Genomic DNA, 144179 nt, shown 5'->3' with positions numbered 1-144179 from the left:
AATACATTAGTAAATAAGTAAGTAAACCAATGGTCTTCTCTGCTTCACCCAGTGATCTGGAGGTTTAGGAAGATGCCAGGTCTGCTAATCAAGACCTCCTCCTTCTTGCCTGTCTTTGGTCTGCTTCACATTTTAGGGCATGCAGAGGAAGGAACTTGCCTATATTTCACTCAATACTTAGTACAGCAGGTGAAGCACAGTAAAAAGTGGAATATAAGAAGACTCAGGAAGCCTACTTGTGTTTGCTTTCCAAATTAACACTCAATTTTTATAATGAAGAACCAATGAGGATTCATTTTTATGTGTACAGACACATTCATACTGGATCAAATGCTCTCTGCTATTTCTCAATATTTGAATTTTGTCATAATCAGCAAATATGCAGTAAGGAATCTTTAGTGAACTCTGTTCTATCCAAAGGGAGCTTGATGATGAGGGTGAAAATTAATAACTCACCAAGCTTATATTTAGGGGGGAGCGGTGATTGTTATGCTTCCGTTCGTACCCTGCTTCCTTTCAATCTTACTCTGATCTCAGATGTCTACGCCTGGATGAATTAGCTGCAGGAATGAGACAGCAATCGAGGGGATCCCAGAGAGAATGCATCCAAGATAAGATCAGGGTCTGGCAGCCAGAGCATGTTTCTGCTCTTTGCCACTGCGCCTGACAGCTGTGTTACCTCCTAATTCCCAGGTGAAGTGTGTTGACATGAATATCCCGCTTAAAATTTGTTTGCAGCAAGAAGAATGTATGACACTGCTCTTAAATATGAGCTTCATAGTAATTATTTTGCCATTTTTTGTTAATTAATAATAGATATTTCCACTCGATTATAAAGCTCTTAAGGACATAGATCTTCTAGTGTTCCATATTCTGAGGACACCATCATCTCGAATCCTTCCCAAGGGCAGGTTGAAATTTTATGTTCTTTTTGTTTGTTTGTTTTCCTTTATTTATTTTTTTTAACTTACCTCTGAGTTTGGAGAGAGAATTGTAGTCTTGTCCGTCCCCCCTTCCCCATTGCAACTTCCAATTTATTACCTCTCCTTCTAATTTTGAAAATTTCAATTTATGTGACGTTCATGTTATCTTAACCTCCTCTTCCTGTTCCTTGTTGCTGTCCCCACGGTCACATATGATTCCAGCCCCAGCTCACTATTGTCTTCACACTCCTGATACCTCTTGGTCGTGTGGGCACCCTTCCCATATACCTGGCTCTCATTTCCAGGACCTCTCCACCTCCAGTGATCTTTCCTTTAATTCCCCCCAGGGCTTATTCTCATGTCATACCTGAGCATGTTGTCACAAATACGTGCAATATCCCAGAAGTCTACATTTTAAGTATCCACTCCTTCCTGATCTCTCTCCTCTTTTATATCCATTGAAACCACCCTCAGCTCTCTTACCCCACCTTCACTCTATTGTACTCACCTGCTTACAAATTAATCGTCCTTATAGCCAACTCCCCTTCAACTCTGCACTGGCAGCCAAGCAGTTAAACACTCTCCTGAAGCCACTCTCCCTTCCCTTTCTCAATGATGGTGGCATAGAGAAACCCCCTCATTCCTCTTCTGTGAATATGCTGCCATTCCGAATCTATACATTTCCTTCACTTGTGCAATGGATTTCATGCCCTTTCACTTCCTTAAGAATTCACTCTTGTGACAATACCCTCCCTTCATTTCATCATCTGTCCTTCTCTGGTGTATAATTCCTATGAGAACAAAATGATGTATTATTTTTAAACCAACCTTTCCCTGACCTCCATCTTTCACAACACTTATATTCCTACTAGAGGCCCAGTGCATGAATTCATGCATGGGTGGGGTCTGGCTGGCCCAACCCCAATTGGGGCGGATTGGGGCTGGGCCTGGCAGGAGGTTGGCTGGCGGGCCCCGCCCCCAATTGGAGTGGGGGGGCAATTAGGGGCGGGGCCAGCCATGGGGAGGGGCCATGGGTGGTTGGCTGGCTGGCCCTGCCCCTGATCGAAGTGAGGGGGCAGATCAGGGGTGGAGCTGGCTGGGGGGAGGGGTGCCCCAGGCTGATCAGGGTGGTGGGAGCCCATCGGGTGTGGGGCCAGGCAGGGGGAGGGGCTTTAGAAGGTTGGCCAGCTGGCCCCACCCCCTATTGGGGTGGAGGGGCGATCAGGGGTGGGGCCGGCCGGGGGGGGGGGAAGGGTTGCCCTGCCTTCAGTTGGGGTGGGAGAGGCCGATCAGGGGCGGGGATGGCCAGGGAGGGGCTCTGGGAGGTTGGCTGGTGGCCCTCCCCCCCCCCCCCCCCCCCATCCTGCTGGTTCAGGATCGCTGGCCGCAGTGGGTATCACAGCAACTGACTGGTCATTCTGATCATTCTGGCATTCTGGTTGCTGGCTTTTTATATATATAGATCACTCTGCTCATTGTCACAGTAACACATCTTGAAAGAGCCATCTATGGCCCAAGACTCTGCTTCTGTGCATCCATTTTCTCATCAGTACACTATTTTATCCTTACCATTTCTAAAACCACTCTTGCCTGGTCACTGTTGACTTCAAATTGCCAATTCAATGGTTCCTTTTCTGTCCCTGATTTATTTGACTAATTGCCAGTATATGATACAGTTAACTGCATGCTCCTTCTAAATAAACTACTTTTTCTTGACATCTGTGATGTCATCTGCTCAGTCTCTCCTACCGACTTCTCCTGTGCTTGTCCCTGAGTGTTATCTTATTCCATCGTGTTCCTTGGGTTCTACCGTTTCCTTTAGCTATACTCTCCCGGTGTATCCTTATCTAATCCCTTTGACTTTAAATGCTGTCCTCATGGCTACAACACCCAAATTTATATTTTCTAAACTATATTTTTCACTGAAATCCAGAATTATTCCCAATAGGTAGCTTAATTTTAACATGGTCAAAAGACAACTCTTCTATTTCCCTACCCTTACTGAAACTTGTTCCTTTCAGTTTCTCTTTGTCATTAAATGTACTACCTTCCATGAAGTTGTTCAGGCCCCCAAATAAGAGGTAATTCTTACTTCCAAAAAATTCTATCTCCAAAATTTTTTCTGAATCTGACCATATTTCTCCATCTCTGCTGCTCCCCTTTTAGAACATAAGCTGCCATATAGTTGCCTGGATTATTTTCATAGCATTTAATTTTTTTTTTTTAAATTTTCACCCCAGGATATTTTTCCATTGAAATTTAGAGAGGTTGGAAGGGAGTGAGGGGAGAGAGAGAGAGAGAGAGAGAGAGAGAGAGAGAGAGAGAGAGGTGAGAAAGAAACATTGACCAGCTGCCTCCTGCATGCTCCCTACTGGGATTTGAGCCCGCAATCCGGGCATGTGTTCTGACTGGGAATTACTAGTAAACTGGTGACCTCTTGGTGTATGGGTTGATGCTAAAGCACTGAGCAACCCTGGCTGGGCACTTTTGTAAACATCTTAAAGCCTAGGAATTTCTTTAACAACCTTTGAGAACATTTTGTTTTCTTTATCTCCTCAACATCTTACACTTTCCTTTTGTTTGCTTCTACTCTTCTTAATTACAGACTCAAAAACGAAGGCACAAACCTGGTCTAATTTCACATATTGACTTACTGCCATATCTGGGCCCCAGTTCTTTCTGACTCAACATAGTGGTAAGAGGTTAATTTCTTTGGCCAAATATTTCCTTATACAATATAAGCCTCATTTTTTTTTTTTTTTTTGTCTCTACTATGGAGATTGTAATATATACACCTCAGTGTTTTTGCGAGAATCAAGTGACTTAGGAAAATAAAGCACTGGGGTAACCAAGTGTTAAATAGATATTAGCTATTGTTAATAATAATATGATTATTAGCCCAGGAAAAGTTTATAATGTTTCTATATAATATAATGTATTTGTGGTATTATATAGTAACAATAGCTTCATACTATTATTTTTATAACAATCTGGTAGAGCATGAAATGAATATAGTAAACTTGACTAGTTATATGCATCCACATGTTCGAGTCTCTGCTGGCTTAAAGATATGGAAGCTACCGAAACTTAGTTATTTAGCAATTAAAAAATTAAAAGTATCTGGATCACTGACAACACCAAGTGCTGGGAAGAACTCTCAGTCATTGCTGGTGAAAAAGCAAAATTGTACAACCACTTTGGAGAACAGATTGGCAGTTCCTTATAAAACTAAATGTAATCTTACTATCTATTCCAGCAAAGCACTCATTAGTGTCCCCCCCCCCCCCCGCCGCCCTCCCAGAGGAGTTGAAAACACATCTACACAAAAATCTGCACATGGATATGTATAGCACCTTCATTCATAATAGTTGAAACTTGAGAGATTGGGTACTAGGTTATGTTAGGAGCTTGGATAGTGAACAATGAGAGCTTAGAACAAGGCAGTGGAAATAGGTTGAAAATACAATTAAAGTAGTAAAATTCTGTGGGTGACTGTGGGAATGGCTAAGCACTTGTTGGAGCCTGGGGGTCCTGAATGTGGTGTGGGTGGGCATGTTATCTAGAGCCAATTGGAAGCATGGAAAGACGTCAGCATGGTGAGTAGTCAATAACTCAATAGGACTAGAACTTTAAAATCTAAAATACCTGCTAAGATTGAGAAAGTTTGTACTTGGGAGTCAACCCAACATGAGAATGAACAAGTGCCTTGCCTCCTGGACCAGTGAAATGGCTGACTGAGCTCATTAACCAAACTGTGCATTTCCATGTTGTGGAGAGCTCTTAATCACGCTGTAGGCCAGAGATGAATCGTGAATGGTAAGAGACCCACCAAATCTGAGACAGCCCCCAAGACACTGAGCTTGGGGTTTAACTGGCTTTACTACCAGAATCTGAAACACTTCAAAGTAAACATTTCTCCTTAGCTCTGATAGGATGCTAGTAACTTTCTTAGGGATGCTCTGAGTCAGCAAGGCAGTCAAAACTGAAAAGAATGAATTCCCGTGTCAGATGATTCCAGCTATAACTCAGCAGATTTTAGGGAGGCAGGCTGCTAGGAAGGAAGTATGGCCAGCACGGTGACAAATTCCACTCCAGATACTTGTAAATTTTTAGAATAGAGGATGTTTTTTATCTCTCTAAAAAACACACCAAGTTATGACAGTTTACTGTGTGCCAGGCAGCAATTAACTTTTAAGTTAAAATGCTTTTTTTTTTTAAAATATATTTTATTGATATTTTACAGAGAGGAAAGGAGAGGGAGAGAGAGCTAGAAACATCGATGAGAGAGAAACATCGATCAGCTGCCTCCTGCACACCTCCCACTGGGGATGTGCCCGCAACCAAGGTACATGCCCTTGACCGGAATCGAACCCGGGACCCTTCAGTCCACAGGCCGACGCTCTATCCACTGAGCCAAACCGGTTTCGGCTAAAATGCTTTTAAACTTAGCTCTCATAATCCCCAAATTAGCTAATGTCCTGCTTAGTGGTGAAAGACTGAATTCTTTCCCTCTAAGATCAGGAACAAAAAAACTGATGTCTGTTCTTGTCAATTCCAATCCATACTGGATGTTCTAGCAAGGGCAATTAGGAAATAAAATAAAATAAAATAAAATAAAATAAAATAAAATAAAATAAAATAAAATAAAATAAAAGTCATGCAGATTTAAAGGAAGTAGTAAAACTATCTTCATTTGCAGATGACAAGATATTGCAGCCGAAACTGGTTTGGCTCAGTGGATAGAGCGTCGGCCTGCGGACTGAAGGGTCCCGGGTTCGATTCCGGTCAAGGGCATGTACCTTGGTTGCAGGCACATCCCCAGTAGGGGGTGTGCAGGAGGCAGCTGATCGATGTTTCTCTCTCATCGATGTTTCTAGCTCTCTATCCCTCTCCCTTCCTCTCTGTAAAATACCAATAAAATATATTTTTTTAAAAAAAGATATTGCAGATGACAAGATATTGCAGATAGAATTGTGTGTAGAAAATACTAAGGAATCCACTAGAAAACTGTTAGAGCTAATAAGTAAGTTCAAAATAAACATACAGAAATCAATTGTATTTCTATACAATAACAATGAACAAACTAAACATGAAAGTAAAAAGCAATTTTACTTGTAACGGCATCAAGAAGAATAAAATACTTTGGAATAAATTTAACAAGAGAAGCATAAAACTTTGAAAACTGTAAAACATTGTTGAAGAAATTAAAGGCCTACATAAATGGAAAGACATGTACACGGATTAGAAATTTTAGTATTGTAAAGATGGCAATACTAGCCAACGTGATCTAATTCAACACATTCCCTATCAAAATCTCAGCCGGTTTCTTTTTGAAAATTGACAAGCTGATCCCAAATTTTATATTAAAATTCAAGCGACTTAGAAGAGCCAAAACAATCTTGAAAAAGAACAAAGTTAGAGAACTCACACTTCCCATTTCAAAACTTACTCCAAGCCTAAAGTAATCAAGATAGTGTGGCACTGGCATAAAGATACTGATAGGCCTATAGATTAATGAAATAAAATCGAGAGTCCAGAAGTAAACCCCACTTCTGTGGTAAATTGATTTTCTGTAAAGATGCCAAGGTAATTCAATGAGGAAAGAATATTTTTCTCAATAGAGGCACTTGAACAACTGGATATTCATATGCAAATGAATGCAGTTGGACCCTACTTTATGACAAATATAAAAAATTAACTGAAGGTGGATTAAGATCTAAACATAAGAGCTAAACTATAAAACTCTCAGAAGAAAACACAGATGTAATCTTTGTGAGCTGGGAGTTGGCAGTAGTTTCTTAGATATGACAGTAAAGCACAAGCGATCAAAGAAACACAGATAGGGTGGACTTTTCCAAAATTAAAAACCTTTGCTTTTAAAGGACCAAGTCAAGAAAGCAAAGAGACACATCATACAGTGAGAGAAAGCTTTTTGCAAATTATGTTTCTGATAAGGGACTTTTATCTAGAATACATAAATAAAAAATTTTTACAACTTAAGAATAAAAGACAACCCAATTTCAAAATGGTCAAAAGACCTGAATAGACAGTTCTCCAAAAAAAGACATACAAGTAACCAATAAGCACATGAAAATGCAAATCAAAACCACGAGATAGCACTTCACATGCCCTAGGATAGCCATAGTAAGAAAAGACAATAACAAGTTTTGGTGAAAATATGGAGAAATTTTCAAACACTACTGATAGGAATTTAAAATGGAAAAGTTACTTTGGAAAACAATTTGGAAAGTCCTCAAAAAGTTAAACATAGAGCTACCAAATTGCCAAGCAATTCCACTCCTGGGTATAGACCCAAGAGAAATAAAAATATATTTTCACACAAAAACTATATATTAATATATATAGCAGCATCATTCATTGTCCAGCAGCTGCTAAATGAATAAATAAAACGTGGTATATTAAAACAAGGAAATATCCTTCAGTAATAAAGAGAAATATACTGACACATGCTATAATGTGGGTGAACCTTGAACCTTGAAAATATTATGCTGAGTGAAAGAATCAAATGTTGTATTGGTTACTATGAAATGTCCAAAATAGGCAAATTCATAGAGACTGAGAGTAGATTAGTGGTTTCTGGGCCTGAAGGAGGAAATTGGCGTGGGGGAGGGGAGTGAGGGTGAATGGAGAGTGACTGCTAATGGTTATGGCATCGTTTGGAGGGAGTGATACAAATGTTTTAAAATGATGGCAATGGTCATCCAACTCTACAATATAGTGAAAATCATTGAATTGTACGTACACTTTGGGTAAATAATTTGATCATTTATATTTCAGTAAAACTTATTTTTTAAATTTCCAATATCAGGTTTATTTCAGTGTTAATATCTATTAAAGTCACTGAAATTGATCAGGTAACTGGTCTGTCAGTTAGAAATTCATATTGCTACTACACTGTACCTGCAGCAACAACATTTGCATCTTGTATGGATTTATTTGCATCTCGTAGTGGTATAGCTGATAGCTCGGTAAAGAGGTTCATTTAAAGAGTTGAGTCTAAGTACTATACATTCCCAGCGTGGGTATTTTCAGATTGGACATCTGCTCCCTAATTTCCCTTGCATTGGAGTATTACCTTTAAATAGCACAATGATATTTTGCACTAGGCGATTATTTTATTTACAGTGTATTGCAAAACATTGATGAATTGAGAGCCCACATGTTAGGAAGGAAAGTGAGGCTACACACCCCCTAATGTGAGAAATGGAACTATTTTTATTATTTTATTTATTTTTAATCCTCACCCAAGGATATTTTTCCATTGATCTCTTAGAGAGAGTGGAAGAGAGAGGAAAAGACAGAGAGAAACATTATCAGTTGGTTGCCTCCTGCACTTGCCCAACCAGGGCCGGGACCGGGGAGGAGCCTGCAACCAAGGTATGTGCCCTTGACTGGAGTCGAACCCAGAACCTGTCAGCCCACAGAGCCAAAACGGCTAGGGCGGAAATGGAACTATTTTGTAAAGTGAGGTTTTAAAGAATTCATTATTGTACCTGATTTTAACAAGTAGTAGAATACTTTGTTCAGATTAATATGGACTTGGAGGCAGAGGAATGCTATCCCAGCTAGGTCCCTGGAGGGCAGGGGCTAGGAAGCAAGGCTGGGGCCACCAGAAAAGGTGAGCAGGGGTGGGGGTGGGGAGTTAGGAAACCAGGAGTGAGGGTCAGGGGTGGGGGAGTGGCGGTGCCTCTCCTAAAGCTAAGACACTGTAAGAGAACAATGCGGGGAAAGGGTCTCAAACAAGTTATTTAGGTCGTTCTGGAAGAGAAGACAAAGATCTTTTACCTCACACCCGTCATTCTAGGCAGCGAGCCTATCACAGTGTCTGTGGTGAAAGGATGTGAGAAGGTGTTTATTTATTTATTTATTTTAACAGCTATTCTCTCTCAATGAGTTCTTATTAATATCTCTCTTTTCTATTATGGACAGAATCTAGTTTGCCCTTATGAGATGATACTGCCATGGTGTTTTTTAAAGCAATACAAAATAAGCAGACTCAAACTTTTAAAAATGTTAAAGTGGTTCACTTATATAACTTCTGGCATAGTAGTGAGAGAATTATTACTGAAAAAATAAATGATACAGATTATAGTTATTTTTTTAAAAAGTGCTTCAAATCTATAAACAAGCAAAAAGTAAATCTTCATTTATTTTTATTGGTTAGCATGAAAATATTTCAAAGGGTGTTTTTTGTTGTTGTTAATCCTCACCGGAGGCTATTTTTCCCCATTAAATTTTTATTTTATAGAGAGTGGAAGGTGGGGAGGGGGGCGCGGGAAAGAGAGAGAGAGAGAGAAACATCGATGTGTGAGAGACACATTGATTGGTTGCCTCCTGCAGGTGCTACAAACAGGGACCAGGCAGGGGATGGAGCCTGCATCGAGGTACATGACCTTGACTGGAATCGAACCTGGGGCCCTTCAGTTCATGGGCCGAAGCTCTATTCACTGAGCAAAACTAGCTAGGGCGAAAGGGTGTTTTAAAAATAGTTTCCTGGAGAAGATTTGGAGACAAGATTTTTCACGCAGATTTTCATCCATACTTGTTTCACAAACGCTCCTGCTTGTTTGGGCAGTTTGATAGTCATCCTTTTATTTATTTTAAAAATAATATATTTTATTGATTTTTTTACAGAGAGGAAGGGAGAGGGATAGAAGAGTCAGAAACATCGATCAGCTGCCTCCTGCACACCTCCTACTGGGGATGTGCCCGCAACCAAGGTACTTGCCCTTGACTGGAATCGAACTTGGGACCCTTCAGTCCACAGGCCGACGCTCTATCCACTGAGCCACACCGGTTAGGGCTGATAGTCATTCTTTTACAATGTAAAGGGGCTTGTTGTACATTCTTAAGAATTGTTTTTCCATTATTTAATTTATCTAGTAATATTAGGAGTGAGCACATCGAATACCCACTTGGGGTGAGGGCTGAAAGCAGCCACATGAAAGAAATTCCCCAGTGGAAGGTCACCATTGGCGAAGAGCGGGCGGTGTGAGCTGGTGTCCAGTCGGGACCACTAGGCAGGGAGCACAGGGCGTGGGGCTCTGCCCTCAGCACCCTTCTGCGTGCCACTCCCAGGGAGTCCAGCGCGGAATAAAGCTTGCCGAAGCTCCACCCCGAAGTGTGGTTGCCTTTGTCATTTTAATTGGTCTGTGTTTGTGAAGTGGGGCCTCTATTTACTTATAGCTTGAGGCTTGTGTTTACCAAGCCTGGTGGAGGCCAAGTGACGGGGCTCCCGCAAGCTCTCCCGCTGTATCTTGAGGCACTTTTCTTTTCAGTATCTGTGCCTGTCTAATGCGTGAGCTTCTGTGAAGCAAGCACAGGAGGGTACAAGGCCTACAGGGAGGAATTACACCTAATTACTCAAATAATTGCTAGGCTGTTGCCTTCTTAGTCACTGAAAATAATTTCCAGGTCCCTGGCTTTTATAGATAGTCTTCTCCAGGCAGGAGGACACAGCCCCCTTTTTAACTCAACCCATTCACTACAAAATCAGAACACTCGAGCCTGCAAAATTAATAAGCACCACTTCCATTACATATATTTTAGGTTGTTGTTGCCGTGGCGATAAAGTCAGGGACATTGAATCTCCTCTGTTGAGCCATTGTTATCATCCCTGGCCATCTGCTGCAGAGGAGTGATATTCCATCTCATTTGCATGATGACTGATATATGGGAGGTTTGGAAGGACATATGCCACAGCAATCATGTGATGAAAATTAAAGCGAAAGTTTTGGGCCCAGAGCCGAAAAAAAATCTGTGTATGCGCAAGAGGCTGTTGATGTGCAAATGTGAATTATATTGAGAAGGTCTGAATAGGGAGGTGTGACGTAAAGAGGGGACACAAACGCAGGTGCTTATCTCCACGCAGTCAAAGGCACTGGTTGTCATATCATGGGAACTACCTTTCAAAGAACCAGCGTTAGTGTTTCCGTTCAGCACCCAGGGAGAAGAGAAATGTAAGTTTTGGAAACAAGCAAAAAAGTAAGTTTAAAACTTCTGAACCACATATGGCTTGCGCTGATGTTAAAGTCGCTCAGTTAAGTTCTCATGTCTTACGCCATAACATTTAGTTCTGTTTCTGGGGAAATAATATGTTGCTATCGGTTGAAGTTTAGAAGTGTGTGGATGGTTTTTCTGATATGTGTTTTGAACTTCTGTTTCAGGTTCGTGCTGTGATGTATACTTGGTCATTATTTTAAATGCTATTTCTGCCTCCTTTTTTTGTGTGGTAAAAATGATTATTGTATCTGCTTTGAGGAGGATTTCAGAATAAAATGTCATGGTGCAATTGCATTTATACTGCATCAGTAACGCCTTTGTTTATATACGTATTTGAAATGTGCAAATTTGCAGCAGAGAATACTTGATATGAGATGAAACTTTGTTCACTTTTTTTTTCTTTGTAACAAAGTAAAGTGGAAATAATTTCTGAAAATGCAAAAATTACCAGCGAGACCCAAAATCTGACATCTCACTATAATAGAGGAGATATTTTGGGGTACAAGGCTGTCAATACAATGTAAGTTACTTGTATAAAGGAATAACCAATATCAAAAAGATGTCTCATATTATTGTTGAAAAGTAAAACTCTGGCCTTGGCTACACATAGGGAAAGAGTTTGTGGCAAGTGGCAAAAAATTAAATTGATAAGTATTGTAATTATAATCTTATTTGTAAATATTTAGAGAATTGAATAAGAGCAGTCTCCTTAAAAATGATACAGTTCATTTTTGATAAATGCGGATGTCAGAAGACTTTTCAGCAAGTTCAAGAGTGATATTAGAAAAGACTGAAGAATGAGAAAGACTAACCCTGAGCAAAATTTTGTAGAAGGATGAGTTCAATAAAATATTACTAAGAATAGAGAAAATTTTCAAACTTGATAAACAGTACTTCACCTCGTATTTCTTTCACCCTAACAAGGTATTTATTAAACATGCTTGCTTGGGTACATGTGGAAATAGTAGAAGTAGTCTTCTAGAAGGGGGTAGTAAGCTTTTAAAAAGAACAAAGCAGCTATTAGGCAAAATATGTAAAACAACTTATCCAACATTGATTTTTTAAAGAAGAAAGTGGCTTATTGTCAGAAAAAGTAATACCAACTCCCATTTTATGCCATAACTGAAGGAAAAATGATTAAAAACCTCGAATATAATTGTGTAAACTACCTTTATGTTAGGAAAAAAATAAAGTTCCAGGGAATAATCAGATTCATAATCTAAAATAAAACTGAAATTAGACTTTTCCTAACTTTTCTCCCTTGCTAATATCATCTGTCTATTATTCTACTTTTATGTGAGTAACTTAAGATTACCAGTTATCTCTTTTCTTCTTCTTCTAAATATTCAATTACTCAGTGGTGATTATTATGTGGCCTTCTTGGCTTACTCCAATATTAGATTAATATAGATTTCTTGTGCCAAATTAGCGGAAATCACTGTTGAACATAAGAGTGATTCACTCTCCTTTTGGTTATATTTATGTTAAAGAAGCAGCATCATTTTAGCTTAAAAGCTTTTACTTTTTAAATTTGAATATACTGTACCTTGGAGAGCATCAGGTAGTTGTATTTAAAACATTTCAAAGTACACTGGAACTTTTATGAGATTCTAATTCAGTTATGTTTAAAGGGGTCCCCCACCATTTTTTTGAAGAGTGGCATTACTATTCTGTTATAAAATTAGACAGTAGGATGTGAAGTTTCCTGGATCTTCTTAAATTAGACAATTGTAAGTGCAAATTAAGTAGAATAGAAATGTTTGGAGCTGTCCATGGTAGTATGCTCTTCAAAATGTTAACTGTTATAAAATTCATATCTACATAATCTGTGTCATTGACTTTATTACCATTTATAAAGGTCAGTATTAAATTCTTATTAGATAGATTAACCTTGTATATACAGTAGTTTTTTTTCAGGCAATATAACAATCTTACTCTTACAACTAAATTACAAAACTTTAAATTTCCATAATGTTAATAAATATTCCTGGTTGCAGCTTTAAAGTATTTATGAGTAAATAAACAAAAGTCACAAGCTATTAAATATATAATTCTTTAGGTTGGCAATATAAAAGCACAGTGCAAATAGTTGCCATGGTAGTAGGCCAATGTGAACAAACATCAAAAAATGTAACTTGCCTGACTATTGCTCTTGAAATGAATTCTTGTCCTTATGTGACCTGCCATGTCTGCTATAGAAATCCAAAAGATCATAATTGTTTGATATGAAATGCAAAAAGAATAGTTAAATTGGAAGTTTAACATCATGAAATTCAAAATCCCAAGCGGTATATAAACATTAAAAGAAACTTTGGACTGCTAATCCTAGGAAATGAGTTTTATGGATTGAATTCAACAAGGCCTCAGAAATGGTTCCATCTGCTGCCTAGCAGCTGGTGAAAGGATAAATTTAATTCATTAATTCATTTGGAAAAAAGGATCCAAGGAGTAAAGACTTCATTGCTCATAATGCATATAGGTGAAAACACAAACTGAAATCTGGTCCAGTTGATCATCCTAGATAATGAGCTACATTTTGTCTTCCCTTTTTTGGTAAAGGTCTTAGTGATTGAGTCAATACGGTGTTGATTTTTATGACAATAACCAATCATTTCCAATCGTTTCAATGATTAAAAATAATCTCAGGGAAATTTCAACTAAGTCAGACTATTTTAAATCTAGAGAACTCTAGGCACTAGAAATTATACCCTTTCTCAGTCTGTATATGTGTATATGAGTAGCAGTGTGTATATTTATGCTTATTGTATATATATATGTGTGTGTGTGTGTGTGTGTGTATATTCTGAACCACATATATTCTGACTGAGCTATCTGGACTCTCACACTGAATCATATATATTCTGAATCACATGAATGAACTACTTATAGAAAGACATTTTCCCATTGGTTGACATATTCAAAATTAGCATTCAAGGTTAATAAAGCAAAGTTTAGATTCAAAATTCACATTTACTCAAAAGTTTCGAGATTCCAGGTAACACTCACTTTGTTTCCTCCTCTTTCGATACTTCAGGCTAGTTGCTGCAGTCTGTTTTCATTCGCAGTCTGCAGAGCACTTCACAAGGCAGAAACTTGTACGCAGTCTCTTCCCAACTCCTCTGCCATGTTAGGCACTTTGACATAAGACATGGAAAAAAGACTTAGTTAGCTGGCTCGCACAGGACTTTTAGTACTTGTATATAAACATAATGGAAGTCTGATGCTCAGTTTTTGGATTGTTTAAGGTTAATCAATATAATAAGGTATTGGAAAAGCTACTGTTGAATTCCCTTTAACTTATAGTCCTATTGGTGGATTTTTTATTTGCTAACATTTTAAGGAGGGTGAGGTCTCTCTTAAAAATGCCCGGGTCACCTTTCTGGGTGAGGTAAATGTTTCCTGGTTGCCAGTTAACTGATCCACGTCAAGATAAGAACATCCCTGAAAGCAGGGCTGCTTCAGCAGCCAGCACTCAGTTTAGCAATTCTTTTTGGATGCTGGTTTCATGAATGGGTTTTTGACTTTTCTTTCTCTGTGGTCCAGAGCTCACTGTGGTGGGTTTGTTGGATTTACTATAAAGGTTCTGTTTGCACCCTGTGGGTTGGGTTAAGAATCAGGGTTTATGCATTTACTTGTACTGTTACATTGTTTATACAGCTTTGGTTTAGTTTTGATCTCTCTCTCTCTCTCTCTCTCTCTTTTTTTTTTTTTTTTTTTTTTTTTTGCCTTTGAGGCTCTTCCACAGTGTCAGCTGCTGACTGATAGTAGGAAAACGGCCTCGTGGTGTGAATGAAAGGGACCTAGCGGTTGGTAAACAGAGATAAGGAATAAATAGAGCACAGGCAAAAGGAGATAGTTCTGTGGGGGCCCAGATTGCTGCCAGTCTGTTCAAGGGAGATGCAGAGCCTGTCCTTTTCCCAGATTAAATTAGTGTGCGAAGTCTCCAGCGACCTGCTCCCCTTCTCCCCATACTCTTTAGCCAAGCTGAACAGCCTCTGCTGTAAAGTATTCATTTTATCCAGGGACAAGCCGGACAATAGAACTCTCCCTGATACTTATGGACAGCTGTCGTCATTCATAGTGCTCACAGCCTTTCATTTTTCATAGGAGTTAAAAGGGTTTTTACCTTGTCACTGAAAGAGGGCATAAATGCAACTTTGCCAGTTCTGAGGTTGCTTGGGCAAGGGGTAGGACTGAGGTGGGGGTAACTTAGGAGTGAGGAGAAACTGCTAAAGAAAGCAATTCTTCTTCTCTTTTTTTTTGCTAATATTATTAAACTAAGACAGAAATTCAATTTCAAATCTGGGTTCCTTGCGAAGAGAAAATACCGTTGATTCTGAAAGTTTCCTAAAATTAAGGTCACCAGTGCAAACTAGATATTTCATCTCTGCCTTTTCTACCCTTGTTTTGGCTAAATATGCACGCATTTTATTACCTGTGAATAACCACCCATAAATAGTAAGCCTGTAAGATACCTCTGTACTCTCATTTTTTCTTTCTTTCTTCCTTTTTTTTTTTTTTTTTAGTGATTTACTGCAAATATATTCAGCATTTGACTGATTAAATAGACCTTCGGCAACCTTGAGGGTCACTGTGTAGAGTATGTACATAGAAAATGCATCAGCCCATTGTACCCTGGCAGCTAATGAGATTGGTCGTTAAGTAAATGACACAAAGCCTACAAAAAAAGCTTAGCAGCTCACTAGAGTATCACAGAGTGTCCCTGCACACCACACAACGACACAAACACTGGACTAACCTAGCCCACCCCTGCTTTATTCTACATCACTGCCTCCCTGATGTCAGCGTGAGAGGCAGAACAAAGGCTAGGAGGCACCGGTAAGTCAGTCTGGCAGTTAAGCCCTAGGGAGAAAGTCGAACAAATCTTAGCCTAACCGTGCGTGGGGCTGAGAGTCCGGCTCTCGACAAGTAGGTCAGAATGAAGGGATTTTGCTATCACTCTGAAAATATTGTTCCACTGATCCGTGTTCTTATGTTGTTGTTATTGTTGTTTTGTTTTGCCGGTACATAAAAGTTCTTACATTTCAAAAGTAAAGTGTACTCCAAAATGCAAGTGAACCTGAATTTGAGGATAGGCTATTTGTTGGAGAAACGGTACTTTCGCAATCATGCAGGTGTGTGTGTTCAGGTTTGAAAAACTTTCAGATGCGTGCGGCAACTTTGATTTTAGTTAGTCCTGCTGCTTTTAAAAGAAAATGGAAACCTGGGGTATGAATGTGTGCAGTAAAGTTTATTCTTGTCAATCTAAAATTATCACATCTGCTAATATATATTTGATATAATATATAGGATGGTCATTTTCTTGATCAATATCTTAAAAAATCTAATAATTGAACACAACAAAATGAAAAAAAAATATAAAGGCTTCTCTTTTCTTTGTGTATTCTATTCTCTTGAATCTGCAAATAAAATCATTGCAAATCTGTGATATTGAATAGGATTAGTGGTTATTTGCTTGCTTTACTCGGGAAAAAAAAATCGAAGCTGTCTGACACTGAGCGGCATTGGCTTCCTATGTCCCTGGGAAAAATGTATTTGCAGTATTGAAGTCTAAGCTTTCAGAGAAATATGGCAACAGGAAGTTGCCAGAAAGTCTTATTTGCCTTGCTGAAATGTCTGTCTGCCTTAGACTTGTGTACTCAGAGGATGTTTAGTTCAAGAGGGGATGATTTTCTTACAAGAAATTCAGGTAAATTAAACATTTTATTCTAGGAAACTGTCAGCTGAGTGGATTGTCACTGGTTTAACAAACTCTGCAATCTCACTGAGAATATTTGAAAAGTATTGTTAATGTAAGTGTGGTGTTTTAAAATAGATGAGATGCATCATATCAGTGTCAGGATTCAATTTTTAATGACACTGTCATTTAATATCAGAATGTCATGTCATAATCATCTGTTCATGAAGTAAAACTCTCCATATTTTATAAAAATCAGTTGCTAACTTGCACTGAGACATTTTTATTTATGTAAGAATACAGAAATATTATGATATGGAATAAGACACTCTTATTAGTATTTAGGAGAGATTCATAATAGAGGTTCATAATATGATCTGGGTGATTAGAGGTCACATATTCTTTTTTTTAAAATCTTAAAGTACTTTTCTTCTTCCAAATGTGTTCCCAACATTCATTTTATTTATCTAATTGGTTTATGTCTATACGTATATAATATATAACATATGTATTATAAACTCTATTATGTTTATAGTAATCAGAATTTAAAAGAAACAGATTTTGTAAAGAAAGTGGTATAATAGTGCTTTGTTAATTTCAAGTAAAATATATATAGGGAACATGTACCTTTACTTAACTAAATTCAGATTTTTCTCATATGTAATCTCATCATGATGCCTTTAATGTGGTAGCAATCATGGGAAAAGCAAGCTATCTGAAATGGCTACAATTACTACCTAACAATTTTAGTTTAAGGCAGAGTTATGCAACTAGTCATCCTTACAGATATATTAGATTATCATTCTGTGCTGAACATTGTAAGTTTGAATTTCCTGTTTTATAGCCTATTTTTCTATAGTTACTGAATGTTCAGCATGTTAAGACAGGAGTGAAATGTTCAGAAAACGCGCACTCATTTTGGATGGCTATGACTATTTTATCCCTGTCCTCACCAGTATAGCAAAGGGTGAGCAAACTTGACTAAAATCTGTTTACAGTGTGGATATAACTGAGTAGAATTACTCTCACAGAAATGGAATTGTCATTCTTGAAAAAATATATAGAGCTCTGTTGTAATTAAGAGGAGAGGGTACAGATCATTACTTTTGGTTTATATGAACTTGTTTCCACTAATGTTGGTTCTGAATTGGAGAGATTTAAACATTTTTAACTATGGAAAACCACTAAGGAAATGGTTTTATCTAATGTATAACTTTCTTTTTTAAAGAAATTTGAGGGACTTCATTTTTTGTTGACAGAAGGAAACTTTGTATTTCTGAACTTTTATTCAGATTCACTTATTTGACAAATATGTATTATTTACATGACTTGGTTTAAAGGATTGTATTAGGGCCTGCGGGGACTATAGGGTCTTCATTCCTACCCCTAAGGACCCATGATCTAAGAAGAACTAGAAAACATTTCCTAGATAATAAGGTAGTGATTATAAGTGCCATATGAGTGACAAAAGTGACAAGAGAATCTACAACACCCCCTTCTCAAGTTCATATGTTTGAAACCTGGTTCTTCCATTTACTAAACCTGGAGTCCTGGCTAAGTTATTTAACTATTCTGGCCTCGGTTTCCTGGTCTGTTAGATGGGGGCTAGGGTAGATGAATCTTGCCTTATGATCTATATGAAAATGAAATGAAATAAGATAATGTGCCTACAGCCCTGGTGTATAGTGTTGTTTTTTTTAACTTCCACTTGGAGTTTGAGACAGTGAGTGGCCAATGTCATGTTGTATGTTCATCCACATTTGCTTCTCCCAGTATAGAACTCTTTCTCATGTTTTCACTTTCAGAGCCCTACGTTTTGTGAGGTTTCTTGAAGGACTGTGGAAACTCCATTTTACATGGCTGAGTGCTCAAGTCTAAGGTAACAAGTTAAAAATACTAAATGAATGTGAAGTATATGTGATCAAATGGACCTAATGTGCATAGTTTTACTAACAGAAATCTGAAGTGTTCATTAGAATTTCATTACATTTCAACTTAAACTTTCTATAAGCAGAAATATTTAATTTCATCTAATTTCAAAATGGTTTATCTATAACTTAAGTATTTATAGAAAAGGTTGTTATCTACTAAGATTATTTAAATTCATTCTTCATTCTTTTAAAAAAAATAATATCTTAATTTTGTTTCTTTGAGATTTATTTCAAGCTTTGGCTTAGATTAGTTTCTTTATTTGGTACTTCATAGTTGGTTAAAGAAAATTTCCTCTTCAAGGAAAGTATTATTTTATTTTATCACCTATCAAACCTAATTTTTTTCTGAATATTTTAAAACTTCATTCCAGTGAGTTCTAAGAGATACCCGAATTTCTTTACAAGTATTTGAATATTGTTTGTCAAGTGTTGCATCAAATTTATAAGGTTTCAGGCAAGAATTTATTACCTCCTTGATTTAACTCTTCAGATTTTTTGTAGGAATATTTGTTCTGTATCATTTGACCTATACATTTAAGTTACAACTTTGCAAGAAATTTGTTGCTAAAAATTTCTGGTCTATAATTATTATATCTTCAGGTAAATTGCATTGGCCCACAAAATTGCCAATGCCTTCAAAGTCTTATTAGTAACTTATTTATACTATTAAGTGGTATTAATTACAATAGTATACTAGTTTTTTAGATCAGAACATTTTAATTTATTTGATTAATATAATGCAAATAGGATGATGCTAGAGATTCCTGCACAAAATACATGTTCTCCAAATATCCCTAAGTATCATATTTGCTGGTTTATTGAACTAAAATATATTTTAATAGCTATACTATTATAATGAAGAGTTACATTTGGTAATTCCATGAAAAACACTTACATTATGATTTCATAAAAATAAGTATGCAATTTTTGAGTGATACATTTTCTCCACCTTTTTCAAAACTTAAAAGTAACATAGCTAGTTTAGTTTAATTTTCTAAAGGCTGAGGTTTTCCTCATGAAAAGAAACATGGCTAAAGGCCAGCGTGTAAACCTCACTTCATCCTTTTTTATCGGATGTATCATATATGTACCCAATTTTTAGAGTAGATTCTTGGCATGAGATGAAACTTAGTTATCTTTACTTGTCATGGTATCAGAACCAGATCAAAATGAACTGGTTAATTATTTAAGTGGAATAAATAGTATTTCCACCCCTGAGATGTAAAGAGAGTAAGAAAACAAAAAAATGGACAATTTTGTTATTGAAAACCTAATTTATAAAAGAATACTATCAGCTAGAAAGATGCATCTACTGTTCGTTTTTTTTGTTTCTATAGTATATTTGGTGTGAATTAGAATAAAGGTGTTTACCTCTTTTAAATTTCCTTCTTTCAAATAGCAAACAATCGTAGGGAATTAGTTTTAACATTTCTATTCTGAAGGGGGGAAATGGGGATGAGGGTGAAATATGCTCAAGAAGAAAATAAAATCAAGAAAGATTGAGGCTGACAAAATGACTACTGTAGAAAGAGGGCAAAAATTAGAGTATACAACCTTTTATGCACAAGCTCTTGATCTTTTTTTGTGTGAGAGATACCAGTGTCTACCAAAAGGGTTAAAGAAAATGCATTCTGTTGCATCTGCTTACTAAATCCCTTACTTTAGTAGAAATTCAAATTTTGTAAAGATTATTCGTTTTATTGATGCATATAATTATAATCACAAGCCATCTGCTGATTTGGCAGGCATGGTTAAAATTCTCTAACTCTCATAACCTTTCAAGTACAGTGCCCTTGGGACTCTATTTCACTTTTATATTTTGGAAAACATGTAGGGACAAATAAGGGCGGTCATCTGCAGAATGTCAGACCTGAGGAAATGAAAGAATGGAGATCAGGGTGGCTGTTATGGTTGTTTTTAATGGTAGGAGAAATTATTTTTTTTCTCCTTTACACTTTTTTTGCTCATGACTTCATGAAGGATTATTCTAGTTTCTATGATGTATTTGGGAATTATTTTTTCCTAGGGATTAAAGCTCTGTCATTAGTATAAACAAAACAAACAAATGAAAAAAACCCTTCCAAATATTGCTTACATTTGTTTTCACAAATAAATTAAATGTGTTTAAGTAGATTTTTTTTGAACAGAATATTCCACTGTTTTTATTTTTCTGAAATTTTCACACTCAACTGATAACCTTCCAGCCATAGATTTTAAGTTGTAGAGGAGTTTGTATGTTTTGATACAGGCTTTTTGGTTTAAATTTTCGGTCACATTTCCAAGTGTTTTTATTTATTTATTTATTTTTTTTATGAAACTATGTACTGACCAGAATTTTTGTGTGAAATTATGTACATGGCAGGTATCTTCTTGTGGCCCTTCTTTGCTACCACCAAACATTTCATACCTGATTACTTCCTTGGAAATATTTCTTCCATCATCAACCTATCAACGAGAGAAGTCCAAAGGTTAAGTTTTACAGGTTAGAATTGGTATATATGCCACATCACAGTAGACTGCAAGTAGACTGCAAATTTGAAGAAGCCACAGGATCCTAGGATTTGTCTTTGTCAAATAATGGAAACATACACACACACCCCCCAATCCTCACCCCCACCATCTTCCTCTCTATCTCTCTTTTTCTCTCTCTCTCTTCCTCTTTCCTTCACTCCCTTTCAAACACACACACACACACACACACACACACACACACACACACACACACACCTTAAATATTTGTCCCAAGAACAATTTCTTAGAGTTTGGCAAATAACAGAAAGAACTTTGGGGACAAACATTGAATTTTTTACAAACAATGGTGATATATATGGCAGTAATAATAAATAATCTTTAACATGCACTGAGTGCTTACACTGTGCCAGGCACTGTGTTGTTTACATGTATATATAATTTAATACTCATAATATTTCCATTGAAACCCCTTTTTTTTTGCAGAGGAAGTGACAGACTGAGAGACATTAAGATGTTTTTTCTTAGGCCACCAGCAGGATAGAGGCTTGAACCTAAATCTAACTGTTCCCCAAACACATGCTTTTAATCTCTCCCTATGCTACATGGCCTCTGAACAAAAATATAAGAAAAAGAAACAGAACAAAACTGTGTCCCAAGTACACCTGGGTTCTAGTCATAGTTAAATGTCATTAAGTAGTTAAATGATCCCGATGAAGTGACTTGATGGATCGCTTTATTTCCCTTGTAGATAACATCTGTCCCATTAAGGGTTACGGTAGGGCCCCAGACTCTTTTCATTCCTCAAATTCTAAAGCTCTATGAACTTTTATGATTAAAACATCCCATGAATTTGGAAAATAATTCAGCGACAGCATTAGCCTTCATTCTATCTCTCTAAGATGTACATGCCAATTAATCTTGATGTCAGAAGTGGTCATTCTAAGAACCATATGAGCCTGAGCTCTGTCATTTTAAAACTCAAACATCTGGCCAAACCAGCTCTGTGAGCACCAACACAGATACTTAGAAACATCTGGTAATTCAGTTCTTCCTCTGAGCATGTTAGTGTGAAGCAGAATGTTTTTTTCTGTAATAATAATAATAATAATAATAATAATAATAATAATAATAATAAAATAACAACAACGACATAGCACTGACCTAGGTCCAACCACTCTTGTAAGAACTTTATGTCTGTGAATCCTTTTAATTCTCACAACAACCACAACCAGAGCCGCAGCTGAGAAGACTGCGCCGAGAAGAGGCACCGCAGTGTGTGTGAGACCCGCAGCTGCAGTGTGAGGGCCCGTTGGCACCCCCGCGCCAGGGCCTTGGCCAGTGTGCCCGAACCACGACACATGTGGCCTCTGTGGGCTCATGCTTATTTCACTTTTGCTTGAAATAATGTTTGGAAACATACAGAGTGGCCAGATTACTATGATTTCTGAACGTATAATAATCGGGCCACTCAGTGTATACCCTATATAATAAAAGGCTAATATGCAAATTGTCCCCTTGACCAGGAGCTCGACCAGCAGGCAGGCCGGCCAACCACCCATGTCCCCTCCCCCTGGCCAGGCTGGCCGGACCCCACCCATGCACGAATTCATGCACCGGGCCTCTAGTATATATATACACACACACTAAGTGGCCAGGTTATTATGTGTTCAGAGATCATAATAATCTGGCCACTCAGTGTAGATTACAGGTTACAAAATGTTTAGATACTTTGTAGTATTTAGTTATTTATTTTTATTATTATCTTATTTTAATCCTTACCAAAGGATATTTTTCCATTGATTTTTAGAGGGAGTGGAAGAGAGAGGGAAAATCAGAGAGAAACACTGATGTGAAAGAAACACATCAATTGGTTGCCTCCTGCATGCTCCCTAACCAGGTTTGGGCCAGGGAGGAGCCTGCAACCATGGTATGAGCCCTTGACCTGAATCGAACCTGGGAACCTTTGATCCACAGGCCAATGCTCTATTCACTGAGCCAAACCTGCTAGGGCAATTTTTTTTATTTTAGATCTTAATTAGGCAGTTGTAATACTCATATAGTTTCCTTAGATGATTCTAGATTAACCTGAAAGCCTTTTAAAAAAACTGTTTGCAAATACCATGTTGAAAATATAATACTAAGTAAAAAGAGTCAAGTTAATGAGGTCAGACTAAAATCCTTTAAAGAAAACTGTAATTAAAATTATCTTATTCTCAGTATCTAGCAGAGAAACTTTGAACATATTTGAGAAACACACAAGTGTTTATTAAAAGGAAGAACTGATGTAGGAATGAAGAGTTTCAATCACAATAGAACTCTTTCTAGGTTGATACCACATCAAATTCATAAGAAATTAAGATATTTTATTCCAGCTGGATATGATTTAAGATATGGTTGTATTTTATATCTACTAAAGTTGCCAAGAGAGTGATGTAAAAAAAGTAAATATCAGCACTAGAAAATTGTGAAGAGGTTATTTAGATTCTGTACAATGAGTTGACTAAGAAATATATATGTTCTTAGAAGATACCAGAAGTATAGAGAATGAATATAAGACATGGCATCTTCCCTCAAGAACTTTATGAGTCAGTGTAGAGGATCAAGGCTCTCCCAACCTTGTTTATGTAATAGGGGAAGCTTGTACCATCATGGCCTGTGCAAAAAATAAAATAAAATTAAAAAAAGTAGACTGTGATCACATGAAATTCTACTCTGCCACTTGGCCTTAATGTATGAGGGGCCAGAGAATCTCACCAGACATAGTCAATTCTATTTTCACTCTAAAGATAGAGTTATGGCCCCAAAAATAGAATGACCACCTTTCTTTAGAGGTAGCATCTGGAAAGATTTCAGGGAAGAGGCATTTAAAGATTCATGAATCCACCCATTTAATAAACTTATTGAGAATCTATTATGTTTGAGCAACTGTGTCAAACAGTGAGAATGCAGACTTAAGTACTGTATAATCTCACACCAAAGCAGGTGACACAAACAAACTGAATTTACAACAGAGTGGGACTGTGCTATGCAAAAGGCAAGCCCAGGACAATGAATTGAACACTGGTCAAGAGTCATACATGACAGCCATCTGGCTTGGATTACAGGATGGATGGGTAACCAAGATAAGAGATCCAAAAGGAAAATGTTATTTAGAAGAAAAAGATGATGTACCCATTGAATGCAAAAACAGCCAGGTGATGTTTGACTATACAGTTGATCAATGGAACTGAAATTCAAGAATGAGATCTGGGATGGAAAGATGGACATAGGATGTGTGGTTTCTAAGGAGAATATGTGGAGTGAGAAGAGGAACAAAACGAGGAATCCCAGGGAGTACCAACATTGAATGGAAAGGCAGAAAAGGGGGGACCAACAAAGAAGGAATTTAGAAAAGGCTGAATGCCAGGATTGTCAGAGAAAACAAAGGCATAGAATATTTCTCTAGGAAACACTGAGCAATAGTATTAACTACTCAGAAAATAGACTAAAAATGCACCTGTAGATATACCAAATAGAAGGTCACTGGTGATTTTAGCCAGAGAAAATTCAGTGGAATTACAGGTGGAAGCAAAAAGCCCATGAGTTGTACAGGGAAGGTAGGGTGAAAAAAAATGACTACAGGAAGTTAAGAAGTTTGACGCTGAAGAACAGAGATAGTAATAAATGGAGGAGAAATGTTTATATACTGAAGAGAAGGAACCACAAGAGATAAGAAATTTGAAAAGTTTGAAGATATATGAAAGAAAAACAAACTAAGTGAAGTAGGAAGCAAATGTAATAGAGCCTATTTTCGATAGGAGGGACCTTCTTCCACTAAAAACAGAGCAAAGATGCAGATAGAATTATATTGGTAAGTGTCCAGATGAGAGGTTAAGACCATTCAGAATTAATAGCATCAAAATTTTCTATAAAATTAGGCAGCAACTCTGTGTTGAAATGTTTTAGACTGAAGGTTCCTTTAACATGTTAGTTTTTATTAATTATTACATTTACATCATACTATTAAAAATAAAAGGTTATGTCTCACTCCTAAATGTTATTTGTAATTCATCGTGGCATAGAAACTCAGAATATTAATGAGAACCAGAAGAGGTAGGGGTTCTCTCCTTGGATCTGCACGCATTTAGGAAGGGTGAAGGGAAAGTGCAGAACATCCTTCCTTCTGGAGCCATATGGAGGAAGGAGGGCAAAGAGTGGGAGAGGGAGGAATTGGCTTCTCTCCATAGAGGACACGTGTCAGAGAGTTGGGAGTAATGAGTTTGGATCATAGCATGAGCAGCAGATACATTTCTGCTCTTAATATCTGTTCTTTTTTGTATTTTTCCTTGTTATACTGGAGATAGAATTCCAAGCTGTCATCCTTCTCTTTACTTTTACTACCTCCTCCCCAGACAAAGCCCACCTTCTTATACCCCAATGACTTCCACCGCCTAGAAACTGATTTCTCTGCTTTCACTCCTCTGCTCAAAGCTGTCCAAGGGCATCCCATCACACTTAAAATAAAATGGCTCCACCTTTTTTTTTTATTTTTAAATATTTTTTTTTCATTTTTTTTTCTTTTTCTTTTTTCTTTTTTTTTCATTTTTTTTTTTCATTTTATGTGCCTCAGGCATGAAACAGCTCTGGCCACCGACACAGGCATCAAGCTAGGATGAACTAAGGACTGTACATCTGCTTTGCCCCTGATTGATTTAAGAGCAACACCACCAATCAGGTGTCTCCTTGCCCATTGCCAGGGGGTTAAATATTTTTTTTTTTTATTGATTACAGAGAGGAAGGGAGAGGGAGAAAGACATAGACACATTAATGATGAGAGAGAATCATTGATCAGGGACCTCCTGCACTCCCCACACTGGGAATTGAGTCTGCACCTGAGTATGTGTCCTGACCAGGAATCAAACTGTGACCTCCTGGTTCATAGGTCAGCATTCAGCTAATGAGTCACACTGGTCGGGCTCCACCTGATTTTTTAAAAATAGCTTTAATGGTGTATAATTCACAAAATGTACAATTTACCCACTTAAAGTACACCATTAGATAGTCTTTAGTATATTCATAGTTATGCACTCATTACCACCATGTTAGAACATTTTATTTCCCACAAAAGAAACTCTCATGCCCCTTAGCCATCACCCTCCAGTTCCTCCTCTGTTTCAGGTTCTAGGACCCACTAATCTACATTATGTTTCTGTAGATATGCCTATTGTGGAAATTCTATGTAAATGGAATTACACAATATTTTGGTCTTTTATAGCTGACTTCTTTTATTTAGGATACTGTTTTCAAGCCTTAGTACTTGATTCCTTTTTATTGCAGAATATTATTCCACTGATTGTATGTACCACATTTTATTTATCCACTCATTCGTTGATGGACACTTGGGTTGTTTCCACTTTTGGGTATTATGAATAATGCTGTGAACATTCATGTACAGTTTTTTTGGTGTATGTGGACATACGTTTTCATTTCTCTGGGTATGTACCTAGGAGTTGAATTGCCAGGTTATATAGTAATCCTATGTTTCATCATCGGAGGAACTTCCAGTCTGTTTTCCAGTGCAGCTGCACCATCTTATATTCCCACCAATAATGTATAAAAGTCCACTTTCGTCACTTCCTCTCCAACACTTGTGATTGTCTCTCCCTCTCTTTTTAAATTCTAGTCATCCTTGTGGGTGTGAAGCTGCATCTCACCGTGGTTTTGATTTTCATTTCCCTGGTGACTAACGATGTTGAGCATCTTTTCATGTGTTTATTGGCCACTTGCATGTCTTCTTTGGAGAACTGTTTATTTAAGTCCTTTGCCCATTTTTAATTACTGAGTTGCAGTCATTCTTTATATATTTTAGAGACAATGGATCCGTTTTCACTCTAGGCACATGGTTCTTACACTCTTTTTTGAATGAACAAAGGTTACTCTGACCTCAAACTAAAATATACCCCCATCCTTAGCCTACATTATTTTCCATAGGAATTATCACTGTTTTAAATTGCATTGTATATTTATTGTTTCCTTGGTTTGGTCCCCACACTGGGATATTATTTCTGTTTATCTATCCTTGCTTTTCCGTCACCTGTCTTGTGATGTTGAGAGGCTGTTGTGGTTAAACACATGGGCATTGGAGCTAGAGTCCAATTCCCAGTGCTGCTCCTCGTTGGCTGTGTGACCCTGGGCAAATTCTTCTCTGTGTTTTAATCTCCTCATTTGAAAAACAGGAATAATTAATAATCCCTGATTCATATAGTTGTGCAGATTGAGTTAATATATAATATACAAAAGCATTTTTATAATAGTATCTAGTACAAATAAATAATAGAATTAAAGTACCAACAAGTATTTTTGAGTGAGTACTTAGCAAATTTTCCTACTAATTACATGTTCTCTTGAAGAAAATGAACTGTTTAATCTCCAAGGATTTAACTAATCTCATCTACACATCACCAAGAAGGGTTATAATTGTGTACTACCCATCTGTGGGCTTTGCCTATGGACTGATCTCTTTTTGGATCATATAATTTACAAATTTGTGCTGTGTGCAATGTCTTTTATATGTGACATCTCATGTAATTCTCACAGCTCTAGAGTGAGGTTCTTTTACTGTACCTTCTTTATGGATGAAGAACCTGAAGATTAGGGAGATTAAATGCAATTCTGGAATCACAGAACTAGTAAATGTGTGAGTTAGGATTCAAACTCAGCTTGGTATTAGTTCAGAAACAAAGCATGTCACCACTCTAAATCTGTGCTCACAGTCTTCAGTCATTATCAAAGCATTTCCAGGTTATTTATCACTGTTTCCCCTACATACCATTTTTATGATTTTTATTATACTTCAGTGTCCCCCACCCGCACCCCAGAGCTGTCAGCCTGCTCTGTCTCTATCCATGAGTCTGTCTCTATTTTGCTTGTTAGTTCAGTTTGCTCATTATATTCCACATATGAGTGAAATCATATGCTACTTGTCTTCCTCTGATTGGCTTATTTCACTTAGCATAATGTTCTCCAGGTCCATCCAGGCTGTCACAAAGGGTAAAATTTTCTTCTTTTTTTATGGCCCAGTAGTATTCCATTGTGTAAATTTACCACAGCTTTTTTATCCACTCATCTACTGCTGGACACTTGGGCTGCTTCCAAACCTTGGCTATTGTAAATAATGCTGCAATGAGCATATATTCTTTTGAATTAGTCTTTTGGGTTTCTTTGGATAAAAGACCCTGGATAGCAATGGTGATCTTGAGAAGGAATAATAAAGTTTGAGGAATCGTGCTACCTGATATCAAACTGCATTGCAAGGCCATATAATCAAAGCAGCTTGGTACTAGCATAAAAACAGACTTCCAGATCAATGGAACAGAACAGAGAGCCCAGATACAAATCCAGACCTTTATAGTCAATTAATTCTTGACAAAGGAGGCAAAAACATACGATGGACTGAAGATAGTATATTCAATAAAGTGTGTTGGGAAAATTGGACAGATATGCACAAAAAAAAGAAAGAAAGAAAAGAAACTAGACCACCTTCTTACATCACACACAAGAATGAACTCAAAGTCCTTAAATTTTAATACTCCCTCCCCTTTGCATTAAAGTCAATAGATGTGTTAACAGCATAGCAGTATCACATGTGCTTTTTGTCTATTTTTTAAATTTTTAAAATGAGTCTCAATTTACAAGTAACTATTCATAGAATTATTTTCTACTTTATTAGTTTTCTGATATAAAATCAATAATATAATAATCTACTTTAAGCATTACATTTATTATAATTATAAGATAATCTCAACTGCATATTGTCACCCGCATAACTTTTTGCTATACGCTATAGACATTTTTATGTTCTATCTCTAAATATTTGATGCATTGTTTTCTTAAAATTTATTATCACAGAGGCAGTAGACTCATCATATTCCTTATTTTTTTTTAAATAGTCAACAGATACTCAAATAGCCAACACTCCCATTGAGTACCTTGTCTAGGAAAGGGAAGCAAAGAGGAGATCTTCCTTGTCCTTTAGGAACTTTCAATCCAAAGCCGATGATGAACATGCCAACAATTCATGATGGGGGCCAGGTGCTATTCTGGGAGTAGGTGTAGCTTCCTATGGGAACATGGAACCCAGATGTGAGACAAGAGGATTTAACAAAATAAACGAAAACCCATCCAGATTACTCAGACAAAAATCTTCATTTCACGAGCATTCCCATTATTCACTTTGAAAACACTAGTGTGTAAATTAGGTCTTTGAAAGAAAGGATTCTATAGTTCTTCCAAGGCATTTTCTTTTTAAAAAATATATTTTTATTGATTTCAGAGAGGAAGGGAGAGGGAGAGAGAGATAGAAACATCAATGATGAGAGAAAATCATTGATCGGCTGCCTCCTCCACACCCCCTACTAGGAGTTGAGCCCACAACCCAGGCATGTGCCCTGACTGGGAATCGAACTGTGACCTCCTGGTTCACAGATTGATGCTCAACCACTGAGCAACACTGGCTGGGCCCAAGGCATTTTCTTCTTGCACATGCTTTTTGGGAAAAATTTGAATGTAGCTAAAAAATATGTATTCTGTTACTTCTGACAGAAAACTAAGGTCAGATTCCCTCAATCATGCTTATAGCTAAAATAATATTGTGATATAGAGAGAGACCAACTGACCAATGAAAGCCAATAAAAATAATAGACTGGAATTGGTTAACCAAAGGACAAAATGCCTGATGTGAACTGTACTGACCTGCGATTAACCACAGGAGACAACTATAGAACCAGATGTTCAAATGACCAAAAGCACTTATTTAGTCTGACTCATTGTAACTCTTAAAAATCATCCAAGGAGAGAGGTCAGTTTAGGATCTCCATATTCACATGAAGTCTCAGTCCACACTAACAAAGTGTATTTCTCATCTAAATGTGTATGGTTATGGTTTGACTCAGACTACATACCCTGATGTGCATACTTCTGAAGGGGAGTTTTTAAGGAGCCCAGCAGATTGTTCTCCCCAGTTACCAAAACGTAAATTGGCACCCACATCTCCTCGTAGACTTTTTGTGTGTGTGTGTGTTAATCCTCACCTGAGGATATTTTTCCCATTGATTTTTAGAGAGAGTGGAAGGGAGGGGGAGAGACACAGAGAGAGAAACATTATTGATGTGTTGATTGGTTGCACACCAGAGGTACATGCCCTTGACCGGAATCGATCCTGGGACCCTTCAGTCCACAGGCCGACACTCTATCCACTGAGTCAAACTGGCTAGGGCTCCTCATAGATTTTTATGTTATTGTCTCTTCGATTTCCACAACAGAAATGCCTATACTATTAGAGTGGCACACACCATACACCCCTCTCCACTTACTGAGGACTCCACTTGTTTATGTAAACAGTTTCTCCTCTTCTCCAAAAGAATAGGTGCTTAATGGAGATTTGAGTAAATAAATTACGAATTCATTAATTAATACTGCTCTGTACTGAAAGGGTGGGTTACACAGATACAATCAAATTCCTTATTTGTGACACTATCGTCTCATCTTCTTCTATTTAGGTGAGATTGATGATTTTAAAGGAGCTTCGTTAATCAACGTCAGTAGGGTAGCACAACCAAATAAGGAGCATGAGAATCCAGTGGTGGCATTTATCCCTTTAAAATCTTCCTGACGTGCTTACTAATACTTCTTACAGTACGCCATCTTCCTCCAGCGTTATTGCAGTCCTACTTAACAAGTTTGGGTTTCAGGACAATAAATATTTTTTCCTGGTCGGAGCAGCCTAATTTCTGCGCAGAGGGTAACTAGTTTGGAAACTCACCTTCCATGTTTTTCCTGAACCTCACAGCCAGGGTTCATTCTGTAATTTATCTTGTCACCAACTGCTTGCACGCTCCTCTTCTTAATACACTGAGTGGCCAGATTATGATGATCTCTGAATGCATAATAATCTGGCCACTCAGTGAATATCCTATATAATAAAAGGCTAATATGCAAATTGTCCCCTCAACCAGGAGTTCAACCAGCAGGCAGGCCAGCCAACCGCCCATGTCCCCTCCCCCTAGCCAGGCTGGCCGGACCCCACCCATGCACGAATTCATGCACTGGGCCTCTAATATATATATACTGAGTGGCCAGATTATTATGCATTCAGAGATCATCATAATCTGGCCACTCAGTGTATATGTATTCCTATGCATTACATTGCAAAATGCCCTTGTAAGAGGTTTATCACTGAGATATTTACATGAACAGCAATGCAAATATATCTTTAGTATTAGACTAAAAGGCTTTTCATCCTTAAAGAAGTTTTCAGGATAATATTCTTCAAAACAGCAGCAATGAAAAGGACACTTTACACAGTGTATACATATAAGACACTCACACCATTTAGAAAATGTGAGAATTTCCTAGAGCTGGCAAAATATGAGTGCCTCGAGGAACTTTGCATCATTGCTTCACATTGAAATTTGTGTGTATTATATAATTTTTATTTATTTATTTATTTATTTATTTTTTCAGTTTTGTTAAATTTTTACTTGGTAACTTTAAAATATTTCCTTTCTGTTACCAAGTTAAGGATGTAGCTTTTTCTTTTTTTTTTAATTTAATAAATCTTTATTGTTCAGATTATTACAATTGTTCCTCTTTTTCCCCCCCATAGCTCCCCTCCACCCGGTTCCCACCACACCCTCTGCCCTTACCACTCCCCCTCTTACTGTCCTCATCCATAGGTGTACGATTTTTGTCCAGTCTCTTCCCCCACCCCCCACACCCCTTTCCCGCCCGACAATTGTCAGTCCACTCCCTTTCTATGCCCCTGATTCTATTATATTCACCAGTTTATTATGTTCATCAGATTTTTTTATTCACTTGATTTTTAGATTCACTTGTTGATAGATATGTATTTTTTGTTCATAATTTTTATCTTTACCTTTTTCTTCTTCTTCCTCTTCTTAAAGAATACTTTTCAGCATTTCATATAATACTGGTTTGGTGGTGATGAACTCCTTTATCTTTTTCTTATCTGTGAAGCTCTTTATCTGCCCTTCAATTCTGAATGATAGCTTTGCTGGGTAGAGTAATCTTGGTTGTAGGTTCTTGCTATTCATCACTTTGAATATTTCTTGCCACTCCCGTCTGGCCTGCATAGTTTCTGTTGAGAAATCAGCTGACAGTCATATGGGTGCTCCCCTGTAGGTAACTAACTGTTTTTCTCTTGCTGCTTTTAATATTCTCTCATTGTCTTTTGCCCTTGGCATTTTAATTATGATGTGTCTTGGTGTGGTCCTCTTTGGATTCCTTTTGTTTGGGGTTCTGTGTGCTTCCTGGACTTGTAAGTCTATTTCTTTCACCAGGTGGGGGAAGTTTTCTGTCATTATTTCTTCAAATAGGTTTTGAGTATCTTGCTCTCTCTCTTCTTCTAGCACCCCCATAATTCTGATGTTGGTACGCTTGAAGTTGTCCCAGAGGCTCCTTATACTATCTTCATATTTTTGGATTCTTTTTTCTTTTTGCTTTTCTGGTTGAGTGTTTTTTGCTTTTTTGTATTTCAAATCTTTGACTTGATTCTTGCGATCCTCTAGTCTGCTATTAGATCTCTGTATAATATTTTTTATTTCAGTCAGTGTCTGCTTAATTTCTAGTTGGTCCTTTTTCATATCCTCGAGGGTCTCACTATATTTATCGGCCTTTTCTAGAAAATTCTTGAAAAACCTTATAACCGAGGTTTTGAACTCTATATCCAGTCGTTTGCTTTCCTCCATTTCTTTCATTTGTGATCTGTTTCTTTGTCTCTGCATTTTGGCTTCTTCCCTGAGTTGATAGAGTGGCTTTTTGTGCAGGGTGTCCTATAGGGTCCAGTGGTTCAGCCTCCCCAGTTACCTGAGGTGGATACTCTCGGTGGACCCCTTTGTGGGCTGTGTGCAGTCTTGTTGTAGTTAAGCTTTGATTGTTGTTGGTATCTCTAGGAAGAATTGACCTCCAGGCCAATTGGCTGTGAGGATCAGCTGTGTCTACGCTGGGAGAACTTCTGTGCTTGAGACACCCTTATGAGACAAGACTTGCAAAAGCCTCTGTGCTCAGCTTGGATGGGGCGGAGTCTCAGGGCGGAGCAGACAGCATTGGTTTCCCATCAGCCCTGCCCTAATAGGCCCCTGTGTCTCAGTGTCCTGTGGTAATCACTGCAAGCACCTCTGAGAGAAAGCCACCCTCAAGTTCCGCCCGCAGCAAGACAGTCCAGTTTCTCCCCAAATGAGTCTGGGTCCCCAGAGTCTCACCTGGAACTGGAGTTCAGGAGTTTTTGTCTCCCTCCCGCTTGAGAAAGCCAGCCACGCACCAGTTGCCAGTCCTCTCTGCACGCGCGCCTAGGTACCTCTGCCTCCTGCAGCTCCTCTGAGTCTCAGTGTGCTTTTCTCTTTCCTTCTAGTTGTAGAATTTCCACTCAGCCAGCTTTCCTGTGGTTCTGGATGATGTTTGTTTTGTCATTTTTTTTTAAAATATTTTATTGATTTTTTTACAGAGAGGAAGGGAAAGGGATAGAGAGCTAGAAACATCAATGAGAGAGAAACATCGATCAGCTGCCTCCTGCACACCTCCTTCCCGGGATGTGCCTGCAACCAAGGTACATGCCCTCGACTGGAATCGAACCCCAGACCCTTCAGTCTGCAGGCTGACGCTCTATCCACTGAGCCAAACCGGTCAGGGCTGTTTTGTCTTTTAGTTGTAGTTTTGAAATTGTTGTGCGAGGCAGCAGTTTAGGTGTTTACCTATGCTGCCATCTTGGTTTCTTCTATACAATTTTTAATGAATTCATTTTCATATTGTATTTGCTCTTGGCACATTTAAATGTTGTGCAGTCCTGGATTTGTAATTTGTGTGCTTACATTTGTTAATGACACCTGAGATGAAGGAGTACATAATTGTTATTTCCTTCTTGACATTAGTGGGCTCATCTGAAGGGAAGATCAAGTTCAGTAAACTATAAAATGGTTCTCAGAATGTACTTCAATGATAGGCCAGAACATTCACTTTTTATCTGTTCCTTTCTATCATAAAGTATTAAAACACAAAGCAGACAAATAGCTCTAGAATAAAGTGGAAGTGCTTCCGTTTCATGTGGATGCATTTAGCCTTTGGCGACTGAGTTGTTTAAATGCATCCAATAGTAAATATCTAAGACAACAATTCTCAGAGTTCAGTCCCCAAACCATCAGCACCGGTATCATCTGAAAACTTGATAGAAATGTACATCCTCAGTTCTCGTCACGGACTTCCAGTCAGTAACCTGTGCTTTAACAAGCCCGTGGTTCTGATGTCTACAAAAGTGGGTGAACCAGTGCTTTGACACTGCTATTCCAAGTGTGGTCCATGGGTCAGGAGGCACACCTGGACCCTTGTTAGTAATGTCGGACCTGAGGGTGCCGGAGTCAGGACCTACATTGTAGCACGATGCCTAGGTGATCCAGATGCACATGAAAAACGGAGAGCCACTGATATAAGGTTTACAGCAGGAACGTCACCAGTGGGAGAGTATCCTCTATTCAGAGGCATTTTGGAGGTTGTCAAAGTGGAACTCAATGGATACTTTACTGATTTTATATTCCTCTTAGTTCCCTCTGAAATTTAAAACAAAAGGTGGGGGAAAGAGATGTGTAAATCTCTTGGCTGCAATATTAAAAAATATTTAAAGGCACACTGTCTAGATTATGAGATGGAGAGTAGGGCCATTATCTGGGTAGCAGAGCTATTATCTGGGTAATAAATCATGTATCTATTTATATGGTATATATATTCCATAATCCCACATGTAGATCATATATATATCACACAATGATCTAGACATATTAGGTGAAAGTCGAAATTTTTTCAAAAACTCAGTTTTCTAATTCACTTTGCATATACAAATAAGTCCAAGGTATGTTTTGTGTCTTTTCACATGAGATTATTTTCTACCTCTGACTTTAATTTTCTGTAGTGAATCTTTTTAGAAAGTCTTTGTAACCAGTGAAGCAAGTTGCAGATTTTCCAGGCTCTGTCTTAGACAGGGTAATTGTTATGATGCTAAGGAATTAGTAAAACAAAGCATTCTGTGGAGGCAATGCTAAAGTTTGCTTCGTCCTAAGCGTTTGGCATTTTACATTTGCTAGTGGTGAATCCAGTGGAGGAAAAGAATAGTTGACCAAGTAAAATCTGATTTGCAAAAATATTTTTAGCATGGAAACACATGAGAATTAAAGGATTAAAAAAATCCTTTTGAAATTTTTGCACAACACCCCCCCCCCTATGTAAATAGAACTGTCACTCGGTGTTTGTCCACAGCTAGAACTCCAGATGAACCAGTGTAGTGTGCGATGACAGGAACAGCTGACTCATTAGCAGAGAGCAGAGAAAGGTAATTAACCCTGGGAAAAGTACAGCTGCCATGCGGGCTGTTCCTTTCTGTAGGATCTGATTAGAAATTAGTGTTAAACCACTGATTCTTTTTTTTTCTTTTTTTTTTTTTAAAGACTGTCATTGATAATTTTCACTTTCACTCTCAGGTGTGTCCCTAGGAAAGGTTCTCAAATGTCCTCATATACAATAGGGCTCAAATTTAAAAAGCATTTCCTGAAAACAGTAGACACTTATTTTGCTTGTTGGGGGAGAATTCTTTCAAAGGAATATTTTGCTTGACTCTTGAAGATTGGTCGTACCCCAACCCGTACATGAATAGTCAGTGTGTAAATTACTTGAAAGGATTGTTTTATATAGTCAATAAGCTGTACCTAATTACCACTTAATTAAGTTTTTTCTTTTTTTTAATTTTTTCCTCTGATGATGCTTCTTATCAGTAGCAATGGAAACTCTCCAGTTCAAATCCAATGAGTGTGAGTGAAGGTAAGTGAAGACTATTTAAAACTAAAGTTTCCCCCCAAAGAAAAGTAATCCCTCACTTTCAATACCCTTCACAAACTTGAGACATTAAGGAACTTGTGTTTAGGGGACAACCAAAAATCTTTGACTTTATTACTGTTTGTATCATCATGGTAATTTGAGTTACATTCTTATATTTTTGAGGAGTGTGTACACCTGTTCATCTTGATTTATGACTTCACTTGTCTCATATAAGGAGCATTAACACTTTAACACAGTCAAAATTCACGTTCATAGCTAAGGAATGTGGTAGGCAGAATAATGCCTCCCTCCCCGCTCCCAAATGTCTATGTCTTAATTCCTGAAACCTGTGAATAGGTTACCTTACCAGGCAGTGTGATTAAATTAAGAACATTGAGAGAGAGAGAGAGAGATTACCCTGGATTAGCCAGGTAGGCCCAACTAATCACACGGTTCTTAAGAAAAAGGCAGAAGAATGGGTCAGAGAGATGCCAACTTGAGAAGAACTCAACTCACCAATTGTGGCGTTGAAGATGGAGACAGGGAGCTATGAATCAAGGAATGCAGAGACCTCTAGAGTCTAAAAATAGCTCTTAGAGTACCGCCAGCAAGAAAATAGGGACCTCAGTCCTAGAATGTAAAGAAACTGGAGGCTGCCAGCAGCCCAGATGTGCAAGGAAATGAATTCTCCCCCGGGACCTCCAGAAGAGCTGTAGCCCGACTTTAAAGTTCAGCCTGGTGAGCAGACTTCGGACTTCCATAGCTGTACAATAACATATCTGTGTTGGTTTAAGCCTTTACGCTTGTGAAGATGTGCTACAACAGCAAAAGAAAACTAATATGGAAGATTAATAAGCCAGCCAATAGATGGGATGTATTTTGCCATTGGCCATATACAGTCTATGAAGAGTTTCCAGTGTTTGAGTCAAGAGTGAGAGCCCAAGACTGAGAGTCTTTAGGAATTGGAAGGTTCACTTAGTAGATGCTAATGGTGATTGTCACCAACTCTGGGATTTCTGTCTTCTGCTTTGCTATACCCCTCCCCACACCAAAAATAATTCTCCACGTGGTATTTGTGTGAACACAACGCCTATCATCCAAAGTGCAAATGAGTACACGCTTTATTGGAACATCTAGCCACCCGTGGGGACAGTGGGTAAGGCAGTGAGCTCACTTCATTCCCTTTCTTCATATGGGAAATTGATAGTACCTTCCCCATAGGCAGGCCATTCGGACTAAGGAGAAAGTGCATGTAAATACTTTCAAAATGCTTCTTGTTAAGAGTTTAGTCAAGCCCTGGCTGGTTTGGCTCAGTGGATAGAGCGTCGGCCTGCAGACTGAAGGGTCCCAGGTTCGATTCTGGCCAAGGGCACATGCCTGGGTTGCGGGCTTGATCCCCAGTGGGGGGCGTGCAGGAGGCAGCCAATCAATTATTCTCTCTCCTCATTGATGTTTCTATCTCTCTCTCCCTCTTCCTTCCTCTCTAAAATCAATAAAATATATTAAAAAAAAAGAGTTTAGTCAAGGTGAGCTATAGTTAGTTAGAAAATACTGTCATTTACTATTTTGAGCAAAATAATAGATTACTTTTGTCTTTCCTCATGATTAGTGCTACTTTATCTCCAATACAAATGTCATTGGTTTAAAATAAAATGTAAGTGCATAATAGTCAGGACATTCTGACACAGTATGTGTAGGAAAAGTGAGATATAAAAACTGGGAACTTGGGTATAGGTTGAGTGAGTTGGAGATATTTTAGATTATTTTCATGCCAAATTGGGAAAAATAGGCTATATTTCGATTTTTTTCCTTTGGCTTTTATTCTCACAAAAGAACCAAATCAAATCACAAACTGTGCTTCTTATATAAATGAAGTACTAGTAGACGTTAGGTAAAAGCTGACCACGAAATGGTGTGTTTGCTCTTCTTTGCATCTGGGAGCTGACATCTTCAACATAAGGGAAGACAAAAAGGCAAATTCTCTTTTAGCTGGCATAGAAATAAAACAGTCTAACTCTATGGAATCCTAGATGCTGTGTACCTGGGATGTTTTGTATTGAACGACGATTAATAAGGTATCTCAGGCATCTGAAGAGGGTTATTTTTTGTTTGTTTCCATTCAATTCACCTACTCTGGTTGCAACATCATGTCGCAGTAAAAGGTCAACAGGACATAGCCTCTCACTTCCATGAGCTTATACTGGGCACAGAGAAAAGGAAGTGGACGTGAGCGAGTATAAAATCAGGTCAAGCATAATAATCAAGATGAAGGTGCCATCCAAACACTTTTGGGACACAGAATTTCTGTGAAATACTGTCACTTGAACCCCAACATGAGCGATAAATCACATTGCAGCAGATAGATTTTGCGGTTCTGGCTCTGAAGGGAAAAGTTTCTTTGAAAGTGACAAATGAAATTGACAACTTCTAAACATTTAATTTTAGACATTTCATTTTACCATCTACTCTCCTTTGACCCTTTTGTAGCTCTCTGGCTTAATACATTGTGTAACCGAGCCAAGCACAATGTTGACTCTGTATCTTTCCGATTGGTCTTGGGGGACATTTATTTATTTTAGTTAAAGTTCTCTGAATCTCTCTAGGGACGAATTCTTCAGTAATCATCATTTTCTGGAAGCTTTTTTTCCAGTTTGGTCTAAGCCTGCACTTCCCTTTCTCCCTCTGCCTCTCTCCGCGGTCATACTTCCCACTTATTGGAATCATCAATTTGCTGGTCTGTCCTCGTGAGAACAAGAGTTGAGGTTTATATATCTTTTACTGCCCAGGGTCTAGCATAGAGCAACCTATGCTAGACAAATGTGTATTGAGCCAATAAGGAGAAAGGTACTTGTATTAAAATAATGCATATTAAGTTAAACACTGGAGTGAGATTAAAATGCTGCACAAATCCAGTGCCCATTGTCCTCAACAACTGAGAATCATGTCATTTTCTTTGTAAATTTCAGTAGGTTCTCCCATTCCATATTTCCTAGTCACATAATGAAGATAAATGACTTTATTATGATTATTTTTTATCTTCATGAAAAACAAACAGCTACTGTTGGGAAAAGCAGCAGACTTGTTGAAAAAAAAATTCTAAAATACCTCATAAAATGGATAAAGGAAAACAGAAAGCACCTAAGGTTATAAAGCATATTTTGTAACAATCTATATAACAAAATAGCTTAAAAAGAGAAAATTCCCTTTACATAATAAAAAGTCTCATTTTTGAAGCAACAAGTGCTCTTTGAACTTTATTGAAAATGTTTTGACATTATACGCATGCTTAGTATAGATTTACTCAAAATAGCACATTTAATAGCAACACAAGCCTGGAAGTTAAGTGCTTAGTTTAATTGAACAGAGTTTCCATAGTTACCATAAAGAACAGAGGATAACTTTTATTTCTTTGGAAGCCAGGAAGGGGCTTTAGGGAAAGAATTAAACAAACAGAACCAAGCAGGTTCTGTATTATGTATATAGCTGCACACCTGGTTGGCTTTTTAGAAGAGGGAACTCTTGATATTACTGGAAATGAAAGTTTTTTTTCCCCACTGAAATCTATAGCAGCACCTTAAGAAATCTGAGCATTCTTTCCTCTGGGCGTTTCAAACTAGATTCTGAGTCAGAGGGAAAGCCAGTTTAATACGATTATCTCCGTGAGATGCATTTTTGCTCAGAGTGTTTGGTTCATAAACCACGTCATAAACAAGTAGAAAAGAGCGATGCCACGCGCTCCATGGCGAATCATGCAGCCTCGGGTCTGACTTTACTGCTCTCGGTCAACATTGGGTTGGAAGTCCTGAGGGAAGGGAAATGGACCCCCATGGCTGGCGAAGGTGCCCCTCGGGCCAGCTTCCTTGCTTGTCGGGTAGTGTGGAGATACGCTCCCTAAGTGTTGGTGGAGGTCACTTTCAGCGTTGTTTCTCGCTGAGCCTAATCCAAGGAGTTCTTCCAGGTTGACTGCTGAGAAACAAAATGATGTGGTTTCTAGTATCTCACCTTCGCTCCCCAGCCTTTAAAGCAGCAGTGATTAACAGGACTTTTACAAAGTTTCTATGTAGTTACAAGGACAGTTTCAATCTTCTGTCATTTTTTTGCATTAGCTATGATTATGCTTTTACCACCAAAATGCATTTGTTTTAAAGGTAACAATGCAGACTAGGAGAATAGCTTATGTTTCATCTATATTTATCAGCACTCACTGTACATTTGTGTCTTCATTACCAGGAAATATTAAGGGACATTGTGCCATCTATTCCTGTTTACAGTTTATTATGCAGAGATAGGAAACACTTAGCATGTAAAATGAATGTAGAAATTATTCCTGGATAGAAACACGGACATTTCCCACTCGTTGGCTCTTTCTCCTCCATCACCGGATCAGAGTGTAATTGTCAGTAATCAGGCCTGCTTGCTGCTGATAAAACCACTCTGAATGCTAGCAGCCTTCTTTGTGTGATGACTCAATTATTCCAGAAGTGCCTCATCAAATCTGCCCCATCAGCTGGGCTAATAAATAAGGAGAAGAAACTGGCCCCCCAAAGCAAATTATAAATCCATTTGCATTAACCATTTCACTGGTCCATGATCTAGGCAGAAATAAGCATGGCAGATTGTGCTAAGCTTATTTGAATATGTTTATAATGTTTACAGCATGCAACTTTCCCCCCACAAGGTGTTGGAATTATCCGTCATGAATGGCATCTAAATGCAGTTATGTTAATTGCAGCAAGGCTGGAGGTATCTTTGAGGGCTATTTTGTTACTTAAATCAGGTGAAAGTCAAATCCTCTTGCCGTGAGAAATACAGGTCTTGCACAAGTTATTGGTGTTGCTTCAGAGTTTAGGGAGAAGAGGCCTGTGTTCTCGTTTTCCAGGTGCTGGAAGGACAAATATAAACCCTCTAATGCCTGCTAGGACAAGTACAATTACTTCATAGACAGTGCCAGTGCGGCGGAACAGGAGTTGTTTTGAAGCTCGGGTGCTCGGTATGACTTCCGCAATTTGCAAAACAAAAATTGCGTTTTCTGGGAGAGCAGAGTTGCCTTAGTACTCCTTGTACTTAGAATTCCTTGAAAAAATACTGCAGGGCAGAGAATTTCATAAACCTGAGCAAGCCAGTAAAAACCGATGAAATCCATCCATGGAAATTTTGTACATGGACCAATCTTAGTTTTGTTCTTTTCAAAGTACAAACTATAATGAATAACAAAAAGTTTTATTGACATTTGAACTTCAGTGGCCACTTGGGGAAGCCAAAAAAATGTTCAAAATGGATCGTGAAAAGCAACTTGATTGCTAATATCAAAGACTTAATCTGGTTGGCTATTTAATGACTGAAAACCCAAACATCCTCTCTGAAAGTAAGGGGTACCCCTGGCTCACTCTACAATGGGAGCAGTTTCTCCTGCAGAGCAGTTCATGCCCAGGAAGCTCTTTTTCTGCTCCTAGTGGGGATCAGGGCCCTGATGATGGGCTGACGGTAAAATGAAAGCTTGTGGCCCATCACAGTGTTTTCCTCCCCTCCCCTCCCCTCCCCTCCCCTCCCCTCCCCTCCCCTCCCCTCCCCTCCCCTCCCCTCCCCTCCCCTCTCCTCCCTGCTTTCCTCTCTCCTTTCCTTTTTGATTTCAGAGAGGAAGGGAGAAGGAGAGAGATAGAAACATCAATGATGAGAGAGAATCATTGATTGGATGCCTCCTGCACGCCCCCTATTGGAGATTGAGCCCACAACCCTGTGCATGTGCCCTTGACCGGAATCAAACCCGGGACCCTTCAGTCCGCAGGCGGATGCTCTATCCACTGAGCCAAACCAGCTAGGGCCACAGTGTTTTTCTTGGCCTAAAGCAACTTACGTGAAACCCACCACTTCTCTTCATCTGCTCCAGCCAATGCAGCATATGCCCAATACCCACCTGGAGAGCTAAGTAGAACAACGTCATCTGTGAGGCATAAGTATAAAGTGGCAACTGGCTTACAGAATTTTTATGAATCAATTTCTAAATGTCTCTTGCTATAATGGGAAAAAAAACCACACAATTCTATAGCTCATTGATCAGAAACTCTGAAGTAAGGGGCTTACATGTTCATGGGAAATTTAATACAGCAAAATGGGAAATGGAAAACCGAAGAATTTGTCCAGGCAAAGATATCATTAAAGTTTATACGAAATTGAAGTCTAACATAAAATATCATACTGATTAATATAAAAATAAACCTGGACACTTAGAGCTGCAAAGGACTTGCTATGCCATTCACAAAAATAAACAAGCGAGAAGAACCCCTCCCCCGCCCTCCCTCATTCCAACTAAGGAATGATTGGTAAAGATGTTAAGGCTAGAAGAGTGATTAAGAGGCTAAAACTATTAGAAGTTGTGGCGATGGAGGCAGCAATGCTAAGGTAAACATGCTGGCATGCTGCTGCTTTTATTTTACTTCTTCAGACACGAATTCTGGGCGGGCGTGGTCTTTGGAGCTTGTATTAACTTTCCAGATTTCTGAGGGGACCCTGCTGTGCCTTTGAGCCTGACGGAAATAGACCAGCAAATCGCAGGAACAAGTGGGTGGTTGTGGTGAGCTCATCTCAGTTGTATCACAGGGCTTCAAGTGCCACACGCATTGCACATTACATTTATCTGCCTTCTCATCCAATTTTTTACTTGGAGTCTAGTTGGAGGATTTTTTAAATGTTGCAGGTTTTTTTTTTTCCTCCTTTTTTTTTTGTTTGGAAAGACAGGTAAATCTATGATTCTCTGCTTTAAGGATACAACTGACATATACATCATCTCACTTAGGTCATTCACCGCCCCCCAATAAAATATAATCTGATATGCCTTTTTTTGCTCTTAATAGCACAGCAGATTCATTACATTGTGTCATAGGTTTAAAAAGCTTTTTCAGAAGCAGGGACTCACCCAGGAAGCAGCTGTAAAGAACCCAGTCCCTAATTATTGACATGTAGTAAAGCCGACAAATGGAGTACTTGTGATGACTCCATTAAACAAGGAAAGCCATGCCTTTGTTTTGTTAATCCTCCCGAGGATATTTTTTCTATTAATTTTTAGAGAGAGTTGAAGGTAGGGAGGGAGGAAAAGATGAGAGGGGGGAGAGAGAGAAAGAGAAACACTGATGTGTGAGAGACACATGGATTGGTTGCCTCCCGCACCCCACCCTGACCAGGGCTAGGGATCAAATCTGCAACCCAGGTACGTGCCCTTGACCGGAAGTCGAACCTGGAGAGCCTTCAGTTCATGGGGCAAGGCTCTAACCACTGAGAAACACTGCCCAGGGCCGTAGAGACATGTCTTAGAGTGCACACGTAAAGATTTTGTAGCCCATTAGATTACTAACACCTTAGTTGTCATGCAGTGTTATCTCTTACAATTGCTGTTTTATAAAAAATACGAGCATCAATGTGTAGCTAGAACCAACTCTGTTGCCAGGTGTGGGAGCTGGGTCAAGACCTCAAGTCTTGACCAGGTTAGCCGTCTTCCAAAATGCGTATTTCCCGTAAATATTTTAGTAAGACCTTAAGTGTTATAAAGCGGTTTAAGATTAGCAAAAGAGATTAAAGTGTGGCTATTAATAAAAATGGGGTTTTAAGGGATTGCCTTCCAAATATCATAAATATAGGGCCCATGCAGGGGATGGAGGGAACCGATTTCGGCGGTACCAGCCAAGAGGACGGGTGGAGTGAGTGATGACGGACAGGGAGTGAGGAGCCCCTGCAGGGCTTGCACTTTCCATATGTACTTTGTGTACTTGGACTCTTCGAGTCCGTGTGTGTCAAACCATGTTTCTAAAGTCGCATTTTGTCCCAGCCCTCTGCCCCCTTCTCCGAGTCGATCTCAGCTGTGCAGCCTTAACTCTGGTCCCCGGGGAGGGGAGAGGCAGCAGATGGGGTTAGGGCAGAGGCCTGGTGCGTCTGACAGCAAACGGCCGGGTTGTTGAGTGAAGCTGCAAGCATCGGGAAGCTGCTTTTCCCCTGAGAACCAACTAACCACTGAAGAAAGTTGAAAATGAGCCCTTTGAGGAACGCTATAAAAAGTAGTAAAAAAATTGCAATTGTGCAGATGATATGCTGCTGTGTGCTTATTCGGATGCTAATGACTTTGACATTAGGGAACTCGGAGGGGTTTACAGCTACTCCCTTATGCGATTCCGTTCTTTATTGGCAATCTTTGAGAAAATAAATGGAAAACGTATTGCTAATAAATACATAACACGATAGGGTATTAGACAAAAAGCCATTACTTTTAGGATTTAGAAAGAGCTTTGCTCGCCAGTGGGACTGTTTTCCAGGATCTTTTGTTTTAGGTTCGAGTCTGGCAGACAAAGGGGAATGGGCAGGTGGGAAGCTTCAGAACTCTTTCTGAACTGAGGGTGAAGCAGAATAAGCCAAACACATTTGTAGAGAAAGTCTTTTTATGTATTTTTGGCTGCCACCGACCACAGACTAAGAATTCCCCAACTCCCATGCTACTTTTCAATTCTTGCATCCTGGCAGTAGTCAGCTCTAGCACTTGAGAGAGTTTCATCCCTCTTCTTCCCAGGAGCCACAGTTGCTGACGGGAGTTGAAGAAGCATCAGCTTAATGTGTGGTCAAACCTTGCAAGTCACAGAGAAATCTATGGTTCATAATAAGCCGGTCACTTCAATCCACTGCAAAGGGTAAAACACGGAACGAGAGAAATCGGCAAGGAAGGTTGGTGGTGTGTGTGTGTTAAAATACCAGAACTGCCAGAGAGAAACATGTCCAGTCTGTGTGATAGACGTGATGTTTGTATGAACAGCCCCTCTAATATGCTGAGTTGTACTGCCCCGAATTCCAAAGTTTTCTCTCAAGGGCCACATGGCCTGCAGACAGATTCTGTTCTTATCCCCGAGACCAAATAGCAGTGCTACAGCTCCGTGCGTTCTGTCTGAGTGCCAAGCAAACCCAGGGCAGATTGCTTCCTGGAAAACAGGTTCACTCAGCGGCAGGAGGAGTTAGTTGCATTTTATGACAGCCTTGTCCGAGAGAGCCCTGCACACCGGCGGGCTGCACCTCGATCTGTCTTTCGTGACTTGAGGGTAGCACATCCCAAGGCTTGTCTGAACTTTCTCTCTCGGTGGTTGGAGATAAAATAACAGTGCGAATAGAGGGTCTTTCGTACCCAGTTTCCCTGGTAAGTTGAAGACATCTCTATAGATAACAGCCTAATATGCAAAGTGTCCCCTCGGGAGTTTGACCGACCGAGAGTTGACATGCACTGACCACCAGGCGGAGGCACGGAATGAAGGAAGGCCCCAGCTGGCAGCCGCTAGGGACCCTCCCCGTGCACCAATGTTGTGCACTGGGCCTCTAGTAATATATATATATAATAGTTTGGTAATAAAGACAAAAATGAATTTGGCTTACCTTTGGATAAGTAAAAATGCTTTTACACTGATACGTAGTGTACATTTTTTTCATAGTATAGTCCAACTGAATTATAAGTAAAAGTGTCAGCACATCATTTATTTATTTTATTTTTTTATATATTTTATTGATCTTTTACAGAGAGGAAGGGAGAGGGATAGAGAGCTAGAAACATCGATGAGAGAGAAACATCGATCAGCTGCCTCCTGCACACCTCCCACTGGGGATGTGCATGCAACCAAGGTACATGCCCTTGACCGGAATCGAACCCGGGACCCTTCAGTCCGCAGGCCGACGCTCTATCCACTGAGCCAAACCGGTTTTGGCAGCACATCATTTATTGTCACTTCAGTGTTTATTACTGATCTATTTAACTTGCCCTACCTGATAGACTTCCCTTCTTTTTATCTTTATAGAATGAATGTTAGGGTTTCTCACTGAAGTGGGCAGAGACATTTGAGAGACTTGAACGAAGCCGGGCAAACCAAGTTGGCATATAAGTTACCTGGAGAAACAGAGAGGTAAGGCAACATTTTTATGAAAAGTGTCACCTAGTGCAAGAAAATGAACCCAATCAAAGCATGCATGTAAAGGCTCTCCTGGATAGCACGCTTTATCTCTGTGAATCTGTTTTGAAACAAATGTTTTGTTAGTGCTGAATTTAGAAGTGTGATTTTTGTCAGAAACATGGTCACTTTGATATTTATAAATGTTAAGCAGGCGAGGAAGTCCTCTGAGCCTAAAAACCTTTTACATATCGATTGAGATATGTTATTTGTCCACAGATTTGCCCTTAAAGAAAGGTTCAGTGTTAAAATAGTTTTAAAAACTCAATTTAAATTCATTTGTATTAGAAAATTAGTAGTTAAGGATTAAAAGTAAATCAGTGATATGTTTTTAAAGCATGTTTTAAAAAGCACTATATGATGCGTAGAGTTAATTTCTACAAACACTGAAAAGTAAGGAATTGGGTTGTCCTTGGGAAAAAAATCTATTTAAAATAATTTATCCATATATGAAGGCACTTGTTTGCTACCACTTACCTATTTTGCAACACATGCATCTCAAAATATCAATAAGAAAAAAAATTAAGGCCCTTTTAAGGTGTTACTAACTCTGAGTTATTTTTAAATAGGGCCCACTAAGAAAATACAATAAAAAATGTCTCCTAAAACATAAAGCCAGCAATTACCCCCTTATGTTACAAAGCTGTGACTCAGAGGCCACTACAGCAACTAATAGAAAACCTTGGCACACGTTGGCTACCTAGGGGAATAATAGAACTATTTGCTGGAGTCGTTTGGCAAAAGGACACAAACATATGGCTTCGGTTTATGTTCAGCATTGCCAGTTGTGCAAAGTTGCAGGATGAAGTCTACAACAGCAGTGACAACTCAGAAAGGAGAAGTGAGACTCAAAATAGATCAGCCTCCTTACAATGCTCACCAGCTGGTCTCAGGTTTCTTTGGTGCCGTGCATGTCCAAGTGATTCTAGAAAATCACCTTGTCCCTGGGAAATGTGCATGCACTTGGCCCCGGGGAAGAGCTGTTCTCAGAGAACTGTGCTGAATCTGGTAGCAGACCAGATCTGCCCCTTCCTTTCCGTGTGGTGTTTGTTGGGTAAGAGGGGCTCGTGGAGACCAGGAGCGGTATCATACATGTAAAGGGTAGACATTATGCAATTCTTTGGCTTTCTACCCAGAGTCACACAGTACAATAAGAGACAGATAAGTGCAGAGAGTTGAAATCAGGGTTGGTATGCCCTAAACAAAAGATTCAGAAAATATTTATTTTATTTAGGATAAAGAATTCAGAAAAGATTTAAAAGATTATACATATGTTGTCACAAATGATATAAAAACGCTGTTTTATTAGGTTAGGCTCTTGAATGTTTATTTTCTGAATTACTCTTCCTGAGTTATTAATAAATGTATGAAAAAAAACAACAAAAAAACAACCACCCAGGAAAGTAAGCAGAGGGAGCAAACAGAGAAAAACATACTTGAACATTCTGTCTTAGTGTTCCTCTTGGTAAGTCAACTGTTCTTTTAGAATCACAACTTATTTCCTTCCATGTTGCCCGGTGTATCAGGGAAACAAACATCTTTTCCTGCCATTTTGGGCTGATCCAAAGCTGTGTTCAAACAAAGCGATGGCAGAATTATCCAAAGAAAGGGCACTCACTGTAGGGTTCCTAGTTCTTCAACCTAGCCAAGTTTTATTCCAAGGTACTGGCATCATCTAGTTGTTTCATTTTGGGGGGTTTAGTCTTTTCCAACTCCCTGAGTCTCTCTTTGTCATTTAAAAAAAATTGATCCTTATAAAGGAAGTTACAAAGGGGTAAGGGCTCCTCATGGAGAGGACCCTGGCACTTCCACTCACCATTGCAATGAGAGCTCCTGGACTGAAAGGACATCACACAGATGAATGTGACACAGCATAGAAAACTACATCATCGGATCAGAATATCAGGAGAGGAGCACAATGCAATCTGGTTAAATGTGGAAATTATTACAAGTTGAATGTATGTGAAGGACTTTTCAAATGTAAAGTAGCTTCCTGCATAAGACTATATATACCTATACAGTACTATGATTAATTGTATAAGGATTTTGAGAAAGTGTCCTTAAAACTTTATGATCACCATGGCTTTTTATATTAAGACTAGAGGCCTGGTGCACAGATTCGTGCACTGGTGGGGTCCCTTGGCCTGGCCTGCAGGGATCAGGTTGAAACTGGCTATCTGACATCCCCTGAGGGGTCCCAGATTGCGAGAGGACGTAGGCCAGGCCAAGGGACCCCACTGGTGCACGATCGGGGCCGGGGAGGGCTCCAGGGTGTGTCCAGCCCATCTTGCCCAGTCCTGATCGGCTGGACCCCAGCAGCAAGCTAACCTATCGGCCAAGCATCTGCCCCTGGTGGTCAGTACGCACATAGCGATTGGTCGAATGGTCGGATACTTAGCATATTAGGCTTTCATTATATAGGATTAAGAAACACAAGACTACTTATAAACGAGTAGTGAGGATGTTGGTGTCTAGAGTTCTGTTGAAGGAGACATAAAACTTAAACATGATCAAAAGATTTATTTTATATAGTTTTTAAGAAGTAAGTAAAGCATGGGAAATATACAAAATAATACTGTGATAACTATGTAGGGTGCCAGTTGGGGTACTGGAAATATCAAGGGGAACACAATGTAAAGTATATGATTGTCTAACCACTAAGCTGTACACCTAAAACAAAAGCAACATAAAATTGAAAGAAAATAAATAAATAAATTGGAGAAGCAGAAAATTAAATAAAATATATATATATATATACTTGAATATTTTTTTTACCATTAGTTTAAAATAGGATTATAAGTGAAAAATAAAATCAAACTAAATCTACTCACATACCAGTAATTTACTTGTGTGAGTAAAAGCAAAATTGAGTTTATGAATGATGTGTCCTGCTTCTTCAGTCTCTCTACCCCACAAAATGATAATTTCAGGGCTCCCTCATTAGCGCAAAGGAAGGTACCAGATCTGTGCACTGGGGTGCTGTGGACAGATCAGGTGATTGTCCCTGATGTAAGCACTAAGCACTAGTGAGAAAAGATGCTCAAGTACCAGTAACTAGAAAATGACTGTGTTTACCTGTGTATAGGTTTATCCTATCTAATAAATGAATAATATGCAAATAAGCCATCACTCTGCTACACCCACAAGCCATGCCCACCAGCCAATCAGGAGTGAGTATGCAAATTAACCCAACCAAGGTGGATGCGGCCACGGAGTGAGCAGGAGGCTTGGGTTTCCCCGGCAATGGAGGAAGCCAAGCTTTCCACACACCCTGGCCAGGCCAGGCCTCCACTCAAGGCTACAAAGTTTCAATTATAAATAAATCCCAACAAAAATGGCGACAGCCATGGAGCTGGAGAGAGCAGGAGGCTTGAGTTGCCTCGGTGATGGAGGAAGCCAAGCTTCTGCAACCCTGGCCTGCCTTGGCCTCTGCTAAAAGGCTACAAAGTTTTAATTATAGAAGATAAATAAGTCCCAAAAAAATGGCTGCAGCCATGGAGCAAACAGGAGGCTTGGCTCTGCTCAAGGCTACAAAGTTTCAATTATAGAAGATAAATAAATCCCAGATACCAGGGCCTCTGCTTGGGTTGCCAGGGGGTGTGGCCAACCTGCAAACCAACACAGGCCCCTCGCCCAGGCAGCCCCACGCCCCAAGGGAACCCCCACCCTGATCCGGGACACCCTTCAGGGCAAACCAGCTGACCCCCACCCATGCACCAGGCCTCTATCCTATCTAATAAAAGAGTAATATGCAAATTGACCATCACTCCAACACATAAGATGACTGCCCCCATGTGGACACAAGATGGCCACCACAAGATGGCCTGCAGGGGAGGGCAGTTGTGGGTGATCAGGCCAGCAGGGGAGGGCATTTGGGAGGGGCCAGGCCTGCAAGGGAAGGCAGTTGTGGGCGATCAGGCCAGCAGGGGAGGGCATTTGGGAGGGGCCAGGCCTGCAAGGGAGGGCAGTTGGGGGTGATCAAGCCTGCCGGGGAGGGCAGGTAGGGGCGACCAGGCCTGCAGGGAAGGGCAGTTAGGCATCAATCAGGCTGACAGGGGAGTGGTTAGGGGGTAATCAGGCTGGCAGGCAGAAGCAGTTAGGGGCAATCAGGAAGGCAGGCAGGTGAGCAGTTGGGAGCCAGCAGTCCTGGATTGTGAGAGGGATGTCCGACTGCCTGTTAGGATCGGGCCTAAATGGATGTTCTGACAGGTAGGATCGGGCCTAAACGGGCAGTTGGACATCCCTTGAGGGGTCCCAGATTGGAGAGGGTGCAGGCTGGGCTGAGGGACACCCCCCCCCCCCATGCATGAATTTCGTGCACCGGGCCTCTAGTAAGTATATAAAGCTGTTAAATGAGAACTTCCCAAATTCAACTAAGTAGTTACATTTTATTTTGTGGTCACTTTTCTTCTTCATTGCCTATCTGCTTATTTCCATTGTTTGTTCTTTCATGTCCTTTCTCCAACTTTTGCTTCTTTGCTTTCTTTATTTTATAATTTTTCACCTCTTGTCATTCCTCCTTGCATTAACTCCTAGAGAACTGGGAAATAAAGTGTTCTTAAAGATTTCTTCATGCCTTTATCATGATTCAGATACCAAGCAATAACCACTTTTTTTCTCCTTTTTATATAAATATTATATAATATATACTAATAAAAGGGTAATATGCTAATTAGACCAGGTCAACCAGACATCTTCCGGTCATCCTGCCTTCCTTCTGGACAAAGCCACAGTGGTGGGGGCCAAGGCAGGGATGGTTAGGGGCGATCAGGCCAGAAGGGGAGAGCAGTTAGAGGTGATCAGGCCGGCAGGGGAGGGCAGTTAGGGGTGATCAGGCCAGCAGGGGAGGGCAATTAGGGGCGATCAGGCAGGCAGGTAGTTGGATATCTCCCGAGGGGTCCTGGATTGGAGAGGGTGCAGGCCAGGCTGAGGGACTCTCCCCGCATGCACGAATTTTGTGCACCGGGCCTCTAGTTATATAATATTATATGTATATTAAACATATCCATGCTTATAAGTTAAATAAACTTTTTAAAAAGTAGTTTCAGATCAATGAAAATAAGAGTGGCAAAGCCTACCTTTAATATTATTACTCTATTGAGAAGTAGACTGCAAAGCCAGGAAGAATCATAGGAATCTCAGAAAATATCTTGTCTTGTTCCTCTATAAACAATGGAATGAGATAGATGAAGGCCCTAAGAAACTGAGAGAAGGACAGCTTTTTAGAAAATCACATTTCTGTTTTGAAAAAAGAAGTGACTCATTAAATTTTACAAAATTAATTGCAGACTTGCCAATAACATTTGGGACTTGAGTAGCAAAAATGATCAAGTCTCCTTTCCCAATGAAAAACAACAATGTTCCCAATGGGAAAAGTCATTTTAAGATTGCAGCATATGTTATTTAGGTCAGTGTCCTGATTCATACCATAATCACATGCCTCTTCTATAAATCTGAGAGGATTTGGAAGATGATGATCCTCACCATACCCACCTAGGTCTCAGCACATGCACCGAGGTACAAGTCTCTTTCTGCCTTTCATCAACCATTACCTGAATGAGGTACCCACTGAATATCAGGTTTGATTTTACAAAAATTAAGGCTATTCATTGGAAATTTATTAAAGTTCCTGATAATAATTCAAAAGAAGAACATTTAGAAATTTTTACTCCCATATTCAAGATTTTATTTTTTTAAAAATATGTCTTTATTGACTTTTTTGGTGGAATTTTTTTCTCATATTCAAGATTTTAGAGAACAAAGACCTGTTTTTAAACTAGAGGCCCAGTGCATGACATTCATGCACTGGCGGGGCGGGGGTCCCCTCAAACCAGCCCACATCCTCTCACAGTCCAGGATCCCCGAGGGGTCCCTAGCGCTGCTGCAGAGGCAAGAGAGGCCCCCACCACTGCCTCTGCACTCACCAGCCATGAGCCCGGCTCCCTGTGGGAGCTCACTGACCACCAGAGGGCAGTTCCTGCTTTGAGCTTTTGCCCCCTGGTGGTCAGCTCATGTCATAGCGACCAGTTGTTGCGCTGTTCGGTCGATTTGCATATTAGCCTTTTATTGTATAGGATTGAGATGTATGAGGAGAGCGAGCCATCTCATAAATGGTAGAAACTTCTACTCCCAGCCCAAAGGAAAAGCACATGCTTTAGATTTCTGATATTTTTACTCCCTGACAAACTGTAAGACAAGACTGGATACTGATTTTCATACTTTTATTATTCTTCAGGTGTGAGGGAGGGAAAGAAAGTGAAATAGATAGGCTGTATATTATAGCCTTGGTCCACTTTGTTCCTACAACTTGGCCCACAGGTTAAATCTGAGCACATAGTTGTGTCAATGAGTATCAGTTTTTACAATATTTATATAGGACATACATGCTACACCAACAAGAGGACAGTAGCTCCACCAAATGCAACTATAAACCTGCATTATAAGCCCAATCAAGCAGGGGGCCATGCGTATTTACACATCCCTTCCAACGACCTTAATGGGGAGGTGGCTGCATGGGTTGATGAAAAAACAGTTAGGTCCTTGGATAGCCAAATTGCAAAATGGAAGAAGTCTTGCCCTGGCTGGTGTGGTCAGTGTGGTTCAGTGGTTAGAGCATCAGCGTGCACACTGGAGGGTCACGGGTTTGATTCTTGGTCAAGGCTACATACCTGGGTTGTAGGATCATTCCCTGTCCCTGGTTGGGGCGCATGTAGGAGGCAACAAATAGATGTCTCTCTCTCCCCTCTCCTCTCTGCCTTGCTCCCCACTCCCTTCCACTCTCTCTAAATATCAATGGGAAAAATATCCTCACTCCTCAGGTGATGATTAAAAATAAATAAATAAATAAACACATAGATAGGTAGATAGAAATAGTCTTAAAGGTGTTATAAAGAAGGTTACATTTAAGGAGGTTTCAGAAACTTTTATTTGTGCCCACTGGCACTTTTTTGCAGTCTATGCTTCATTTTGGGAAAGAAACTCATGGAGTTCAACCTTCACTTGCCTTTTGGGGAAAATTTTCAGTGGCTGGGAGAGCTAATACCACCTGTGTGGCAGAATAGCATTGCATTAGACCTGAGTTGAGTCGCTTTTTCAGAAAGAGTGGATGGTTTTCATCATTTTAACCCCCATGCTACCATTCTCTCTTAATCTAGTTATTCGTTTAGCACTTGGAGGGGAGTTTGCATGAGTTGAGCTACTTTATATGCAACAGAGATACTCACAGAGTAGGAGGATTTTACAACACAGTGCTCACCATCCTGAGTAAACCAAGCCATTGTAATCCTAGTCAGTGTCACATCTGTCATAAATCCATGTGGTTTAAGAGGGGGGAAATCTACAGGAAAAAAACACCACCTTTGTTTTATCGTTGTTTTGTCTTATTATGTAATTTAAAATATTCATAACAATGAACCATTTTATGCTGTTCAGCAAAAGCAGTGTGCACTTCTTGCTTGCTAATTTAAAAAAGCAGTTCAATGATCGGTGTGGTGTTTATTATGAAATGATGACAAAAGAGTGCTGGTGGTTTTAATAGTTTTAGCTGACGAGAGCTGCTGTTAATTTTGTCTGTAGTGTTGCAGGTGAAAAAATGCACAATGGATAAATAGTCTATATTGGTTTAACTGAACATAATATATAGTGTGTTCTGGAGTTGTTTGTCTCAATAGACTATAGTAATCAAAAGTAATGAACCTATTATGTGCAGGACCTTGGAGAGCGTCAAATGGCAGTAAAAGTGTGGCACATAAAAGGTTTATTAAAGGAAATTAAAGTCCATCATTGCCACACCTGCTCCCCTATTATAAGTCTATGGCAGGTCAGTGCCTTCAATCACAACTCAGCCTCGGAGAGCAGAGATGTGTCTCCCATTACCATCGCAGTCACTGGCTTCCACGCTAGTGTCAGGATTTAGGGATGGGAGCGACACAGAGCACCTTCTGCCCATGTCCGATTTTCAACAAGCAAAGCAACTTCTTTCTATTGAAGAAATCCTTCTGACAATGTGTAAAAGTGAATTAAGCTAAGAAATTACTAGGGGAATCTACTGAAATGGATGTATGTACCCAGGTCAGAATCTATCTCCATGTGGACAGAAACTATAGGCTTCTAGAATTTTTGCATCCCTTTGAGAATGTATTTGGTTATGTTTAAAATATTTAGTGGTGGTGTTTTAGGATATTTACTGCCACTCCCAACACTCAAATTTCACCTTCCTTATAGATTGGGATGATTATAACCAGTGTTTATTCTGGAATTCTTAAAGTAAATGTATGCCATCAACATTTCCAATGGTATTTTGAAATAGGGACATTTCAAGGGGTTACCTTCATGTTGCTTTTTTTACAGGGGGAATAATTTTTTCTGACTTGGCAGGAGGTATGTATCAGAAAAGGTCTAGAAATGCAAAGGAATGAAGTTTTAGGAAATCAGTCTGAAACCCTTAGGTGTGGCATTTGAGGTTTTATCTCCTTCACAACCACTGTTAATCAGACAATCCTTTTTTTTTTTTTTCTTCCTGTCCTTATAATGCCAACAGTGTTTGAATCACTAGCAAACACTTATGGACAAGGACATCTGCCCTCTTGTCACTGTTCCCTGTGGCTCCAGCATCTGTAGAGGTATTTCCAAAGCTCAGGGAGTGTGAGGGCAGTCACAGTTCTATCCCCGCAGGGTCAGAATGCTGTTCAAGAACATGGAAATCTACTCTGTTTTTCATTGCGACCTTAAGAACTTCTAATGACATGTTTTCACCTTTTGGTCAATGTCAAAGGGATGACCTCAGGACTTGTGCTCCTGTTACAGATGGATGCAGAGGCTGAGGATAAAACGCTGCGTACCCGCTCTAAAGGAACGAAGGGTGAGTTAGCAAGCAGGTTCCAGGACACCGTGCCCACCACACCATGAAATATGGGTGTTCTGGTGCTCAGTCCCTGCCATGCAGAATGATGACAACTTCCTCAGAGCTGCTGCTCCTCCTCCTCCTCCTCCTCCTCTTCCTCCTCCTCCTTCTTCTTCTCCTTCTCCTTCTCCTTCTCCTTCTCCTTCTCCTTCTCCTTCTCCTTCTCCTTCTCCTTCTTTTTTTTTTTACATTGGGTCATGGTATTGAGAGGCAGAATATTCCGAGCCAGGAGTTAAAGGACTCAGATAAGCCCAAATGATATAGGATGCTAATTTTTGTGAAGTGCAATCATGAGTAGACTTGAACATCTTGCAAAGCAACATCAGGGTCCGCGAGGGAAGAATGCTTCCTGGAGACCTTCACATTATTGATGTGACCTTTAATGGCCCAGGGGAAAGGCCAAATTGTTCGTTTATTGCCAAAACGGGTTTTGATTTTTATGTTATCTGGCTTCATGGCTCCCAATCTAAACTTAGTTCAAGTAAAATGATGATGTTTATCTTTGGACTGCCCCTGCTGGGAATTTCCGACAGCTCCGCAAAGAAATGTGTGAAGGTTTAACTTAATGGTTCTCCCTCCCTCTTTGTAACCAACAGATGGTAATGTAACATTGAAACAGAAACAGGCCCTGGATGATAGAAACATCTGGAAAACGGGATTGACTTGCAATAATACACCTTAAGGAAAACAACTTTTATTATAATTAGCTATATTTTTGTGACCCTTAATTTTAAATGGACATCTGTGGGTTCATCATGGCGTCTGAAGAGACTCTGGGTAGCTGTTCCTCACCCAGTCTTCTCACGGCCGGCCTTGCTGAGAAGGCCTGAGTCAGGTAGCAATGGAGCGATATTTTGGAAGCATTTTGAGATTCATCATTGAAAGTGGCTAATCCAATGGAATGCTTTTGTTAGCTACACTTACATATGTAGTCAAGGTCAATAATTCCTGTTTGAGAAAAGTTCAGATTCCAAAATTTTAAATAAATACCAGGATGATTTTTTTTTCCAGTTAAAATGTAATTATGTTGATCACTAGCTATGATAACCAAAATACAGAATAATGCTATATGAGATATGGGGCTTTACCTAAACAGAAATTTGACACTGTATTATTTTCCAGTTTCAGTTTTAAGTTACCTTTAAAGTAATTGCATCATATAGTCTAATATTTACTAGTAGAATGCAGTATTTCTAAACATTAAGTTTTTATGTAGCAAACTTCCCCATAAAATGTAAATTTAAGAAAAAGAGTTTGCATCATTATTTAGTATAAGCTCATGTCTGCCATAAATATCAGAGTTCTAGGGACTGTATTTGGATTATTTGAATCTCTCAGACTCCTAAAAGCACACTACTCTAGCATACTTGGAAATGGTGGCTGTTTTAATTTGCAATTTTTTTTTTTACTTCAAATTCCTTTGGCACATACATATACATTCTTAAATAGAGCCAAAATGTTCTTCGAGAAATGAGACAACTGTTTCTCGTGCAGCATGAGTAATCTTTCAAACCACCTGTTGTCTCTCTCAATATGCTGCTTATCCTTGTGTAGGCAGGTATTTATAAACATGGACTTCTTTAGTTCCCATCGCCCCAGTAAGAAAAATCAAAGCTCTTTTTTTCTATAAATTGCTTATTTTGAAAGATGTTGGTATTTAACATGGCTGATGCTTATCCTCCTCTCTCTATGTATGAAATGTATGAAACAAATCTTGGGACATATTCTTTAGTAAATCTTTTGCCAGTTTTATTTATGTACTTGTTTAATGTCATTTAAAATGTAAATAGGGGTGGTTGTTTTTTGTTTTGTTTTTTGAAAAATTCTCCATAAACAATAAAATAAGTTAAATTGATTCAAAAAGTAATTCAGGTCCTTCATGCCCCTGTGAGCTTTGAATGTATCTCTCAAGACAAATATTCAGAAAGTCCAACCCATGACATCAAGTTCCCAGGGTCACCCTCGGCACTACACCGAGAGTCATCTGTTCTGGGCCACAGTCATTTGTCCGCTTGTCTCCAAGGAACCAGAACCAGAAAAGATCAACCCGCCAGTGGGAACCTGAGTGGGGTCTATACTGACCATCTGTTGGTCAGTATGCCTAGGTAGGTGAATAATTTCAGTTGTACAGTTTCAGAAATTAGTAACTGATTTTTTTTTTCAACAGTGCCAATGAATTCTCTAATCCAGGAGCTCAGGTAAGGTTTGTCCTATATTACTTTTTCTAATATTGATTTGCTTTAATTATTAGAATATTTTATATTCAGAATCCCTGTTTTAGTATGAGGAATAAACCAATGGGTTTACTCCACGTGGCCTCTGTCTGTACACCAAAAAAGGGAAAAACTATTGATAATTAACCTAAAACAATTCAAACTACTCTTGTGACAACAAAACCCCACAGCATTTTGCTGTAATGTGAGTAATTTTCCACTTTTCTCCATAGAGTGTGTGCTGCCTCTGTGTACACACCTCACAGGTGGTTTGTTTGTGCACTGATGGTAAGTGAAGAACTTGATTAATGGGTAACCCACGTCCTAAATTCTCTACTCTTTTTTTTTTTTTAATACTCAGATAATTCTATCAGGTAACCACATGACTTTTTCTAATGTGACTGATAGGTATTAGGATGGGTCCAAGCATTTCCACCTTGTATACTGTAAATACACCTCGGGTAATATTCTGAAAAGTCCACCTTAATAGGTTTTGTAGAATAAACTCCAATTAGATTTTCTTTCACAGTATCATTGTGAAGTACAGTGTGGTTTTAAAAAAGTATTTATTTATTTATTTTAAATATATTTTTTATTGATTTCAGAGAGCAAGGGAGAGGGAGAGAATCATTGATCTTCAGCCTTCGGCAGGCCCCCTACTGGGGATCGAGCCCACAACCTGGGCAGGTGCCCTGATTGGGAATGGAACCATGACCTCCTGGTTCATAGGTTGATGCTCGCCCACTGAGCCACACCAGCCAGGCTAGTGAGGTTGTTTTAAGTACATATTTGAAAATAAACACATACTGACAATGCGTTTCCTGCACTGGTGACACTTTGTAGTGAAATTGTGTCAGGAACAGGAGTAGAACCTTGTCTCTCCTCTAGGTTTACTGTTGCAATCCCAGAAAGTCCCAGACCCACTAACTAACCCACTTTTGTGAAAACAACAGTGGTCTGTATGTGTTCCTCAGGGAAATGTTTGGAAACTGAAGGATATGTAACAGTGTCTGATCCACATTGAAACTGATCATGTGTGCATTAACAATTCACATAGTTATTCTTCCAGGCTACTGTGCTCTGTGGTTTCCCGAAGCAAGGGCCGAGTTACTTCTGTGTCCCAGGATTCATTCTGTCAGTTTTGGTTCACCCATTTAGTGGGACACAAATCCATCAGAACTGAGTACAAGCTTTCACGCTAATGCTCTTAGCTGTGGAAATATTTTAGTAGGGAATCCATGTCCCTGCCTCCATTATCAATGTAATCATTGAGAATTTTACATGATAAGCTACTTTTTATAAGAGCAGAACATATAGCATAACCCACCTTAAGACAGAATGAAAAGATTGAATTTTCTGGCTCACTTAAATTCTTGCTTTTAAAATCTGTTCTCATTTAAAAGTCCTGTCTGTTTGGAGACTTTATGTTCCCTGTAGAATGATCAAAAGACGGTTATGTGATCAAAGGCTCAAAGTCGTGAGATGTTTGTCATGAGGGGGAATGGTTTCCTACTGGTCTGCCACAGAAACTGGGTGCCCAGGAGCCCACAGCCCGCTCGCCTGTGGAAGTGGTTGTGTTTTCAGCCAGAGTCTTTTTTAGAGACTCCAGCTATTCGGAGTGGGGGGGAGAGGCCTTTTGAGTGACATGTCTTGTATGATAACATGAAAAAGAGTATACAAATGAGTGTGTGCTTTGGCCAAGGAGAAATATATAATTCATAGAGAAAAAGGAAGGGATTCATAGAGAGAAGCAACTTTGGGGGGGGGGGGAGCGGGAACATGTTTAATAGAACTTCCTGGAGAAATAGGAATTACTATTTAAGTTACTTTTTAGCATTTATTATAATAATAGAACTAATATTTATTGTGATCTTATTGTATGCCAGACATTCTTGAGCATTGTCATTTAATCCTCACAACAACATTATAAGGAAAAAAAAAAACAATGAGAGTTCCTATTTTCAGATGAAAAAAGTGAAACTAAATAGCTTATGTAAATAGTCCAAGATTTCACCACTAGTAAGTAATCCAGACTTCTGACTCAGAGACCAGCTTCTCAACTCCAAACTATGCTTTTTGTCCTACACAATTAATAGTACCTGCTTAGAATATAAATGAAAAAAAAGAAATGGTTCAGCTGGATTTTAAAATTCTATGCTTAAACACCAATTCTATGCTTAAACACTTATGGTGTGTTTCTCAAAGCTTAATTTTCTGAAATTCAAACAAAGAATATGTTTTAATTAAAAATAATAAAACAATAAAGTAATAAATTGTTCTCATTCCATAAAAATTATTTTTATCAGATATTTAATTTTACCTAATTTGTCATTAGACCAACTCAGAAAGCTGGTGATAATTGCTGATAAAATTTAAAAACCAAATTAATTCACCTTTTTTTCTTGAATAAGAACCAGTTTGTAAAAATTACTGATTACCGTTAATTTTATAATTGCTTATTTTCAACAGAATGATCATGCTTAAGCTGAGTAGGTCCCAAGTTGCTGCTGAAATGGTTTAAATGTACCCCAGATATAGACCCTAATGACCATTCTATGTAAATTCTTGAAAAAAAGTTCTAATTTACTTGCTGGGTCGTATTTTTAGTGTCTTTTTAATTTTGTACAACTTCATTGGCTACACTTGCTTCTCCATTTTTTCCCTCAGGCTTGTGGTGATCTAGAATCCAGAATTTCTTTTGCGTCTGAAATTTGAGTATCTTAGGCAATATAGCATATTTTCCTTGGTATGAACGTTAAGGCTATTTTGTAGAGAATATTGGCAACTTTATTTAGTTTTCCTTTTTAGAATGCATTGAGCATGCTATTGCTTCTAGAGATACCACTTACAGAAATACTAAACCAAAAGAAGCTAATTTAAATACACTATATTATTCATGACGCTAATAAAAATTGATACTGACATTCTCATCTTCTTATTATCCTCTATGTCAGCTACTATCATCAACATTAGAAAAGCAATTTATAACCACAGGCCCACCTTTAATCATATTTCTTATTAGCATTCCCCAGTCTTTCCTCCAACACAATTCAGGTTACAGGTGGTGTTTAGAAGGCTCTCTTGGCATCTTTCTACATCATGACCATTGTATTATCTTTGCTCTTTTCGTTTGTTACTATTATCCTTAATCTGGTCCTCATGTATTGCACCTACTAATACCGGTAATTGTCTCATGCATTGGAAAAATGTTTTTACACTAGTCCAGCCCCTTTGTTCTAATTAGAAGATATATTCCAGCTTTGTAATGGCTTTCCTATGCTTCTGCTACAGGGTGTACGGAAAAGCATGGGACAACCCAGACCACCCAGTGCTGCCTCTGCTTCAGTCACGTAGTCAAAAACCATGTAGAAAGCCCTAAACTGCCCTGAACTTGGCTCATGAGTCAAATGTAGATGATATCATTTGTCCTGACTATCCTGTGAGCTTTTATGGATCCAATTAGACACAGCGCATATTATTTCAACAGTTCACTCGATAGGCACATATTGCAGGCCCACTCGATAGCAAATTCAATGCTAAATGCTATAAAAGACTATGTCATACTATAAATATGTGATAACATTATAGTTAATGAAATGTACTTATTAAAGAACAAACTCTTTTTACTTATTTTCATTCTTGTCGAAAGCCTCCCTAATACATTTTAAGACACTCTCTTACCCTAGTAAATACAGTACAATAAACAAAATGATCTCTCTGGAATGATTAAGTCATCTTATGCCTCAAAGTTGCACTCCCTGTATATTCCCTATGTTTTAAAGTATGTCTTCATTTTAGAAAAAATACTATGAGGCTTATGAGTAAAAATTCAGAGTGGCATTTCTCAGAAAAGAATCAGAACAAGAAAATATGCTTTATTTACTTTACCTTTTTCCTGTGACCAAATACTATCCAAGGATATTAACCAATGAGTTATAGGAGTCCAAGGCACTAATATTTCTAGAAATAAGACATTTTCTAACACTGACAAAATGCCACCACTGCAGGTTGCACACGGAAATTTACTTCACGGTGGCGTTCAGGTTTGCAGAGTTCACTCGTAGAGATAGTTTTTTTCACCCATCTAGCTTTTATTTTTTGTAACATAAATCTTTTTACACTCTTGATTGAGGAATGAATATTTCCTTCAATGTTTGTTCACTCAACCCTTCTTCTATAGAGCATTGTGCTAGGTATTGCAGTGGGGATGAAATTAAAGTATCCATGTAATAAACCCAAGGAATTATATAGTAACACCACTGTGGGTGTTATAAGCATTCAGAGGGAGAGATCACTTCCACCTTGAGGATCAAATATAACCCCGGAGCCTGACTACTCAGAGTATCAGCTGGTCGGCATTTCGTGGGAGCTTATTAGCAATGAAGATTTTTGGGCCGCACCAGACCTATTGAACCTGCCTTTTGACAAGATATGTAGGCTATTAACATGTTTGAGAAGTGCTAGGTTTTAGTACTTACTTGGAAAAGCTAACTTTCAATGGTGTTTCTTTGGAATTTTCTTGATCTCTGAATTCTTGTTAATGATTGCTTGCATTTCTATTTGATGAAGAGTAGCAGGATCCCAAACAAACAGTTTTGACGGTGGCGTAGCAAAAAGCACAAGCCTTGGTCTTTTTCAAGTCTTTGATTTGACCTCTTGGAAGTGTTTGAAATCAAGTAAATCTTTCTTAAATACGTTTCAGAGGTCATTAGAAAGAGAATTTATATAAGGACACCTTTTAACACCATTTTATATGCATCCATAGATGACTCTCTAGCCATGAGTGTATTCTCAGAAAAGTTATTTTCTCAAACAAAATCCAAAATCTGTCAACTTCCATACGTCACATGACTGTCTTGCTACTTTGATGCATTGGTAACCAATATGCGGAGGTTTCTTTCAACCTGCTGAGCACTTCACAGTGTTGTTTTGGTTGGTATCTTCTCATCCTAATGTGCTCTTTGAAAATCTCTGACTCAACACAAAATTATTTAACACTATTTCTTGTTTCTCATCAACCCTCCTTGAAGGAATGCATTAATTTTAATTCTCAAGCAAAACTCCGTTTCTTGTTATTGTTTAAGTAAACTATAATCATTTGAAGTCCCATTTCACTTACATGATATGTTTGTAAACAGTGTTTCTGACTGTTTGTAATATTGCTCTTGCTTAAAGTGTGAACTGAAATAAATGTTCCACAATGTTGACAAATCAACTCCCTACAACCAAGTCATGGAGTGCTTTAGCTTCTAATATTTTCTTAAAGTGGGTTACTTTCACAATTCTAAATGCAAACCCTCACTTAGACTTTGACTGGTTCATGTGGTGGAGTGAACAATGGGGTAATAGCAGGCCTGGGTTCTGGGGCTCTATCAGTGACTAGCTGAGTGAGCTTGGAGAAGTGTTCAAAAGTCAAGTCTTGCTACCTTCTTGACTAATGAAACTTTTTTTCTGGAAAGCACCTTCAGTTCTGGCCTCTAAATTCACCTCCCTGTCCCCTGCCCCATCCCCTTTCCCCATCTCAAAGCATAGCTCAATGTAACCTCTTGCTTTATTCAAACACTAGAGGCCCGATGCACGAAATTCGTGCAAGAGTAGGCCTTCCTTCCTCTGGCTGTCAACACTGGCTTCCCTCTGGCACCCAGAACACGGGCTTCCCTCACAGCCCAGGCTTCGTCTGGAAGGTCGTCCAGAGGACGTCTGGTCTAATTAGCATATTACGCTTTTATTGTTATAGATTCCTCCTGAGTTTATCTTTGCCTTTGAGCCTCTCTTTCACTACCTTTCACTTGTTTTTTTTTTTCCTTTGCATATTTTCTCTCATTTATGTTCTTCGCCTTGAAAGAGAAAGTACTTTTTTTTCCTAAGCAACCCCCTCCCCCCCAATTTTGTTTTTCCAGTCTCATCACCATACTATTTTCTTCAGGAAAGCCTTACCTAAGGATACTTCTTATTTTTCATTTTATAAAATGCTCTTTCCATCTCAACTCTGTTACAGGCTATTCTGGCAAAATTCTTTCCTTCATCTTTCCCATTTGGAATTTGTTCTCATACTTCAAGGCTAATGATTAATGTCATCTCCTCCATGCGTTCTCCCCATGACCTCTCAGCCTGACGGATACTTTTTTTCATTGTGTACCCAAAGCTCTTCTTTTCCTGTCTGTCATCAAGCACTTATTACATTTAATCATAGCTATTTTATTATTCATTTCATCCATCTGGCCACTCATGCAAAAGAAAGCAGATCCCTGCCTTTAAGTTTACAGTTTAGTTGGGAAAACAATAAAAAAGGAGCAAACTATTTAAAAAAAAACCCCACACTTTAATCATATATAATTCTTCCTTTTTGATACAGTCAACATTTTAAGGATAAGAAATCTATTTTATTCAGTTACATGATGTTCACTGAGAAATATTTTACTTTATATTGTCTATCAGTGTTTGTTTTGAGAATAAATAATGCAATTAGTAGTTCATTGTAAAGGAATATCTCATATATCAATTTTCTATAACATCTTTAAAGGGACTGCAACTTTTTGCTTCTAAATTCTTAGATTATTTCGCTAGTTCTGTCCCTTTAACGTCAAAATGGTTTGCTAACAGAGCTTCCACTGGCCCCTTAACTACAAAACAGCCTCCTCTAGCTATAATCATTTCTAACTCATTTTCCTACTTCCAATAAGTGTTTCCCCCTGCAAATATATTTCCTGAAAGTATCAGATAGAAAAGTGAGGTCCTCTTAATTTTGTTATCCTCTCCCTTGATCTCATTTGGTCATTTTCAGTCCCGAAAAGAAAACAAAACTGGAATAGAAATGCATCATGCCCTTCCTGGGTTTGCTTGTAGGAAGGGATCAGCCAAGTAAGTCTGTGGACACGAGTGGCCGATGCTGGATATGTGAACACAGAAGAAATCAGAGGCGGTGACAGCAAAATACAGAGACTGTAGATAAGAAAGAATACTTTTGGGGCTTTATTTAAAGATCCTCACAGTGGTTCTCAGCCTGAGGCATGGGAACTCACTCCATCGGTGTGGCTGGTTCTTCCACAGGCACATGTGGGTTTTTTTCTCAGAGTTGGAGTAGACAGTGTGTCTCTAGGGACTCACTCAAACTCAGGGCCAGGGAGTGAAGCGTGGGGAGGGAAGTGATTGCACTATGCCCCCGGGGCTGCTCTTCATCTCTCTCCCCCTGTGTGAATAGAGAGGCTTGAGACACCTGGACACCCCAAGTGTTCATGGTCATTGCCGCAGAGCCTCCAAGGCCCCTGTATCCTGTGGGTGAAAGCCAACACAAAGCCTTCTTTCTTCCTGTCCTGCGGGATCATGGCTCTGAGTTTCTGAAAGGCAAGTAGGGCAGGCTCGCTCTCCATGGCCGTTTTCAAAGGAATGTGACCTCCCAACACAACATGCTCCCCGGTTTCCTTTCACCACCCGGACTGTGCCTTCTTAGTGTTCATTGCTAGTTCCCCCTCAACACCCCAAACACCCACCACACTCACACTTCTTCCTAATCTCCCTGCCTTCCTCCATTCTGACCCCTTCCACTTCAGGCACTTCCTCCCTCTCTTATCTTCCCCTCTTTTTGTATTACCTGTCCTCCTTCTGCAAATTGCTACTCTAACTGTTCATAATAGATCCACCTTTCTTCAAGCCGGGGAAAACATTCTTTTGAACATTGAGAAATATCTATAGTAAAAACAACAGAAATCGTCAGAAAAAGAAACTGGAGAACAATGAAAAGGTCAACATTAATAAAATCTGTTCTAGATGACAAATAGAATATGACTCTCCTCACTCAGAAAATAACACCCGATGAAACTATTTATACACGAATTTCACTTACAAGCAGCAAATTTCAAAGAGAAAGAAGCCACCATATTCTAATATGCAAGGTAGGGTTATCTATTGCATGAAAAAAACCCCACATTTAATTCTTACATCAAAAGTTTAAACTTATGTTAAGCTCCATTCTCTGTCATTCTCAATTCCCCCCCCCCCCCCGCCCCACCACCCTCCAGAGCCTTCTCCTTAGGAAGAGTTCATGTATGTACATCTTGGGAAAAAGAAAAAAACATGTTCATACTAGAGAGCAGAAGGACACCTATACTGCATTCATTACGGTACTAATTAGACCTTTGTGCTTCCTGATGTTGATTTCAAGCCCTACTACATTAACTCAGTGTTACTTACGTGGCCCTGGATTGAGTGTTTCTGGGAGGGACTGACCCACAGTAACAAAGAAGGGACAGCCCCCATCATTAATTAGTTAATGATTTTTACTTTGTGAATTAATGAGATCATTTTGATTAATAAAGATGTGTCTGCATTATACACAGAATAGGAAGTTGATATTTGATAGATTTGGATATGGCAGAATAGAGATAATGTTCTTATGTGTTGATCACAATAAATGTTTTCCCCTCGGAGTTCTCCTACTCAGAAGATCTGGAGTTTATTCACGTGATCACAAATTAAATATTAACCACCTTTGTCATTTTTGTTCAGAAATAATTTAGAGCAGACCCTTTTCTATGCATACTTTACAATCACGATCACTTACTCGATTCTGATGTCCCCATTCAAAAACGAGGGCTGAAATCAAGTTTTTGAAATGGAATTTCGCTAAATAGTGCTTCTGCATTCTCTTCAACAGCTTTACAGTCTCATTCCTGTTAGTCTGCAATTCACTCTGACCTGAGTTTTATGAGGAAGTTTACTGTTTCTTCTTTCATTAGCAGCGTGCACAAAAGGGTCCTGCTTCTCCTCCCACTGCACAAAGTGCTTGCACAGGGCCGAGGCGACTCCCCCAGAATCTCCATGACCTCTAGCAAGCCCCTGGCACTGCGCTACACACAACTCTAGAAAGTCTAGACCAGGTGCAAAGTTAGGGAGCGGACATACTGGGTATTATTATTCACCAGGCAAAATAAACTAGGATGTTGACTGACTAAATGGCAGGGTGAATGACGGTTTTCTGTGTCATTCATGAAGATACTTGTATTTAAGATTTATTTTTTCCTTTCAAGTTTGAGGTTTGGGGCTTAAAACCCCTTTTCCGACAGGAAAAAGCTGAGCCAGTGTGGCTGGTTCTTCCACAGGAAGCAGGAGGGCCTCTGGCAGACTGTGCAGTCCTGTAGACCCAGCCCAGAGAGGAGGGAGGGGAGGGGGAGCATCTTCCAATCCCCCCACTTAAGCAGTACCTTGATCTTTTACTTTTAAAAATTTAACCATTTTTGCAAGCATAATATGCCAACAAAATTTCTGCTGGCAGCACGATCTATAATAATAAAAGGGTAATATGCTAATTAGACCGGACATCTTCCGGACGTCATTCCGGATGTCCTTCCTGACGAAGCTGGGCTGGAGGGAAGCCAGCCCGGGTCCCGGGTGTCTGCGGGCAGCTGGAGGAGGGAAGCCTGGGTCCCGGGTGCCGGAGGGAAGCTGGTGCCAGAAGCTGGGGAAAGGAAGGCCTATACTTGCATACATTTTCGTGCATCGGGCCTCTAGTTTCTATACAAAATTCTATAAAATACTGTGTGAGAGAAATTAAAGGGGGGTACATTTTATTTTCTTCTAAAACTAGGTATTTGTGAATGTATATGGGCTTATCATATGCTAACAAAAATACAGTATTTTTATCTTTATTATTATAAAAATTTCACAGCTGTCATTCTTATTTTATTGTTAGGAATACAAGTTCAAGTAAAAAAAGTATTCAGATGATTGACTAATTAATTAAATTAAAAAGAGTCACTTTAAACTTGATTTTATAATTGCATTTAACCTGCATTGTCAAGATGCTGTTCTTATTCAACTACATTTAATTTTTGGCAACTCCAGTCTGTAATAGGTCCACTAAGATGCTGTCATCAACATAATTTGCCAGTGATGTTTTGTGGGATGTCCTGCTCTCCCGGTCCCTGTGGACTGTGTTATGACGGAGCACAGTAGCATTTGCACAGTCCTCAGTAAGGCTATAGATCTCCCCTCTTTTTCTTAAGATTGGAGTGTTAACTGCTCCTGGCTCTGCTCTCTGACAGTGATGGGAAAGAACGTATTTGTCCTGTTAGTGACTACAAAACACATACTCGAGTCTGTTAATCTGCTGAAGTAAACATCACGTATTTTGGTCTAGCAGAAAGGACTATTATTCGTTTGAGTTTGTGGCAGTCCATTGTTAATCACCAGGATCAATCTCATTGGGGTCCACACTTGTAAATTTAAGGGAAAAGTGATAGGGACCACCCACCAAGCATTTTCTAAGTTTTAAGGGTGGCACTAACCTTTGCCATTCCTTCTAGAATATAATGCTGTAGATTGACTATTTGGTGCTGGGAAGGGAGAAGTTTTAGAGGGTCCCACTTAGGGTTCCTACTTTATTAGCCAAGAAGCCAGTGTGTGTGTGTGTGTGTGTGTATTTATTTATTTATTTTATTGTTTTTATTTTTTTTTGCATTTCCCTGGAGATAAAAGAGCCTGAGCACCTCATCATTTGTGTATCAGATCTTTTGTGATGTGCCTGCCCATGGCTTTTGCTACTTTTAAAATTGATTGTCATTTTCTTAATTATCTGGAAGATTTTTAAAGTATTCTGTACATATGAGTTAGAAGAAACTTTTCCCACTCGGTAGCTTACTTTTTTACTCTTACTGGTCTTTAAAATACTGTTTTGAAGGGTATAATGGGAGGAAGTACATATCCTAAGAGTAGAGCTCAATGAATCTTCACAATGTAAACATGCTGTGTCAACAGATCAAGAATCAGAATATCGATAGGAAGCTACTGCTTACTGGTATCATTTGGTGAATGAAAGTTTTTAATTTTAAGCCATTCTAATTAGTCATTTCCTTGAAATTAGTGCTTTTTGTAATCTTCGCTAAGGTCATGAGGATATTGTTGCACATTTTTTTTTAGCAGCTTTAAATCCATACTTTTTTCTGGAATTATTTCTTGTATCTGCTATACAGTAGAAGTCAAGACTTTTTTCAGATAGATATCCCATTGACATGGCGCTATTCATTAAAGTAACAGCCCCTTCCCAAATGACACCTTTGTCATAAATTGACTACATATGTGTGAGGCTATTTCTGGACCCAATAGATGGAGCATCTATCTCTTCGGTCTTATTGGTCTATTTGTTGATGCGTGCCCCAATAACACCCTATCTTAAGTGCTACAGATTTATGACAAACTTTGACATCCAAGACTATAAGTCTTTCAACTTCATTCTTGTTCTTCTTTGAGATGATCTTTACTATTTGTGGGGCTTTTCATTTTCATACAAATTTTAGAATTAACTTGTTAATTTCTAAAAAAAAATTCTTCTTGAGATTTTTTCTGGGGACTGTATTAAATCTAAAAGATAAGTTTAGGGAAAATTCAAATTGTACAATACTGGGTCTTTTATTCCATGAATATTTTATATTTCTCTATTTGTCTTTAATTTTCTCAAAATGTTATTTGTTTTGTATTCACTTTATACATATTTTGTTATATTTATTCCTAGGTATTTATTTCTATATAGTATAAATGGTTATATTTTTTAAATTATTATTTCTAATTATTTATTGCTTCTTTATAGAAATGCAAATAATTTTCTAAAGTGACCTTACTAAATTCACCTCCTTTTTTTAAAAAAAAAAATATTTTATTGACTTTTTACAGAGAGGAAGGGAGAGGGATAGAGGGTTAGAAACATCGATGAGAGAGAAACATCAATCAGCTGCCTCCTGCACACCCCCTACTGGGGATGTGCCCGCAACCAAGGTACATGCCCTTGACTGGAATCGAACTTGGGACCCTTCAGTCCGCAGGCTGATGCTCTATCCACTGAGCCAAACAGGTTAGGGCAATTCACCTCCTTATTTTAGTGTTTTATCTATAGATTCTTTTGGGTTTTCCTCAAACATAATCATGCCTCTGAAAAAATAATAGTTTAAGTTTTTCTTTTTCTATCACTATATACCATTTTCTTTTCTTTTTAATTCAAATTTATACTTTCTGGTACCTCCCCACGAGTCTGTAGTATTCTGCCTAGATAAAAGGAATCAGAAGAAATACCCACTATGAAATTTCCATGGAAATACTGGAGCATGCAAATCATTTCTTTGGACTCAGGGATTAGTAATTTCCAAATCATTTTTGTCATATTCTTTTGGGGAAATGTTCGTCAGAATATATCTATTGCTGAAGCTACATTTTAAAATATGTTACATATTTTCTGGTAACTTGCATTGAGAATTGATTACTGTGGAAAATAAACTAGGAAACTGTTCTGGAGTCCAGAGCTTAATGGACAAATGTTGGGGGTTACAGTTCCCTAATTTGTTGTACTCTTTTCTGAAATCTGAAAAGTTAATGAATTTGATTTCTAAATATATTTCCAGCGCTGACTTTTTCATTCATGTTATCTAATTATTGTTTTCCTCAGTCATTTATTAAATAAAAATTCAGTCATATGTTGTCATCAGAGGGAATATGATTTCAAATTAGAATTTGAGTTTCTAAATGGAAGCATTTATTAAATATGTAACCAAACACTTCCTTTGGGTAAAAATGCAGATATGTTAAAGATATTTTAATAAAATCGAAACCATAGATTTGAAATATGGCATTGAAAGGTATTCGGTGCGTTGATAAAGTTCCCTGGAGGACTCTGGATGTTTAAAGCAACAGTTTGATTGAATAGAACAATAAATGCAGGGGTATTTTTTCTCTTTCTTTCTCATCTACTAGAAAAATATAGATAATAGAGCTCATTTATTTCCTTAACATTTCAGAGCTCTGCAGATGGGAAAACACAACCCAGTGGAAATTATTTCTGGCAACCTTGAGAAGATATGTTAGCATTTTGTGGCATTTCTTTCAGTGACATGTAAAGCATGGCTTTCCCTCATTGCAGTGTCACAGTGAAGTGTCACAATAAAGCCAAAATAGTGTGCCCTCGGGGAAAACTAGGGAAAGGGACCATTTTCCATGCGCACACAAAGGGTAATATTGATTATAAAGCCTTTTCATTTTAACTCCAAATGCTGTTGGGGGCCATGGCTACTTTGCAATGGAGAAGTGCACAGAGTGTGAGATTTAAAGCAAATGTTATGTATAAATCTAATGTGATTTATGTAAATATAAATTATATGTTAAAAGAGGAAAGTGCCTTTATGGACAGGCAAGCATGCGTAAGTCCGCAGTGTGTCGGAGAGAGCGTTTGCGTTGGTGCAGAGTGGGGACATCAGCCTGATGTTGATGGAGTCCAAAGACCACTGATCTGGGAGTCAGACCAGCTCTAATTTGTCCTATTTTGGTTCTGACCAGCCCAGATGTTACCTTCTACCTACAGCATGTGGTACAAAAATTGTTACCCTTGTTCTATGGATAAGGAATTTGGTTTTCCAAAAGATTCAATTATGTGTTACAGATTACACAGCTAATATTACTTAAGGAGCGTCATACACAGTGTATCAAATACAATAACATTATCTTCAGTGAAATGTGTACTTTTGCTAAAACCTTGTGTTTCCTCTTCGTCCTTGACACAGTTGTTATTTGGATCCAAATACTGATCTTGAGTTTTATTGCCATTAAATGTCACCTCATTAGTTTCATTCCACTGCTCCATCTCTGGACACTTTGGGGGTCTTAATTACATTTCGCAACATGCTTTTCATTGCTGCAAGTCAGTAGCACCCCCAGAGCTCATGGACATCGTAGATATCTGCACCCCAAGCATGGGCAACGCCCGGTGACAGGCAGCTTCCTTCCCGTTAGAGAGGTGGCTGGTGTATCCAGGCACCACTTCACCCAGCTGTCACATGTACACGGAAATCACCCAAGTGATTTGGCAACAGGCAGGAGGGAGCCTGAGCCTTGGGGCCCGAAGACTGGGATTTAAATATCAGCACACCAATTGCTGGATATGCGATTTGGGGAATGTAATTTGTCTTTATAAGTACATGTAGGTAACAATGTTAACAAGACCAAGTTTGTAAGGGTCTTACAGGTAGTAGATGTCTAGTCCCATTCATCACCCCAACCATCAAAGAAAAACAACATTTTCCCGACTGACCAATTCTTTTTAATCATCCCGACCACCGCGTGTCTCCTTGATCAGTGTTTCCAGTACTGACATGTCTTCATCTTCATAAACTTTCTCAGCCTCTTTCCATTGTTATGCTTAAACTGGTTTTAAGAATCCACTTTTTCCCCCCCTGCTTTAATATCTGAGTGACATTTTTTAGGACTCTTTCATTTTCTATAAAGCTTCTTAGGTTGAGATAATGGTTCAGTGGTCTTGTATTTCTTCTGAGCACCTTTGATGGAAATTCACTTGATGTAGGAGACTTTCGTTTAGGGAACTTCTTGAACTCTTTCTTTTTTTTTTACTTTAACTAGGAAATTTATTCCCTTTGATATGTTTTTTTTCTGTCCCTCCTTCTTTAAAGGTCAATCTCCTTGACAAAGCAAGCAAGGGGCAGGGTAGTTCGGTGTCTCTGGGCTTGGTCTCATTCTATCATAACCACATTTGTAGGCTGTTTCCTTTGACAAATTGGCAGGTCCCGGCCCGTAAGTTTCTGTTTGCTGCAGTCTTCTTATAAAGCACTTGTTTGCTCTCTGGTTATATTCTCTTTTGCCCCATCTTCTGTACAAGGTCAATTTAAATCTGGCTCCTAAGGGAAATTTTACACAAGCGCATTAGCTTATTTAGGCACTCCACCCTTCTCTTCCTCAGAATAACTTTAAATTCTCCTATTTTAATCTATTTTTGAGAGATTTATAACCCTCTTAAGTGATCTCTCCTTCCAGAATCTTTTTCCCCCCATAGAAGAAATAGTATTTTTTCTTCTGGCATTTTTTTTTTAAATCTACTCGTTGGAATCCAAGGATTCATGTATAACTATAATCAAGTAATCCTCATGAATGGGCCAACATCTTTGCATTGATGTTTCTGAGAGAACAGCTTAAGGCCTTTGTCTATTTAGTAATATTATTAATAGCTCTTTAGTGATGGAGTAAGGAATAACATATTACTTTGAGACTCACTATTGCCTAAACCCTCTGGTCTTCTTGTATCTTGCCAAGAAAATGCTTGTCTTAACTTCAATGCATAGAGTGATCTACATTAAATCTGAGTGAGCTGTATGTAGGAAATCTACTTGAAAGGGCCACCCTCAGGAGCATTTTCAAATAAAACGATGTGAGAACAGGAGTAAGAATAAATTGTTGTCCATTTTTGTGAAATCCAATCTTATTTTTCCTCCTTTTATGTGTTTGTTCTGTGTGCTAAAAGGGTGAGAATAAAAAATAGAATGCCACATAGCATCTTTTTACTTTTCTGGGGGTGGGGGGTCTTCTGGAGATGGGCTAATTAAATGCTCATAATGTCCCTTCCTTTCATTCTCCTTTCTTTCAAGTCAAAGCTCAGGTTGTGGCATCTCAAGTTTGATTTGCAACTGTGGCAGAGATAAGCAGTTTGGGTAGCAAACAACTATTGAAAAACCTTGCAACTTATCCATATTGGACATGTGGTTTTTGTGTGTTTTTTTTTTGTATCCAGTGGTAATTTTTCACATTAGCTGTTTCTTAGGATTAGCAAACCAGTGCAAATCTTGTTTCATCCTTCCCTGGGTATTTAGTGTAGTGCCAAGCAAAGCACAGATTAACATATACTTACTCAGGATTAAGGATGATTTTTAAAGAACTCTTTTGATAGGCAGTAAAACAGAATCCGCAATCGATTCAGTGGATGGGCTGTTTTCTTTCATGCCAACAACAAACCCTAAACTTTAGGGTTTGCCCCAAACAAACCCTAAACTTTCAGTCCCAACTTCCCACAGACTTGGAGTCATACTCATGAACGTAAAAAGGCAAATAGCAGTAAACTATTTTACCATGTTCTTCATTTGCCTCAATCAATACAGTGTGGCATATGATTGCTCCATGGCAAAGAAGAGGAGAGCTGAAGAGCAGGCCTCGGGTGTCCCTGTCAATAAGAGAAAGTCCCTGCTGATGAAGCCCAGACATTACAGCCCAAACATGAACGGCCAGGAGGGGCTTGATACTAGGACGGAGGCGGAGGAGGACAACGGCCTGCTGGGGACCAACGCTCACCTGACCACAGGTAGCAAGGAGGGGCCCAAACTCTGTATTTGCTCTCAGGCACCGAAGACTCAGTCTTAGCTTCTGTAGAACACATACAGCTTGTGTGTTTGAATTTGGAAGCCAAATTAAATATTTATTTCACGTAGAATCCATTTGTTGAGGGCTGATTTTTATCTGTGACTGTGGGATGTCTAAAGATAAGCATTGGGGAGGCCTTGCCTTGAGTTCATTTTCAAAATTCAGGATTGACTGTGCCTCTTTTTGAAGAATAGAAAAGATACTAAGCCTGAAAGCTGATGAATACCTTAACTCCCAAATAGGGTAGATGTCTAATGCCTAAAAGAACCTTTCAAATAAAAGGACAAATTTAATCTTGAGGATATTTAAGATATGATATACATGAATAAAACATATTTTTGTTTTGTAAATATATATATAGTATTATTTAGCCCTCAAAATATAATTGGTGATAACAACATGAACCAATGCAGGTGGAATGCAACTTTAATATTTTCAACATTAAAAAAAAATAAGTATTTATAGCAACGGACTGCAGAAGGACATAAAGTTGGCTGTCTAGCATTTCCATCTAGAAAAATGATATAGAAAATTTATTACTGTGCCCAGTATTTCCAAACTATTTCCAAACTAAAATCATTTTAATTTACCTATAAGCACACATTATGTTTCATGAATTCAATTCTTCACTCATTAAATGCTGTTTGCATTACAAGTTATATGTAGTTACAATTTCAGAATTTTAGGATGTTTGTCCCCAGTTCACAGTTACTCCCAGTGGTCCCTGGTAGTCACAGTGCCTGCAGGAGTCAGAATACCACCAACCACATTGTGCATGAGGCTGAAGTTAAAGGACACGCAAAATATCTCAAAAATTATATTTAAAAAAATCTAAAGCTTGACTTATTAGAAAATGAAATTAGGTGTTCTAAATAAAATACACATGTTTTTTTCTGAATGTGACTTTATAGGAATCAAAATATACCAAATGAATTGTTATTTGAAAAAAAAGTATCATATATAATAAAGAGCTAATATGCTAATTAGACCGAACAGTGGAATGACCTTCTGGACGTCCTTCCGGATGAAGCCAGGGCTGAATTTCGTGCATCAGGCCTCTAGTATATTATACAAACCAAAGGCAACGAGAGTGTTAGATCATAAATATCTATTATGTGTAGAAATATAGTAATAGCAATAGGTGTCAACAGAAAAGATGTAAAAGCATATGAAAGATGAGTGTGCACAAATCTCAGATCATAATCAATAGATCTCCAGTAATCTTGGCTTACAAGTAGTTTGAGATTCTGTAGTTAAAAAAATTTATATTCTGATTTGATGATGTTTAAGTAAATTTTCTGACTTTCCTATATTCAACATATGGCTTAAAGCCTCATGACCCATCTGTAAATTATCATCATCTTTGACTTTTTTTTTTGTTTGTTTCCTTGAGTTGGTTAGATTTTTGTTGATTCATGAAAATTGCAGATAGAATCTAGAAAGTCCTTGAATCAGTGTGGCTGGACTTGGACTGTATCTGCCCACTGATGGTGTAACCATTGTAGATGCTTAGTATTTACCAAGAAAATATATTGTCAAAATGTACTCAGTTAAAATTTCAGTTATAAGTGTTGATGGACATCTATTTGCAGGTTCACAAATGCTACCTATTTTTTATATTTAGTACTAGAATCATGACTAATAACAATGAATATGCTGAAATTCCAGAAGTAGTGGCCATTATTGTTGAATTTTTAATATATTCTTTTTTTTTAGTAGAAAATTTTTTTAAAAATTTCTTTATTGATTAAGGTACTACATATGTGTTCTTATCCCCCCATTTTCCCTCAACCCCCCCTTGCATGCCCTCACCCCCTGTTGTCTGTGTCCATTAATATTCTTGGCAAATAAGTTATATCACTTAACCAACCCAACAATGACATGTGTATGATTATGGACGGAATTTTACAGACATGATGATTAAGGACCAAGGAGACTTAATGCTTAAGGTAATGCAGCTTGTCAGTGTTGAAAGGACATAATTAGAAAACAATTGAAGAATAAGCAAAATAACCTGCTAGCCATGCTTCCGCATCTAATTCTCCCCAAGCTCTGACCACCTTCAGAAAGCAGACTGCGCACAGTTTCTGCAACATTAGATCAACATTTCCAGAAATGACAGGTCACAGATGCTCCTATCTCTGGTCAAAAGAGCAAAACTCTTAAAGTTTTCTTCAGTCCTTTGAGCAAGTTATCCCCACCCTCAGACGGAAGGAGAGCTAAGTTGGTCCCCAGGCCCAGTGTAAGGGCTTCTCATCTCTCGTCTCCTTTGCTGCTGGTACGCCAAGGTTTTTACCTGGCCAGGTGTGCGCCTCGTTGTGACTTCAGGGGGCAGTTCAGGTGCTGAAGAGCGGGGGAAGTGCTCCCCGAAGTTCAGATAATGAGCTTGCATCCATTTAATGGCAAAACTACACCCGGTACCCCGCATGTGGTAAGCAAGCTCCACCTCACTTACGTGGAGGGCCCCATGTAGCCTCTGCCTATATATCACCTAAAATAGTATCCAGTGAAGGGGAAGAGAGCCATCCTTACTGACACCTGTGGGGTGTCGCCTGCTTTCCACACGCTCCTCCGTGATGCTTACAGGTGCCTCACTGTGTGAGTGAGGACGCCAGGATCAGAAAGGTTAGAAACCTGTCAGAGTTGGAACAGAGATACACGCCGGGCCCATCATCAAACCTAGGTTCCTCTGACATTAAAGGCAGAAATCTTCTCGTTATTTCAGTGGCAAGAGCACAAAATAAGACCCTAGGCCACCCTGGGAAATAGAAACACACTAGCATGAAGAAGCAGGCAGCCCGTGACAAAGCTAGGAGAAACAAGGGTCTCGTCACAGATCTGTCAGGTTCAAAGGCGCACTAAACCCCCCCCCCCCCCCCCTTATAATGACAGTGAAAGCCAGGGAGAGAGGGATTTGCGGAAAGTTGGATTGCAGGTTTTCAGGCCATCCCTGGAAACCTGTGTGTGCCACGCGCACAGGCATGGCTGTCGGCAGGACTCCTCTCTTTCTGAGGAATAATTAATTAATATTTTCTCTTAGCATATAACAAACAGTTGAACCAAGCAATTATGTAAACTGGAAATGACCCAAAATGCTAGCGGTTGGCAGCAGCACAGTGAAGTGCATTGTCGTGCACATGTGCATTTTTGTCACTCCCGCCTCTCTGGTGATCTGCACTTAATAGGAATATTTTAAACTATGTAGCTAAGCAACAGAGGTAATTGTTGCTTTCTAGAGCTTTTGTTAGCACTCTACCACAGCCCAAATATGCATAATTAGGTATAATGTCTATAAATCATTATTGTACACATGTGGGTAGTTAAGTGGAGTGAGAGAATAGTTCAATGAATTGAGCATATTCACTGAAAATGCTTTTTATTTGTTTTCTGTAGTTCATAATACTTTAAAATTATCATAACCCTTTACACTTTCTCTTAATCACCAACTGTGATATGGAGAAAAACTTCATTTGCATTTTAGACTATGTTTAATATATTATTTAAACCTGGAGTTCCTCTGATAGGAATTCAGGAGAGGATAGACCATCCTATCAAACATTATGTGCTTGTTTATCCAGCCTCTTTCCTAGGAAGTAAAATGTTAAATTTTTCAGTTTATGTTGAATAGATCCCAACAAAGGACTGCACCCTATAATCAGCATTATTTAAAGGGGCTAGTGTTGTGACTAAATTCTTCCCTTCATCCAAAAATGCTTTTAGTTACTATGGCAATATTTACTTGATCCTGGCAGTCCAGTGTTGATTTAGGGAGATAATTACCAGAAAGGAAGATGATGGAGATGTATTTTTGAGTGTCCTTGTCAGAGACAATGTTTATAAAAAAAAATTAAATGAGACAAAAAAAGGCTCATTGTTTCTGCTCAGACACCCTCGCCCACAGCCCTCACACCGGACGGCTGTGCTTTCCTTCCCTCCAAAGATGCCCATTAACACAGAATGCACTTCGCTCGGTGTCTTTAGCAGTCGTTAAGGTAGCTGATTATTGTGTGTTGCCTGTGCCCCATTCCCCTCCTGCCCCTCCTCCTCCCCTCCCTCCTCCTCCTCTTTTTTGTCAGAGTATTCACGCAGTGGTCGGCAAACTCATTAGTCAACAGAGCCAAATATCAACAGTCCAGCGATTGAAATTTCTTTGGAGAGCCACATTTTTTAAACTTAAACTTCTTCTAACGCCACCTCTTCAAAATAGACTCGCCCAGGCCTTGGTATTTTGTGGAAGAGCCACACTCAAGGGGCCAAAGAGCCGCATGTGGCTCGCGAGCTGCCGTTTGCCGACCACGGCACTAAAGGAAGCATTGCTGGATTGTCTGGTCATTTCACAGCCTGATATGTGCTGGGTGCTGTGCTCGCTGGAGTATAGCTTGAGCTGGGCAAGGGTTAGGTCACCACATAATCTGGACCCTTCATTGGTGTGTTTGCACTGGGACACACCACACACACACACACACACACACACACACACACACACACACACACACAGTCCCACGGGCCATTGCTGAGAAGGAAAGGGGGTGACGCTAACAGTTGCCCTGGGACAAGAGGGACCGGTGGACTGTCCTAGGCAGACCAGCACTGCGGTCTGTTCTCAGTCATGGGCTCCGTGACTGTCAAGACTCCAGCTGGTCCTGCACCAAGAACAACCAGTTAACATTCCACATCCTCCAAACATCCCCATCTCTAGTCTCATTTCCTTTTCACATGAATGCACGAAGCACCAGACCAGAGACAGTGTGACTAGGTGAGATGTTATTGGAGCATGCTGATTTCCCCACTTGCTTGTATTTCCTTCCACGTGGAACTTTTGGGTGACAATTATGAAAGTGGTCAGGAAACCTAGAAAGCTTTCAGAACTTGTTTCGTTATCATCATGTAGGTGAATTTCTTATTTTAGCGAAAGTCCCATAAAATCGGAAAGTATGTTTGAAAAACTATGAAGGCAGAAAACTGAAACCAAATAAGCTTTGAAGATATATTGCCATGCTAACGGAGAAATCTGATAACTATTTCCTTTATAATGCATAGCATTATATGTATTTGATTTCCTTTTAGGTGGCTAAGATTTGCAAATATGAGAGGTAAAGTAACAATAATTTCATATTCAGCATTCGGTTACTATTATGTATGGACTTCAGTACCCTAGAAGTTCTTAGTTCTTAATATACTGAAAATTCTTATAGCTCATTTCTTTAAAGTTAATTCTCAGAATATGAAGGTCTACTAAGTTTTGTTTTAAGAAGATATATATTTTCTCCCTAATGCTTTAAAAATTAATAGAGCCTACATTTCACATATTATATATACATGTTTATGTATATATTATGTATATTTGAAGTATTTTTGAAAATATTTCTTAAATAATTTTTAATTATTAAACAAATTTAAATAATTTTCTTAGAATAATTTCCATAAACTATTTTTGTTCTTGTCTTTCAAATATTGGTGTGTGGTGTTTTGTTTTTTTCCATAGAAGAAATCATGACAAAACCTGTGGATGAGAATGTTCATTCAACAGCACAAGAAAATTCTCATGGGAAAGAAGACAGATATGGTTGCTACCAAGAGCTCGTGGTCAAATCTTTAATGCACTTGGGGACGTTTGAAAAAAGTGCATCTGTTCAGACCGCAAATGAAAACTTAAATGACAGTGGCATCCAGTCCCTCAAAGCAGAGAGTGACGACGTAGATGAGTGCTTTATGACTCATTCCGATGATGGAAAAGACAAAATCAGCGACTCCCAGCTGAGATTCTGCCCCTCCGACGACAATGAAAGCAACTCGGAAAGTACAGAGAACGGTTGGGACAGTGGCTCCAACTTCTCAGAAGAAACCAAACCACATGGAGTTCCAAAGTACATGTTAGTGGATAACAGGAAAGACATATTGGACGTTACCGAAATAAAAACTGAAGGTGACAGATTTCTCTCTTGTGAAAATAGGTGTGATTCCGACCTGGAAAGGAGAGACCCGCAGAACGCGCACGCAGAGGCATTGGGTGGCAAAGCGCAGGCCTCCTTCCCCGGGGTCGAGGAAGAGGACCACCAGTGCCTGGCAGTGATGACGGAGGAGTCGGTGGACCTGGAGAAAGCGAAGGGGAACCTAAGTTTGCTGGAGCAGGCCATTGCCCTGCAGGCCGAGCGAGGCTGCGTTTTCCACAACACCTGCAAAGAGCTGGACAGGTTCCTGCTGGAGCACCTCGCAGGGGAAAGGAGACAAACCAAAGTGACTGACGTGGGTGGAAGACAAATCTTTAACAATAAACGTAAGACGTGTTTTTGCATTTACTTTAGAAATAAAATTGCGTTAGGGTTGGAAAGAGAATTAGTTAAGACTTGATTACTTCTTCCAGATAGCTGTTTTGACAACTTACCACAATTTGAAAACTAGTTTATATTTTATATTGTAAAATAGACAATTTATGTTTGTTTCCTTACTCTCTAAATTGTTCTCAGGTCAAGCTTGGTCAGTTGTGTAGTGTTCTGACACACGACAAAAGGATCATTGCCTCTATTTCTTTTAAAGTACTACGTACTTTTAAAAAAGGACTTTATTGCACATTAGAAGTACATTAGTACTTATTGGATTTTAAATCATCGTATTAATCAAGTCAATTCCAGAAATTTATTATTTCTTTCCCACCCTCTTTCTGGGATCATCTGACTGTCTTTAAGCTTCAAAATAGCCCGGCCACTGTGGCTTAGTGGTTGAGGGTCAACCTATGAACCATGAGGTCACGGTTCGATTCCTGGTCAGGGCATATGCCCAGGTTGCGGGCTCCATCCCCAGTGGGGGATGTGCAGGAAGCAGCCGATTAATGATTCTCTCTCATCATTGATGTTTCTATCTCTCTCTCTCCTTCTCCCTTCCTCTGAAATTAATAATAATAATAAAATAATGTTAAACTACTTGTAAGTCAAGCAGGATGATCTATCTGATCCTTCTTAGGATAAAACAGGCTGTTAATGTTTTTATAAGCCTATGCTTTTTACAAGCTTTCTAACTCAGGGTCCACAAAAATCCGGGCCAACCTTGAATGAGAGAGTAAATAAGCTTAAAATTGTTCCTCAGACTTTAGGGAAATTGTGTTTTCTCTCCCATAAAGATAGTCCCCTCCCCCACTCCACCCACAGCCTCGCACAGGGTGGGCCTGATGATGATTTTTACAGTTAAGCGGAGTTTCCCAAATGGTGGTGTGTAAGTGCCTGGAAAGCTTGTGTAAGATGGGTATTTCCAGGATCTCATGAGACTCACTGCTCCAGAACTTGACATTTTTTAAGCAAGTTTGTCAAGTGATTCTTGGACACCCTGAAGGCTGGTAACCATGGAATCAGTGCAAATCAAGGTGGTGGCCCCAAGCTTGTGCTTATTAGAAGATTTAGATGTTTGGTTGCTATTTTTGCATAAATGAATGATATGTTTTGTCATTTTAAGTTCATTTTAGTACTCACCTGCAATCTTGTTAGGCATTGCCTTGCAGCTCAGAGCTGAGAAAGCAATAAGATGATGTCACAACGTAGTGAGGAACAAGATAATGCTATGCAAACATACTGCCAGGATTGGGATGGGACAGAATATTAATGACGTGTGTGTGGTTTGGGACAGGACACTGTATTTAGCTCTGTGTACTCCACTAATATACAACTGTTGGATTTATCTGTGTGTTTGTTTTTTTTGTTTGTTTGATTTTTGTTTTTTAATAAACTACAAGCCAGAAAAAAAGAAATTTACTTCCAATTCCCCCAACTCATGATGTCTATTACATTACATTTCATTCATCCTAAGATAGTTTCCCAGTTCAATATCTCTGAAATCAAAGAATGTGCCATAATTTAATTTTAATAGTTTTTTTCTTTCTTACTAGCACATAAATTATGTTTCATCTTACAATTGATGAAATCTTCCAGCCAATGAAATCCAGCATTTGGAGAAATTTTAATTATTTGTGCTACAGCTTAAAATACTTGATGATCCTTGGGTCAATTTAGTAAATCTTTTAAAACCATTTTTTTTTTTGTTTTCAAAAATTAACAAGGCATTGGAATCTGTGCTTGCAGACTTGGGTCATGTTGGAGATTTACTGAATTATGAATGCTGCTGCATGAGCCAATAGTATATCTTGTTGCGTGGAGCGTTGTCCTGCCTTGGGGTGTAAAAAGCCTATGCAAGGGAGATCCAGACCAGATTAGCATATAACAGAGAGGGAAAAAGAAGTGGAATTCAGGGAAATTGTAGGTTTGGTCCAGAGAATGCCTACAGAGTCCAAATTAAGTATTAACTTTCCTGTTCCTCTTTTTCAGATTTGGGAGCCAGCAGAGTTAGAGGTTTTTTTTTTCTCTGGTGTAAATTTCATGCTTCTAAGTCAACACTTTTCCCAAATGATAGCTACGCTTCTCCAAATATCATCCTCATTTTCTATAGACTGTGGGCATGTGACAGCTGTTAAGGGGAGAACAGTAGAATTTTAAAATATCATTTTACCCAAGACTTCAGATGAGTCAGCAATTCTAAAATAAAGTTTGACTACCCTGTTGCCACTAAGCATCCAATGAAACTTTAAGTCGAAATACAAGTAGAGTCATCGTATAATGCATGATTCAGCCTCGTAGAGTGAAGGGGAGTGATATGAACAACTGCACAGGTATATCAGGTGTGAATTAGGACAGTCCCAGACAAACCAGGATGTAAAGTCACCAGGGGATAAGGTCATTATGCAGCATTTCACACCAAAAATAGAGGCGCCAGGCCTGAGATCACAGGAGCTCTGGCTTCTCAGCCCGCACACACGGGTTCTGCCCTATAGAGCATTTCATTAGCATCTCGTTTCACCCACAGAAAAGAGCTTGCAGACAAAGGTGCGCGATGGATGTCAGGGGACCGCACCTGGTCAGGAGCCAGCCTGCCTTATCTCCCACACCCTCTCTGGCTTCCTGTACACGGAGAGTGTGGCAAAGAGGAGGCACACTCGACGCCAAACCTTTCAGTGTGGTTTAGAAATGTGGCCTCACCTGGGTGAGATCCAAGAGAGGAAAGGCACCGAATGACCCATTGTTTCTCCTTTTCTCTAATTCACTCTCCTGTGCTGTCAACCCTCCGAGTTTCGCTATCAGCAAACTTCAAGGAATTTGACGAGCGGTCTACTGGAGAGTACATGCCCAACTCGGACTGAAAATGGGCAACATTTTGGATTTAATAAAATCCATCGCCATAAAAATCATAGAACACGGCAAAGCTCTTAATAGGACCCTTTTGTCTCACACAGAAAAGTGTATATTCTCCACATGATGGCATTTAAACCCTGTCTCTCTTTAAGCAAAATGCCTGTGCCCCAAGGCATCCCTGTCTTTCCTCTGTTCATTTCTCACTTAACGTGGAGCTTTCTTTGGGCTCCCCTACCCCCAGCCCCTGAGTGACAACTTGAAGGATCCTTGGCTCCTCCCCCTTTGCTGAAACCATGCCCCCCAAATAATTGCATGACATACAACCTGCTGTGCCCATCTGCCCAGGACCGCCTGTACTCCAGCAACTGGGGTGGCATGCTATCACAGAGGCACTGCTCTCACTGTCTTCTGCCCTGGACACGGCTGTCACATCCCGCGACTCTGCCCTCCTCCCCGGGACATGCTTGGAGCGGCAGCGTATGTGCCCTCCGCATCCGCCAGGCAGGACTCTGCCCCCCACAGCCCCGCACCCCCATCCCATCGCCGGCAGCTTATTTATTTTCATTATTATCTTTCATTCCATGCACTAGTGAGGGGAGCTGTTTGGGCTATAAGAATGCATTCGTGTTTGAAGGTCATCTGCCATCTCAACCATGAATATGAAAATTCTATAGAAGGCCTCTCTGTTGGTTCTAACCTCCTTAGAGGTCCTGTTAGTTCTCATTCATTTTATATATTTAGCTAAGCCTTTAGCTAAGCCTCAGCCATGTGTGTGCCAGAAGATTAACACCCAGGGCTTGTCTTCAGCCCTTCCCTTAACCAAGGTGTCCCTGGTCCCTGCCTGGCTGTGCCTGGGATCCGCACCCCCACCTCTGCTCTTGGCAGCACCCCCAGGCTCTGCAGGGCAGCCTCCACTCTTTGTACTTCCGTTCTCTCTAAGTCTCCCGTAAGGTTGTTGCTTTGCCAGACCTTCTTCCTAGGCCTCTGTTTTTAGCTTTTGCGTTCCGAGTAAAACCAGCAGCTCCTTTGCTGTAGCCACTGCCTGCAGATCCCGAACGGCAAGCCGCTGGTGTTTTGGAACCTGGGGCCTCTGCAGCACCGGGCACGCACCAGGTGGCCTGCTGGCATCCTTGTCCTAACTCTTGCAGAAGCAGGTTCCACACGTGTCTAGGAGCAGCCGCGGGGCCACTGGGCCCTGAAGCCTGGGGCCGCCCGCTTTCTGAGTGACAAGGCCAGAGATGTCTTTTCCAGATATGGTGGCTTCTTTGTTTTGTCATTTTGAACCCGGCTTTTTCCAGACGCCTTTAATTAGGAGATGGGTTTTGGTTTAAATAAAGTCTTTCTTCTTCCTCACTTCTTTTCTTTTTCTTTTCAGGAGCCTGTGTATCCTGTGGTGTGGACTTGCTTTTTCACAAAGAGGCTCTAACTACAATCTTTGGCATGACAACTTAAAGCCATCTTGTGTTTTAACACTCCTTTGCCCTGGGTCAGCCTTTGCTTAGGAAACCAAGGAGATTGAAAACCTTTTTTATGTGTCTACAGGTCTTAGTTGAGGGCCTCACTCAAGGCAATGTGAGAGGAATGTTTATGATGATAAAACTGAGGGAAGTGAGAATGTCACCGTGCAAGGCCATTCTATTGAAAGGGAAGGGAAAGAAGAATAACCAGATGAATCTTTCCATTTTATTTCCCGGCAGATTCACCAAGGCCTGAGAAGAGGGAGACGAAGTGCCCCATCCCCGGGTGCGATGGCACGGGCCATGTGACCGGGCTCTACCCCCACCACCGCAGCCTTTCCGGGTGCCCCCACAAAGTGCGGGTTCCCCTCGAAAGTGAGTACTGCTTAGCCCTAAAAAAAGTAGGTGCCTTGTTGTACGTCCCACAGCATCACCGTGTGATCCTCTTTCTCCTCTAATTTGGAATTAGGAATTGAAATATAAGGTTTTTAAACACTTCATCAAGATAGTTTTCATGTGGCCTGGTGTTTAAAATACAGTGTAGAGATAGAAAACGTGGGAACAGCCAGGCCAATAGGTCATGCAATGACTGGTATTGAGAAGATAACTTGTTACTCATAGTTCCCAAGAGGAGGGGGCAGGCCTCACAGGCAGGACCACCCTGGGAAGTCCCAGGGCCAGTCAGAGGACAGAGTGGTGGTGTTGGGGGGAGGGTGTGGGCAACAGCCTTTATTGTGGTTTCCTGGGAAGGAACAGAGTGAGCAGGTTTAGGACTGGCTAGTTTGACTCCTTTCAGTGGGCTCTGGCCCTGGGAGGTTGGGGCAGGTGAGAGGATCCTGTAATGCCAGAACCCGATGAAAGAGGCAGGGGCGTGAGGGCTCAGAAGTGACTGGTTTGCCATTGAGAAGTGTTTACTGTCTCTAGGGATTAGGTAGCCCTGGGAGGGGCAGTCTCCCCATGGTTAGCAAGGCCCCAGGTATCAAAGCATCCAAGTACAAAGAGTGAAAGGCATGGCCGATACACTGTGTGACTGCACAGTTCTTTCTTACCTGGATGCGTGCTTTCCTTATGCCCATGAGGAGCGTGAGCCGCAGTGCATCATTGAAATGTGGGCAGTGCATCACTTCACCAATGCCCTCTGGACCGCCTCTGCACTTAGGGTCACGGACTGTCTGGGATGTGGTCCCAGGACATCCTACAGCAGCTGAGGGCCCTGGGCAAGAGCAAACCTGAGCTGGTCTCCCCACCCACATGCCCACTGTGAACTAGGAAAGTAAAGGAAAAGGAAGGGACTGCCTCCTAAGTTTTCAAGTGTCTCTGTGTTACATCCTCTGCTTTTCGAAACAACCACAGTGATGGGAATGCTTCAACATCACCTTTCTCAAAAGGTGTTTTTTTTTTTTGTTTGTGTTTTTTTTTTGCAAATCACTGAAACTCATCAGCTCACCACTGCCCCACTGAATTAGCATTCCTCACACTGATGGCCTCAACCATGCTCTTTCACCAATAATTGAATGGCAGTGAGGGTGAGGCGTGGGGGGTGATGGACAAAGAATCAAAATAATGTCTCTTAGGAAATAAAAAAGACCATCTTCAGAACCTCACACTGTGGGGAAAAGATAGAAAGAACAACTATTTGATAAACAATGTTTTCCATTCACTCCAAGGAAAAGCATATAAATATAAAAGGAAGAATATAAGTTTTCAGTTTACGTTAAATATAAGCAGAGTCGTCTCATTTAAGCCTAGCGTTAACCATAATGTGAAGTTTAGAAGACCTCAAACTTGGGCCAGCTTGCGGAATTTAATTGTTGAGGTCCTTGAGTGCTCATTTACTTCAACCCCAATACCCAAGGGGAGGGAGCGGAACGGGTGATGTAACTAAATTCATTTGAATGCAGACTTGAGCAGTCCTCTTGTTCCTGTGTTATGTGCTTATGGGATGTTATTTTTTCCTTTTATGTGACATCTTGTGCTTAGTTCTTGCCATGCATGAAAATGTGCTCAAGTGCCCCACCCCGGGATGCACAGGAAGAGGGCATGTGAACAGCAACCGGAACACCCACAGGAGGTAATTGTGATGCGTTGCTAACCTTTTACATCACAGAAAAGAGTGAGAGGCACTTTCCACCAGGAAAGTAAGAAATTAGCCATGTGTTACCCAAATCACTGCGTCAGTATCAGATACCTGACCACTTGGAGTAGATAAGAAGTATTCTCAATTTGTGCAGACTGAAAAAAATGACCTCATTATTTACTTCCCTAGAAATGTTCATTTAGCAGTCAATGATGCTAACACCAATGTTCAATTTGAAGACCAGGATTACACATTCATGTAGTCATACAAGTAGAACATGTTTCCTTTTGCTGTGAACCCATAGCTGTTTTGATATTGAAAAGAATTGCTTAGAAGTTACCTTGAACCCCATTCTAAAAGCATTAAACAGGTACCCAAAGGGCTTCAATATACTGTGGTTTTGACTATACGTTAGGATGAAGCTAAATATTATTACATTTCATGGAGGTTCATCTCATTGAGATCTCACCTACCTTAAAACACATATTTGCATTTATATACAAATGTATCGTGTATATGTAAATATTTTTGGTGAAAATGCTCATAGTTTTATGTGTATTTTGTATTATGTATAGACCAGGCGTCCTCAAACTATGGCCCGCGGGCCACATGCGGCCCGCCAAGGACATTTATCCGGCCCGCCGGGTGCCACTGCCTGTCCTGCTTAGCAGCCGACTTGTCCCGGGCCCGCAGTGCGCATAGGAATTTGTTCATAGTTTTTTTTTTTAAACTATAGTCTGGCCCTCCAATGGTCTGAGGGACAGTGAACTGGCCCCCTGTTTAAAAAGTTTTAGACTATGTGGTCTGGAGATACTATTTGATTCATAAGCATGTTGCCAGACACCTTCATATTCTATTTAAACTAAGACATCCAATGAAGTCGCTAACATTTCCCTAAAGATCCGAAGATAAATGATGGAGTTATCATGCTAACATCTATAGTTGGATACATTGCAATTGGAGTGAGCACTTTCCACTTAAAATATAGAAGTTTCAGGATAATTTAGTTATTTCTTCCTTAGGTAATATTTTGATTTTTAATATGAGTTTGTTTATCTACCACCTCTGAGATGTGGTTGAGGGATATATGTTGACACTTTAGTTTTTAAAACCCTTTACTGTGGTTAGTGAGCTATTAATGTGACAATGTTTAGTGTGTGCCAGGTATGATGTGAGGTACATGCCAAAGCAAATTATGTTATCTTTTTTTTTTTTAACTAAAATCCTCACCTTTTTATTTTTGACAGTCTTTCAGGTTGTCCAATCGCTGCGGCTGAAAAATTGGCAATGTCCCAGGACAAAAGTCAGTTTGATTCTTCCCAAACTGGGCAGTGTTCTGACCAGGTTCACAGGTATGATCCTCCCATGACACGCCTGGTCCTGTATTCATGTCATGCTCCTACACAACGGGTCTGTCACCTCTCGTGTGCTAGTTCACACTATGGCCCAATATCCGCTGGAGGGGCTGGTCCAGTTGATCATACTGTCACTTAAATGAACTTCTAGACCCTCCAGAAGTTTCACTTGAAATTAATCTAGGCAAAGGTAACATAATGTGGATGAATCTAAAAGAACTAAAGTATATGATAACATATATTAATAAAAAATTTGCATCACTAAAGGCAACCCATCCCACTGGTCAGCTATGGTCTTCCTAATATTTGAGTTGACCTTTCTCCTCAGCGAAAATGCCACCATAAATCACTCATATCACTCAAACTATGTGATACTATATATTCATCCTTCTCTTCCACATGTACATTTAGCTTTTTTAAAACAAAGATTTAATTAAGTTGATAACTATTAATAAAATATATCTAATTGGTCCTAGGTGCACCACAATCTCTGGTAGTTTAGAAGATAATATTTATACCTAAGTAGTAAACTATATATGATGCCATTTAATGTGATGTTATACATTTAGTAATACAAAAATTATATATCTAAGAAAAGTGATTTCAGGATGAAAACAGATGATCAGATCTTCATTGTTACTGAGACACTGAAATGCAAAATAGATAGTAGGAATATTTTTTTTTGAGATTTGGCTTCTATTAATATGTGATCCTATAGATTTAATTAAAAGATTCAAAATAGGCATTCAAATCCCATGAGTGAAGAATGTATGTCAAATGAAGTACATGGATTACTGAATAACTAGCAATATAATATTTTATAACAAGCTTCTTAGTTAGTATTACTGTATCCTCTAGTTTCTCCCTAAGTAGGTTATTTATTAAATATAGAAATAACATTAAGTTTTAATTTGCTAATTTCTTAAAAAATAAATATTGTTTTAGACTGGAACACATGCACCATTAGGGGTATAAACGAAGTTATATACACAATAGCAAGATTAATTCATCACTCAAATATTTTTATATTTCAGCAAAAAAGTTTTTTACAAATCCAGGAAATATCATCAAAACTTTGACATTCTGATGAGTCAGGCATGTTTTGGTAGGAGACACACATGTATAAATATACATAGGTATCCCCCAGAAATGTATACACACTTTGAATGATAATAAGGTCAGTGTTTATTAACATACAGTTCATTTTCAAAATTTAAAAGAATCTACAGAAATGAACAATTTTTTTTGGTCAACACCTGTTTTCAAACTGATTTCTGTTCTGGTCCAGGCACTGCTGATAATGCAAAGCACTAGAATCGCAAGCATCAAGAATCATTTCCTTTGGGATTGGTGCACCCTCAATTTGTCACCTGTTGCCAGTTTTGAACTGTAAACTTTATCTTTTATGTATCCCCATAAAAAGTCTAGTGGATAAATTTTCTTTGTTCAAAGCTTAGTCTGGCTTCACCTATTATTTCAAATCAGTTAAACCTGAAAAAGAGTGAAAATTAAGTGAGTTACCAACTGTTAAAGTGTATACATGTTTTTGGGACACCTTGTATATCTATCTATATCTATATATCTATGTATCTATCTATATCTAACTATATACATATCTATATATATACATATATGTGTATATATATATATTCTAAAAGGTTTATTTGTTTAAATTCTTTTACCATTAGACCATAGCACAACGATATTTGTGTTTTCATTGGCTGGAATTGGTACTACATAAATATGATGCCCTTGTTTAATCCAAATACAGTAATTCTAAAGGAATAGTTAATTCACATTTAGCTTAGATTGGGATAACTTTGTTGAAAACTGTGATAGCTGTGATAACACGGTAATATAGATTCACATGGAAACGATGGCGATTTAATAGCTAAAATGTTGAAATGCTATTTAAACTATTGGTAAATTAGCAAAAGCATTCAGACTGCCATTAGCAAGGAAGGTGAGAAGCCTGAGAAGAAACCCACCACTCAGCCATCAGTTTGCTGGTGCCTTTGCCGCCCCTGTCGGTGCTAGGCTCCTGCTGAGCACGGCCGAGAGGCCAGCACCGCTTCTCCCGAACAGAATAGAGCGGCTTTTCCTCACGAGTTCTAAGTTACGATCATGACTCTTCACTGCTAATCTGATGAACAGGCCTCGCACGCAGAATGTGCACACATTGTCAGTGCCCTGCTAATAGTTCTATGGCACTTTTCTCTAAGGAGCTCCACGTACTAACATCCATCAAGTACTTGCTCCATCAAGTACTTGTGGCATCTGCATAAGATGATGGGAGATTGTACATCTTTCTGTTACCGATGGGAGACTCGGACACACAGAATGAAGCCTCACCTTAGCCACCCAGGGCCCAAAGCGCCTCCCTCTCTCTTACTTCGGGTGCAGAGCTGGGAACACAGGACTTTCCCACAGTGCAGTGTCGCTAAGGGTGCCCACCCGCAGGCATGCCGCCTCTGATCTGCTTTAATTCTGAGGCTGATGTGTTCACCAACAGTTTTACCATATTTCTTTCAAACCCTTCAGGACAAGCTTGGTGAAGCAAATAGAATTCAATTTCCGATCACAAGCCATCACCTCCCCCAGAGCCACGGTGTCAAAAGAACAAGAGAAATTGGGAAAAATACCATTTGATTATGCCAGCTTCGATGCACAGGTTTTTGGTAAACGCCCTCTAATACAAACAGGTCACGGACAAAAACCTCCACCGTTTCCTGAATGTAAGCTTTGAATTCTAATGCTTACTCCAAAATATGTGTATGGTGTGTGTGTGTGTGTGTGTGTGTGTGTGTGTGTGTGTGTGTGCGCGCTTGGGGGGGTGTACTTAAATATGCTACTCACTGCTGGGAGGAGAGAAAATATATTGTACATCGAAATAACAGAAACAACGATAAGTTGATGAGTGTTGCTGATTTTATATGAAGTTACACTGAATATGGTGGTTAATGAATGAATGAATTATGCTATAAAGGTGGTACTATTATCGAGTCTGAATACAATTTTCTAAAGAAATATTTAATTCACATTTGGCTGAGATTGGGATTATTATTTTGAAAATGGTAATAGCTATTATAAGAGAGTAAATTTGACTGAGAGTGAAATTTTGAAAATTTAATAGGTAAAATATTGAAATACCACTTAAAACATTACTTAATTAGCAAAAGTGTTCAGACTGAAAGTAGGAAAAAAAGTGAAAAGTCTAAGAAGAAACACAGTTTACTGGGGGAACAATGTGTGTGGCTATGGAGATATTTACTCACAAATTGAAGAATTTATATAGAAACATTTAAAATGTGCTAATACTCTAATGCTAGCACATCCACATGGAAGATGTGTTCATAACTCAAAGATGCTCTAACATATAAAACTTGACTGTTTTCCTAACATTATTTTTCAAGTTGTTTAGAGTCTTTGAATATTTTAATGAAAAGGAGAGAAAGTGACATTGGCACTAAAGCCAGGAATGATTTTTTCATTATAGCAATTTAGGGAAGAAGCAAACTAATTTTCCACTTTGAGTCCTCCATAGACCATGAATTATATACAACATTCCACAAGTCTACGAAACCCTTTGATCTCACACCTCTTCACCAAGACTGAGTGCTCCCGGAACACAGAATCTTTGCTCATTCTGTGACAGTGACCTCCTCTTTCTAGGAACTAGGACACTGCATAAGACCCAACAGTGGATAAAACCAGGCTTGGAATGAGTCTCTATCAATGAGGAGGAGATTATACTCCAAAATATGCTTTGCCTATTCTTACCAAAAATAGGTACCAGACACCATAAGTAACCACTGAAAACCTGTTAGATTAAGGAAAAAATATCACACACACACACACACGGGCGCACACACACGCAGAGTATGTTTTGTATCTATCTATGCAATTTTATGAATAGTTTCATTAAAAATATGCAAAACACACACATGTGCATATCTGTTTAATTCTGGTAAAGCTGGTTACTAAGAGCTATCTGTATACTCATATAATATCAATATTGGTTTAGAAATGTGAAATATCCAGTGATATTTTCATATTTTTATGTAGGGAGAACGTTTGGTAAATTTTCAAATTTTGTTTTATAAAAATAATGATAAAACATTTAAAATAAACAATATGGACAGCAAAATGAATAACTAAATGCTTTTATATAACCCCCCATTAAATCCTGGGTGTGCCTCCTGTAATCTTGAGTGATGTTTTCAAACACCCAGTGAAGGGAAGTATGTACAATTCCATCTCTCAGCAACGCCTTGGTCCCACAACAGAAACATAAGACAGAAACTCCGCCTTGATATCTAAGTTGCTTTTCTGTTCACCTTGAGCGCATGTTCTCTGTCCTTTGCTCATCATGTGCTACCAGAATATGCAAAATGCCAGCTCATTAAAGACTCTGCCATCTAGTCAGTTGCATCTAGTTGGAGGAAGAACAACTTCTACTGGTTTAAGTACAAAGCAAACCTGGGTATCAAATAAACAAAAACACAATTCCATATCTAAATGGAACTTGTTATTGTGAAAGCAAATATTGAAAGGATATACGTGTATTTTCTCTACTGGAATTACTTGTCCATTCACACACAGTTTACAGATGTACAAGCCTTAGCCCTCTGTAGGCCCTGATGTGTTTTTGCTGGAGTGGTTTTTAATATACAACCTTTGCCCCAAATGCTTCCAGTGCACCTGGAACCCCATAACATTAGCTCTGGAGTTTTTGCCATAAGGTGTATAAATACAAAAAATATTAAGAGAATAGGCCTTTTTTTTTTTCTCCAGCAATCACACCATTTGATCTGTGAACTTCTGTGAAAACCAATCGGAATAACCTTCCTTGAATGTCCCAGTGCCTAATGGATCATGCTTTAATTTATTCTTCACGTATTTTAATGCAAGAAGTTATATCTTTAAAACAAATCTGTTTAATGACTGGCACCACGTACATGCAATTGCTAATCAAATCTCTTTTCAGCAGCGAAGCATTTTTCAAATCCAGGGAAATTTCCTAATGGACTGCCGAGTGCAGGCGCCCACACACAGAGCCCTTGCCGTGCCAGCTCTTACAGCTACGGTCAGTGCGGCGAAGACACCCACATAGCAGCAGCTGCTGCCATCCTGAACCTTTCCACCCGCTGCAGGGAGGCCGCAGACATCCTCTCCAGCAAACCACAGAGCCTGCATGCCAAGGTAGGCCCGTCCAAGAGCCTGGAGGGGGGCCGGCGACTGAACCGCGAGAATAAACTGCCTTTCATGTTCCTGACCACGTGCACTGCCCTGCCGCCCCCACCCCTAAAGCACATCCCCTCCCGGTCTTAAGAAGAGGGTCAGGGGCACAGGGACAGGGATGAGCGTGGCCGGTTCCAGGAGGCATGAAAGAGGGGCTGTTCTGGAAGGGGGTGCCCCAAGTTGGGGGAGACGTGAGCTGTAGAGACTGGCTGGGGAGATGTGTAGCTTTCAAAGTTACGTTGTGTGTTTTTTTTTTGTTTGAGGAGTTTGGCACACAAGAAAAGAGGGTTGCCATTAAAATCAGTCTGAACAAGGGAAGCTTTTTGCTGTGTGCAAATCAGCGATGGTAGGAACTGTATGATTCAACAGTGACTCGTAAAACCTTCGCAAAATTGACTCAGGGCACTTTGTGATTGCATGTGACAGCTAGCCCAAGGTGCTGTCGTGTTCTCAAAGGACATGTAGTAAAACCTGGACACATTAAATCCACAAGAGATAGTTCAGGGGGACTTGAGGACTTAGGGCATTCAAATCCAAAATCTAATTCTAGGAGGTTCATGAAGATGCCACATTTCTGAAGCCTTAGAAGTTAATTATATTTCTCTAATGACCTCACCTTTCTAACCAACAACGAGAAGTCCACATGCGTGTTTATGATACCTCGATGACAAGAAACAGAGGCCCTCCATGTCCTGCCTTTTGAGAAGGAGGGGTTGATGGGCTGCGAGTAACAGTGATCCTCCCCAGAGGGAGGGCAGGACTGAGCCTGCCATCAGCCTCAGCCGGAGCCAGGAAGTCCTACCTACACAAAGAGCTCCGTTAAAATAAATCAGTTCCTACCCAGATGACTGAAGGCAACTGAAATAGAGTGTGGGCTTATTTGGAGAAGAGATCTTACTCCTACTTTCAGTGAAAGAATCTTGTGTTAAACGCTAACCCCAAGATTCAGGCGATCAAAGGATATTGGTCTCTTTGCCAATTAAGCGCAGCCCCATCCCCAGTGTGGTCAGCTGCTCACCTGCGCCTGCCAGGCCTTCAGGAGAGCGGGAACACAGTGCTATGGAGCATTTGACAGAAGAATCGGAATTAGCTTCTGGACAAATCTGAGCCAAGTAAACCCCAGGAAGAGTTGGTGGCCAAGAATCACTCAAAAACAATTTTTAAACAAATGAGATTCTTAAACAAAGAAAAATACATCCTCTAAAAAAGAAAATACCAAGTTATCCAAATTCAAACGATGCCAAGTCAGAAATTATTTACTTAAATAAATGACCTAGGGTGCTTTAAAATGCAACTTCAGTTATTTTAAAATTTATTTTTAAATCTGAATAATTTTTTTTCTTTTTCAATATGCAGGTAGTTGGAAAAATACTAAACTATTGTCCTTCTTAGTGCTTTATTATTTCTTTGTATAGGCTGTTCTATGAAAATAAAGGACCAATGTTATAATGATTAGTGCTGCTAAATCACTTGAGTAAAAGATTCTAGGTTGAATGCTTTCCATGTGCACATGTAGATATTATTTTTGTTCCTCAGAATTCTGACTTTAATCTTAATTAATACACTCCTGTGTTCTATTAATTGATGAAGCCAAACAATGAATCAAAAATGACTAAAATCTGAGAGCATTTTCCCTTATCAATATGTGTTCTCTTTTAAAAACACATTTCTGGTCAGAAAAGTGACTGTTAAATTGGCTTATTTCAAAAATGCAAATGATCGACTTCCTGTGTACGTTCTTCTGCTCCTACTGGGCGCACGCTGAGTGCCAGTGCTCCCCTGTGGAGCAGATGCACCTGCCCGGGGGGACAGGGGCTCAACTGCTGGTCTCAGCCTCCCAGCTGCCAGCCCAGTCTTAACTGCAGAAGCCAAATCAGCGACGTGATGATGAAGATGGAAGAGGCAGGAAGTGCATAGATAGATAGATAGACTTTTAGAAGGAGTTTGCTCTTCTGGAAGCTTTCTAAGCCATTCCCCCATGAAAATGACCTCGTTTGACATAGTGGTTGTTAAAACAGGCTGAAGATGGCACCTCAAAAATGTCACTTTGTAAGGAATCCTTCTCCCAGGCACACATTTGCACACAACTGTAGCAATTGGTAGAATTCTGTCCTCGTCGGATCCTATTTTCTGAATAAAGAAGAGAACCTCATAAGTTCCTAAAACCACAAAATATAATTTTTGTAGCAAAAAAGAAAATCGAGAGAGAGAGAGAGAGAGAGAGAGAGAGAGAGAGAGAGAGAGAGAGAGAGAGAAGAGAGAGAAGGAGAGAGAGGGAGAAAGAGAGAGGAGAGAGAGGGAGAAGGAGAGAGAAAGCCAAAGTAATTAACCCTGAAAAATGGCCTCTGACAAACAGTGCCCGTTGTGGACCGTGTGTGTTGTCAGCATTGCACTTTGCTCCGTGCCTTTTACTTAACGTTGGACTAACCATCTTCCCCTCCACATTGAGTACTAGACTGCTTCTCTTTCCACTAGGTTTGCTTTTTCCTCCAGGGCAGGTTGTTAGCATGTTTATTTCGGAGAGCAAACAGCCATAGATCTCTTGAGTTCCCGACTCAGAACCAAGGATGCAGACATGTGAAGTTTTCCCTTCCTCTTGACTTCTGTAGCCAAGCATTTTTGATGTATAGAGAGACAGTTTGGCAGATGGACTCTTAACTATATGGACCAAAGGTGTTGAAGTGCTGGCCTGCGCAAGCCCCGGTTAGAGTCCATCACAGGCCCTGCCTTCCAGAAGCTTACAGACAAGGCAGGCACAGTGGTTGTCCCAGGCAGAGGGCTGGGTTTTCAGAGGCCATGATCCTCGTGTCCGGGTGTGGATGGGTGGCTTTGCAGAGAATTTGATCAGAACTTGGGCAGGAGCGGATTTCTCATTTTCCTTCTCTCTCCATCCAGTCTTTTTTTTTTTTTTTTTTTTTTTTTTTTAACGTAAGCAGCTTCTCTGAAGTCACTTAAGGAGCCCAATGAGAGAACAACATTATAGATCATGATGTCACTCAGGCACAACCTTCTTAACATCAAGCCTAAGGACAGTAACCTTGACATTGCCTTCCTATTCACCTGTTGAGGTGAATATAGATTTTTTTTTCATGCTATTTGCAAGCTCTCAACTGATTCCAAGTTTAGTGGGAGATCTGGATTCTTGATTTGCAAAATCCCTACTCTAATGGAAGATAGAAGCAGAGGCTGTTTTCAGAGTGGCAGGAGAACTTTGAGTTCTTAACACTAAAACAATGAAGAGTGGGCGTTATGGATATTCTAAAACCTTCTCTTTCTGCAGTTCCTCAGCCCCGAGCAGCTCTCCACCCAACACTGAGACACTGTCTTCATCAGCCCCTTCCCAACACTGCGCTGAGGATATCAGTACTAACACCCCCGCCCAAACTCAAGTCCATTGTATCGGAATATAACTTGTAAAGGGATTATTCATTAAAATACAACCTGGCATGAATGTAATACATCCACACTGCCAAAAATTACCCGTATATGTTTTAAGTATCTCTTTGAAGAATCAAGTCAGGAGAAACAATAATATCAATACTTAGTGGATAGCATTAGAGGTAATTTTGTGTGAGGTCTGAGCCCTCTTTTGATTCTAGTACTTACATGTGTTCTAAGATTTATATAATGTCCTCTATTTTAAGTTGGAATTCATATGAGTTTGTAAAGCATACATGGACCACAGCCTCAGACACTCTCCCTTCGGTCTGGTGACTGTTGCTACTGATATTAGCAGAGAATTCAGTCAAATGGGCAGCAGGCATGGAGTGAGCATCCTGGGAGTGTGGAGTTTGCTGAGTGCTTTCCTCCTGCCCCATAATAACACGTGCCAGCACGGGTCAGAGACCCTCCCCATTTTTCTTCCTCCCTCCCCCTCTCATCAGCAGAGGTAGAAACACGCTTCACAGTCTATCTTTATCCCGGTCGCTGCTGCTTGCCAAGCGTTCTGTTGTTTGTTTTGGTGTCTCCCCCACCTGTTTAGACAAAGTGGCATATGCACAGTGTGCCTTAAAAGAAAACAAAAAATTGACACTTGCTTGAAATGTTTAAAGTTCAAAGTCTGTTTTGTGCTTGAACAAGGCCGAGAAACAACACGATATCACATCGCCATTCTTGCTGCCTGGTATCAGAAATAGCCTGGTGGCTCCCAGGGTGGTTAGAATCCGAAAGCGGCCTTTTCAGTAACTTTACACCATGTACTGTGTGTAAAATGCTATAAGGGACTCAGGTCAAGGATCCCAAGGAACCAATTAATACATGTGTAGGGAAAATAGACATTTAATAACTGGTGCTTTACCTCTGTGCACAGTAGCATAGAAACATGTCTCTTTGGTATTCAAAAACCCAAATTATTATTATTACTAGAGGCCCAGTGCACGAATTCTTGCATGGGTGGAGTCTGGCCGGCCTGCCCCTATCGAGGCTGATTGGGCCAGGCCGGGGGGGTGGGGGGGGGCTGGGGAGGGGTTGGAGGTGCTGATCAGGGGTGGGGCCGGCTGGGGGGGAGGGGCCACGGGTGGTTGGCTGGCCGGCCTGGTCAAACTCCTGGTTGAACCCCCAAACTCCTGGTTGAGGGGACAATTTGCATATTAGCCTTTTATTATATAGGATTAGTTGTCATTCACTGAATACCTGTTATGTACCAGGCACTATAAACTAGCACTTTGCCCACATTAATCCTTTTTAATCTTTCTAGAAATTCCATAAAGCGGATATTATCATCTCATTTTGCAGATGAAGAAGCAGTGGTACAGAGATATTAAATAATTTTCTCCTAGTGGCACAGCTATGAATGTTGGAGCTGCAATTTGAACTCACACCTGCTCCACTTCTCATGTTTTTAGAGAGCTTGTCCTGTGTGGTATTCAGACTGCTGGCCCACCAACCATTTCCACTCACTGTGATTCCAAGTCCCAGACAAAGATTTTTGGGAAATTCCATTTTAATTTTATACATTTTTTCAGACAAAGACTTGGGGGAAATTTCATTTTAATTTTATACCCTATGGCAGACACCTATTTTTCCTCTGAATTCCATCATTCTATTTATATTGAGTACATTTCACTGGTTTATACTCTTAGTTTAGGAGTTTTAATAGTCAATTACTATTTAGTAAGAAGTAGATATTTCTTTTTTCCCCTTATTTTTAATAATCTGCCTGCTTTGAATAAGATTTCAGATAGCTTTCAATTATTTAAAGATACTCCCCAAATACCATGACGCTAGCATGAAAGAACACAGGCCAAGAGATGAACATGAGGGAGGGGCTAATTCCCGCAGAACCCTAGGCTGAGGGACACTTCATTTTGCCTGCCCTTTTAGCCAAGTCAAAAAGGAAAAGGTGATGGGTGACCTACCTTGTATTAATAGAAAATTTTGCCAAATATGAAAAACAATGGCTTATCCTACCAATATTTTGAATATTAATACTTTTTATAATCAGAACATTTAAAGCAAAAATTATGATTTTGCTTCTTCAACTGTATTGTCATCTTTAATGTATGGTAAAATTTTTAATTGTTGAAACAATGCACTATTTTCATTTGCCTGGAAAGTATTGGAGGGAATAGCCACAAGTCCATCCTCTAAATATAAGGGCCATACTTTGTGCAGTTTTCTTTTTTGTTCTTCTGGAAACAGGTTTCTATTTACTTTTTTCCTACTTGTAAGCATAGTAGAAATGCCAGTTGTTTCCTGCTTTCGGTGGTAGGTGATATGTCTTTTCCACGTTGCTACAAAGTCCTCATAATTATTATTTCACAGGTAGCATAATGTGTCATTAAATAGATGTAGCATAATTTCAGTAATCATTTCTCTGTTGGTGTACAACTGAGACACTTCTTATTTTATAGGGCAGATAACAATTACAATGAATAATTATCTCAATTTTCAGTTTAATAATTTATAACATTTTATTAAACCACCTTTTACTACAGATTTCTTATACACATAAAATAAGCTCCTCGGAGGCAGGAACAAAGTATTTTTTCAATTTTATTTTCCCCCAAATATAGTAGCTTGAAAATATTAAATGCTTTATCAGCAATTTAATGAATGAATAAATAAATCGCAGGTAACATCTTTAACTTGAAAGTGGCTGAAATGGGTAAGATGGTGTTTGATAGGCTCCCAAATTGGAAAGAACATGAGTAGTAATAGACTTATGCCTACCCTCAAGAAAAGTTAAAATTTAAACTTAAAGATCCCAAATAGCACTTTGAGAAATTAGAATATTAGAAGTCTGGGGTTGGGGCTCCATATCAGCTGAAGGGCTATTTTCTCCTCTTACAGTCCCCCCACCCTATCTCCTCCCCCCTTTTATCCTGCCATTTGGAGTTTCAGACTCTGGAGAGAAGTGATGTCCCCTGATACAGCTCTGAATAAAAACCCATGCAGTAAACGCGTGATCCAGCCATCGACGGGCAGAAAGGGCCCCTTCCCCGGGACTGTGTGTGATTGTTGAATGCATCTGTGTGCTCGCTTAAAGCCCATCTGTACCCTGTTGCCCAAACGTGCTCTCTCCCAGTCAAGTCAGGTGCTCAGAGCAGCCGGCTGGAGCTTGGGCTGCCGAAAAGTGCCTCTTTTAAACATTAGGAGTGATTTTTTTTTTTTCCCAACCAGCACACGATTACTCAAGATGTATACTCATAACAACTCTATTTTTTAAAAATTTACTATTTGGAACTTTTTCCCCCCCTGTGAAAACTAAAATACATATTAGCGTTGCCTTGGGATAATTGATATTTTTCAGTGAGCTCAAATCTGCACTATTTGTGGGTTTTGTACTATAAAATTCTGCAGCCCAGTCACATGGCTCCTTTTTCCTAAGCCATCTGTCACAGAGGTCTGGAATTTCATGTGAATGTTAGTTGTACAGTCTTAACCCAAGTTTTTTTTTTTTTTAATGAAAAAATGCCAGCAACTATGGCATTTAGCACTTTACGTTGGTTATTAAACTTGATTACTATAGATCTGTTTTATTGCTATCGTTACATAGCAGCTATGAAGCCAATAATTGCCTTGATATGCTCATGACAGAATGCATTGTTGTATCATGGAGAGAGCACATGGCACTGATATGGTTAATATCTTGGGTTTTTGTAACTAAGGTTTATTAATGCTGGTATAAAAATGTATTTGATGTTATACAGATGGCATAAGATGTTGTGGTTACTAAGTTATTATCCCGGATAAGCTGTACTGTCAAATTCAGGGCTTAAAACTATCACAGGAGATTAAACTATTTACTAAAAAGGACAGAAAGATATAGCCAAAGCATCTTAATACAAACATATTAGAAGTGTATTTACCTCCCACAAATGCAATAAAGCATATCTGTCTCACAGACTGAGAGCCTGAAAATAGGAACTTTACAGGTAGAACAAACACACAGAAGAGGCGATTTTAAAAGATATTTTTATTGATTTCAGAGAGGAAGGGAGAGGGAGAGAGAGATAGAAACATCAACGATGAAAGAGAATCATTGATGGGCTGCCTCCTTCAGGCCCCCCACTGGGGACAGAGCCCACAACCCGGGTGTGTGCCCTGACCCGGAATCTACCATGACCTCCTGGTTCATAGATCAGCGCTCAACCACTGAGCCACGCCGGCCCGGCTTCGTTGTCTAAATCAGGGGCAAGCCGTGAGCCCAGCTACCCTGCGTGGCCCACACCTGAGTGGCAGCTGTTGGGGTGGGGTGAGGCTGTGGGGGAGGTGCAGGCACAGTGTAAATGGGGAGTTAAAGTCAATCCCCTGGGGATCCTGCTAACATATTCAAGGCCGCCTCCTGCTTTGCCAGCCTAGAGGAAAGAGTACAGGAGTCATTCAAAAGTTAACCGTGAACTGACGGATGATGGTGAAAACGCCAGAAAGATCCTCATTGGACCCACTTAGGAAGATGACCAGCGTGTTCTTCCCAACGTCTGGCAGCGCTCCCAGTTTACGATGCCAGGAAAAACCTGCCTGAGCAGGGACCTTGCAGAATATTCAGAACACACGGGCATGTGGACCTCAAAAACAAAGCAAGAAAACCTTAGCCAAAGGGTGTCCCCCAAATAAACGCTGTGAGGAGGTTAGTTTTGAGTCTTTTACTAAGTATCTGGAAAATACTCACCTTTCTTCTGAAGATCTGACTGTAGAACTGAAACCGTGAGCGGCCACCCTGGCAGTTGCTACCCAAAGGCCCCCAGAGTGAATCTTGGTTTGCACGTCTGCCTCCCCCAGGCTGCCTCCCCACAACTGAACAAAGCTTTTCCGGTTCAAGTAACCCAGGGTAACATGTTACTTTCATGTTAATCTAATATTGCAATAAAAATTCTCTTCCGGTTGGTTATTTTTCCATATTTCTCATGTTAGATTAATATTGTGATTTGGGCGGGGGGCGGGGGAGAGGTATACTGTTGTACCTTTTTATAAAGTCAAGTATTAGTGCTTTAAAGGATGGATTGCGAGTGAGAATTCTGCAAACTAGGAAAGAAGATTTAAAGCTAGACTTTAAAAAAACACCTACCAGGTTTAGCCAGTACATTTAGCATTTGGAACATCTTATTTATATTCAGCTTGCTTTGTTGAAACCCAGAAGCATGGAGCTCACTAATGGGGCTGCTCTGAAAAGTCTGCCTAAGAATCGAACATTAACCAAAGCAAAGCAGAAAGTGACGTTTAAAATCAGATACACTTACACAAAAGCTGGCATTTAAGATTATCCCTTAAAAGCTCCCCGTGGCTAAGCTATAACAGCAAACAGCTTAAATGTGGTTGTTTTTTCTGTTTCCTATGTATACCAGGGATCCGAGATAGAAGTGGATGAAAATGGTACATTGGACTTGAGCATGAAAAAAAATCGAACCCCGGACAAAGCCGCACCCCGAACTTCCTCTAACACGTCTATCCCGACTCCTTCCTCTTCCCCATTCAAAACAAGCAGCATTTTGGTCAATGCAGCGTTCTATCAGGCTCTGTGTGTCCAAGAGGGATGGGATGCTCCTATCAACTACAGCAAAGCTCATGGGAAGACAGAGGAGGAGAAAGAGGTATTGTTCAGTATGTCGATAAGTTTAGGAAAGCATGATTAAAGAGTATTATTGGCTTTTTTTTCTCCTACATTATTTTTCACCGTGCTGTTTAGATGATACATCGTTCTGTACCTTGTTTTAGATTTTGGTAGAGGGTTAAGTTTAAATTTCAGAGGAAATTTATAAGTAAATCCAACTTTTCCTGTTACTTGCCTAAAATAATAGGTTATTATTGTGGGGAAAAAAAATCTTTTTTGATTAATCCTCACCCGAGGATATTTTTCCATTGATTTTTAGAGAGTGGAAGGGAGAGGGAGAGACACAGAGAGAGAAACATCAATTTGAGAGAGACACATCGATTGGTTGCCTCCCACCCTGGGGAATGAGCCTGCAACCAGGTATGTGCCCTTGACCAAATACGAACCTGAGACCCTTCAGTCCACAGGCCAACGCTCTATCCACTGAGCCAAACAAGCTAGGGCTATTATTGTGAGTTTTATCTCCATTATGGCTACAATTGTGTGAACTGGGCCAGAGATTACATTATCTATCCCTTCAGATACAGCCGCCTGTCATTATGAATTCTTTCTGAGCCAGGAAGTAGAAGATGAAACCAATTCAGGGACAAATAAGAATCATGTCAAATGCATTTCCTCGGTTTTGTGAAGGAACTGTGTTAGCAAAACTATGTGCTGTCTGCCTTGCAGATTCACCCAACCACAGATGGAAGATATTCAGAAGAAAGTTCCGTTGTTGCTGACATGTGCTATGTAGTTAAACCAGTGACTGAATGTGTGCTGAACATGTAGAGACATTTCTTCCTTGTTATTATTCCCTAAACAATATAGTACCACAACTATGAACGTTGCACTTACATTGTGTCAGGTATGATAAGTAATCTAGAGATGATTTAAAGTATACAGGAGGATGTGTGTAGGTTCTGTGCAAATACCTCAAGTACCCATGGATTTTGGTATTTGAGGGGGTCCTGGAACCAATACCTGAAGACCCCGCGGGACAGCTGTATGGAGTCATTGGGTCACATGCGGGATGACTGAGTTGTCCCAATCCCAAAGTCAAGAAGATGCATTCACGTACTTGGTTATCTTAGAGGCGCGTTTACTCCTGCAAGCCAGATGTCGTGACGGTGCAGGAGTTCCTGAAGCCTTCATCTCCCTGCTTGGAGCCACCTGGCTTGGCCCAATTAGCATGACTTAGTGTCGTTCAAAGGAATTCATGGCCAGAGCCCTCTGTGGTTTAGACTCTCTATCACTGCAAATGTGACCCTAATTGCTACAGTAAGTGATTCTCTTTTGCTTGTTTGTCAGGAAAGTTATAGATACTTGCCAGTTTACACGTTTCAAGAACCGAAAAAGCCATTCTCTTTGGAAGTATGCACCACCTTTTTCAGGTTTTTGAAGTCCAGAGACTTTAGGGGAAGAGTAATTTCACTTTAGCATATGCTTTAGCATCTCAGAATATAAGTCAACGTAAACAGCAGTGATCTCAGATGGGGTTGTTTGCAATTCCCCTCTCCCCGCCCTCCTTCGTTCCCTCCTCCCCTTCCCCCCTCTCTCCTTCTCTCCCTTCCTCCCTTCTTTCCTTCCTGGAGCACATGTTCACTGGCAGTATTATCTCTATGTCCAGTCAGTAAGGTAGGCCCTGAGGACGCAGTCCATTCTCCCACCACGTATGTGCTCAATCTAGCAGGAGGATTGACATAACAAATCCCGCTGAAGCAGGAGCAGGCACACAAAGTAGAAAGGAAAGGCCGACCCTATGTGTCATGGCTGGGGACAGGTTCCTGGGAGTCCCGAGGACCCAAGGCATGCTCTGTGTCACCAGCACACACAGCATTCCAGGAATGAAGAGGGAAATTGATATAGCAGCTACTTCTGATTAGATTCTGTCATGCTGGACTTAGTCACTTTATTATGCGTGGCTTTTAAGAATGTATCTTAGAGTGTTGAGGGATGGTCTTAGTTAATCTATCCTAATTGTATTTTAGAAGAACAGTTTCTTAAAATAACGTATATTTGACTTTAATAAATATAAAACTGACACATACAAAGTATAAAAGGCTGGCTTACCGTAAGCGATGACCACAAACTGACAAATGTGTTCCTCCCACCGCATTCCACCCACCCCCTACCCCTGCCGCCTCAGGCTCCTGTCTATTTTTATAACCCAGAACCTGCTGAAATTCATAGTAACTGATCAAGCATAGTCATGATGAGATCCAGATTGTTGATTCAATCCCACTTCATACAAGTCAGCTTTAGAAAAGGGGTGTGGGGTACCCTCCAATTCACAAGTCTTCTGAATCTCCAGCCAGTCGATTGCTGATGGGATGGTGGCCTATCCCACCCACGCCACTGATGGGAATCCTAATCCAAGTGATAAGACCTGTTGCTGGGGGTTCAGTAAAAGTCGTATGTCACGTGAAGGACAGTGCTTTGCAAAGTCAGCATAACTGCATGCTTATTCTTGGATGGATCCTGCTGGGATAAAACCCACCATGTTTGAAAATGTCTCAAGGCCATGTGCAGGGGGGGGGACTCAGGCTTTCTGGCCTCATCCTTGTGACCGTGCTGTGATGGGCCATGGTCAATGTTCGCCGGACATCCTTCTATTCCTACAGAGTTAGACAAACGGATCCAGTCCTGAGTTAATGAAGCAAATTTCAGACAAGTGGGCTCTCATTTCCATTTAGGGTCTTGTGTTTGACATTGGTTATAATTCTATGCCCTCCGCAACAATGCCAACACTGTACCTTTTATATGCTAAGAAACTCCTCCCATTTGGGGGTCTAATTAGTGCCTAAGGGCCTTTGCTACACTTTTATCACTCAGCCAGAAAGTGAGGTTTTATAACAAATAGTTTGTTTACTTTCCAATCTTATTTTTTTGCATAATTCCAAAAAAATGTGGATTCACATTGGCAGCTTTTATAATTCAATAGAAGTATGTTCTTATCTAATCCTTTATCAATGAGCATGTTTTATTTTCTGGCAAATTCATGGGGGAAAAATGGATTTGTTTAGATTCTTGCTCTTTTCGAATGGCTTACTTACTTCAGGTCTGATAGTACAGACTTTTACTTCTACAGTTTGCAACCTAAATAATCTAAAATCTGGAATTTAGAAAGTATGTGGAGATTCAATGCCATTAAGAAGAACAAAAAGGAATTTGAAGATGCTAAGTGAGTTCTTGGAGTCAAAGTGCTTGCCCTAGGTTTGAGTTGACAAAATAGGTTTTAAGCTTAATGCTTTTTACCACAGTTATCTGACATGGGTGAGCCATTGCCTGGGGAAGCTACAGCCAGCAGGGACAGGCACAAGAAAGAGTGCTTCTGGATCACCTTAGCCCCCAGTACGTGTTCTCACCTTTTGTTCTTTGTTCCTTTATCTGTGACAAGGTAATCGACTGATAGAGAGTATTTTTCACATCCTGTTCTGAATCTTGAAAATGAGAAGTGAGATACTTAATAGGTATTATTTTGCAAAAGTAGATTGCATTCGATGTCCTCCTTGGGAAGGTATCAGAGGGATACCTTGTTCAGAAAAATAAAAATAAGGGATCTTTATACTGAGATCTATATATTGAGAAGCAGGATTATTATCAATGTTTTTAGAGGAGAAAATTGAAGCTCAAGGAGGGAAAGGTATTGATCCTTGGTCATGTAGAAATTAAGTAATGGGCTGGGCTTCCCTAACGTGAAGAGAAGGGAGAAGAGAGAAAATAGAGAGAAACAAAAGAAAAAATAATATACCAAAAAAATGGAGACAACTAGGGGATATTGAAAAAAATTAGAAAGGAAGAAAAAAGAGAAGAAGAAACAGTATGTGGCAAGATTGGTGGAGGCAACCGTGGTCTACAGTACTTCTCAGAATAGCAGGATCCAGAACTATAGGATGTGACGACACAAGTTAAAAGGACTGGTCCACGCTTGTCATTTTCAATGAGCTTTACTGGGATGGCTGCACATGGCCCAGCGATATATTGAAGACTATCTTGTGGTCTGTTCCTGCTCCCATACCCCCATCCTGCCTGTGGCCACCTCCATCACATCCCCATCCCACCTCACATGAAGCACATACATCGACACACAGGCAACCAGAAATTGAGCGATTATTTCTAATTCATTGTTATCTAGTTCATATGCACAACAGTTGCTTAATTTTGGTGGCAATTTTCAGAAAATATTGTCTGTCTCTCTCAGTGAAATAGCCTGTCCAGATGCCCCCTAAAAAATTCCTGAATCTGGAAAAAACTCAAAATATCTCAGAAGGAAAGTGCTGAGAAATAACTACGGCTGTCAGTTTCATTCAACTGTCAGTTCTCCAACAATTTCAGGGCTTAAAATGTTAAAAGTGCCAGATGCTATTATCTGTTATTCATGCTACCATTATGTTCTGGTCTTTACTAAAATCCATATAAACTTCCATCTGTACATTAAAGGAATCTCATTGCATCCATGTCCTCTCTAAACACACACATATATGCCACTTTCTTTCTTACATAGCCATAGTATAAAAATATTAACTTCAAAATATTCATTTAAAAATAATATTATTTAATGATATTTTATATAATGAAAAAATTTTTATATATTCTTAGAACTTATTGTTTTACTCCGTCTTGTTTATGAATTTATCCAATATAAAATGCTTCTGTAACAAATGAAGAATTTTCTTAGTGATGGCCATCTGTATTTCAATATCTATGTTCTCTGCAAGTGTTTTAAGGGCAATATGCTGAGCAAAGAAAAGGAAGAAAACAATTACTTTATAATGAAACTAGAGGCCTGGTGCACAAGATTCGTGCACATGGGGGGAGGGTCCCTCAGCCTGGTCTGCACCCTCTCTCAGTTCAGGAGCCCTTGGGGGATGTCTGACTAACTGCTTAGGCCCGCTCCCCCCAGAAAGTGGGCCTAAGACATCCGTTGGACATCCTTAGCGCTGCTGAGGAGGCGGGAGAGGCTCCCGCCACCACCACTGCACTTGCCAGCAGCCCAGCTCTGGCTGAGCAGTACTCTCCCTGTGAGAACGCACTGACCACCAGGGGGCAGCTCTTGTGTTGAGCATCTGCTTGCTGGTGGTCAGTGCGCATGATGGCGACCAGTGGTTCCACCATTCGGTCGATGTGCATATTAGCCTTTTATTATATAGGATTGCATACATAAGAGTTCACAGTTTTTAAAAGAAGTTTTTAAAATATTTAAAAAGTCATACCAATAAAATTGTCTTATTAAAGCATTACCACATATTACTATACCAAACAAAATATCATATACTCTGCAAGCATTATTTTGTATGCATTTTAGTCAAATAACTTAAACTTTCATAACTGGTCATTTCTTTCAAAGGCCCCTATTTCCTTGCTTTCTATAATGCACAGATTCAGCAGTTGAATAGCTGATAAGCTTTACATGTTCCTCTATAACTGTTCATACCTTCTTAGAGATTCTTTGTTCTTTATCATAAAAAAATAATAAGATGGCTTTTTACTTTATGCCATTTTTGTGAGAACTTCAATATCTATACAGAAAAACAAAGACTGTTCTACATTGAGACTTATTACTGGACTTAACATTTATATCTGCTTTCCAAAAGCCAAGACATTTATAAATTATAGTAGAAAATGCTAGCTAGGCTGAATCAAGATAATACTAAATGGAATGGACGGTGATATTATTAGGTTTTACATCTTATAATTAGGAATTGCTTCACTTTAGGCATTCACACTATAAAACTTGAAAAGTATAAGTATCATTCATCTATTTTGCTTCCATGAAAGCAACCACTAAAATAGCACTTCTCGTATCTTAGTAGGCAAGTATTATCAAGTAACTATTTCTCTTTAATTTTCACGGGTATATTATTCTCTGCTGCTATTTTCAAACATTTACCAATAAAATAAGATGGGCCCTGGTGGGTTTGACTCAGTGGATAGAGCGTTGGCCTATGGACTGCAGGGTCCTGGCTTCAATTCAAATCCAAGGGCACATGCCCAGGTTGGGGGCTGGATCCCCAGTGTGGGGTGTGCAGGAGGCAGCCGATCAATGGTTCTCTCACATCAGTGATGTTTCTATCTCTCTCTCCCTCTCCTTTCCTCTCTGAAATCAATAACAATATATTAAAAAATAAGATGGAATATTTAACACTATAAATAATATGTAGAAAAATTACATCAAAACAGGTTTTGTTAATTTCGTCTGATGATAATATAACGAGATAGTTTACCAATGTATTTACACTATATGGTCTTGTGTAAAATAATTGATTGAATTGTTATCTAAGTAATTAATGAAAGAAATTGCATTTGCCTTTATAACTGAGATTGAGGTTTAGTATTTTTCTTTAGTTGGAAATATTCAGGGATGTTGTTTTTCCATTGCTTTTTAATGTAGACTCAGGTTATTACAATTATATTTTAGCATTGCATTTTTATATCCATTTGATTTAAATGAGATTTACCTTAAAAATTTAAAATTGTTTTATCACCTTATTTAGATCAGTACTTTTGAGAATTAGAATGCAGCTTTCTATATTAGTTCATCTGAATTTAATATCAAATCCAGAACATATTTACCTGATAAACTAATTATGTGATTGAGGAAAATGATCATTAGTTTCCTGTAACATAATATATCAGATGGTAAATAAGTGATTTGTAAGGATTAATGAGCCTTATGAAATAAAGATCAGTATTAAGCTTAAAAGAAGGCTATGAAAATTAGTGATAACCCAACAAGAAATTTCATTCAATAAGTAAAAGCATACCAATTTAGCTAAAAAAAACCTCCACAACAGCCCTAACTGGTTTGGCTCAGTGGGCAGAGCGTTGGCCTTCAGACTGAAGGGTCCCAGGTTCGATTCCGGTCAAAGGCATGTACCTTGGTTGTGGGCACATCCCCAGTAGTGGGTGTGCAGGAGGCAGCTGATCCATGTCTCTCTCATCGATGTTTCTAACTCTCTATCCCTCTCCCTTCCTCTCTATAAAAAATCAATAAAATAATAAAAAACAAACAAACACCTCCACAACAATTAACTAAGGTAACTTAAGAAAAAACAGAAAGTGCTGCAATAATTAAATCGATTATCCAGAAAAAACGAACGAAATACCTAAATATTGTAGACTCAGTTATTATTTATTTATTTATTTATTTGTTAATCCTCACACAAGGATATTTTTCCATTGATTTTTAGGGAGGGTAGGAGAGGGAAAGATAGAGAGAAACATTGATGTGAGAGAAACACATCGATTGGTTGCCTCCTGCACAAGCCCCAACCAGGGCCCTAACTGGTTGGAACCTGCAACTGAGGTATGTGCCCCTGACTGGGATTGAACCTGGTACCCTTTGGTCCAAAGGCAAACGCTCTATCCACTGAGCCAAACCAACTAGGGCAGTTATTATATAGTTAAACAAATAATTTAAATCTTAGTTTTTTGTATATTAGAAAGAACATTCTGTTAACTTAAATTTACTTATTCCTTTTCAGATTTAAACTTTTTGTGATTTACTTTTGCAATATTTCTTCTGTTTTACCAATGACTTCTGTGTATATAAAGAACTAGCCCTATGTTCTCTAGGAAATGTTCACCATACAATAAAACCTGAACTCTATTAGAATAGTAACTTAATTATTTGGCTCAACAAATGCCTCTGTAATTATATTTGCCAAAATGTGAAAATTTTAAAGGTATCCCCATGAATTATAATTTCTCATTCCTTACACTCATTATCTTATTTATTTTGTGTACAAATCCTAGAGGAATTTCAGCTAAGTCTTTAAGCCAAAACTCACATTTGACCCTGAGGACTTCAAATACAGCTGTCTTTCCAGGGTTTCCTAATGCCTTCTGTGCTTCTGTTTTTTATCTCTCTCTCTCTCTCTCTCTTTTTTTTTCTCCAGAAAGACCCAGTGAACTCTCTAGAAAATTTAGAGGAAAAAAAGTTTCCTGGAGAGGCCTCCATGCCAAGCCCTAAACCCAAGCTCCATGCAAGAGATCTCAAAAAAGAACTAATCACGTAAGTGATCCAAAATGGCATATTCTGTGAGACTCTGGAAATAAGGTACTCAAGGTCGTATAGTTTGAGTAATAGTATTTTGGCTTATATAGTTGATTTTAGGGCAATTTCAACCATTCAATCATTAGATATTCTATATGGACCTAAACCTATGCACAGAACTATGAGGATTATGAAGAAAAAAGAAACATCAACAACCAAAAAACAACCCATTTACTTGACATGATCTTATGCTAAAAGAATGAAAAGTCTGTTTGAAAAAACAACAACATTAAGCCAATAGAAATGTTTATGTTTTGATCAGAAATTCTTAATCTGATACCCATTGACTCCAGAAAACCCGTCAGAGCTTCAGGTGTCTACAAACCTTTTTGCACTTAATGCAAATTGCTATTTGGGGCAGACAGTTCATCGTTTTCATCACATCCTCAAAGGACAGAAAAATGAAGTGTGATTATCGTCTAATGGGTACTTCTTACTGGTACAAAAGTAAATCAACAAGGAAGGGTTTTTAAAAGATTTTGAACAACTTTTGGAATATATTTATGAGTTCCTAGAGAATGATCTCTAGAGACCTCATGGGTCTCACCACACTTTACACACCGGTGAGTGCTTTAGTCGACACCCCTTATATTTATGGGTTGACATTCTGGTTTTGTGAAAGCCACACTACTTTACAGTTTCACCCTGTCCTCCTTATGTTTTATGTTTCTAGCACATAAATAAATGTACCTCAGTTACTTCCCAAAAGTTGTTTAAAATAGGATTTTTTGGTGTTGTGGATTAGCATAAATTTGCTTTGAGTTGGAATGCCACTTATTGAGGGAACTAGCTAGTTTCTGCTCTCTAATTTTGATACTTTCACTTGCATACCTTCTCAGCATACTGGCAAATGTTATTGTGTAGGATTTTTCAATGAAGATTTATAATTAAAGCCAGCTGTCAGAATCTGAAACATAAGCGTTTCCCACTACAACACTGCCCCCAATTCTTTTTGTTGTTGTTGTTGTTTAACCTCTTCATACCACCAAACATGAAAATTAATCAGTAGATCAGTGCACAACTTATTATTATATTTACTAAGTATTTATAGCTGATTTGTTTAAAAGTTATTAGTACTTCTTTACCAGTATTAACAGTAGTAATTTAAAAATAGAAATAAGAAATAAAGTAAATGCAATGCTGTTTTGAACACTAGGTGGCGATGTATTTCCAAAGTGGGAATTAATAGATCATTGTAACTCATCTTTCACTCTCTGATATACCATTTGTATAATGTTCAGAAAAGATTGTTTCTTCATTTGGGGGGAGAATGTCACTTGCAAGATAACTCAGCTCAAATGTTATTCATTGTTCATTTTTTCTTTACTTGTTTACATATGCTATAGCTGGACACAAAACTGCTCAGAATAATGCACCTGTTAGTTTATTTTTAAAACACACAGAAGAGGCCCAGAATGTGACTAGCTTCTGAGATAAAATCAAGACTCTGATCTTTGCCAGATGCCCTGAGAGCCTATTGCTTAGGTTTATTTTTAATTAGCAATTGCTTTGTTGGGTTCAAGACTTGAATAAAAGTCTTACCTATTTCTGAACTGTCAACAACTTTGTCAACTATTAATGTCAGTTTATATTTCAGTCACATGTAGTATTTTCAAAGATTTTTTCTTTTTCAGATGATTTAAAAAATGTTTATGAAATTACTATGTTGCCTGGCCTCTTAAAAACTTACAAAAATTCCTTTCTGAAATCTGTTATATAATTGGTGGTGGTATTCCAAAGAGCCGCTATCATTGCAAAGCATAGTTTACAATATTTATTTTTATAACCCATATTTTCAAAGAAATAAAACATCATTGCTTGTTGACTCACAACATCACTACAACACACATTTTAGCATCGCTTTCCTGCATTATTTGAATCAGAGAATTGGATGTGATGCTGAGAGCTGCTAAGAGCGTGCCAGTTTTCTTTTCGCTAGTCTACTAGTTCTTCTGTAGCATAGATCCTTAGTTCACTAGCCTCTGCAGGTCCTATATACTGTGTGAACTGACCTTGAAAAGAGAAGCTACCTTATAACGAACCAGACAAAGCAAATGAAGCAATAAAATGCACTTGACGCTAATTATATACTTTTTGTTGGTCCAGCTGTCCAACCCCAGGATGTGATGGAAGTGGCCATGTCACCGGAAACTATGCATCCCATCGCAGGTACCTCATTTTATCATCTGGTTCTGATTTAAATATTAATTCTTGCCCATTCTAGAACGATATCTTGATCATGAGTTAGAGAGTAAGTTAGTTGGTTTGTGTGTGTGTGGGGTGTGTGGTGGTGGTGGTGGTTTGTTTTTCCTAAATAAAACTATGTTAAATCCTTAGTCTTTTCACTTATGTAGTATAGATATCATGATTTTGGTTAAAAACGGTTTTCTGCGCCTTAGTCCAGGCTACAAAGTTAGAGTTTATGTCAGGGCTTTGGTTGTATCTAGCTTTAGGATTCAGGTGAAACAAAGGTAAGACAACAGAGTGACTGGGGTTGACCACTTACCTGTGGATGTGGCATCCCCAGTCCTGGGCATATAATAAGTCAAGGTGTTAAAGAGGGTAAGCAGTGACAAAAGGCTCTGCTTAATCTTTGCACTTACCTTCTTCATTGATTTTCTTGCCCTTTGGGTGCTGATTTAAACCTGTAAGCCACCATCCTTTGGTGATACCGTGGGAATGGACTCCTTGTCAGTAATGATTATATCACTGAATTCTAGAATTGCGGAGTGTCACTGGGTTAAAGCCCTTCATTTGATAAATCGCAAACCCAGGTCTATCAGGAATAATTGAGGTGTCCATGAGCCCAACCTGGTTAGAGTAACAAAGCCAGATTCAAACCTAATTTTTTTTCCAATCCCCAGTCACCAGAAAATTTAACAGATATTCACAGACTCAGGATGCCATTTGAGTCAGATTTGTGTAATTCAGTGTTCTGTGTTTTGTTTTTGTTTTTCTCACCCCTTTTTAGTGTTTCTGGATGTCCTTTAGCAGATAAGACGCTTAAGTCCCTCATGGCTGCTAACTCTCAGGAGCTTAAGTAAGTTGGGAAGCATGACCTCCGTGCCCTGTGTCCACTGTGTTGGGACTCTGCTCACTCAGGACCAGTGGGGTCACTAACAAGTCACTCCTTTGTCTCAGTGAGTTATAACCAGCACACTCTTTCACCAAAATATTCAAATGACTAAGCCCAAATCACTAGCAGTTAATTATTTTGCTGGCTTTGGGAGTTTTGATTTTTATAATAATTTTTAAAGCAGTGATGTAATAGTATAAAAATACCTTTTTTTCCCCTGTTCACTTCAGAATTTATATAATAAATCAGACTTCCGAAGGTGTGGCAAACAATTTCCATCATCTGATTTTAAGAAAATGGCATAATATTTTTCTTTATGGGCATTTTGAATCATCTGACTGCCTTTCACTTTTGAGTGCTAGACACTTGTGGCTCGTTTTTACCTAGTTTACAGAATCTCAAAGTCATATGTTTATTAACTTTTACTTATTGATTTTATTTTCTCCATTCTTATCTTCTTTTTAAAAAAATATTTTTATTGATTTCAGAGAGGAAGGGAGAGGGAGAGAGAGATAGAAACATCAATTATGAGAGAATCATTTATTGGCTGCTTCCTGCATGCCCCTTACTGGGCTTGCAACCTGGGTATGTGCCCTGACTGGGAGTCGACCAGTGACCTCCTGGTTCATAGGTCAACGCTCAACCACTGAGCCACTCTGGCCAGACTCTTATCTTCTTTTATTCCAAAGTTCTCACTTGTTTATTTTCATATCTTGTTATATTACATGTAGAATAATTAAAAGTAATGATTTACCTTATACCCTTTAAAAATATAATAGGGCATACATTTTTAAAAGACAAAGGAATAATATTAAACAAAATTAATGAACTTTACTTGAAAATAATATTTTAGGAAAAATGAGTGTTACTAAGTTTAATGATAAAACACTATTTATATAAATAGTAGAATCAACTTTTGGTATCTAAACCACAGGTAAAATTTCAGATATTAAATGTTAATTGTTGTTAGTATTTCCATTTTCTAATTTATTCTAAAATTTTATCTAAAAATTACAGAAAATAAGTCTGTGAAGAAAGATGGAATATTAAATAGATATAACATTCAGAATTTTAGTACCAGAAAAAGTAAAGGGAACTATGCAATATACAACTTTCCTCATGTTCAAAGTGTAAACTACAATAGATTGTGTTGGTGTAGATTCTGGAAATTGTTTTATTGACTACCACTTTTGCAGACTGACACATAAGAAAGCTAACTAAAAACTAATAAGAGATTGAAAAGAGAGAAGTGCTAGGCATACTTACTCTTATTTCATCTTACTCAGTACTTAACTATTCAATCTTATAGAATTGCTCTAAACTTCCACATTGCCATGCCTTCATAGTAATTGTCAGTTCTCTTAAGTATTTTCTCTAAACGTTATTTCTAGGGAAAAATGTTGGTAGTAAATTTAAAACATGTAGGTTGGTAGGTCTTATAGCAATCTCCAGTACTTATGTTTTATACAGTCATCTAATAAGTAACAACTTTGGATCTTCTCTGTACATAGAAGAGACATTTCATTAACCTCTTCTTTAGAGACACAAGAAGAACTCCAAAACAAGGTCACTTGACACAGATTTTTCTATAATTGCAATATGCTACTAAGCCAGTAAAATATTAATAGAAAAAAAACTAGCATTTAACCCTTTCCTACAAAATAAATAATATTATATATGAAAATGGTTGGTTGAAGATTCAATGCACAAGTATGATTTCACTCATATGCAGGCTATAAAACTGAAAACAACAAATGAGCAAACAAGACAAACAAACAAAAATTCATAGACACAGACAACAATAAGGTGGCTACCAGAAGGAAGGGAGGGTGGGAGGGTAGGAAGCGGCAAATATATGGTGATGGGAGGAGATTTGACTTTGGGTGGTAAACACACAATGCAATATACAGATGATGTATCACAGAACTGAACACTTGAAACGGATATAATTTTATTAATCAAGTCATCCCAATAAATTTATTTTTTAAAAAAGTAAAAAATAAAAAAATCAATGCAGGTTTCTCTGGTTGGCTTAAAGAGATGTATGCTGATTTTATATTTCATTTGAAAAAAGCATTTACTCCTATTTTCTGCCTCAGGATTGAATATAAAAACATTTTCATGAAAGTTCAGTGGGTTCAAGTTTAAGAAAAGGGGAAGTATTCACATTTTCCTTTTGGTTATTATTTTTCTAAAACTTGTGTTTGGGTAGAAATCTGAACCATCGTGAGCATATAACTGAAATAATAAAGATAATTTCTTCAAGAAAATTAAAAAAAATAAAGCATTTTATGTCAGTCAGTGTGTATCTATTAGCATTTGGGATTTTTAAAAAGGCAAAAAGGAGTGAAGCAGTATAAACTGTATTCAAGTGTATTTTGAAACTGAATTCTAATTAGCCTTCCAAGCAGAATTGGGTTTTCCCTCTTCTTTCACCCTCCTCATTCCAAATGTAATGGTTGATTGTCAATAATAGTTATTGGTAGATTTTCCAAAAGGCCATTTAGTTGGACCATGAGGCAGAACAGACCAGGTGCAAATGACTTAGCTCCTTTGGCAACCATATTAATGTGCCAAGTCTCTGGAGTTCACACAGAACACTGTTGTTCACCTGAACTCAACGGATTATTATGGCAGTGGAGCGTATCAAGGAAAATAAATTATGCTCTAAAGCAATTTGGAAAACTGTTATTTTTAAGTGAAGGATAAGAACATTGCATGATGTAGACAAGCCCAGCAGTAAGTTGTGGGTCAAATTTTAGGTTCCTTCCCAAACAAGTTTAAAAAAAGAAAAAGAATGTAGGATAACTAATACAGTCTATCAGGCCTACCACAGGAATCACATAGCTTAATAAATTTTTAAAATGGGTTCTTAGCCAAAAACTAATTTTATTTAAGCAACACGGGCCCCACCCAAAGCAGCTCCTTCTGTTGAGTTCTGTTTGCATGTGTCATGATCCCCCTCCCTCCACCACAGCCCCGTGGCCAGAGCTCTGTTCCTATGTTTTCCAGGTGTCCAACCCCAGGTTGTGATGGTTCAGGGCACGTGACTGGAAACTATGCTTCCCACAGAAGGTAAGATGGACCCGTTTCTGAGAAATGAAATCAGTGCCAGCAGCAGTGGCCGTGGAGATGACATGGTTTGTTCTCTGTTGGGTACATATTTTAGTTTGTCCGGCTGCCCTCGTGCCAGGAAAGGTGGTGTCAAAATGACTGCTACGAAGGAAGAGAAAGAAGAACCTGAACTCAAGTAAGTGCGACAGCTGAGGCGGCAGCAGCAGCGGGGCCGGGATTAGCTTGGGGGCCCAATGGGCGGGACCTTCACTGTGGTGCCAGTGGGCGCTGATTGCACCTCACACACAGGGATCCTTGAGGCAGCTCTCAGTGTTGGAGAAAAACTTCCCATTCATAGCCGTGTTTCCACAGATGATTGATACTGTAAAGTTCGAAGGAGGGGGACCATACTTCTCGCAATTGTTTTAAAGGAAAGCAGCATCGTGGAAGCACTACAGAACAGCAAATTGGCAGCATTCCCCCCTGGAGCTTTAATTTTGCTTAAGGCAAACTTTTATGTAAATTAAATTCCCTCCTCTGAGACATATGTTACCAAGGTTAGGATGACGTATAAAAATATAGATGTAGAAATTTAAAAAAAAAATTTAATTGATTTCAGAGAGGAAGGGAGAGGGAGAGAGAGATAGAGAAACATCAGTGATGAGAGAAATCATTGATCGGCTGCCTTCTACACGTTGCACATTGTGGATCAAGCCCATAACCCGGGTCATGTGCCCTGACCGGGAATCAAACCATGACCTCCTGGTTCCTAGGTCGACGCTCAACCACCGAGCCACAACAGCTGGGCTAGATGTAGACTTTTAAATTGCTTGCTCTACAGCGTTTCTAAGTATAATATTTAGGTATTTGGACACCAGAATTCCAGTTCTAGGAGCAACGTGCTATGTAATGTAGGACAAGGTGGTTAACGTTTTGCACGTGTGGTCTTTGCAGGCAGTGTAACACAGGGCTTACCTGGTTGGTTAGGGCTAAAAAGGGTGCATCTGAACTTGACTCCACTTCTTGTAAAATGGACGACAAGTTTCCGAAGCTTTATAAGCCTCATTTTCCCCACCTGTAAAATGGGATAATTACACTCTCTGCCCATTAGATTTGCAGTGAAGATTACAGGAGATAATGCGTGAAATTGCTTAGCCCAGAGCCCGTGGGCCATTAGTACTGCTAGAACCATGGCGTTTTGCTAGTTGTATTGGCACCTTTAAAGTCTGTAATCTCCCCATTTGCCTTCTGGATAGTGAGGAACCGCCACTACCTTCTTGTTCACTCAGTTACTGCATGTCATGTGAGTTGTCCATTCTCTCCCAGCTGGTAACATCTCTGCTGTGTCCCTCTAGATGTCCTGTGATAGGGTGTGACGGCCAAGGTCACATATCAGGTAAATACACATCCCATCGCACAGCTTCTGGCTGTCCCCTGGCTGCCAAGAGACAGAAGGAGAATCCTCTCCATGGGGCCCCCCTCTCCTGGAAACTGAACAAACAAGAACTTCCACACTGTCCCCTGCCAGGCTGCAATGGGCTGGGCCATGTAAATAATGTTTTTGTCACCCACAGAAGGTAACCTTTATTCTCTTTTTGTTGTGTTGTTGTGATTATTTGTCACCTGGGGGGGCTTTGTGGGTGGGTGGAGCCCTCCTCAGGGTCACAGGTTCGAGCATTTTCGATGTGATGACAATGAGTGTTGCAGACAGTTGACTAGTTTGAAGAATCAAATCTATTTTCCTTATTTCTGAAAATTTACTGCACGATTTACAAGTGTTCTAGAAATGGTGCCTTTGTCCTTTGTATACTGAAATATTGCTTATGCTGCTATCTTTTAATGGTTCAGTCTTTTAATGGTTCACTTTAGTTCCAAGAGGTAATATCTACTCGATTATGTTGTATCATTGTAAACTTTCACTTTACATATTTATGCCATTCCCTGCCTCTCGTGAACTGGCGCAATTTCAGGCCAAATTGTAGTTATTTTTCTGCTGGGAAGATGTGACTCATCCCCAGCAGCCAGAAAGAGAAGAACGCAGTGACTACTAAGTGTGTGACAGGATGAGAGAGATTTGGAAAACCCTTTATAGTTTCACAATGATGTCATTCCTTTGTCACCGAGTGTCACGCACTAAACAGAGTCCTCTGTGGGCACAGTGATCACACGCTGCCTAAAGGAAGAGTCCCTGCACGCTCCTCCCATAGCGAGGGCCCTTCCAGCCCTGCAGCCCGTGCATGGGAAGAGGGTTTCTTATCAAACGAAGCTTCAGTGAGCCCGATGCTTTGCTTAGGAGCGGAATGTGGATTGAGCAAAGCCGGGGCGTTTTAACATTTTGTTCCGTTTTAAGGCTACATATCAATGGAATCAGAAAAGTGAAACCTTCCAGGAATTGCTGATTTAAGTGGATATGCAGTGACACCTGCTTATGGAGAAAAACTGAACTTTTTAAGTCATTTATTTTTTGATGGTTTTCAAATGCCTGGTCTCGTCCCCAGTAGTACAAATTGTTTTATTCTGAGTTGGAATCACCATCCCATAGTTAAAAACGACAGTGGCAAATCAAGTGTGCCTAATGTCACAATTACTGCAGAGTAGCTTTACTTTCTTATCACGGACCGAGCAATAGCCATGTTAACATTGATAATGAAATGTTACAGCTGTGCTATGGTGAGCGCACCCCTCAGTCAGCAACAACAGAGGTAGCTTTTTTTGTAATATTATTTTTATTGATTTCAGAGAGGAAGGGAGAGGGAGAGAGAGAGAAACATCCATGATGAGAGAGGATCATTGATCGGCTGCCTTCTGCATGCCCCCACTGGGGATCGAGCCCATAACCCAGGCATGTGCCCTTGACCGGAATCGAATCTGGGACCTTCAGTCTGCAGGCCGACACTCTATCTACTGAGCCAAACTGGCTAGGGCAACAGAGGTAGCTTTAAAACCATGAAGAAGCTTTAGACGATGACAGCAAGGTGAGCTGAGGAGCACAGGGATTCTCATACGGCTGCAGGTGGAAGAATAGTGGGGAAAGCCACCTCAGGAAGTAAGTTGCCTTCAGGAGTCAAGTTGAAAAAGAGCAGACGAACAGGCCTGCTGCCCAGCCTCTGAGCTGTTGGGCTGATGCCCCAGAAGGCTCCTGCATGGTGGAGCTCAGAGGCACGTCTGAGAATGTCTGCGATGGCATTGCTCTACTAACTCCAAGCTGGAGGTGACCTGCCTGCCCACTGGCTGCCGAGAGCACAAGGGATCAGTGTCTGTACTAGTACACAGGGACTGCCATGCAGTGCTGAAAGTGAAGGCACAGCGCGGGGGACTTTTAGAACACAATGCCGAGTGGAAAAAAATTGCTGCTGGAGAATATGTTCAGTGTGATTCTAATTACAAAGAGTTAAAAATGTAACAACATTACATTGTAAAAACGAGGTAATTATTCCCCCCCAATTCCAGTTAATGGTTTTCTCTGGGGGACAGGAGACGGCAATTGCGGAGGGGCTCCAGGAGCTGCTGAGGTGCTGCTAAGGCACGCGCTCTGTGGGAAGGAAAACGGTATTCGTTTTAGGAGCGTTCCTTACATGGCAGATCCATCGTGTCTGTGTCTGTTACACATGATGTGTTTCATAATATGAAAATCAAAATGACGAGTTCAAAGAAAATACAGGCTGCAAAATTAATGACCAGATAGTGTTTTTCTAGGAGAAGGAAAGCAATTAAGAATTTAGACAAATGAGTAACTCAGCTCTCACTGCTCTTCACTGGAGATCTCTCTCGTTCCTCACAAGATCCAAGAGACTGCATTTCACTTGTGTAATTCTCTTTAATGTGGAATGCTTTTTCTTCATTATATATGTGTATATGTGCATATTATTTTTCATATTATTTAATGGAATAATATAACAAAAATGCCCAGCTTCTTCTGGCACACCCACAGGTGTTCGATACAGACTATCTTCTTTCGCTGTTATAAAAATTACATTAACACACATATGACACAATACTTTTTTAAAGGAAGAATGACTTAAACTGGAATAGCACATTCTGACCTACCACAGACATTTACATGCAATGTATTCTGAACCTAAAGTTCAGGACTCTTTCCAGTCACCGATGATAGCTGACAGTCACCTGCTCGGGGCTCTCTCTGTTCCGGCAGAAAGCGCTGTGCTAAGTAACGTTCATGGTTTGTTCTCTCAAACCTTCACACATCCCTGCAAGCTGCAGAGGGGTTGCAATGATCTTCCGGAAAAGACATAAGCACAGGGATGTTCAAGAGTCGCCCCTGCAGACAGCATTGGGATGCCAGCCTCCTTGGTGAGCGCTGCGTCATCCATGTCCCTGTGTTTAATGAGTCCTTCCGTGTACCAGGCCACATGTGCATACAGTTTCCTCAGCCATCGTCTAAGGTAAGTTTTCTAATTTTTCCCATTTTCCTTCCAGGAAAATGGGCATAATTACAAAACTTGCCTTGTACAATAGTTAAAAAATATCCAATCTCTATGTTAAATCAGCATTATATTTACATACCAATTGCTTTAAAAGCTTGCTTTAAATCTTTACATTATAAACTTCCATTTGAGAAATAGCAATCTGGCCCTGGCTGGTTTAGTTCAATGGATAGAGCATCGGCCTGCAGGCCAAAGGGTCCCGGGTTCGGTTCCGGTACAAGGGTCTGTACCTTGGTTGAAGGCTCCTCCCTGGCCTGGTCCTGGTCAGGGCTCGTGCAGGAGGCAAACAATCAATGTGTTTCTCTCACATCGATGTTTCTCTCTGTCTTTCCCCCTCCTCTCTTTCACTCTCCCTAAGAATCAATGGGAAAATATCCTTGGGTGAGGATTAACAACAACAAAAAAAGAAATAATATTTAAAATCTTTTTTTCCTTGAAATATTAATGTTTATTGCATGTAATATTATTATATTTAAAATAGTTTTCCTTGAAATATTAATGTTTATTGCATGTAATATTATATTTAAAATAGTTTTCCTTGAAATATTAATGTTTATTGCGTGTAACATTATTATATTAAAAATCATTTTTTCTCGAATTAAAAAAAAAGAAAGAAGAAAAGAAATAGCAATCCGAAGACAACTATGATATTAAAATACAAAGACACAAACACACACGCACATGATTGTGGTTGTATGTAGCTTTTAAAACAGAACTTCTGTGACTAATAGGACTCAGTGCTATGCCATAACTTTGTAATTTTATGAGGTTCATTAATCTATTAGAAACAGTGATGTCCACTACATAAATTTTATCACTTGCCATTTTATTTTAATAAGGCAGATGAAGATATGATGGTTCAAAATTGCCTTGATATGCCTTAATAGAACTTCAAATTTGATCAAAACCATGTAAGGCACACTTTCCCAGCCATTTGCATTATGGAGTCCAGATCCTGACAGGGACATATCCCAGCCAACTGCCACCTTTTCTCAGCCAGCGACATAGAACCGCATGGAGGGCATCCTCAAAAGAATAAGGACTTTTAAAATATTTTCCCACCCAATTTTTAAAATGTAGGATCTGCTTTATATTCTGAAAGGTAGAATTGCATTGGAAGATACAAAATATCAAACAGCTATTTTGAAACCAAAGCCCCCCTTTCATATCTTAAATATACTCTTTGGTTTCGAGTCACATAGTTGGGGACACTTCACGCCCTTCCCACACCAGTGAGTTACAACTGGACATTTCCTGCCGGCCTGTCCGAGCCGCGCAGATCCTTTAGGGGAGATGAAGAAGGCGACTGAGCTGTTAATGTCTGTTACTTCACACACGGATTCTGACAGGTCACTTTAAAAACTGAACTTAGCAACAAGGTATTAGTCCTCTTCATGACCATTTTCTGAGAACAATATGTGCCATGAAACAAGACAGATTTGTGCAAATATTCCAGAGAAACAAATAAGGAAGCTTAAGTGGGCCACACTTTACAATGAGAAACTTCTAAAATAGAAAACTCAGGTGCAAATTCAGTTTGTGCATTTTCATTATTTTACATAATTTATCAATTTTTGGCAAATCACATGTTCCTTTTTATGTATATTACATACTTAACTTTTATATTTTATATAATCTTCGCATACAATAATTTAGAATTCTCTAAAAATACACTCATTCAGCAAACATTTACTTTGCTTCAGACAGAATATTTTTTCACTTGGCCAAGTGCCCTAACCTTTGGATTGAAAAGAATTGTTTCATACATGGATTATAGTCACATTTCTCTGGGAAAATGCTTTAAATGGCTGTGATCATCTTCAATTTTATTTAAAAATTGTATCTCCAAAAATACAACAAAATTACAAAAGGATTAATAGGTATTTAAAACAACAAAATCATCTGATTATGTACCAGGGAATACAAGCTTTGTTCAATGTTATTATCCTCTTGGTGCAATTTAAATACAACAGATACACCAACGGAAGGACTGCTGCATACTGAAAATAAGGAGCAGGGTATAAACACCACTGTAGGGTGATGTGTTGCCTGGGCAGTGATTGTGTCTGAATATATTTATAGTGGTTCCTTTTATTTTCCTTTCAAGGTAGAGCTTTTTTTGAATGAAAAATAATGGTTTAAAAGTTAAAGAATAAGTTAGAAACTTTCCCATACCCAACTGCCTGGGGAAGGAGGGTTATTATTTTGTAATAATTTGAATCATTCTGTATAGGTCAGGCTATATAGTGTGTATAAAGATGGAAAGAACTAGATTCTGCTTTATTATTCATGGAAGTTGGACTAATTTGGAACAATTCTTATTAATAATGTATGTACCATTTCATGTTTACAGGAAATAAAGTAACCACTACTAAAGAAAGGCACTTACATGAATGCAGAATAGAAATAATTTGATAACATTAATTAAATGATATCAGCAGTAGCTATTTGTATTTTTATTGAAAAAAACACACAAAACATTTTACATCTTTGCAGGGCATTTTGCTTTTACTTTTATAGATATTGTTACTTTCTACAAAGGGACAGCATGTTATAATGTCACTAATAGGCAGGCAAACACTTAAATAGTAAGTAGTGAATAAAAATTTTAATTTTTATATGAAATAATATGTTTCACACATCAGCATATTCCTATTTTCACAGCTTATCTGGGTGTCCTTTAAATGCACAAGCTATCAAAAAGGGCAAGGTTTCGGAAGAACTAATGACTATCAAGCTCAAAGCAACTGGAGGTAAGAGTTCATGGCCAGGGTCACCACCTCCATGGAGGCCCAGGTAGTAGTTCCTCACAGGGTTCTGCGTGCCAAATTATACTTTATTTGGGAATTGTAATTTTAATATACACTAAAGAAGCTTTTCTCACATTTGAACTAAAAGTATAATGTTTATTTCAAAACAATAGCTTGTTTTTTTTTCTTACTTTTTAAAAATATGTTTTTATTGATTTCAAAGAGAGAGGAAAGGAGAGGGATAGAGATAGAAAAATCGATGAGAAAGAAACATCAATCAGCTGCCTCCTGCACATCCCCTATTGGGGATCGAGCCTGCCACCTGGGCATGTGCCCTGACCCAGAATTGAACCGGTGACCTCTTGGTTCATGGGTCGACACTCAACCACTGAGCTACACCAATCGAAAATGCCATTCCTTGAAAAGGAAGTTGACTCCAAAGAGACATAAAGAAAAAACAACATATCCAAAAGAAATATAGCAATAGAAGTTTTCATTTGCTCAGAACACTTGTTTAATTGAAAATCTATGCTCCAGAAAGTTGTTGAAAACAAATATTTTAATCCCTGTTGCCTGGGAAAAGATTCCTCTACCAGCAAATCAGCCAATAAGATCTGGTGCTGACGGTGCAATACAATTCTCCAGATGCAGCAGCCAGTGCGGAATGAGCCCCGTGTCCCAGATAGTGCCGTTAGTGAGGTCATGGGTAATTGTTTAATCTTTTCTTAGTGACTGCGTCATCCTGTTCCTCATATTCAAGTTCATTCAGGTACTAAAATGCTGAGATCTGAGTTGGTGAGTTTGCTTTTCCTCTTCACTGAATCTCAGAGCCCAGGATTAGGCACCATATGACACACCCTCTGCATTGGTCCACGCATGGCCCTTTTTGTTTAGGTAGTTAGTTACTTACAATAAAGCAACAAGTACCTGCAAAACAGCCACCCGATTTATCATGCTGTATGTAAACAGCCACCCGACTTATCATGCTGTATGTAAACAGCCACCCGATTTATCATGCTGTATGTAAACAGCCACCCGATTTATCATGCTGTATGTAAACAGCCACCCGATTTATCATGCTGTATGTAAACAGCCACCCTATTTATCATGCTGTATGTAAACAGCCACCTGATTTATCATGCTGTATGTAAATTTTCCTGGCTTATTTTTCTCTCTCGTAACATTACATAGTAAGAGTCATCCATATTGTGGTTGGTGGGCATGTGGCTTGTTTCCAGGTCGTTCCTTTGTAAACAATATGCTACGTACACATTGTGCCCCCGCCCATCAGACATATGCAACTGTTTGTCTCTGGTGTGTACCTAGGGCTGAAATTGCCGGTTCACAGCGTAAAGTTCACCCACAGCAGGTAATGAACTGTGTCCCACAGCAGTAACCCCAGGAAAGTGTAAGAGCCTGCATCTCCTTCAAACAAATTGTCAAGTCCCCATCCTGCTCTCATGAAATGGGTCTTATTAAATCTAAAGTGAAAGTTTACATTTATCTCTCTTAATTGCCATCTGTTTGGTTTAGATTCATCACTGTGGACTGTTGAGATGACCTTAAATCCTGCTTCTGGCATCCTTACCGTTAACTTCCCATCCTGCCTTTAAAAACCTCTACAATACATTCATATTCCTTCTATAAAATAGTGATGGGAAAGTGATGCCTGTTCATTGAGAGTTTACTCTGTGTTCAGCACTTTATATATATTTTTGCATTAATTCTCACAACATAGGTTTTATGCCTCTTTTACAGACAAGGAAATGGAAGCACAAAGAAGTAAGTTTCCCAAGTTCAAGAACAAGAGTCACGGGCAAAGCACATGTTTCTTCTAGGTTGCATTTGCTCCCAACCCAGGCCCATGTCAAGAACCCAAATTACGTGTCCCTGGACTCGCACCCACTGCCAGCACCCAGCTCTGCCTGTGTAATGGTGCATTAATTAATCAGCATAACTTGGGTCTTAACAGCCTTTACAGCGTTGTGCATGAGAGGACGCATGACCTTTGGAATTCAGTCCCACCTCTGCCTCTGACTTTGGACTTGGGCAGGTTCTTTTTTTTTTTTTTTAATATATTTTATTGATTTTTCACAGAGAGGAAGGGAGAGGGATAGAGAGTTAGAAACATCAATGAGAGAGAAACATCGATCAGTTGCCTCCTGCACACCCCCTACTGGGGATGTGCCCGCAACCAAGGTACATACATGCCCTTGACCGGAATCGAACCTGGGACCCTTGAGTCCACAGGCCGACGCTCTGTCCACTGAGCCAAACCGGTCCGGGCTTGGGCAGGTTCTCTCTCCTGTCAGCGATGAGCATGGCCTCACTTAGCTAAGGTCAACGTCTTCATGTATGAGAAAGGGACAATGGAACACGACTCCTAGTGCACAGTGAAGCTGAAATGAGAAAACACTTACGAACACCAATGTATCTCGCAGCACACCTGCGGCGTAATGAGCAACATTAAACGGTGGCAACTTTTATATGCCCTTCTTTTTCTGACAAGGGATTTCAATCCTTCAACTCCCTTTACCTCTCATTTTAGAATCCTGAACATGGATGTGGAGACAAATTCACCATTTCAAACTGAAGTCTACTTTCCACTTCACAAACCACAAACTAAATGTAAAGTGACTGAGATTTATCAGTCTCATAATTTCAGTGTGAACTAAGAGAGTCTGATTTTTTGCAGGTATAGAGAGTGATGAAGAAATTAGGCATTTGGATGAAGAGATAAAGGAATTGAATGAATCCAACCTTAAAATTGAAGCAGATATGATGAAACTTCAGACGCAGGTAAAGAACCAGAAAGGTATCTTCGTGGTAATCATGCTCTTTAGTGGAGGCAAAACATGGAACTGCTAAACCTTGTGATAAAAAAAAAAAAAACCCACACACTGATATCTTATAATGAATATGCTAAGCATGGCTAGATTACATAGTTAATGTAAATACGTGAGTAGGTGGGTCTCCTGGGCCATCATTGTTTTGGTAGCTGAAGGCAAAGGTATTCATGTTTCTGCTTTGGGGGCAGGTCATCCTGCAGTTGTAGAGTCCTTTAGAGCACATGGTGCTTTAGAGAAATTGTATATGAGAAGATATGAGTACTTCGTTTTATTCAAAAATTTAAGTAAAACAGGGCAACTTTTCGCCTTCAATTTTTCTACGACACCTCTGAATGTGTCCATTTTTATTAAAAACATCTTTCTGGAGATTTTCCTGCATAGTTTCTTTACCAAAAATTGTAAGCAATGTCTCAACTCTGCATTCTCCTTTGTAATGTCTGCCCCATCCCTGACTAAATTTATCCAAATGGCATACTAAATAGTAACTCTATAAATAACTCATACTAAATATTAACTGCAAAAGTACAGTATCTTTCTCCCTTCTCTCCTCTCCTGCAATGTAGGATTTTTAGACCACTGTGGTTACTGACTCTCAGAAGCCATTGCCAGCAGTTTAAGACAGAAGGTTAAGTCCATCTGAAACCAAACGTAGGTTTGGTTTCCCGACCCAGCATAACATGAACAATGCCATGATGTTCCATTGAATAATGATCCATGTATAAAAGATCTCAGTTTACAACTCCTTATGACCATTAGCAAAGACAGCAGAGGCCTCTGCCCTCATGGAGCTTCAAGTCTAGAAGGGGGAGGCCGACAATAACATAAAAAATCATAAATAAAAAATTGTTTGACCTGGCTGGCATGGCTCAGTGGTTGAGCATCGACCTATGAGCCAGGAGGTCACGGTTCCATTCTTGGTCAGGGCACATGCCCAGGCTGTGGGCTTGATCCCCCGTGTGGGGCCTGCAGGAGGCAGCCGATCAATGATTCTCTCTCATCATTGATGTTTTCCTCTCCCTCTCCCTCTCCCTCCCCCTCTCCTTCTCCCTTCTTCTCTGAAAGCAATAATAATAATAATAATAATAATAATAATAATAATAATAATAATAAAGAAATCGTTTGTATGGGAGAAGCAGGTGGGGAGAGGCAACCAGATTTCAATATAAAACAGGAGAGCCAGGCTAGGCATCAAGAAGAAGGAATCATTTTAGCAAAGACTTCAGGAATTGAGGGAGTTTGCCAAAGAAGTATGGGGGGAAAGTGTTTCAAAGAGTGAAAGCACTGTACAAAAACACTACATCTAGAGAAAGCACAGAGTTTTGAGAATGAGCAGGTGAGTGATGTGGGAGATCAAAGGAGATGAGTCCCAGGGGTAGCACATGAGTGTCCTAGGCCATTCTAAGCACTTGGTTTTTATTCTGAATGAACACAGAACATTTTAGGGTTTTGAGCCAAAAGTTAATGTGATCATATTTGACCTACATGTGATCTGCATTTTAAGAAACTTGTATTGGTAGCTGGGTGGAAGATGGACCAAAAGAATGGATTGCAGGGGGCAAAGCCACACCCAGGGCCACCCGTGAGAAGGCAGTCAGTCACTCTGGTGGCTGGGCCCAGGGGACAGCAGTGAAGATGGGGACTGTCATTTCATCCTGGATATTCTGAAGGAGCCCAGTGGATTTAAGGTGTGAGAGAAAGAGAGCCACCAGGGATAACGTGAAGGCCTGAGCAACGTTCTAGTTGCTATTAACTGGGAAGGAGAAGACTATGGTGTATGGAGCAGGCTTGGGGAAACACATAGAGCTTGAGATATCCATCAGATAGCCACATGGAGATGTGGGTGAAGTCTGGGCTGAAGACATAAATTTGGGAATGCAATTTCAAACTTTAGAGCCGTCGATGGGGTTGCTGTTTTGTGAAGAGAAGTTACAGGGGAGGCATTCCTGGGCATTGAGGTTCAGCCGATGCATTTCCTTCAAAGAGAAACATTTTGTACTCCTTCCAAACTCCACTTCTTTTATTTTCAAGTCATTTCCATTGCAGATCACATCTATGGAGAGCAATTTAAAGACAATAGAGGCGGAGAACAAGCTTATAGAACAGAGTAACGAAAGCCTGCTGAAGGAGCTGGCAGGTCTAAGCCAAGCTCTCATTTCCAGCCTTGCCGACATCCAGCTCCCACAGATGGTAAGTCCAAGGCCAGGACGTGGCCGGCCCCTTCCAAGGGTTTGCAGTGTCAGTGTCAGTCACCAACAGGGCAGCCAGACAGAAGTACCGAGCTTTGAGGAGACCGGTCAGCAGTCACCGCGGTATCATGCTTTAACATGTATGACTTACAATGACCTCCTACATTCGGAGATTCATACACTTAAATTACATTAAGGCCAAGGGTTTTTGATACTGTAGAAGTCATTTAAAGATGAAGGTTTATTTGAAACGTTTTTAATGTAATATGAAAGTTGGAGGACAAAATTCTCTGGCTAAAATTGTTTCTCCAAATAAAAAGCTTACATGGCTTACAAAGTCTGAGACGCAGCCATTTGTGTCATCCGCCCAATTTAAGAATTGTAGGAAAGAATTTAACCTGATGGTTTCTTTGTACTAAGTATGAAGGCCATACTTAAGTCATCTTCATATAGAACAAAAGGCACAAAAGTGATATTTCTTAAATCTAAACACATATTTGAAGCATGGCAACTATTTAAAATTTATAGAAAATTAGTTTCCTTTACATTTTCATAAATATAATAAACATTTGGAAGGGGGGATGCATTGTTGGATGCTTTTAATTTCCTCCCGGTGTCCATTTTTAGAACAAGTTTTCTAATGCTGCAAACTTTATATATAGAATGTTTTAAAGAAGCAGCAATTTAATAAAAGAAATATGATTGATTTTCTGAAAACAATTAAGTCCCTCAAGTTACCCAACTTTCCAGCATGGAGCCCTCATCTTAACCAATTCCAAATCTGTCTCTTGACAATTAAAAAAAAAATCAATAATGTAATATTATAAAACACAAAGAAAAACAAATGATTATTTTGTGGTCAGTCTTGAGGTAATTATTGAACATTATTTAATATTATTTATTAATGTTTGTTTAACTCATACTTCAAACATATTCCTTAATATTTTTTCCTTATCCGTAGCACTAAAATAATCATCACCATAAAAGATAACTTATACTTTGTATAGTTATCATGTAAGGTACTCTAGTGGTAAGTTTTAGGGTTAATCACACTAAATTTTCACAAAAGCACCAAAGACCTTCTCATTCTGTAGCTGAGGAAGTAGAGGCTCAGAAAATTTGCATAATTTGATCAAGGTCCCAATATTAGCATGAGTCGGGCAGGCCTGGCTTCAGTGCGGGCTTTGTTGACTCTGCCAACTGGGTCCTTGTTCAGTTCTGTGACTCCAAGAAGCATGTGACATCATAAAATAGTTTGTATACTGTTTCTCGAACAAATGCAGAAGCTAAAAGGGAACAGAAAACCACGGTTAAGACAACACTAATAATTTAGATCAGTACTTTGCTGAGCAAAACAAAATAATCTTCACATACAGGAAGCTCCCCTTCTAAATAGCAACAACAATAATATTCTTTATACCTAAAGTATTTAGACCTTGTAAAAGTCTTCTAACCATCTTGTGAAGTAAGTAAGGCACATACATTTTTAAAAAGATGGGGCAGTGGGGATACCACAAAGAATGGTTGGGTAGGATTGCTTTGCGTCGTTTATTTCCTTGCATACAGTGTGCAATTTCTACATGTCAAGTGTCTGTTCTCTCTGAAGCACCCCATTAGGCCAAAGAGATGCCGAAACACACAAAAATGTGAGCTGAGCAGTTCCTGACTTTGTGGATCTCACATTCTACCTGGAAAGACGGGGAGAGAAATAAAGCACATTACAGTGAGGCTGCAAGGGGGGAATGCACAGAGAGGTGTCTGAGAAAGAAAGAGGAATATTTTCCACCAGACACCTGATTAGGGGCCAGCTTGCTCAAATCTGAGATTCCTTAACCCAGCCCAGTGCTGTCAAAGGAAACATCTGGTGCAAACAAGCCTTTCTCCCCAGCCTTGCTGACATTCCCCTTCCACAAACAGGAGGCCTGAGACTGCACCTCAAGAGATGCAGGGCAGCTTTGAGGGCCCACCTCAGCAGCCAGACAGCTACCTTATGCAGCTCCACACGGACCACAAAACACAGTCCAATCACATTAATCCCATAAATCGCGGAAAGAATGAATCCCAATGCGCCCTTCCCCTCTATCTCCCCAACTCCAGCAGCCGCAGGCATCCTTACCTTCCTTCCCGCATTCAGAGTCCCTGATAGGCTTCCGGACCCTTTGGTCCTCATTTTGCCTCAGCCTGAATCCCTGTGATTGGTTCCATGTGTTTTGTCTTCATTCAGGGGCCTATCAGTGAGCAGAATTTCGAAGCATATGTAAATACACTCACAGACATGTACAGCAACCTGGAACGGGACTATTCCCCAGAATGCAAAGCTCTGCTAGAAAGTATCAAACAGGCAGTGAAGGGCATCCACGTGTAGGACCGCAGCGCGGCGGGCATCAGAAATCACCAACAGCAGTCACACCAGTGAATCGGGCGCCTGCGCTGCTGAGGCATGCAGGCTGCCGCACTGCATTTACAACTGCAACATTGCACTAATTTCCTCCCCGGCTGACATAAAAAGGAAAGAAAAAAAAAGCTATAATAGACTCTATGGATTAAAAGCAATGCTGTCAAATATTAGATTGTATTTATTTTCATATGTTTTTCTTTTATTTCCTCATTGCACTCTTTGGAATTTTTTCTTTGTAAAGTATATGTAAAGTAATGTGACATTTTAATATTTTATTCATTTTTAATCAAAGAGTTTTTTATCTTTTAACTGCATTTTGAAGTCTGCCATATTTTTACAAGTGTGTTTCTTTTCCAATAGAATTTAAATAGAAATGCTAGTCTCAAATCACATATCTTGCTGGGCTGAAATGAGAAAACAAACAAAAAAGTCTGAAGGAAATCTTTGTCTAAGGACTGCACTATGCCCCAGTTTGATTTTTATTGCACTCTTTCCCCCCTTTCACTGGCTTTTGCATTTGTAAGTGGGCTTGCGGTGTGGAGAGACGCATGGAAGGAAGAAGATAAATGGCGCCCACTAGTGGGAAATGCGCTCTCATAGAAGCACAGGTACTGAAAAAGCCTGTTCAGAATTGGTTAGCAATAATTAAACATAGAAATCAGCAAATTACTCGACTTGGCTGTATGGTTTTGGTAAACATGAATTATTTATTTGAAATGTTTTAAAGAAACATAAGCTTTTTTTAGTGGTGCAGATTTGTCTGTTTGTTTTTCAAGTCATATCAGATAGTTGGCAACTCTTATCCCAAGACGAGAAATAAGACTTGATGTGACCAGCCAGGCTTCCCTGCCATATGTTGGTACAATATACAAGTGACAATATTGATGTAGATTTGTACTTAGCAAATACAAACACATCCAAATGGAAAATTTTGTAGATACCATATCCCCTGAAATAGCATTTATTTTACTTGGTTGACTGAAAGGAATGGAAAACTATAGTAACACATGAAAAAAAATGTTACTCCGATCTGAGTAATTACTTTAGGCAACAATAAAGCTTTCAATTTGATCACTGTCTTTCTGAAGAACTACAAGTGCTGCAGAGTAAACACACTCAACACACAGGCACACACCCACATATACACACTCACATACACTCAGACACACATACAATTGAGCCCAAAATCTTGAATTTCTGCATAGATCAGAGTTTAGTAGTTGCTATAGTAAAGGCAATGTCTATTTCAGGGACTGTAAAGTAGTTAAGCATTGTTTCAAAAGTTTTTTTATATTTATTTTTTTTAAGAAAAGGTATAGACAACCAGCTAAACTGCCTTTTTGGTGTGCACACACACCTCGTGTGCAATGTGCCTCCGTGTAAATGGACACTTGAACTTAGTGTGGGCTTAATTTTCTGTTCTATAACAAAGGTGTTTATTTTCTATTAGCCTCATGGATATGTAGATTGAATGTGATGGCACTCACAGGCTTGATATGTTCCACTGTTATTACTGTTACCTGCACAAATTAAGAGTAATATCAACAGTAATTCCACTTCCATGCCACTGTGGTCATTGTTATGTATTAAATGGGGCTTACCTTTGGTTTGGGGTTCATTTGAACTCTGGAATTTAGTTTAGTGACAATGAGATGTCTGTTCTTAGGTAGGAATGGTGTTTATTTAAAAATCAATTTATAAAGAAAAAGAGCTACCATATGTGCTGTCTATTATAAATGGGACACCAAACAAAATTTTCTATTAAAGTTATGTACTGCAAACAGTTTGCTCTAGAGTACTTGATAGATGCATACAAATGAGTTCACTTATTACAAAGACAAATCTTAATTTGCTAAATATTTTAACAACTTTGTTATATATTTTATTTAATTTAAAAGAAATTTCTTACAAGCCTATGTATTTATTACTATAATTTACTATAACTTCGGGTTAATAATTTATTTGTGTTTGCATAGTTTGAGCAGTATGTTTTATGAAGTATATTTGTATTTATTTGCCTCCTTTGTACTTGACGTGTTTTGTAATTTGCACTGAATTATTTTCCTTTCAACTATGTTGATCGATACTGTAAATTGGGTCTTTTGTAAACAACAAAAGGACAATGATGTATGCATTTTTTTAATTTCAAGTAGTTTGTATACTGTTTCTTCAAACAATTAATATTTCTTACATCAAAGCAACAGAATTGTGTTCAGTGCTGTACATTTGGTGTATGGTAGGAAATAAAAATTGATAATGAGTTTTGCTGTGATCTTTCTCAAGCTACCATGTAGAGCAATCATGTCAAACTCAAAGGTTAACACGGGCCAAGTAAACGAGGCGTGTGGCCTGCGGGCCACGAGCTTGATATGTGTGATGTAGAGACTGTTACCGCCATCACATGGAAAGCATGGAGCTCGGCTGCGGTAAAGCACCGGAGTCCTCCAGTAGTTCTGATGTATTTTGATTCTGTCAACCCATCTGCTGGGTTTGTTTTTGCACCACAAGTAGGAAGGATTTTTGCCCATTGACAGGTCGTCACAGCCTTTGGTTCAGTACACACTATGGAAAAGTGGGCGCCTTTGATGTAAGAAACACCTTTGCTAGCACGAGCAGGAAATGCACCTGGATCTAGTGAGCAAAAGACTATAGGCCTCACCCTCCTGATTCCAAAACTGCTGTGGGTATATCTGCATATTCATACAAGTTTGTTGAACTCAAATTAAAGAAAACTAGTTATCACTTCTTTTTTAAAAGTATTTTTTTGTTCGTTTGTTTTTCATTGATTTTGGAGAGAGGAAAGGAGAGGGAGAGAGAGAGAAAGATAGCAACATTAACAATGAGAGGGAATCATTGATCCGCTGCCTTTTGCACCTCTCTACTGGGGTTGAGCCTGCAACCCGGGCATGTGACTGGCCTGGAATCCAACTGTGACCTCCTGGTTCATAGGTTGATGCTCAACCACTAAGTAACAGTGGCTGGGCTAATTATTAATTCTTGACATCACTCCTTTACGTATGTGTTTTTTTCATCTAATATCAACCAGCTTAACTTAATTTTCCAGTTTCTGAAATAAGTCAGGCGGAAAGGTCAAGAACCGTATAATTTCACTCACGTATGGGATATAAAGCAAAAAGCAAAAAATGAACAAACAAACAAAAAACGAGGTCCTGGATACAGATGAAAGCAAATGGAGAAGGTAAAAGGGGGTCAAATTCATGGTGACAGAAGGAGACTAGACTTCAGGGGGCGAGGACACAATAGAGTATGCAGATGACATATTATAAAGTTGTACACGTGAAACTTATATAATGTTATTAGCTAATGTAACTCCATTACATTGAATTTAAGAAGTCCCATTTCTGCTCAGATTTACACATCTCTAGGATTGGATGCCATTTGTACTCAACTAGAGGCCCGGTGCACGAAATTCATGCACGGGGGAGGGGGGTGTCCCTCAGCCCAGCCTGCACCCTCTCCAATCTGGGACTCCTCGAGGGATGTCCAACTGCAATCAGACATCCCTCTCACAACCCAGGACTGCTGGCTCCCAAATGCTCGCCTGCCTGCCTTCCTGATTGCCCCTAACTGCTTCTGCCTGCCAGCCTGATCACCCCCTAACCACTCCCCTGCCAGCCTGATTGATGCCTAACTGCTCCCCTGCAGGCCTGGTCACCCCTAACAGCCCTCCCCTGCAGGCCTGGGTCCCCCCCAACTGCCCTCCCCTGCAGGCCTGGTCACCCCTAACTGCCCTCCCCTGCAGGCCTGGTCCCCCACAACTGCTCTCCCCTGCTGGCCATCTTGTGGTGGCCATCTTGTGTCCACATGGGGGCAACCATCTTGTGTGTTGGAGTGATGGTCAATTTGCATATTACTCTTTTATTAGATAGGATGTGGTAAACCCCAGGTAATCCATGCACTGAAGCACAATTGGCTAAAGGGAAGCCTGGGCCCCAGAGGAAAGCAGGGCACTTGAGTCGACATTTATGTAACAGGTCGGCACAGGCGGTCCATGAACAACAGAGCTTGCTTTTCGCCACCAAATTTACTTGTCCGAGATGTGCATACAATACATCCCGTGAAAATGGATCATAAGATGCAACTCTGCTCAGCCAGTTTCTTACTCTTTGCAAACTATGTGTATCTTGCTCTGACTGGGATTTTACATCCAGGAGTAGTGTCTGCATTCTTGTCACCCAACATGTCAGAACAGTACCAGTTCTATTGGAAATAAGAAGACAGTGATGAGTAAGTATCATACATTCATACAACAGAAGTTTAATTAGAAGGTATTTGTGTCAGGTCCACTTCCTGACTACCATGTACGTTCAGCCTAGGGGTGATGATGAAATGAGTGGTAAGATGGTAAGGGAGGTACACACAGGCTCCTGTGGAAACAGTGTAGAGGGTTATATAAATAACTGATTTCCTGGGGAAAGTGCTGGTTACAGATGAGCTCGGCATGTTTGAGGAAAGGCATTGCAGGTAGCAGGAACGTCATGGTGACGAGACAAATGCAAGCAGCTTAAGGTAATAAAAATACAAAAAACTAGTGAGAAGCAAAAAGCCCAGGTAAGTGGGAGAACAAGTTATATTCTAAACAGCCATGTTAAAGAGTTCTAATTTCCACAGGCAGACTTTGGAATGCCAAAGAAAGATTTAAAACCAGAATGATGGGATCCGATTTCCATTAAAGATAATGTATTCTAGCAGTTCAAACAATGAATATTTCTTTCTTACACTAAAGCAACAAAGGTGTATTCAGCCGAAACCGGTTTGGCTCAGTGGATAGAGCGTCGGCTTGTGGACTGAAGGGTCCCGGGTTCGATTCCGGTCAAGGGCATGTACCTTGGTTGCAGGCACATCCCCAGTGGGAGGTGTGCAGGAGGCAGCTGATCGATGTTTCTCTCTCATCGATGTTTCTAGCTCTCTATCCCTCTCCCTTCCTCTCTGTAAAATATCAATAAAATATATTAAAAAAAAAAGGTGTATTCAGTGATGTGCCTTTGCTATATGATAGGAAATAAAAATTGATAATGAGTTTTGCTGTGTTCATTTTCAGCTACTCCATAGAAACTATTGTCACCCTCCCATGAAAAGTGTTGGAGCCTTAATATTTAAAAAAATATATTTTATTGATTTTTTCCAGAGAGGAAGGGAGAGGGATAGAGAGTTAGAAACATTGATGAGAGAGAAACATCGATTAGCTGCCTCCTGTACACTCCCTACTGGGGATGTGCCCGCAACCAAGGTACATGCCCTTGACTGGAATCAAACCTGGGACCCTTGAGTCCGCAGGCCAACGCTCTGGCCACTGAGCCAAACCGGTTAGGGCTGTTGGGGCCTTTAGACACAAAACTAAAATACTTCTACTTGAACCAATTGTCTGATTGAAAAGAAGGGGTGAATTATTTTTGACTTGTCTCATTAGAAAAAGTTTAAAAAATTAATTTGTTATGGTACATAAATACTTTATCAATATGCATAAAGCTAATGTTCTCTGTGTCTCTACACATGATGTCCATTTTATTGTGGCCTGGGAATAGGACCCTGCTCTTTCAGCGGGTAATTCTATAGTAAGCAGATTTAACTGGCTAACAACTGTTAGACACAATCAATGATGCCTTGTATACTTTATCGCATGAAATCCTCAAACAAAGTTAGGGAGCAAATGCCACCGTGCCCAGTTACACCGATGAGGAAACGGATGCTCAGAAAAGTCAGTAACTGGTCCAAGACTGTAAGACTCAGATGCAGAGAACAAACTGATGGTTGCCAAAAAGGAGGGGAGATGGGGGCTGGGTGCAAACAGATAAAGGGATTGAAAAGTACAGACTGGTAGTTATGGAACAGTCCTGGGCATGTAGAGTGCAGGATAGGGAATATAGTCAATAACATTGTAATAACTACGTATGGTACCAGGTGGGTATTGAAATACCGTGGGAACCTCTTTGTAAATATATGATTGTCTAACCACTATGCATACACCTGAAACCAGTACAAAATAATACTGAATGTAAACTATAATTGAAAATTAAAAAAAAAAAATAACACGGAAAAGGTACAGCCTAGAGTTGACACCTTTTCACTGATTTTAAGGTGTAATCCATGGGGATCTGTCAGAAAGAAAGAGAACCTGGAAGGAAGAAAGCAGGAATTAATTAAGATTCAGATACAGACTAGGGCCCATACATATCTAATATTCTTAAATCCCAACGTAATAATAATGCCTAGCTGCCATTCCCGAGTGTCCCCTTGAGCCCCTGAATTCGCTCCCATAAGCTTGACTGACACACCAAAATGTATGATGATCAGACTTACACTGACAGGAACCTGAGGCTTAGAGCGAATAAAGAATTTGCTTGAGCCTCAGAATTAAGTACCAGGGTCAGGATTCAACCCAGTTCTGACCTGGAGTGGAGCTGCTGTCCCTGCTGCAAGCCACTGGTACCGTCTCTGGCCAACCCCTAACTTGCTGACCATCCTCCTAACCTGCCGCAAGCCATAGTCACCGGGCAGGTGGCGGTCAGTTTAACCCCACTCCAGACAAAGCCGTTTAAAGAAGCATTATTTCCACATTTAAATTATGATATATTTCTCTTGTAAAAGCATATCATAAAAATGTGACACCTTAATAATTTATTTGACAAATTGGGATTGAAAATCTTAATATTGTTGTAATAGCCAAACAGTCAGAAAAATGTAAACAACACATTTTTTGTTGCTTCTAGAGCAAAACAACACAATTATTGTGTTCTGTCATGAGCTGCGGTTTTGGATTGGCCTCCAATAAATAAAAGGACACTTTGTACTGACCTTTATCAGCCATTAAAAACTTAAAAACATAAAGAGAACACCAAGTTCCCTGCTCTTAAGAAACAGCTGCTGTTTTAGATCTTTCCACTTAAGTATATATTCTCACCTGTAAATGCAGTCATTTTCATTCTGTGATGATTACCTGATGCAGTCTGAAATGAAATCCAGGATTCCATGGGTGGGCCAGATATTTGGAACTCAGAATGGCTCTTTGGGGATATGACGCCCTGATAATGTTTAAAAGGGTCAAACCTTTAACCACTGGAAATGTTTGTAAATACTTATCCCCAACACTAGTGTACTTGAGAGAACCCGCCAGTATTATGCCTCATCAAAACCCTGAGGACCTCCCGGCTGGTGTGGCTCAGGGGTTGAGTGTTGACTATGAACCAGGAGGTCTTGGTTCGATTCCCGGTCAGGACACATGCCCGGGTTGCAGGCTCAGTCCTCAGTAGGGGGCATGGAGGGGGCAGTCGACCAATGATTCTCTCTCGTCAGTGATGTTTCTATCTCTTCCTCTCTGAAATAATAATAATAAAAAATAATAAAATGAAAAACCCTGAGAACCAAAACCCTCCATACTCACACAGCGGGCAGCCCAGGCCACAGTGTGCTGTCTCCTCTCACAAGCCTTGACTATTGGATTATCCCCATTAACATGGGTTTACTATTCTAGGAAATTCTTTCCCAGGAAGAAAAATTGAAAAGATCTTCATTGTTTGTTCCAGGAACTTTCTAATAGTACATGGATTTGCACGGGAGCTGTTCAGTGTACTCACGGAGTAAATACCCCTCCTCAGGACCACGTGCTCTAAAGTGACTGTGTTCTCTTGGAGACTCACTTTAGAGCCCCAAGCTGTGCTGGGGGCCTCTCTTCTACACTGTTATGTTGTGAACTTGCCTAATTCTAATCACAGTCTCACACCTTCCTTAAACCAGACCTCCCAAACCACAGGAATACCCCACCTTTGCCTGTCCGGAGGTGCGAAGTCAGCCACTGCCTGGGGCCACCCGGCAGGAGCTTCGGAGAGGTCTGCAGATGGCTAATACTTGTATTATGTTTGGAAATGCCCAGGTGAGGCCCAGCTGGGAAGCAAGGCAGGCTGGTGCCAGTGCCAAGTCTCGGACCTTTTATTGATAAGTTTGGGGCACGCCGACTCCAGCTGCAGCTTGTTTGAGAGATTTTACGAAGTCTGAAGCCTGAGCCAGGTCAGGCCCTCCATATGGAAAAGCTGCTGCAAACAGCTTGGGTGGGGCTACAAATTGGATGGGGCGGGACCTCAGGGAATCACCAGGGCGGAGCCAACAGTGTGGGCGGCTGCCAGTCAGCTCCGCAACTTGCGAGCTCTCAGCACAGGAACGATGACCTCTGGGAGCACCGAGTTCCTGCCCCGATGCCAGGCAGTCCCGTTCCTCCCCCTACGTCCCTGGCTCCTGAAGTGGGACCATGTAAGTTCATGCGCCCGCCCTTTAGGAGGAGCTGCCATGGGTCTCCAGCAGCCTCCGTGTCACTCAACCACAATCCCCGCTGGTTTTTACAGCCCAGACTTACAGGGACTTGTCTCCGCAGGCTCTCAAACCCTGTGCTGAGGGGTCTGGTGTGGGCCTGGGACCCCCTGCTTCTCAGGGGAGGCCTTGGAGATATCCCTCCCGACTGAAAACAGGCCACATGCGGGTGTCCAAGCAGCCTGTTCCTTGCCTCTGGCCCTCCTACTGTAACTGGACAATCAGTGGGTCCAAGTTGCCTGTCACTACCTGAGCCAGTTAAGCAGAGACAGGGTTGAATCATATATGAGCGTTTATTCCAATAATGCCGGCAGTATGGGAGGGCAGCAGGTCATCCACAAAAATCTGCTCTGCACCTCACCATAAGCTGGCAGCTTATATTGGGTAGAAGGACAAAGATGACATGGGGAAGTAGGCAAAAGGGATCAGAATGGGTGTGCAAAATGGGCAGTTTACAGGCAATGTGGGCTGGGGGTTTGCGAAGACCTGGGGATATGCAAAGGCCTGAGAGATTGCCAAGGCCTGGCGCCTCTGGTTTCTGCCACGAGGTTGTCAGTCTTCCCGTGATGACAGGCAGCTCCCAGCTGGAGAGGATGAGCTGCCTTTCCAGGTGAGCTCCCAGGTCCCATGCAATGCCCAGCCGGGTTAGAACGTGCCTTCTTTAATCCGCACAAAACTGTCATGGTTAACAGAGCATGATTAATATCATTATAGCTGGTCCCCAACATTTCTTCCCCTAACACTGCTAGTCTCAATGTGCTTTCTTCACTTCTCTAGCTCTAGGATATCCATGAAGATTTCAGGTGCTTCTGAATGATGGTGGTTCTATATTTTCAGATGTAATTTTGATGGAGGTTGTGGGAGGTGGTGAGTACTGGCATTTACCTACACCTCTATTAGAAATTAGAAAACTAAAAATATCACATAGATTTCTTTTCCTTTAAGCAACAGCGCTCTTTGGTTGTTAGGGAAACCTAGGTTTGTTGTTGTCAGGGAGGGGAGGCAGTGTGGGTTATTTATAGTTGGTGAGCTCTGGTTTAAGACAGATCTTTCCATGGCAGTGCCAATTAGAACTGGGTAAGGTTGGTGATCCGATAGCTTACAATCAGTGGGCGTGGGTTAAGAAGTGACAGATTGGAAGGGAGTCCTGGGAGAGTAAGCAGCCGTTTGAAGCTATCCATTGAAAGCTGACTGCTCTGATATTCATTTAAATGGAGTTTGGAGAAGATCCTGAAAGGAACAATCAAGTGATCTGCAGTTTTATCTTCCGGGGCAGAATTTTCTGGGATGATCAAGTCCTACGGATAAAGACATTGTAGTAGCAAAGTCATGTTAGTTTATATGGCAGACTGTGTGGGTATAGGGTTTCTCCTCTCCCAAGTACATTTGCAGAGATCTTACTGTGGACTTGAGGCATCCTGAGGCCTTTGAGCGGACAGGGATGGTTCCAGGAAAGATGTGGGCACCAAGCAGCCAGGGTCAGCAGGAGTTCCCAGGCATGGGGACAGAACACGTTCTCAAAACATGGCGATAGCAACAGCACCAGTGTGGGCCCCTCAGTCAAGCACCCCTGTGCTGCGTGTGTCTGGGAAGGGGCTCACGAGAAAGAAAGAATGCACAGTGCTCTTGCCCTTAGCAGTCAGACATAGTCCTTGAACACAGCGAAAGTGGTGAGCAGAGGGCTGGGGCAGAAACCAACGGGGGTGTCCACGTAAATCAAACACTGCCAAGTGATGAGCATATGTGATCTTAGTCTCTCAGCACCAGGCTGGTATTTGTATTATTTTTTTTTTACTAAAAAAAAACACAAAAAACAAAGAAAAACTTGTCCAATATCATCCAGCTGGCTAGTGGAATAGCTAGAATTTAGCTTGTTTAACTCCAAATATTATGGTTCTCCCACCACTTTATAATGACCCTGACCCTTGATTGGGAAAATTCCAGACCTGGTGGGAGATGAAGTAGATGGTGGAGACGAAGTTGGGAAGAAAAGGCAGAAAAGATGGTGAGGGATTAAACAAAGGCAATTGTATGGAAAAGTAGGAGGAAGGCCAAGTTCCAGAAAACATTGAAATAGTAGTAGTATTCAACTTTTAGATTAGCTAAGAAAATTGACACCTTTTCTTTTCACTTGTACACTTAATAGAAAAAAGGTGTTCATGACTTTTCTTACCCTCCAAAACCCTGAAGGTTAGCTGACCATCTAATGCGATTTCTTTAATCAGAACAAAACAATCACGGTTAACAGAGCATGGTTAATATTTCTTGTAATCATAGCTGGTCCCCAATATTCTGTTTCTCCCCAATATTCCATTTCTCCTTAATGTTCTATTTCCGTAGTCTGGGGAGCAGGCCACCGTGAGGCCCGGAGGTCAGCTCCACAATCTGCAACAAGTGTGACAGTTTTAGAGAAGCAGGAGGGAGACAAATTGGTCAAATGCATTTTACAAATTTGAAATGTAATCTCAGTGATTATTTTCACAGAAATCCCAATTACCATGAACTTCTTAAGAATTGCATACAAACAATAGGATGGCCAAGGTTAGTTTATACAAGCTAATATTGCTAATGGGAGGCAGTTCATCTCAGCAAACATGTTTTCAAGTCCATTGTGCCTTTGGTTTAAGGATTAAATTTCCCTTGTCTTGGTTGTTGATAGTCAAATCAGGGGCTCAAACTGGGTTCATTGAAGTGAAAACGAAGAGGTGGCAATTCCAACACAAATATTTCCGTTTAGAAAAACATACTCCTGTGAGGCGGGTACTCATGCTTTCCCCAGCGATCTACGAGGAAACTGAGGCACAAACAGATTTCTTAAACTGGGATTGCAAAGTTCCCACGTGGCAGAGCTTGGATTTGAACCCTGCCATTGTGGGTGGGTCTGGAGCCTGAAGTTGTAAGCGCTGTGATACATTGCCACACAGTTAATGAGGGAGACTTGTTCTATTAGCACCCAAAACCTGTGAGGTTTTTTTTTTTTTTCTGAATTAATGACGAATTTTAAGCCATTATTTATACTTAGTATCAGCACTAATGAAGCACCTGCTAAGTGTGAAAAAAGGAAGGGCATGCCTGATGGAATAAAACTGGTTCCACCTGACTGCCAGTCCACAAACGACTTCATTCACAGGGAGCAGCTGGCATTGCAATATGCCTCTTGATGTTAATGCTGAGTTGAAGGAAATTGAAAATTTATCTTTGGCCACTAAATGTACATGTTCTTAGCATTCCTTGTGCTTTTTCACTCTGAAGTGCACTCTCTAATCAAGGGAAGGAGCAAATGCTATTCAAGGTCATTTTAAAATACAGAATGAGATAAAGATATTTTTTTATTATCTTGATATTGCTATTATAGCCATCTCTAAGATTTCATGCGTCTTTGTCAATTTTGGATCTGAAAGATATTCAGTGTCTTAAATGTGCTGGACTTATAATTTTAAAGTCAAAATATAATTTTTATTGTTGAGGATAAGATAGCAGAATTTCTGAGTAAAGCAAACTATGGGTCAAACAGTTTGGTCACCTGGAGTTCTTTCACAGCACTTGATTATTTTTTCATTCATGGGGGAAAGAAATCAGTGGTCCCTATTGGATAGATTTATCAGCTATACCAAGATCAAGTACATTCCAACATGCTTTCAGAGACACATACAACCAAAGAATGGATTAGAAGTCCATTCACAGCTGTTGTCCAAGTTAACAAACCTCAGTTTTGTGTGAGGTATTTGTCTCAATTCCTTTGAAGCACTTAAATTAGTAAGGAGTGAGAAACCCCACCATTACTTTCAAATCCATGTTCAATCCAAATATCCAGAACTTCCTGCCAGAGCCATCAAACAATTTCTATCTTCATAATGACTGATCAGTCATGTTGGGATTTTCCAATAGAAATCAGGAGTATGCCCTAGCTGGTTTGGCTCAGTGGATAGAGCGTTGGCCTTCTGACTAACAGGTCCTAGGTTTGATTCCGCGCGCCCACCCTCCCCCGACCCAGTAGGGGACATGCAGGAGGCAGCCAATCAATGATTCTCTCTCATCATTGATGTTTCTATCTCTCTCTCTTCCTCCCTGAAATCTATAAAAAATATATATTAAAAAAATCAGGAGTAATACACTTAATTGTTTGGATAGATTTGGTTCATCTGAACATAACAATAAAACCCCATTAGGAGAAGCTTTGTGGTCTCTCTGTCTCTCTGTCTCTCTGTCTCTCTGTCTCTCTCTCTCTCTCTCTCTCTCTCTCCAAGAAGTTGAGTGGTCGGCAGTCCAATGTGGCTCTAGTTTCATCTGCCTTTCTAATTTATCATCCTATCACTAGGTTGCATCCTCAAGGTTATCACATAAGTCAGTAAGGCTGCTAGATCTCCAGCCATCTTATCTGCATCCTAGAAAAGGATGTCAAAAAACAAACAAACAAACAAAAAGAGCCAAAAAGGGACCCACGTTACCTGGCCAGGTCCTTTCAACCAGCCATTTCCTAAACTACACATAACACTGTACTTACTTTCATTGGCCAGAATAAGTAAGTCACAGGGACTTACCTAACTCCGGAGGAACTCTTTTATTCTGGAGGATGAGGTACATAGCTAATAATTAGAATTCAGAGTTCTGTTACTTAGTAGGAAGAGAACAGGGTTGCAGGCACCTCTAGTTCTCAACTACTGGGCCAACGTGATGTGACAATCAGTGTGGCTCATTTATCCAGGGGAAATTGGTGAAAGGGCTTCACTGTAATTTTAAAAATTGTTATTTTTAAATACTGTTTATTATTTTTTAAATTCAGATAAATCTCTTTCCTTCCTAAAAAATGGCAGTTTGCAATTGTTGGACACTCATTAAACAAATCCATTGCATATGCCCAAAGTTTGATATGCACTTACTGATGTGACTCAGTTTGAGGGGACAAAGAAGCCCAGTTTCTCTAAAGACTAACCACACAGGGTTCCACTATCCACTGATCCTAAAATTCTCATCCATGGGAGGAGCATGAGTTTGCAATATCAGGCACTTAATTAATTTGTGACTGTTTACCTGACCTGGTAGACATGTGAAGTAAAGGGGCCCAGACCTCGACCATAGTCGTTGTTTCCAAGGGCAAGGCATAGTGCCCTAAACAGTGTGACTGCCTGACTAAGTGCATACGCAAATAAAGCACCTGGGTGAGCAGCCACATCTAAAATGTCACTAGATCTTTGCTATGTCTGTTTTCCAAAATGTGAAATAGTATTTGACCCAGTTTTCCTCAGGGTTCTTGGAAGATAACAGAAATTTTAAAGAGTAGAGTTATACGGTGATATATTACATCCTCTCTATATAATCTATACATATGAAAGGCTAATATGCAAAGTGTCCCCTGGGGAGTTTGGCCCCGGAAGATTGGGAGTTCAATTGCTCGCTATGACATGCACTGACCACCAGGGGGTGGCACGGAACGAAGGAAGTCCCCGGCCAGCAGCCGGGGAAGGGAGGCCCCAGCTGGCAGTCAGAAGGCCCGATAGGCCCTGATCACCAGCTAGGCCTAGGGACCCTACCTGTGTATGAATTTCATAC

The 144179-nt window shown here is 39.7% G+C and overlaps 1 protein-coding gene across 6 annotated transcripts; it reads left to right on the top strand.

The window, feature by feature from the left end:
- Positions 1 to 44451: 44451 nt before the first annotated feature.
- On the top strand, positions 44452 to 132567 carry ST18 (ST18 C2H2C-type zinc finger transcription factor). 6 transcript variants are annotated; one of them, XM_080646203.1, is made up of 23 exons: positions 44464 to 44603; positions 45716 to 45820; positions 54671 to 54725; positions 56935 to 56965; positions 72898 to 73097; positions 78642 to 79023; positions 79111 to 79433; positions 84027 to 84161; positions 85767 to 85857; positions 87111 to 87215; positions 89760 to 89953; positions 92206 to 92420; positions 101246 to 101491; positions 109392 to 109507; positions 111656 to 111718; positions 112521 to 112589; positions 115638 to 115700; positions 115795 to 115875; positions 117035 to 117256; positions 122789 to 122877; positions 125570 to 125673; positions 127767 to 127910; positions 130134 to 132567. In XM_080646203.1, exons 3-23 carry the CDS (start codon positions 54671 to 54673, stop codon positions 130272 to 130274), a joined length of 3069 nt encoding a protein of 1022 aa, XP_080502329.1. In that variant the 5' UTR covers positions 44464 to 44603; positions 45716 to 45820; the 3' UTR covers positions 130275 to 132567. The 6 variants fall into 6 exon arrangements, 5 of the variants coding, with proteins under 5 accessions (XP_080502330.1, XP_080502329.1, XP_080502328.1 ...); XM_080646202.1 differs by having other exon boundaries at positions 78642 to 79029; XR_013959287.1 differs by having other exon boundaries at positions 78642 to 79433; positions 117035 to 117075.
- Positions 132568 to 144179: the final 11612 nt, after the last annotated feature.

The sequence above is a fragment of the Plecotus auritus genome (genome assembly GCF_963455305.1).
Source record: "Plecotus auritus genome assembly, chromosome: 11".
Classification (NCBI taxonomy): domain Eukaryota; kingdom Metazoa; phylum Chordata; class Mammalia; order Chiroptera; family Vespertilionidae; genus Plecotus; species Plecotus auritus.
The sequence above is the reverse complement of the archived record's forward strand: the minus strand, read 5'-3'. Positions and strand labels throughout refer to the sequence as shown.

What these genes read in the sequence shown, in the direction of transcription:
- ST18 (XM_080646201.1), top strand. Translation starts at nt 54,671, where the DNA reads ATGGATGCAGAGGCTGAGGATAAAACGCTGCGTACCCGCTCTAAAGGA. An exon ending in TCTCTAATCCAGGAGCTCAG is followed by an intron (nt 56,966 to 72,897) that starts GTAAGGTTTGTC and finishes CAATCAATACAG; the next exon opens with TGTGGCATATGATTGCTCCA. An exon ending in GTTTTTGTCACCCACAGAAG is followed by an intron (nt 117,257 to 122,788) that starts GTAACCTTTATT and finishes CTATTTTCACAG; the next exon opens with CTTATCTGGGTGTCCTTTAA.